This window comes from Lytechinus pictus, chromosome 5 (genome assembly GCF_037042905.1).
Source record: "Lytechinus pictus isolate F3 Inbred chromosome 5, Lp3.0, whole genome shotgun sequence".
NCBI classification, from domain to species: Eukaryota; Metazoa; Echinodermata; class Echinoidea; order Temnopleuroida; family Toxopneustidae; genus Lytechinus; species Lytechinus pictus.
This window is the reverse complement of record NC_087249.1, coordinates 24,158,193-24,302,371: the sequence shown is the minus strand read 5'-3', so window position 1 is coordinate 24,302,371 and position 144,179 is coordinate 24,158,193. Positions and strand designations below refer to the sequence as shown.

The following is a 144,179-nucleotide window of genomic DNA, read 5'->3' as shown; positions in this document are numbered from 1 at the left end:
CACCAGTATGCAGGGTGAAGCGTGTTTCTGCTCCGGGAATCTCTGTAACTCGTCCACGTCCAACGCTAGAACGAGTGTCAGCTTGATAACTCTCTGTTTGGCGACCTACTCGATAACGAAGATGACGCTTTGGAACTAGAAACACAAGATATTCAAAGGCCTTTGCTGAAGTCGAAAAACACAAAGAACTTTTTGGCCATTTTTAAAATTTTCTTATTTGATGGGGTGGGTAGGTGGCATGGGATTTTGAGGAAATCAATATTTTCCACATTTGGCTCGAATGGAATGCTGTAATCATATCGCTACTCTCTAAAATTTAGAGCGGTAAATCATCATTAATACTACCGAGGAGTTTGTTAATAGCGTATTTTCGGGATCACTCCGGAGACGCAATCTACAACGCACCAATTCCTTTGAAAATGCAAGTCAAATCACATTTGACAGCTAAGAGGTCTTTGTCGAAAGTTGGTGGACCGGGACAGCAGATTGTCCGAAGATTCGGACCGGATACAAAATTGTCCTGATTCCAGGAGACACTGTTGTTTTGATTCACCGATTTTCGACAAATGCTGTTTTCTCATTGAAAGGATTTCGACAAAGATTCTGTGCGTTATATAATACGTCTGCGTAGTGATTGCGAAAATGCCCTTATGACAGGGGCGCGACCATCGCTTATGGTCATGATGATAATGAAGAAATTAAAATAATAATAACTGACAGGTGAAAAAGAGAAGAAAGAAGGAGCTAAAGAAGAAAACAAGATTTTGCAGGCTGTATATTATGGGTCCGGTAACTATACGACTTCCCAATTTTTGTCTCTGATCTGAAAAAAAGAATAATGTCACTTCCTGCGTCACCTTGCAACGCTACATCAAAATACTCCGGGATTGTCTCAGACCTGGGAATCAACAATTGGTTTACTCATGGACCTATTTTGTAATAGGTAAATGGTTTACTCAACTCAACATATAACATTTTCATTTAATTTCGTATAAAAAACATCTTCGATTTCACAGTTTTCCTTCCATTGAACATATGAATCCATGGTCCCTGAAAGTGATGAGTAACATAACTTTTAGAGTACGTGTACACATAAGAGAATTCTTTTCAAAACTTGCCAGCCGGTAACAAAGTTGAAAGTCTGAGCCCCGTCTCTACCAGCCCGATCAAAATTGAAAATAATACGGCCAAACCACATGTTTTTAAAAAAATCAATGGCGATAATAGAGCATGCAATATTCGTTAATACTTCATAAATTTTCAAACATTGTTGTCATGATTTTTGATATAAGTTGTAGCAAATCTTACTTTCGATATTTTTTTAAAGTAAAATTTAGGGCGTATATAATAGACTACAAGCCTAGCGAGTCTTTTTAAAACACTTTCTTTTTGGGACTGTGCAATTTGAAATTTTGTTGGATCAGTGTGACCATAGGATCCATGGTGTGACGAATATCTCGTCTGATCGGAAAGTATGCCGCGAAGTTGACTAATAACCTCCCTGTAACTGAACGGGCAATAGTTAAATTAATTTCCCTGAAAATAGCTTTTATAAGGAAAAAAAAAGGGAATATACCAATGTAGTTATCGACCAGTTGATTATGTTGTTATATCTATCTTCTTTTATAAATATTTTAGATACTTCCGTATGAAAGTAAAGATATGTTGATTTGATTTCGAAGATAATTTATCTATTCAACCATTATCTTCGTGGATAACCAAGCATTGGAGACATCTCGGGCAGTAATCTGAATTATATCTTACATTTAGCAGTGAAAATGTATATATATGTGAATCGTAGATATTAGTTACTGAAATTAATTTTTCTTATATTCTACCTTCATGGACGATATTTTTTCAATCTACATGTAAAACAGAAATGTTAAATTGGTGTAAAGATCCGAAAGGTAACCATTGTGATAAATGGTCGAGTTGGCACCTTACGTTTAGTAAAATGCTAATAATATAATTTAATAGCGTTGGGTTCAAACATCAGGTAATTCTAAGTGCTAGGCTAAAATTATGATAATGTATTTCCCATGTGTTGAGAGTAAACATAACTTTATACTGAAATTCAAATCCTTCTTCCTTTATTTTAAACATGTACGTTCGTTCCGTCTTCCAACATGTCTAAAAGTAATGTATATATTGATAGACTAGTAGGCCCAAATGTAGTCCTTTTATTTTATTTAATCAATTTTATAACCTTTTGCATGGATGGTACGAATGCAGGACAGACGAATTTTAATTCTTGCAACAATTATACATGTTATCAACGCAGATATGGGTTTCGTCCAATAAAAAGAATTATATATTCTATATACAATTCCATCCCTCGTTTCGTCTCGGATCAATGTCTTGTATCGTTGATTATAATAATAATAATAATAATGGTGGCTACTTATATAGCGCACAGGTCCACCTTTCGGTGCTCATGGCGCTTCAAGGAAAATAAACACAAACACAACAACAATAGAAAACAAAAAAGAATATAATTTGAATTATATTAGAAAAGCATTTATTAATATTATCAATATACTTTCATTGCTACTATCGAGCATGAAATACCATCATGATTAATCTACCACTGCTTATAAGTCATAAAGGTTATAAGTTCTGAAGGTTTCCATGGCGAAGAAGAATAGCGTAGTAAGTTTCACGGTACACCATGTATCTTTCTTGGGCAGATGTTGGTCCTGAAAAAAAAGTTGTATACCATATATTGGTTATTTCGAATGGCCAAACCTTATGACATTCCTCTTGGATACTTAGGTTATTAATTCTTTAGGTTGCATTTTGGAATGCATACAATATTAATTTAAAAATCTTAATCTACAATCTTACATGATTGAGGAGAATTGGTCAACATAACCAGAACGTTGGTGAATGTGATTGTGCGTGCTCAAATATCAATAGTCAAAATCAATTAATAATCACTGGGCATATAATCTAAGGGAATTTTCGGTCAGACAATCATTCACACCCACTAACAAAAGGATATTTTACCAATCCTCGTTAAGATTGTTATTTAAACACTAAGTAAAAATTATCAATAAAATAAATTAATCAAAATATCATTGTTTAAAAAAAAAATCCCCGATTACAATCGTTTTTTAATAGTTGCCTCATAAGTCTTTTTTCGGGTTCTATGATTATACTTTCAGATGGAAGCCGGGACTCTAATTAACTATGTTATGTTTTTCTTCTTCTTAATCACATCGTTTGATTAATAATACATTTCTTTGTATCGTTTACATCGATTTATGAATAATAATCATTTGAATCATTCCATAAGTGAATAAAATCTATCAACAAACCCTTGAATAACAGGCACAAAATTTACTTTATCACGTTCTGATAAGTAACAAATGTGAAAAACTACTAGTATTTGTTTTATTTCGTATTTCTAAAATACAAGTACATGTACGAAAATACACATTTCCATCGTGCTACATTGACTCACCTAAACTAATAAAACACATACTAATCATGTATCACATATATCAATTCGATCAGCTTTAAGCTATATACGATTCTAATTTATGGAATTATAATTGCTTCGAATTTATAACCAAATGTTTCATATTTTTGTCAAAATAATGTATTCTCCGTTTAAAATTTACAACTTTCTTCAAATAGTAACAATTGTAATCATAGCATGTGATACGGTTGGTGCATTTCCAATGCATTATTCACGTATCCCGAGATCAAGAAAGAAAATATTTGGGCCTATAAAGGAACAATTCAAGCTTAGAAAAAACGCTGAGATTTAAGAATATCCCAAAATAAAAGTTTCGGATGTCATTTAAATTCTAAACACACAGACAATGGGGAGAAAAACCTATACCACACAAACTTGAATAAAATATATGAGCAAACTTATACTATTCTTACGCTTAGTTTGTCTCTTTGAATATGATATAAGACTAACATCTAAAATTCATTTTCATTTCTTTGTTCATTTATCTCAATGCACGAAACAGCTTGTCTTTTAACTACTGATAATTATGCAGCGATATCAAGGATACAGTTCCTTTTAATCTACATTAATCTAATTGATGAAAAAGAGAAATGCATCAAGCGTATAAAAAACTAAAGTCAGAGCTATATGCATTGAAAGGCATAAAGGCGACTCCTTATATATACAGGTCATTATTGGGAGATTACATCATAGCCTTATATATGCGTATCAAAAAAAAGTTTACACTTAGAAAAAATCCTGTAAAATTATACATTTGTAATATCCTGAAGATTTTTCCACATTTTAATATTGGTACAGGTCAATTTAAGCAAATGACGATATAAATGTCGAAAAAACATTCCGCTTGAGTGAGCACCACTTACTTTTGAAAAGTTAATGAAAAATCATTTGCGCAGAACTTTGAAATAGTTATGCGAATAAAAGTAGACCCTAATCATGAAGAACACGTGGATTTTAGCTAGTAAAATTGATTTGAAGATATCTTTTACCTTTTTAAACTTGTTTCCTTGCCCAAAACACTTCAGAGAGTGCATTGCGCCCCATTCACTACCCCACACACCGAGGCCATCGTGACGATATTTGCTTTACACTGAGCTGTGATTTACAAGAAACGGCTTGGGCTTGATTTTCATTTTGTTAATCATTGTCAAGCTTGGGAAAAGTGTGGAGAAACAAGTATTAAATGAAAAATGAAATGTAAACCCACTTTAAATGATAAAAACTTAGTGAAAAAATGCTGGAGATGTCTGATATACACTTTTGTTCAGATTCAGTTATGTCCTCAGATCCAGCTGGCACAAAAAGGGTAAAGGTTGTGCTTACTAAGTGTTGAAAGTTCAATTTGGGTGACAAAATTGTTACAAATTGCTTGAATGTATGATCCGTTTCATGTCAATTGACTAAAAGTGCATGAGAAATGTTTCGCAGGCCGCAGGGTAAGTTTGATTTCGTCCTTTCCCCTTGACATAGCGTGAAAACAAGCATTTCTGCGCAAACAGATTTCTGCGAGCTTTACAAAAATAGACAGTGCTTACTCAAGTGTAAAATTCTGTCATAACTTCTACTTTCATTGGATAGATGAGACCCAAACCCAAGAATATATGTGAAAAAATTACCCACATGTTGTATATTTTTAAATTCCCAGGGCTTTTTCAAAGTGTAAACTTTTTTTTTGATACGCACTGTAGTCTTCGTGCGAATCAAGCCGTTTTGAAAGTATAATTATTGTAGCTAGGTTCCTTTTGGGCCATCTCTACATCCGCAATTCCTTGGTGTGCCCAGGCCGATTTAGGCGGGGTAATCGGTTTCACCTGATTGAGGCTCTGCTTAACATTGTAGACATGGTAGATGTACACCAAACTGACTGCTGCTATGATGGTAACTGCACTTAGTGCGCAAGACAGGCCAATGATTACAGCCTGTGCTTCTGGTCCGGTTGGTTTCGTGGCTTTCGTTGATTCAGGAACCTCTTGATGTGTTGTTCGCTCCCAAGGCTCAGGTTCCTTGGATACTGTGGTCTCAGGAATCTCTTGATGTGTTGTTACATATATCTCTGATGGTGAAGTACTAGTTGTAAGTTTTGGTGGTCTAGATTCAGTCGTGAATGGAACAGATGTGTAAGGCTTGTGTGTCGAATGCAGATCAGTCGTGTCAGTAGTACTTGAAGTCTTTGGCTCTATGGATTGGTTCGAAGATGTAGAAGCTCTTGGATAAATTGTCTCCCCTAAGCTCTTTGTCGTGAACTGTGTAGATTGGTCAGTAGTGCTTGACATCGAGAACCCTGGTATGTTGGATGTTTGACTGAATAGCTCGTTCGTTGTCGGGGTCGGTTTACCAGTAGTAATATCAAAAGTTGTTTCTTTACTGGGTGTACTTTGTGATCCAGGAAATGTATGAATAAATTCTGTTGTTAGACCTGAGGTTGTTGTTTCAATATCTGACGTGGTAATCCATGTATCCGACGATGTTGGTATGTCTTCTGACGCAGTTTCGATGGTTCCTGGAGCAATCGATTCTGTCTTGTCAAGAGTAGTAATTATCTCTGTCATTGCATCAGTCGTTTCTGCTCCGGGTGTACTTTGTGATCCAGGAAATGTATGAATAAATTCTGTTGTTAGACCTGAGGTTGTTGTTTCAATATCTGACGTGGTAATCAATGTATCTGACGATGTTGGTATGTCTTCTGACGAAGTTTCGATGGTTCCTGGAGCAATCGATTCTGTCTTGTCAAGAGTAGTAATTATCTCTGTCATTGCATCAGTCGTTTCTGCTCCGGGTGTACTTTGTGATCCAGGAAATGTATGAATAAATTCTGTTGTTAGACCTGAGGTTGGTGTTTCAATTGCTGGCGTGGTATTCTCAATAGTCAATGTATCCGACGATGTTGGTATGTCTTCTGACGAAGTTTCGATGGTTCCTGGAGCAATCGATTCTGTCTTGTCAAGAGTAGTTATTATCTCTGTCACAACATCAGTAGTGAGCATGGTAGTCATCACTGCGGTAGGTAATGCCATTGGTATGAAACGGATAGACAGTGAAACAATGTTCGACAAGTCTCCTCCATTGCCGGCCTCATCCCAAGCTCGAATACCAAAATAATAAACGATGTCCTCTCCCTTCTGTGGAAGGATAATAGTGACTCTCTCCGTTGTTCCTGAAGCATTGACGTGGGATAGATTGCCGTACAGCACTTGTTCTTGAGAGACCAAATGGCTCCTGTTGAAGTCGTCTCGCACCTCTGAGAAGTTGGTGGAATAGCGAAGTTCGTAACTGTATGCTTTGAAAATTGAAATGAAAATATGAAGATAAAAGAAATATTTTTATCTATATATGCTTGTATAGTCTTTGTAACATAGAAGAAATGAAAACACGATGATAATGCAAATCAATGATAATCTATAACACATATATTCCTTTTATTAATTGTCCATCTTACTAGATAACAAAACTTATATATTATTACCAGTTCCGTGGTCCATGTCATCTCCTACAGCTGTCCAGCCCAGAGTTACTGTGCTATTGTCATATGAGAAGGACTCGTAGATCAAGTCTTGAATACGAGAAGGCGCGATGGTATCTGAAGGGTTGGTTGTATAGCTGTGGACTTTAAAGACTCCTCCCGATGCTGTTCGCATGAAAGATGGCTCCTCTGTGGTCTCGACTTCAACTGTAGTTGATCGTCTTCCTGAAATAATTAACACCTTTTTTTTAGGAATAACATTGTTTCTTTAAATAATTCCTTTCCAGTCAGTTAGAAAATTAATGAACACCGCAAAAGTCGCTCTCCTGAAAAGGCAGATGCAGATGTGTTAGACAAAGTGTGCTAATTGCTATAAAATAAGCTAGTATGAAAACTGAATTTGGAAAGAAATTGGGCATCTATTTATTACATAGTAAAAAAAAGCACGTTGTTTAAGCCTGTCACTCAAACAACAAGTTGTTTAAACTTTTTTTTGTACTTGTTTAAACTTTTTAAACAACTTTTTCAAAAAGTTTTTAAAATTACAAAAAGTTTAACATTTTAATTAAACTTTTAAACTTAAAGTTAAACTTTTTAAACCACTTGTTTAAAAAGTTTCAACTGTAGTTGTTAGAGTGACGGGCTTAAACAACGTGCTTTAAAATTTTAACAGCGTTTTTGCAGTGTATGATACAATAATTTAATGTCTTATAAAACTGGTGAAGATTATTTTACGAAACTAACTTATTGGTGTCATCAGATTAACAGAGTGTCCTTGTACTTGCTTTGTATATGATTACACAGAGAACAGGGGAAGAAAGGGAGAGAGGATGCGTGATCATAGGTGGCGGAAGCGGGAGACACGTCCCCCCTAAATTTTAGGAGGAGGGGACGGTCCCCCCCCTAAAAAAGGAGGAGAGAAAGAATGAAAAAGGAAGGAAGAAAAGGAAAAAGAAAGAAAGAAGGAAGAAAGAAAGAAAGAAAAAGAAAGAAAGAAAGAAAAGAAGAAAGAGGAAAAAGATAACAAGTAAAATGAACAGCTGAAACAAAGAAATATTTAAACCTATATATAGAATAGTAAAAAAGACAGTTTTTACTATGGAAAATACACAAATTTTAAACTTTAAAGTTTTTTTTCGCACCACGAAGAAAAGAATGTGTGAAAAAAAAGAAGAGAGCAAGATAAGAAGAAAAAGAAATGTGAAAAAAATAATGGGAAGGGATAATTAGAAAATGAAAATAAAAATATATCGGGTCACTAAATAAAAAAGAAAAGTTCGCTCACACTTCGCGCTCGCATTCACTTCCTGTTAAAGGAGATACAGTAATCTGCTCATTTGGATACCAAGTAGCTTAGAATAGGCCTATCCAATTTTAAAGTCAATATGCACAATTTTTTTTGCTTGCGATTCGAGTTTCCATTGCATTCTGTTCATGCTTACAAAGAGTACTGAATATAATAAAAAATCAAATAGCGCTCCGCGCTGGCATTATTTGACAGGCAAATGAAGTGAGATACGTATTCTCTTCATGTATTACAGAAAACAGCAATTCAAGTGTTACCGTTTCAAGTCAGGAAATCACTTAATTTCATCTCGCTCCTCGCATCAATTGTTTAGTAACATAACCATCCTATTCATCATTTCAAAAAGTGCTTAGAATCCGAGGTTTTAGGTCAGAATATCATTTTTTTTCAGCTTGCGCTTCGCGCTCGCATCAATTGTTTAGATAGATACCTATCCAGTTCATGGTCACAATAAGTGTATTAGAATTTCAAGGTTTTTAGGTCGGAATATAAAAAAATGTTTAGCTCGCGCTTCGCTCTCGCATAAAATATTTAGTTAAATAGCCATTCTGTTCATGATTAGCAAAAGTGCTCAGTATGTCAAAATTTTAGGTCAGATTACCAAAAAATTTTAGCTCGAGCTTCGCGCTCGCATCAATTGTTTCCTGTTCATGGTAACAAAAGTACTTAGAATGTCCAGTTTTGGGTTGGAATAACAAAAATTTTTAGCTCGCGTTACGCGCTCGCATAAACTGTTTAGCTAGATTCCAATCCAACTCAAGATGACCAAAGTTGCTTAGAATGTCAAAATTTTAGGACAGAAAATCAATATTTTTGTTAGATCGGGCTTTGTGCTTGCATCAATTGTTTAGATAGATACCCATCTCGTTCATGGTAACAAAAAGTGCTTTAGAATATCAAATGTTGGGCCGGAACTATATCAAAATTTTTCAGCTCGCGCTACGCGCTCGTATAAGGCTTGTTACGATCGTTTGCGTTCGCGGAGCGGGGGTGGCCGCACCCTTTCGAGAAAACCGGAGAGCTTTTCTCGAAAGGGTGGGTTGAGGGAGGGGAGTCAAAATAAAAGAGAGCAATAGATTTGGTCCACTGATTCTGTTGTTCTCTGACTGAGGCAGGTAGTGGTGAGTCTGGGAATTGTGAGTGGTAGTGTATGTTATCTTTGAACAATTTTGTATTAGTGATAATTCTGATTTTAAATGTTATTGAATTCACTCATTACTTGTACGTAACCCAAGTTACACTTTTTGTTATTTTATGTTAACAGGACCATGCTGAAAAATCTCAATCTGAGCTTGTTATCCTGTATAAAGATATTTTGATAAATAAATAAAATAAATAAATAACCCAAAGAGCTTAGAATATCAAAATGTTAGGTCAGGTTATCAAAAAATTTCAGCTCGCGCTTCGCGCTCGCATAACAGGTTAATTTAGATACTATCCTGTTCATCATTCATGTTCATGGGGCACCATTTTTCGAAAAGAACACAATGGCACCAAAATCAGGTAGGGCCCACCACGGGGAGCAAAATCCTGTAAATGCGGCTGCCTTGTTAGATATCTCATCATGTTTGTAAGAAATTCTAAGATGTACTTAAAACTACAGACTTTAGTGTAGACTACCCCGTAAACAAAGAATATAAACAACAACTTTTAGCAGCCGACTCGGAAAAGTCGGATGAAAATATTTTTCCGTTCCCCCCTTAATTTGTATGCTTCCGCCGCCAATGTGCGTGATCGAGCAAGAGGAAAACATAGAGAGAGAGAGAAAGAGAGAGGGAGAGGTTAGAAGAGAGAGGGGAAAGAGTGCATGTGAGTGTGTGTGTGTGTGTGAGAGATGGGGGGGGGGGTTAAGGAAGGGGGCATAGAAAGAAAAGTGAGATTTGAGTACTGAACTCACTTCTTCGTTTTTTTGAGACTTTAATTACGTCTCCATAGCCGATGACATTGACCTTGACGTTATATCTACCATTGGAAGCGAAATCAAGGAAAAATCCTGAATATGTTCCATCGTCTTTGAATAAATCTGAACCTGTGGGATATGTAAGAAGAATAGACAAAGAAATACATTGAACGATGAAAAAGAACAGAGTGGGATGAAACATAGAAGATATACAAAATAAGAAAGGAACAGAAAAGAAAACTAGTTACAATAATCATCCACCACATATCTCCACCATGATCATCACCTTTTAACTATATGATCATCATTACCACCATCATTATCCCCATCATCATCATCATCATCACCATCAGGGACGGATCCATAATTTTCGAAAGGGGGGGGGGCACATTTTCCCGAGAAAAAATTTGACAACCCCGCAAAAAAGTCATTATATTCCCATTGAAAAATATAATGCCAATTTCAAGGGGGGCACACTTGTGTAAGAACGGCATATTTACATTAAAATTATTGACTACGGCTTTCAAAGGAGGGGGGGGGGGGGGGGGGAGTCACGTACCGAATGTGCCCCCCTTGATCCGCAACTGATCACTAGCATCATCATTATCACCATTAACATCTCCACCATGACCATCATTCTTATCATCATTATCACCATTATCATGATTAGGCCTATATTCATTTTCATTACTATCATCATCATAATCGTCATCATCATAATCAACAACAAAATATCTATTCACCTGAACCACCATCTTGCAATGACATGGTCGTTGTTGCTGCATTGGCGTCTGAGATGATAGCCGTGACGTCAGCATTAAGAACTGGATTGTGATCCTGTCGCACCCGAGCATAGATCGCTAGTGCTGGAGTCTGAGAATGATCCACCTCCTGGTTCACAAAGCATCATCATTTAACGAGAAAACCGTCATTATATTTAATTCGTTTGAAAATAATTGAAGATAGGAAATGAGAACAATACACAAAGAAGAAAGAAAGAAAAAATAAAGCGCCTCAGTTTAAACGATATTTCAAGTTTTAATAAATTATAGACCGGTTGCAATTAAATTCCTACGTCATAAAATTTTGGAAAGAATTTGAAAAAGGGATATGACGAGATGTTTCCTTTAAAGCATTAATTGTATGTATGATGTGTTCTATTCTATGGCCGTATTTTTTTGTATTTTTTTGGGGGGGGGGGGGGTGGGGCAAGACCAGTGGCGTACCTAGGATTTTCAAAAGGGGGGAGGGGGCAAATTCTTCCGCCAAAAAATTTGACAAGCAAAAAAAAAAGGTCTTCAACCTCAAGTAAAGGACATTTCGCACCAGAAAAAAAAGGCCTTCAAGTTTAAAAGAGGGGGCCACTTGTGGCTCGTCAGGGATCAGTTTTGACTCGTCAGGGGGGCAGGGATACGTCCCTTGCATGTGTTGCGAACTCATGGGGGGGGCAGACTGTCCCCCTGACCCCCCCTTAGGTACGCTAATGGGCAAGACGCATAAAAAGTTTAGAAGAAACTCGAAAATGAGAGCAAAACGACTTGTCATGGTGGCACTTTTGCATTTTTCAAAAGTGAAACTGAAGGATTTGAAGGATTTCAGGGATACACACTTTTTTTGTGAAAATTTTCAGCAAAAACAAAATCTAATTTTTGAAATTTCGGGGGGGGGGGGCAAGGGCAACTGCCTATTGCATACATATTACACACAAGATATTATCCATGCATATCATAGAATTAATGTCACCTTGCCATATAAAATTGTAGCAGCTCCAAAATATTTCTTAGATCTTTGCCATTGAGCCCCCAAACAACAACGGAAATTAATTTCAGGATGGCTTAAATGAGAATTAACTTTTCCACTTAAATACGAACGTAAAAGGTTAATCCCCTAGTGAGTGTAATATTTCGAATCTGGTATGTCTGTACTGTGTAAGTGAAGATGTCAGTGAAGGATGTGAGAGGTCTTTTGAAATGTTGAATAAATACCAATTACGATAAGAGCGAATTTGGGGGAGGGGTGTATCATGAAAGTTGTCAGCACTGAATAAATTGTCAGTGAAGACAATTTCAGTGAAATCCTTGGTTTTGCTTGGCTGAGAGGGACTAACTAACCTTTGACTGTTACTATGGTAGGTTAACTGTCGGAGAAAGTCAACTTGTCAGTGCTGACGACTTTCATGAAACGGCCTTCAGATTATGCCCAAAACGGCATTGCGCAATGGTAATTTATAATAAATAATTCTTATTGAGCGTAAGCTTAAAATGTATTGCCACATAAATCACACTTAACTTTATGTAAAACAACCCCTCATGTTAAAAAAATCATACTTCATTGGAATAGGTCTACAGTAAAATATAAAAATACAATTGTCTAACCATTCAGTGCAGCAAAATAACATGTTGGTCCCTCATTGTCCCAAATACATAATGTTGGATTAGATAATACAGAGTTTTCACTCCACGACCCACGACGGATTCAAGAACATATAAAATGTATTGTCAATGCCCTTCATGACAAAGATCAACCAAGAAGACTTTGTCGAAAATTGTTGAATCATATAACAGCAGTTTCTTCTTGGACAAACGACCTAGGCCCTAATTATTTGAATTTTTTTGTCAGATCCGAAACTTAGGTCAAAACTGCTATTCCGGCTCACCAATTTTCGACAAAGACTTTCAAACAAATATTTGTCACTTGACATGTATTTGATACATTTTCTTTTTTTTTTATCCGTCGGGCATCGCGGAGTAAAATCTGCCCAATTCAGGTTTACGGAGATTAAAAGCTTGAACAAATACACTTCCTTACCCTTGATCCGAGAAGAACAGTTACTGTAACTGGTTGATATTCCTCCTGACTTGGTTTAGATGTTACTGCTACACTCGCGTGCTCAGTGATTCCCTGAGTGCTGTATATGGTAACGTTCCACCTACCGGGCTTTGGGGAATGAAAAAGTCATTTACTTGGGTGTATTGTATAGTCATCTTAAGAGCAATCGTAACTCTTTGGTTCTGGTTTACTACAGATTTTCATTCTAAAGTGAATTAGGTTTATTAATTAATGTCATTTTGGCGAAGGACATCGAACTGAAGATGATTACAAGTATACCTTGAGAGAGCTTTTTTTGCTATTGTCTTCAATGCAATAATTGAAGGTTTCAACCAATAAGCTAGGAGACTCAAAATTAACTAATAATCCAAAAACTTACCTGGGCGAATGGTAGGTTAACTGTCACAATCTTTGTGCTGAGATCAATATGATACCTTGGGTCGTTTTCATCAACCAGAGCACCGCTTGGTCCAGTGACTACGACCGAGATCGATGAGCTCGTGGTCCATATCACAGTGATCACTGTGTTATTACCCAGTGCGGCGTCAATGATTATCGGAACGATCTCGAAACCAGGAGAGCTATCAATGACGATCTCGGAGCTATAGATCTTTCATGAAAATATAAAAATATATGTCAATATCGTGAAATTTTGCCCGAAATACATTTTCCGAAAATTATTCTCTCGATGAATTCCATTTGTCCCCAAATCCCTTCCCTCAAATGAATGCCTTCAAAGTTGTAGGAGGGCAGTATAGAATCAACTCAATTGAAATGAATGGTGAATGATTTCTGCCCAATTCACTAGTCACTGTGAAAAGATTTACTTTTGATGAATTAAGCAAAATTTAGAGGTATACATGTATTTTCTGTGTTTTCCGTTTGCATTCATTTAAATTTGAGTATTCCATTTCTAGCGGCAGAGTATCCTGTAATGAGAAAAGCCAAATCTAAGCTTTACATTTGCTCCTACATTTATCCTGGTCCCGTCTTTTCAATCTACTAAACACTTTAAAACAAGTTTTCGAACTGCATAAGAAAGGAAACACGACGATGGGTTCAGATTGGTCAAAATAACCAATATGTTAGTGAGTATGTGTTCAATCGAAAGAAATGGTCGAAGTGTTTATTGCTTGGGGTCCCCAGAATTATTATTTATATCTACAATTTTATCCGTTGACACATTTTCAGCAAAAGCTTACTTTTGACCAATCCCTTTTACGCCCTCGCACATGTAATCGAAGGCTCCCTGATATACCTGTATAGGAACGGCCTCCACACCAACATCTGGTCTCTCAGTTATCGTACTCTGAAAGGCCTGAATGAGACACGTTCCAGTTCCGCTATCGGAGCAGAAGGTAGGGATGCCAGAAGTCATATTGGAAACATCTTCTAATTGTTGGTCAGCCGAGTTGCTTATAGTTATGGTATCCATTATGACCCCAGAGTTCTCGATTTCGTCATAGGTGTCTCGAATGTATGGAGATGCATTCTCTCCGCCATCACTAAGAAGTAAGATGTATCCTCCTTGTGCGTATGACCCAAGGACCTGTAAAATAGAAAATACGATTGATCCATAATACATTTATTCTTTAAATGATTTTTTTCGATTTTCCTTAAAAAAAATGTTTTTCAAGACAACGGACACCAATGAACATTAGATTTGTTTATATCATTATATAATATTGTTTTAAAATATCAATATTTCGTGTCTTTCTTTCTTTCTTGGATTCATTAACTTCTTCTGGCCATAATGATCAATTTCTTTTATCTATCTTTCTGTTGAGGGTTGGGGTTCAATCGCATTGGTTGTCGCCCGGCAAACCTTTCCTTCAGAAATACATGTTTTTTCCTCCTCATATACACAGCCATGAAACGGCGTATCAATAAGGCAATGCAGCTCCTCCCGGGGTAAGCGTTAACAGAGTTGCCATTTCCCACATAATATATGGCTATTATTTGGGCTTGGTTATTTTATCATCATCCTCATTTTTTATTTTGTTTTTAAATTTTGTCTTTTGGCGCCCAACTGAAATTAAAGAAGGATACCGGACTTATTTCTCCTATCTTTACGCTCTAGTACCTCCTCAAGATCTCTCCGTTCATTGTCTACAATGCAGTTAACTCCTGGACCTCGAACCTCTACAAAATATGGTGACCGCGCTTTTTCTTCAATTGCCCCTTCCCTTTGGAATAAGCTACCATCTTACATTCATAATACCAAGTCTGTGAATGAGTTCAAAACCCTACTCAAAACCTACCAGTTTAATAGACGATTCACAGCTGTGGGTCGGTCAATTGGAGGTGCATGCACACCAGTTTTTATCTTTGATTATTAGTATAGTTGCATTAGCTTTGTAATTTTCCCCTGCCACGTTTTTTGTTTTTTATTTTTTTAATCCCAAGTACAACCTATAAACAGAAAACAGCGCGCTTAGAAACACCAGTAGTAAGCGCCTCATAAATGTTATGTATTATTATTATTATAATTTTTTGGTAATTTTTTGCTTTCTGTACCAGTACCCAAAATAACTTTTTTTGAAATCTTTGGGAACAAAGCCCCTGCCCCCTACCCTTACCTGAATGCCAGACAGTATCCCACATCCAATACACGTTGATCCTGTAACGGTCGGTGGCAAAGCACTGGCTAGATTTTGCCTGGACGGTGTATCTGTGACGTCGGTGAGATTTGCTCTGATTTCAGAGGTACTTCCGAAGACGACGATTCCCAGCTTGCTACCTTCTGGAATGACGTTCATGATGTAGTCAGTAGATGATTGGATCATACGGTCAAACCGGTTTCCCTGAATGAGGTTTCACAGAATGGTAATATATTTTTTCTGAAATTATTATTGCGTCAAGGATTAGTTGAAAGAAATATATCCAGGTGGAAACTAGAACACAAAAGTGGTGGAGCAAACCTGTGTGTTATATACCAATATTGCCAATACCATTACTCCAATTAAAGTCTCATCGCCGTCTAGTTTAACCACAGAAATTGTTTCTTCAAAGATGTTAGAAACATTTTAAGAGTTCAATGGTATTCTACAAACTTTGCTTCAAACGTTACCGAATGAATGAATGAATATATAATTTATATATATATATATATATTTTGTTTTAGTAATTGACACTCCAAAATATGTCATCCTAACTACACTTGTTCAGATTCTCAAATGCAAGAGAAAACTAAGGAAATTAGTAACCTAAAGAATACACTCAAAATTTGGCGTAACGACGCATCGCGACGTTGATATGCCAGCAAGGAGCAAGCAAGCAGACTAACCCTCCTTTTGTATCACCTTTCTCTTTTCTCGTTTAGCATGTTTAGGGGCTAAATTATAAATTTTGCATGTTAATTTAAGAGGGGGTAATTGTACACACCATATCCCGACTAACATATCTTGGGATAAATAAAGTTGTAAAGTCTACATTTTGAAACAGTCTGAATGCACCCGGTTCGTGTTTCATAAGTTCGTAAGTTAAGATCGACTTTATGAACGACTGGTATATTGGTATATTTGTACGTGCTTGGTCGTCTCCTTAAAGGACAAGTCCACCACAACAAAAAGTTGATTTGAATAAAAAGAGAAAAATCCAACAAGCATAACACTGAAAATTTCATCAAAAATCGGATGTAAAATAAGAAAGTTATGACATTTCAAAGTTTCGCTTAATTTCACATAACAGTTATATGCACATCCTGGCTTATATGCAAATGAGGAGACTATGACGTCATCCACTCACTATTTCTTTTGTATTTTATTATATGAAATATGAAATATTCTAATTTTCTCCTCATTGTCAAGTGATACAATGATTAATTCCTCCCTGAACATGTGGTATTAGCATTGTTTAATACTATATGGTTCAGTCAAGTTGGTCCTTATTGTCAAATTTATAAAAACGAAATATTGTATAATTCAAACAATACAAAACAAAAGAAATAGTGAGTGATGGACATCATCGACTGACACCTAGTTGTGCATATCACTTTTTGTGAAAAATAAGCGGAATTTTAAAATGTCATAACTTTCTTATTTTACATCCGATTTTGATGAAATTTTCAGCACTAGGCTAGTTTGATTTTTCTCTATTTATTCAAAATAACATTTTCCTTGGGTGGACTTGACCTTTAAGTAAGAGCTGTAAAAGTTAAGTTTGAAACTGAAAGACCATTTTATTCAAGTCTCTCCTTATAAATTTCTTGGAAGCATGATCACTGAGCATGCAATATATAAAGCCATTAATGCCATTTCCTTGCTCGAGCAACTGTCCTGCCCTAACGATTTTTTGCCCGCCGGTTTGGCCGGACAAAGAGATGATCGAGTCTGACCACCAGTCGACACAGCTCCAGATTGGGAATGGAACAACGCTTTAGGCCTGTCCATATCCCAAGAACATTCATGCACGACTCTGAAGAAGGCATTGGCTAAACCCCAAATATAAATCCTCATGAGTTCAGGAAAAGCAGTTTATTCTAAGCTCTACTAAAGTTCAGTGTCTCCATTGAAAAAAAAAGGCTTACCCCCATACTCCCACTGATATCAAGTACTAGCACTACACTCCTAACAGTAGATAGCTGAAGAAGTTCAAAAGAAGGAGTGGTGTTCGAAACAGGTTGGATGCCAGCTTTGAAGTCTCCTGTCCGTTCCATCACCTTCCATGCACTTTCCCCATTGCATTTATTGTTCATCAGGTTTGGTGCTAGTGGGTTATGTAAGCTATGAGGATCTGATATGTCGTCGCCACAAAATTCCTCTATCTGGAATACGTATGAGATCACACAATTAAAATCAATTGAAATTGATAAAATTTGGAAATTAGTTTTTTTTTTCAACAATGATAATAGAACAGTCATTGTATAGCGCATTATACTTCGAAGGTCTCAATGCGCGTTAGGAAAATGAAAGATGAAAAGATGAAGGAAAAACAATCCTGAGAACGGTTTGAATTTTGAGTTCTAGGTTCTAAAACTATCTTGAATTTTATAAATTAGCTCCTCAAAAAAAAAAGCGACATTGGATATGATCGATAATGAATCCAACATTTTCTTAGTTCTATTTCCTTCCAGCATCTGTGTTGCGTCTCCCTGGCCGGCTAAGTATTTTCATTTCATGAGTAAGTGAGTCAGAAGTCTATGAAAATGACGTCACTGTTATAATAAGGTATATTTAGTCAAAGAGTATACATTTCATATGACCTGGCCTGTTTATATTGCTTCTTCTTCTAAATGATATTGAACGTATCACTGGTAAATGTTACAATTTGATGGCAAAGTAGATTACTTATAATAGTTAAAAATAGTTAATGATATGATGTGGGATTCATAGTGACCATGGCTCGCTATAATAATGTATACATAATGTACGTATAGAAAGATATTAGATACAGTTATCTATTTATTTATTTATTTATTCAGTTTTATTCAAAACAGGGTAGTCCTTTCAGAGCCCAACGGCCTACTTTACAAAGGAGCCCTGTAGAAATACAAAGATTAAAAAAAAATGAAATACAATGAATTCATATGGGAATGACGATCTGGTGACGAAGACACAACCAGTTCTCTTTGGGAGAAAAAAAATGTTTCTCTTACATGGTAAAACAGTGGTTACCGAGTCATGTAAACCTGTCAATACTTAAGTGTATTTAAGCATTCAGTATCTTTTTAATGTACAGGCAGTGGTGGAGGAATAAATTTCGAAATCGAGCAGACCATCGAATTTATTATCATCATTATATCGTAATTGAATATGTATATATTCGGTGTCTGGTAATTGGCTTTTAATGTGTCTTGCATATTCATAACATTAAAACTTTGATAGAGTTTTTCTTAATAACGTTCTTGTTGGGGAGTGGTGACGAGGACCAAGTCCCTTCCTTTTTTTAAATAGTTCCTATGTTGGTAACAATGACCCCCCCCCCTTTGGGCGGAAAATTTATTTGTACACAGCTGCATCTAGCTCTGGTCAATCCACCGCTAAGTCAGTCCTCTCCCTTGAAAATTAAAAACAATGTGGGACTCACGGAATGTACGGGAGCAATCCTGGTTCCAAATAGCAACGAAGCGGTCGCTGTCTGCCCTGCAGTATTTGGAACGAATCTACAGGATGGATCGAAATCACTGTTGGGTGTTTTCTGACACGGACGACCGTCGGCGTATAAAACTTCTCCCTTGATCTTGAGAGAACAGCGCGTTCCTTCAGTACCTCCACCGGGTATATCATAGGCAGGGGCGCCAACCTCTCTGACGTCATCAGGATCATAATGTTCTTTGAATAATCCCCAGCGAAGATAACCCCAATTTCGAACCAAGACACTGTCTGATTATTTTTTAAAGAAGATAAAATACAGGAAAAGAGACAAAAAGTGTATTGATCGAAAATCATACGTAGAATGTGATACACAATGCAACAACTGTGGAGGAAAGTGAGTGAGCGAAATATACGTTCTTACTGTCGTTCTTCAATATCCCCCATCTTTTTTTTTTTTGGGGGGGGGTAGACATTTCATTAAATTCAGAAAGTAAGGGCTGTAGATCCGTTGAGTGAAAATCGATGGTAGACTGTAGTAATCTAAAATCTTCGCCCGATTTATCTCACACCAATCGTCTCTCGCACACCCCACACATGTCCATCCTTCACCCTCACACACACACACACCCTCACGTGCATGTTACAGTTATGATGAGGCTAATCGAGGAAATTGCTTAAAGGAAGACGACATACCCGATGACTTGGTACTAAATCTTGTACATCTACGATCATGTTTTATAAGCAAGGACATTGGCCTCGTTCCAATCATTGTGAAGCAAGCTTTTTACCAGGTTGTACATGTATATATGTTTTAACTGTACCCCTTCACGCAAACACATATTATTTGAGACAATAGACTTCAAACATGGGACGTCCTCAGTTCGGTTTTTGCCCTTGTTTAAAATGTGAAGTTTATTTGTGCGTACTCGAATGCCAGTATTGGGTGTGCTGGCGGGGTGTGTTATGGTGTGTGTGGGTGTGTGAGTGCCACTGGCGTAAATCCCGGGGGGATGGGGGGATATGCCCCCCCCACTTTTCGAGGAGGGGGGGGGGTGGCCTGTACAAACATCCCCCCACTTTTTACGAAAGAAATGAAAAAAAAATCACAAAAGATAATTGTTTTATTGGTGAAAATTCTTCCAAAAATACCGCTTAACAAATAAAACAATATTATTGAATCATAAAATGCAAATAAAGAGCCAGTTCACCATTTCCAAACGAAATACTTATGTCCTTATTATAACATTGAAGAGAAACCCCCGTTTCTTCGAATTCATCAATGTTGGGGTCTTTGGGAAGGGATTAAGATGGAATGTAAAAAAAAATTGAATGTAATCTCTAATAAAACCATTAAAAACCATCATGGGGTAAAAAAAGATAATGATATTGGAGGGGTATTTGCCATATGGACATACAGTGACGTAACTATGGGGGGCACATCCCCCCCATCGGCTGACCAAAAAAAAAACGGGGAAAGGGGGAAAAGGAGAAAAGAGGGAGAAAGGAAGAGAAACGTAGTGGGAAAGAAGAAAATATTATTCATTAAAATGTTATATTATATTATAATTATGTTATGTTACATTACATAAGAAACATTTTTATCATAACTTTATGATACATAATTTGCCCAGGGCCTACGTCTTCATTGTTCCTGGTGCTCGCATTGTCTATTTAACGAGATATATAATCCTGTTGTACTAAAACATCCCGTTTTCAAGTCAACATAAACCAAATATATTTCCTAGCACTTGAGTTATCATTGTTTTATGTTGTGACATATGCTTCTTTTTCATGACTCAAAGGTGATTGCCCCATGTTAAGGTCTTCATATATATGAAACATTTCCTGTCCGTGATTACGTTCGCATTAGTGGATTGGTGAGATATGTCTGCTCTTCATGAATTCCTAAAATCAGTCCTTAAAATGTCCCTTCTTCTGATCTGAATATAAAAAAATTTCAGCTCGCGCTTCGCGCTCGCATCATTTGGTTAATGAAATACGTATGGTCCTAGTTAATTCCTACAAAGAAACCTTAGAATGTCCCACTTCAGGTCTGAATTATCTAAGTTTTCAGCTCGCATTGTTTAGCGAGACAGGTACCTTTCATGATTACACAAATTTGATTATAATGTCCCATTTTTAGGTGTGATTTAAAAAAAAATTTCAGCTCGTTCTTCGCGCTCGCATTATTTGATCAGTGAGATACATATCTGTTTAATGACATTGTCCTTAAAATGTCTCTATTAGGTCATTCACTCAGTGATTAAAATTTTTGCTGGTGCTCCCCCCCCCCCATGCCGTGACCCACGGTACGCCACTGTGGACATATCAATGACAATTCCTTGCATATCTAAAAACATGATTGCAAAAAAAATGCCAAAATATTTCAATCATCCCCCCCCCAACCCATCAACACGGATTTACGCCAGTGGTGAGTGCGATCGAGAGAGAAAGTTTTTGTTTACACACTCCCTCAAGCACACCCACCCCCATCCGCACATGAAACATGAACGCAGTGTTTTAATTTGTTTACGGTCTAATAATCACCCACCACACCCACCCACTCACATTCACGATCCACCAACTTTTTTAGCATACATGAGCAGGCGGTTCCTACCGCCCTACAAAACAACTTTAATTTAATTGGCCGAACGAAAACTCTTTTTAAAATCATGGGTTTAAACGGTTTGAAACGAGATGAGGAATTCATTTGCATGATTATCAGGACCAGAGACATCCCCGGTTGATGGATAAAATGTGAGAAAATGTCCCGGAAGTAGGTCATTACAAACCCTCGAACACATACACACCCCCCCCCCCTCTCTTAAAGATGGTGTCAGCCAAAACGATCGAGTGCTCACCGGTAGGGCCATATTTGTTTTCTCGGTACATTTCTTGAAGAATATATCCTGGTGTAATGTGCATCAGATAACCTTCTTTCCCACATCCTGCAAAGTTATCCACAAAAGGTTCATCATCTGGAAAGTCGTGCACTACGATGTTCGCCGACTCTAACGTTTCGGTCCGAGAAAATTGATATTGGCTCTGTACGGACCAAGTGTTTGGGACAAGAATCTTGATGTGTTTCCAGTAGACTTGCTGCTTGCTGGCGAGGTAGAGACGCTGAGATGCTGATGTAAACATCGTCTGAAAGAGGAGGGGAATATAATAGAAAAGAACGCTGAATAAAATAATATAAACAATATATTGCATTTTTGGGTTTTTATTGGATTCCACCAAAATTTTTGACGGAAAGCCCGCGTCTTCGTAATTTTTTTTTCAATGTGGTATCAAATTAAACTTAAAGATTCAACATAATTTTTTTCAGACAGCTACACTGTAAAAAATGAAGTGCTAATTTAGCACTTACAGTGCTTGTATAGTGACTGCCAGTGGCGTAACTACGGGGGGGGGGGGCATGGGGGGGCACGTGCCCCCCCAATCGGCTGACCAAAAAAAAAAAAAAAAAAACGGGGAAAAGGAGAAAAGAGGGAGAAAGGAAGAAAAACGTAGTAGGAAAGATGAAATTATTATTCATTTTAATGTTATATTATATTATATTATATTACATTATATTATATTATATTATATTATATTATATTATATTATATTATATTATATTATATTATATTATATTATATTATATTATATTATATTATATTATATTATATTATATTATATTATATTATATTATATTATATTATATTATAATTGTGTTATGTTACATTACATAAGGAACATTTTCATCATAACTTTATGAAACATACTTTGCTCAGGGCCTATGTCTTCATTGTTCCTAATGCTCGCATTGTCTGCTTAACGAGATATATAATCCTGTTGTACTAAAACCTCCCGTTTTCAAGTCAATATACACCAAATATATATCCTTGCACTTCGAGTTATTGTTTTATGTAGTGACATATGCTTCTTTTTCATGACTACTTAAAGTGATTGTCCCATGTTAAGGTCTTAATATAAAACATTTCATGTCCGTGATTACGTTCGCATTTGTGGATTGGTGAGATATGTCTGCTCTGCATGAATTCCTAGAATCAGTCCTTAAAATGTCCCTTTTTCTGATCTGAATACCAAAAATTTTCGGCTCGCGCTTCGCGCTCGCATCATTTGGTTAGTGAAATACGTATGGTCTTAGTGAATTCCTACAGGCAAGCCTTAGAAATCCCCACTACAGGTTTGAATTGTCTAAATTTTAGGCTCGCGCTTGCAATATTTGATTAGTGTGATGCGTATGATAATCATCGTTAAAATGACTACAAAAAGTGCTTCATGTGTTTAGATGTAATTCTAACAAAATCAGCAAGCGCTTGGCAATCGCTTTAGATGATTATGGTAAAACATGTATACTCTTAATGGATTCCTAAAATATAGTCCTTAAAATCTCCCTGTTTGGGGTCAATATACCCAAAAATTTCAGCTCGCGCTTCGCGCTCGCATTGTTTAGCGAGACAGATATACGTATCATGATTACAAAAATTTGATTATAATATCTAATTTTAGGTCTGAATATCAAAAATTTTCAGCTCGCGCTTCGCGCTCGCATTATTTGACCAGTGAGATACATATATCCGATCAATGGCATTGTCCTTAAAATATCTCTATTAGGACAGTATACCTGGCAACTGAGCGCGCTTCGCGCGCTCACTAAATGACTCAAAATTTTTGCTGGTGCCCCCCCAATGCCGTGACCCACGGTACGCCACTGGTGACTGCACTACGAGCGCTGATTGTCTAGTTTAAATTTGAACTAGAAAATCAGCACTCGTAGTGCAGTCACTATACAAGCACTGTAAGTGCCAAATTAGCACTTCAGTTTTTACAGTGTATGTATGTTATGATAACTGGCTGAAGATGGATGCCCTTCACATAAACAACTAAAGGGTATGGTAAACGCGCGCTTTGTCAAATTAAAGCAATAATAAATAAAGTGGCCATGGATGACTTTGATGACAAACATTAGAATCAGAAAAATATATTGCAATGTAGATAGATAATTTCTGAGCGATCAAAATATTCACAGAATTATGAGAGCGAGGGAGAGGGAGAGATAGAGAGGGGGGGGGGTAACTAATGTAAAATAAGTATCAGTGAAGAATGTTATTAGCTCTAAGCTATGAATATTAACAGAACTGTGATACGAATGTTTTTTTTCAAGGTTTTCTTCTGAGCAGCAAACAGACTTGTCTACATTATATCTGACCGAACAAATAATGTATGTACCCGGATACGTCCTACCTTCCCCCCACAAATTCCCCTATTACAACAAATATAGATTGGACTTTAAATCGCGAAGAAATGTTATCTCATTTCAACTTGTAACTTATAATTAATTTTATCTCCAGATTTTACTTCGCGAACTTGATTATGTTTTAATCACATTTCCAAGGCAGAAATAAATCATCCGCCAAGCGACAAATCAATTATTACACCGACAATGACGGTATTTGCAAGATCATCGGAGTCGTGTCGAATCCTTAATTGTGAAAAGATGTATTTGTAGTTGCTAGGTGATGGTTGCGAACAACACTCAGATTTGCTCCACTATATATTCAAAGACTGAAATTCATCATTATGAATGATTGGTTTAGCAAATCGGGGTTATTGCTCTTTCTTTTATACGGACCTGATCAGTAAAATATCCTAGGTTTAAGTCTGATTATCGCCCAAACGAAAATAATTATGTGCGAGAGTATGGCAAGCCGTCTTCAAACATTTAATCCTATTAGGCCTACTTGATATCAAGAATTCGATTTCTTGATATCAAGAACAAGAATTAAATTCTTGATATCAAGAAGTGAATTCTTGATATCAAGAAATATAATTTTTGATATCAAGAATTCTAATTCTTGATATCAAGAATTCTAATTCTTGATATCAGGAATTCGATTTCTTGATATCAGAAATTCGATTTCTTGATATCACAAATTCATTTCTTGATATAAAGAATTGTTCGTGATTTATTTCGAGCACAAAATCATTGCAAGAATCAATTTGGATATCGAGCACAAACAAACTCAAAAGTTGTGCAGAATTGAAATTCATAGCTGATTTTCAGCGTACAATTAAAGCAGAAATTCATTCTGATTTCGAACTCAAAACTTGTGTACGATTATACTGTGATCCGATTTCGAACTCAAAACTTGTGCACGATTGTACTGTGATTCGATTTCGAACTCAAAACTTGTGCACGATGATAATACACAATCCCGTTCAGCCCCTGGGTATGCGCATGCAAACTACCTACGCCACGTACTCATGGATTCGTGTTGTAAACAAACTGCTCTCGCTTTCCGACTGGCAGAATTTATTCTGAGAGTGCCAATAGGCTCTGCGCATCAGAATTAGTGCATGTTCATTATAAAAATTAAAAAATATATATTCGTTTCTAGATCAGGTAATTTTAATCAAATCATCATAATAAAAACGTATTTGAAAATATATAAAACGGTAACATATCACGAAATTATTTCTTTCTATGTTGCCAATATAACCGTTGACAAACCAGTAACGTTGTAAAAAATTTCACTTGTGCAATAAATATGTCTTAGCGTTTTTCTTAATGGTTTAATGTAAAACATACTCGTATTTTATTTGGAATAATGACGTCAGATCTGATATTTTAAAAGCAAAATAAGTATTAAAAAAATACTTACAAATTACGCATATTCATTATTTCCGCATGAATTATATATGGCCAATTTATTATTTTTCCAATGGGTGCTTTGTAAGTTAATTTTGACCTTTTTTGCTAAAAACAATCAAATCTGCCAATATAATTTAATTTGACGTAGCAAAAAATTTCTAAAATGAATTGTACAGTAAAAACGTGGCTGTGATATTAAAGACACGGGGTGATCTTTGATACAGGTGTGTGCATTGTCTTTTGGTATCATATCATGAAATGAATGTTGCCGTTTTAGGTTTTTGGACCACATCTTTTCATATATTTTACAACAAGTAATTTTGATGGGACAAAAATCACGTTAAAATAGTTTTAGGAATAGTAGTCATGGGTTTGTGTTTAAACAGTATAACATTAAAATATTCTATAAGAAATATCACACAGACAGTAAATGAACTGTAAGCTGGCAACGTGATTTCGGACCAAAAAATTGCATACGTACACTTACAGCACGTCCCAAACATGTCCCTCTGATATGCGGCTAAATTACTTCAAAAAATAAAAAACACTCTCAATAAAGTGTATGGAACTTGGAAGCTCATCTCACGTTCTAACTTCTATACAAATTTCATTGGTCTTTCAACTTATTTTACTCATCCATCATTTACCGGTACATTTTCTTTCAAGTTGGTGCACTGGTTCCCCTTGTGAATCATCAAACAAACTTATTTTTTTATGTTTCTTGGCTTTCTGAACATGCCCAAGTTTATGATTTGATGAGCCTGGATATGATTATGATTAGGGAAATGTCCCTGCTCAGATCCTGGATGTAAAAATGGGGGTAAACATGCCATAGACAATGCAGAAATGCAACAGTGCTGCAAACTTGGAATGGGCTAAAATGCATCACTGTTACGTAACAGAGTGTGTATTCAAAACCGCTGAAGCGCGACCAATGAAATTTTCATAGAAGTTAGATCTTGAAATGAGCTTTCTACTCATGAACATTTATTTTAGAATACTACCACATTTTAGAATTAACTCAGCCCTATGTCAGAGGGACATTTTTTGGGGACGCGCTGTAGATGGCCGCTTGGTACGAGATGAATTCGTGCACAAGTTTTTGAGTTCGAAATCAGAATGAATTTCTGCATTACTTGTGCGATGGAAATCAACTATGAATTTCAATTCTGCATAACTTTTGAGCTGGAAAAAAAAAACATTTGTGCAATACTATTGTGCTCGATATACAAATAATTCTTGCAATAGTCTTGCGTTCGAAATCAAGAGATATCAAGAATTCATTCATGATATCAAGAATTCTATGATATCAAGAATTCATTTCTTGATATCAAGAAATCGAATTCTTGATATCAAGAAATCGAATTCTTCATATCAAGAAATGATTTTGTGTAGTTAAGCAATAGCAATTCATGATATCAAGAAATCGAATTTCTGATATAAAGAAATTAAATCCTTGATATCAAGAATTCAGTTCTTGATATCAAGGATTTAATTTCTTAGAAATCGAATTCTCGATATCAAGAAATGAATTCTTGATATCAAGAAATAGGATTAATGTAAAAACGGCTTGCCATACGAGAGACAGAATATGCACAAAAAGGAATAGGAGAGGGATAAAACGAGAAATGGAAATGGGTCGACAGTCGACTCCCCTCCCAAGGATCTCTGACATGTATGTTGCAGCACTCAGGTAAAATGGAAAGGTGGTTTTTGACAAAGAGAGATCGAGAGAGAGAGAGGGGGAGAGAGAGAGAGAGAGAGAGAGGGGGTGGAGGGGGGGGGGGGGGTGGCGTGGGTGAGAGAGAAGTGATATCACATGGTCTATGCATGGACTATAGCTCTATGGTCTATGGATGGACATCATTTTCTCTCGCTGCCATATAAATTGCACAATCCCCTAACTGAAATAATCAAGCGGACAAATTTGAGATTTGCATGTATTAAATGTTATCTCATTTTCAAACACAAACAACTTTCCTTTTAGATTTCTCAAATTGTATTTTCTTTTATGCATTCACAGCCAATTTAGAATTGTTACAATAAAAGCGTTAATTTTTTTCAGCACAATCCCATTCCTGAATTGTTTTAACCAACTTTGTTTTTACAAGATGAGCAATATTGCGTGTATTTATGCTGATATCTTGTTAATGTCTTAAATTCTTTACATTCTTATGCATGGAACAATCAAAGCCCTCTGCATTTGCGATAAAATCATGTCTCAAATGTAATTTGCTAATTGCATTGTTACCGAAATCATATTGACAGAACCAACATAATTATGTTCAGTTAATAAAAGCAATAGGGGACTTTGATTGTGTATTATCATGATTATAAAGACATGAATGTGGCAGAATAAACAAGTCTACAATTGCCACGTTGTTTTCGCTCCGCGTTATAGATACGTGTGTAATTGATTTGATATCAATTGATCAATTTCCCTATTTGCTCTGCTCTTTTCTTGTCGCGTTTTGAATAAATCAGATAACATCTGTGCGGTGATTTTTTATGACTTAGTGCATGAGAATCGACGTTAATGCAGGTTTGTGACGACACCCTACAAATGAGTTTTAACTAGTTGTATGCGAGAAAATTGAGCGACCAAGCGAAAAAAAATATTTTAAAAACGGAAACTTTGCGTTTTGTACATTATAACATATCAACACCCATCAACTGATTTCTGAAAGATCTTTGTACACACACACATATTTTGCCCTTATGCCGCTTATTCGAACTGAAATGTTGTTTTTGAATTATCAAAGGTAAGTTCAAATCAGGCAATAAACTGTCTTGGATGGAAGTACATCAAACTGGCTTATCCATGGAAAAATCCATTAAAATCAGATTAAGATGAACATGTCAATCAGTTTCATGCTTTGAAATGCTTGTGAAGTGGAATTATGTAAAAAGAAATGCAAAATCGCAAAATAAGTCCAATAAAACACATCACACGTCATATCATATCCACACCATAAAATTTATAGACTTTAATAGTGACAGGCTTCTTTGGTGTAATTTATCCAAATTTAATATCTGAATATCATACAACATTTAAATAAATCGGTAATAAGCGAATGAAAGAGTTATGATAATAATAATAATAATAACGGCATATTTACCCAGGGTAGCCACTTCAGTTCCGAAAACTGTTCTCCCAGCGGGCCCTGCTATTATTATTATACCCCGGCTTTAGCACGGCTACCTTGATCGGGCGCTCGAGCATTCGAGGAATTTCTTCCTACCGGGTACCCATTCACCTCACCTGGGTCGAGTGCGGCACAATGTGGATAAATTTCTTGCTGAAGGAAATTATGCAATGGCTGGGATTCGAACCCACGACCCTCTGTTTCAAAGTCCGGAGACTAATCCACTGGGCCACAACGCTCCAGTTGGTGAAGTCTCGCACTTACTATTTCTTTTGGAGTTTATCATGAAATATCAAATATTAAGATAAAGAAAAAAAGAAATACACATTCCACGTACAGGCGATATTTTATATAACCAATAATCAAATCATTGCAAATAAAAATCAATAAGTTTTTGCATTTAAATCTTCTTTGTATAGAAAAGTTGATTAATTCAAAACGACAACTTTCCTGCTACAAATCTAAAATTTCAATCTATCCAGCTTCCATAAACTTAGGTATTGATCTATGAAAATAAATGAATTTCACATTACTTTGATGTTTTCAATGATCTTAGGATCTTCAGGAAGACTTGCATCTATTGCGATGAGGAGGTTTGAGTAGGCCCCATCTCCCAAAGTGATGATATTTTTCTGCTCCGCTACCACTCCTAGAAGAAATACTTCAGAAAGCAGCGTTACCGAAATCAAAATTTTGTAGCTCATCTTTCTCCTGTTTTCTTTCGCCGAGCGAAATTAGTTTTTTCTCTAATACACAACAAAAATAATGTCTTATATGTTGTGATTGATAAAGCCTGAATGGTTCCCAATCTAACATCAGAGGACGTACATGCGATTTGATTCGTAAAAAATGGACCATAAATGAAGACGTGCCAGTGTAGCCAGTTGAAATCTTTTTCACAGAGAAGGAACAAAGTTCTTGTTTAAGATTGATTGACCAGGATGTGGCATTAAATTGTCGACCTTGATTCGTGTTTCGTTTTTAAAGCTTTCAGATAACGAATAAAGAAAGAAGAAGAATAAGGAAAAACGGGAATGAGAATGTAAATAAAGCGGAAGATGATAACTTGTCTCGTAGAGCGAGTTTGCAAAACACAAAGAATTTCAGTTAAAAAAAGATAATCATAGTTCAGGTATAGTAAGTTCCGGGGACAGGTATTATACCCCGAGTCACCGAGTGACGTCCCTTTTATTAGAATTCAATCATGTTAATGGGGCAAGGTGACAACCACTGATATTTTCTAGATTAATGGTGATTGGTTGAATGAGATGTGTGCCCAATATTTTCAAAGCGTAACATAAATGTGTCAGATATCTATAGGGATAAAACATTCGTTTGTTGATTGGTTTCTTTACAGATAAATGTGATAATTGTGATTCACGAAAATACAGGATAACTGACAGATGTGAACCTCTTAATTTTTAGCCTTTCAAAATAGGCAATCCTATTAATTTTCAATCTTAAGGAATCAATGTCATTGATAAATGATCGAGTCCATTTACAATTGGCGTGATTATTAATGCCGCGGCTGCGGTAAAAATGATGGAGAATTAATCTCCATAGCTTTATTCCAAAAAGTAAAACACACTCACGCGTGAAATATTTCTAGAAAGGGTTTTCTAATAATGGTTTTAATTCCGCTTATTATTTATCATGCTATGTTGAAATAGTTTTCATTACTGATAAAAGGGTCTTTTTCATTTTGTTTTACTTCTAGTTTGCGGGGTTGAATAGTGCCATTATGCTTTTTGGAAAAACGGGGAGTTCCAACACGTGTATCATGTTTATTCAGAGTGAGTGATGTGAAATAATTTATATAGACATTGCTTTCTTGATTTATCAACAATTTCCCCTTTTTACTAATTGCAATATCATATCGCTCACTTATTGCACTTTGCTCCATATATTTGGATACCCCACAATGTAACAAACATTAATGGGATTAATGATTATCTTAAAATCAAATATCAATTAGTAAATATCATTTGGAAAAAATCAGTAATTATACAAATTAAGCACACTGCGAATGAACTGACGAAAGACGCTTACTTTCCCGATGTTTACTTCTTTATAAGGACACGATGATTTCTTGTAGGATTTTGTGTTTTCTTTCAAGTATTTTGGTCATCCTTAATTCAAGAGTAGTCAGTCAGGATGTCAATCAAATTATCCTGAAAGATGGACAGTTTAAGAATATACTTGTAGCAATCCACGAAGGAGTTGAAGAAAACCTTACCATTATCGATAACATCAAGGTTTGTATAATGCATTCAGTTCCAGCATTGGCGGTAGATAATGTTTGAGCTAGTTCAACTCTATTACTGAAATGTATGTAACTATCTCTGTTCTATACCGGCTACTTTTTTATATTATATTCTTTTGGTAGAATTTTTTTTTAATGATTACTAGTAAGCTTTTCGACTGATTTTATATCATTTTCCGTTGTCATGTTATTTCAATACCACCAATGGATCCGGTCATTTGATTTTCCCTGAAATTTCCTGATCAATAAGTGTTGAGTTGACTTAGTTATTATAGTTGACTAGATATAAATTTGAACACTTTATAAATACAACCCACATACATAATTTTACCCAATAGTAAATGATTTTTTTTCCAATATTTTATTTTACAACAAAATCAGCTCATCCACGTAAGAACAAGAAGATGCTTTCTATGGCAAGTTTATCGTAAGGTCATATCTGACGTCTCTGCGACGTCTCAGAGACCATCTAACATAAAAATTTCTTAGGGCTAGCCAAAGAGAGACCTCGGCAGTATTTCAGAGACGTCTCCAGACAAGAAGACAATTACTTTGCCCGACAGTCTTGGGGATGCTGCTGCAAAGTCTCCAAGTTGTCGCTGCGACGTCTTGGAGACCTTTCTTAGTTGCAGCGACGTATCAGAGTTATAACCCGAGATTTCGGAATGACTACTTTGCAGCAATTTTCCCGCGACTGCCGGGCAAAAAATTGTTTCTTTGGTAAGACCGAATAAACTTTGGTGTTGGAGACGTCTCCGCGACTGTAGTCTCTGCGATGTCGCAGAGACGTCTCCTCTGGTGAATTAGTGTGTCTCTTACGAGCCTTTCTGGTCTCTGCGATGTCTCTGAGATGTCTCCGCAGAGACGTCTCAGGAGTCGGAGACCTTGCGAAGAATGGAAAAAAGTTTTCGAAAATCGAGCATGTTTGTCTTTTTGTACGACTCCTTAGAGACTCCGGCCAAATCTGGAGTCGCAAACTAGTGGCGAAGTATAGTAGCCCGGTGAGATACCCCTTCACACAAAACTTTCCAAGGTCAAATGCAGTGGCGTACCTGTAATATTTCGTCAGGGGGGGGGGGGGGCAAGCGACAAAAATGAGCAAGGTGGGGGGGGGGGGGGTAGTAGGCATGGGCGTATAGGCACAAGTTTTCAAGGGGAGGGGGCTGATGATCATTGCCCAAATATCAACTTCACAGTTTTAAATTTTCGAGCGAGCGAACATTTTTTTTCCAATTATTATTTAGCCTTTTTACATGATATGAAACTTGCAGAAATTATACATTCGGTCATCAAATTACCAATACACGAGGATATTTGGGCACCTCTTAGTCCTCGTTGCCCTGCATTTTGCAGCCCCCCATACACGTTTGGATGTGTAGGTCTGGAAGTGGCACTGAAGGTGGGACAGGTTACCCAGTGGGTGCCCAATAACACAGTTGGGATCTTGCTACTACTGATATTTGCTATCGGGCGAATGCACTTTATTGTCGAAATTATTAATTCTTTTTGTATATCATTCCAGAAATGAAAATGTATTGGATCGTGATCGATATATTTCTAATCAAGTGGTAATTGCAATGTTTATATTAAAATACCTTTTTTTTATTCCTCTTTGAATGTGTTTACATTATGTTCCCAATTTTGCTCATTTGGAGACGTTATAAAAGAGGTATTTGACATTGAAATCAGTTGTATTCATGTATTGATTTGCATTTGTTTTATTTCCATAAATTATACACAGTTAAAACAAAAATAAATGCATCCATTCACTCATACAAAAAATAAATATGAACGTGAAAATATATGCGACAGTAACATGATATATCACTAGATATAAGGAAAATCACTCAGTCACTGGCAGGAATGTCAGAAGGTTGAGGGAATTGAAATTGGAAAAGATAGATAGGCGGACGAAGGGATCAGGTACATAGGATAGAAAGGGGGGACGGTAATAACCAGAGGAATGTGTAAGCAGGGGTATAGCTAGGCCTTTACCGACCGATATCAGTACCGATTACTGACGTCCGACGAACAGTACTCATCTATATCCAACCCAGGGGCTGATCCAGGATTTTCAAGGGGGACATTTTGTTTACAAAAATTTGACAAGCCCCACCCCTAAAAAGTCTTCACTTTCAATTGCACGTGCCTAACAATTTACACTAAAATTTTATAAAAATAATAATTGCGAGCGCGAAGCGCGAGCTGAAATTTTCTAAAAATTTAGACCTAAAACAATACATTTTGTGCACTTAACTATGAATAGGATGGATATCTTCCCTAATAAATTATGCAAGCGCGAAGCACGAGCTAAAAGTTTTGATATTCCTAACTGGACACTAGACTTTCTAATCAGTTTTACAAGATGGGTATCTAAAGAGTCGTGCGGGCGCAAAGCGCGAGCTAAAACTTTTGATATTCCAACTTAAGAACTGGATATTCTAAGCACTTTTAGTAACCATGAACAAATTGGTTTCTAACTGAATAATTAATTGATGCGAGCGCGAAGCGCGAGTTGAAATTTTCTAAAAATTTAGACCTAAAACGATACATTTTGTGCACTTAACTATGAATAGGATGGATATCTTCCCTAATAAATTATGCAAGCGCGAAGCACGAGCTAAAAGTTTTGATATTCCTAACTGGACACTAGACTTTCTAATCAGTTTTACAAGATGGGTATCTAAACAGTCGTGCGGGCGCAAAGGGCGAGCTAAAACTTTTGATATTCCGACTTAAGAACTGGAAATTGTAAGCACTTTTAGTAACCATGAACAAATTGGTTTCTAACTAATCAATTGACGCGAGCGCGAAGTGCGAGCTGAAAATTGTTGATATTTCAACCTGAAAACTAGACATTTATCTTAGGTACCCAGTACAACCCAACTAAAAAATTGATGCTAGCACGTAGCTCGAGCAAAATTTTTATTGTTATAATTATATTACCTAAAAGTTATTCTCTACCTTTTATCTGTCCCTGGTCAGCCCAGTCCATGCTCACTATCGGTACAGAGAGCTCTAAAAGTCGCATTGCGTAAAAATCACAATTTACCGATAAAAGTGTACAGTTAAATTGACATTTACCAACAAAGATGGTGGAACTAAAAAAACAAATCAGTTGGAACAGTCCCGTGTGCCTGACAGTTTATCATTTTTTCCGACAGTCTGCAGTCCAGTTTTTGTTTTCCCCTTTCTCTTAACCTCTTTCTTCTTTTTCCCCTTCCCCTTTTTTTCTCTCTTTCCTTTTCCCTCTTTTCTCTTTTCTTTCCCTTTTTTCGCTTCTTTTTGTTGTTGCTTGTGACTCGTCAGGGGGGCAGTCTGCCCCCCTGCCCCCCTTAGGTACGCTAGTGGTCAAATGACTCGTTAACTTCTCTATTCCAGTTGACCCCACCCCGTTCAATAAGTGAGAGTCAAATGACACACTTAATTGAGTCAGATAGCACACTAGGTTAGACGGATGACTTATTAACTTCTATTGTGTGAAACGATACACTTAAAATATCACAATGACGCACCTCAGTGTGTCACACATTATTTGTGTCATATAATTTGACTCACTTTTTGTGTAATTTGACTCACATTAATCATAAGGAGGGTCACTTGGGGCCAAATTATAACTCGCATGTGTCACTTGACCTGTAAAAAATACTCTGCATTAGTAATATATTCTTCTAATTGTTGTTGATATTAATACTAATTTTATTTTAATGGTAATATTATTTATTTTCGCATGTTATATCAAGTCAGATGTAATGAGAAGATTTCACCATAGCAGCACATGTGTGATATATGCGAAGTGAATCTGATATATTTGAGAATTACGATTTTGTTTCTTCTTTTGTTAAAAACAACTCCTAAAAATTGGATAAAGACGGGATATACATTTAAATAGCTTCTGATACGAAAAAACTAAATCTATAGGCTTACAATAACCGACGGAAGTCTTTTTTTTTATTTACCATAGCTAATTTATGATTTTAATTATTCAACATTTCTCTAAACTATAGGCTTGCTTAAAATTTCACTCTGTAATTGGTCTAAAGATATCAATTACCTGGAATTATATCGGTGTATGTTGATCAACCCTTGATATTTTGCATAATGATTCACATTTTTAGAAATGGAAAAATAAAGAATACAAATTAATGTCAAGAAATAAAAACGTTAAGAAAATAAGTATTACAAACACAAAAAGTTTGAAAACTTCTATCGTATCTGTATCCTTTTTTTTGTTACAGAATATGTTTAAAAGTGGCTCGCCTGTTCTCTTCAGTGCAACCGAGTTCAGAGCTTTTTGGAAAGAAATACTCATCCTAGTCCCAAGGTCTTGGACTAGAAAACCGTTCTACGAGATAGCCCAGTCCCAGTCTTACAATCGGGCCAATGTTCGGATACACTTTGGTGACGAGTCTACTGATCCCAAGGTTGTGAACCATTTGAGTTGCGGAAAGGAAGGGAATAATCTGGCAATGACAACGGGATATGTACAGAGTGGCACATGCCACAGTAAGTCTTGAATGCGAGGGAGTGGAGCGAGAGAGTGGTCGAAAATTAGATGGCTCGTCGAACCACATCTTCCTGTTCGAAAAACCAGTCTGTCTATCAATTAAAAATATCTCATATGAATGTGTTTCACATTCTCTGGAAGAGATCTTTCTCAAAAACAGAGGTATTTTCAAACTGGGTTTATTTTAACTTTATCAAGAGACCGATATGAGAGAGTTGGATTTTTAAAGGCTTACTGCATCACATAGATTTTTTTTTAGGAATACCGAAATTCTATATGACAATGATTATGAAAGCTCCTTTGAAAATAACCTCCTGTGTCTCTTGTGTCAATTTGATCATCATGTTTAAGTTATAAGCTGCAATTACAAAAAAAGGAATTATATCAATGTATCAGGCTCCTGACGTGCCACGGTGTCTTTTATTATCTTTCGTCCTCAGAAATGGACATAGTCCGTAATTGGGCCAGATTAAGATGGAGTTTGATGCCTGAGCACTATACTGGTGATGATTCGTCTGAGCCAAATTACATTCATAACGGTAAATGCGAAGGGACAAGATGTTCTCGAGATCTCTCTGGTATACTCGCTGACCGAGATGCAGAGGTTTGTCAAAAAAATCATGAAGGCAAATGCCCCGAGGACTGCACCTTTCAGGATGTTCGTTGCCCAGACGGTTCATGTTCATCGCTACTTTTTGGTTCACATTGTGAAGAAAAGGTAAGGAAGTAGTCGCATTATGTTCTTCGGGGGAACGAAATCTTCATAAGCCTATATTGTGTAAAACAAAAATAAAATAAAACAAACAAACAAAAAGTATGATAAAAAATGTTTTACGAAGCGTCGTGAAATATTTACTTAAATAAACATCATTCACATGTCCCCGACGAAGACGCGAGGTTTACGCCGAAAAATTCGGCTAATACTTGGAAATAAACTTTTGTTGGAACTGAATGCATTACCTCGCAAAGATGTACTATTTGTCTATTTTCTCTCTCTCTCTTTAAAAATCTATCCAGTGTAAAATACATATGTTGCATACTTATTAATTATTCTCTGTTTTTTTTCATTCACTCTATTTTTTTTCTCTGGCAGATAATGAAATTCTGCAACAAAAAGGATCACAACCTTCAAGCCCCCAACCTTCAGAACAAAAAATGTGGAAAAAGCGCATGGGAGGTGTTGTACGACAGTGAAGATTTTCAAAACGAGAATAATCCGTCCATGCCCCCCGGCACCAATACTGAACCATCCTTCAGGATTCTCCAGCCTCCTAGCACGAGACGAGTTGTACTGGTTCTTGATATAAGTGGAAGCATGAATGTAAGTTTGGTATCAAAATTTCATCAAGAAATGTTCATGATTTATGCAATCCCAATGGTCATTTTGCTTTTTTACTGCGAGAAAATTGCAATAGTAAATTGAATAGTAAAACGGTTTTCTTTTAAATGTCATGAAATGACAGAAAGAATACACCCACTATAATCATACAAGACTGGGTTCACCAACATTATTATTTTTCTTTACATGTATGAGCTTGTTGTAAAGTAGGATAGAAATAATAATTTCGTATAATTGTTGATTTCCTTTGCAGCCAGTGTTCTTGCTGAAAGTAAATTGAGCATTGTTACATGTATTTTGTTCTTAAAAAAAAAATCCACTTCAGATTGAAAACCGTTTCAACAAGCTGATACAGGCGGCAACGATCTTTATCATGGACCTTGTACCAGCTGGAAGTGAAGTAGGCCTGGTTTCGTTTCATTCTTACGCTGAATCGCATGCAGATCTTCGGGAGATAAGAGACGGTGATAGTTCAAGAGAAGACCTGGTGAAACTTCTTCCTTCTTCTACTGGCGGGTCCACCTGCATTGGTTGTGGGATAATTGAAGCTATAGACATGCTCGTAGTAAGTAAACAATACTTTTTCAGTCTCAATATCATGGATTGAAACATTCATTCAAATTTATTGATTCAAAATAATATCTTCCATTAAAAATATAATTAATCAACATAAATTCTCCAGAATCATTTGTCATAGAAAAATATATACAGATTTATTTACGGAAGAAGGCGTTTTCCCCCAAAACATAGATTGTGGCGGGATACACAAGCGATACATTTACTATACAGTGCGTCCCACAAAAAAACGAACCGAGATTTATAGATGATTTATCATGCCTTAATCGCAAATACAATAGACAAATGGCCTATCATTGTAAAGCTTAGGGTCTCTTCTTTCAATTGAAATAACTTAGATTCCTCATTCATGCATGAGTGAGCAAACCTAATTTTAAGAAAGGAAACCAAAAAAAGTCACTTGGCGGGTGGTAAAAGAAAATCACATTAAAAAAAGTTCAATATCTGCTCTTTAATTTGATACCTCAATAACAGAAAACGGTCGAAAAATAACAAAGTTTTGTCTATTTGAAATAAGGCTTGAATTCCAATAATTTTATAAAGTGAAGAGGTTTTACAGGATTGCTTTTAGACACTCCGTTTTGTTGACGATCAGCTATGCAGAAAGTCTTTTCTTAACTGTGCGATGGCTTCGGTGGGAAACCGGTAAAAACACGTATGTGTCATGAAATTATGGAAATATAGGCATTGTTTCGAAGAAACATAGCTTTGTTATTTCTTGACCATTTTCTGCGATTTAGCTAACAAATTAAAGAGCAGATGTTGAACTTTTTAGGCATGTGATTTTCTTTTTGGAATTTTGATACCCCCACCAAATGACTTTGTTGCTATCCTTTCTTCAAATTGTTTTTACTCAGTCATGCGTGGATGAAACATCACGTATGTTATGTCAGCTGAAAGAGTACATGCTAAGCTTTACATTGATAGGTCACTTGTCTATTGTATTTGTGATTAAATTATGATAAATCATCGCTAAACCTCGGTTTCGTTTTTGTGGGACGCATTGTACAATAATAAATATATAACGCTATTACAGCGCCCAACATACATTCTTGTCAGATCAGCATTTACCTCATTTTGGCTGAGTATAGGTGCATCGATTGCTGAAATAGATTAAATTGGAAGTTAACCCTGACGAAAAGCTTATTTTAAAAATAGTTTTTGATGTCAGGGTAAACTTTCCATACATAATACACTTGGCACTATTTTCTTAAAGTCAGAGATGGAACCATTGTATTTTTTTCATGTATAGGTTTTTTTTTTATACTACTAGCATGACTAGTAACACATACTACTACTACTGCTATAGGAATACTACTTCCACCTCAAATGATGATGATGCTGATGATAATAATAATAATAATAATGATGATGATGATGAATATGATATGATAATAATAATAATATGTAATAATGATAAAAACAGCAGCAACAAAAAACAACAATAATTTATTAATTAATAACAATATTAGTATTAATAATAATGATATATTGATAACAATGATAACAATAAGCAACTATATAGCACTCAATAATACCACCCAGCTATTAAATTAATTCAACTATTGCTGCCTTGGAGCCTCTATTTCAATCTTCTGCCACTATGTTATAAAGTCGTAAGGAACATGTGAAAGCAACAGTATTTGGACATGCAGATCTTTGTAAAGGATATATTTTCCGATTAATATTTGAAAAGAGAATGAAAACACCGTATGTGACATATTCATTCACTTCTTTCAGTTCGTTTATTTACATTAATTTTCCAACATTTACAATTTTCCGTACATTTTGATATACAGATTAAAGCAAGAAAACATATTTCTATGTACAAAATTTATAATCAATGGTTATCATTTAAATTAAAGTCACGATCGGAAACTATAGTAATCGTATTCCTTTGACATTTTAGAACTTCGGAGGAGGCTCATTTGGCAACTATATTTTCTTACTGAGTGACGGGGAAGAGAACGTTCATCCATACATTGATGATATTCTCCAAGATATCAAAGCGGCTGGTGTCGTGATTGATACCCTCGCCATCGCTCAGCAAGCTGATGATCAGATGGAAGATTTAGCTCTTAACATTACTGGTGGACACCCATTCTTCTGTAATGATCTCAGAAGCAGCGCATGTGTGACTGAGGCTTTACTGTGGACGATCGTTGAAAGACCTCATCTTAACATCGCCCAAACGCCAAACGTGGTAGGCGAAACCAATTGTGATAATAGCTCAGATTATATTCTCCCTATTTTGAAATTGATGTGCTTTATCACAGAAGATCTGATATCGAACTGATACCTCACAAAGCCATTTGGTTTAATTTACCAAGAACCAGAACATGCAGTGTAGCTTCAGAAGCTTCAATTAACGCCACAGCTCTAATCGCTGTTACACTGTTAAACAACTCTCTCAAGATGCTCCTATTTTGAATTCACTGGCTTCCTATCAAAGATGCGATAACTTTTAAGAATTTGTTGCTCGGTTTTCGATGCATTCATAGATTAGCACACCAATACAACCCCCTTCTTATATCAATTATTACCTACAAGAAATGTATCGACGCTCGTCAATAACTGGTTCCCTTGTAATTTCATAAGTTTCGAAGGCTTGAGGAAAGATTCTTACCCCGTGCATGCCCCATTTCGTGGAATAGCCTTCACAAGACATGTTTTTGTAAAAATACTATTTTGTATCTTATTGATTCTTGGGTACTCTACAGAATATTCATGAGTCACATTATGATTACTATCACAAAAAATTAATGTCATATGTATCACTTTTTCTGATATATTCACTTGTAATTTCTGTTCTGGTATATTCATTTTCAACTTGTGCTGCAAAAATGATATACTTTGATCTTATGTACCATTCTGTACACCTATGTTAATAACTATATTAATAGCTTTAAGACATTTCATAAAAATAATTCATGAAATTGTATAATAAGTATTAAATTATAAACTTAGGTAATGATTGACGATTTCGAGGTACCAAGCCAATATGATTCTCCAATAACGACAGTGTTAATCGATGCAGAGGGAGGCAACGACACCATGGTGGCTGTAACATGGCTTGATTTTTTGGATATGAAAGTTATACTTGAAGGACCAAACGGCGAACTTATCGACCGCTTACATTATTCGTACACCGTTGATGATACTACAGGAATAATCACAATCCGAATACCTTTAGCCTCGGTAAGATCAGAACCTGCAAAATTAATTTAATAGTCGAAAAATTACTTTCGAATTAAACAAATAATCTTGAAGAAACGAAACAGGTCGATTTCTGAAGTTGATTTTGGTAAGGCGTAGTAGAGAAGCCAGCAAGGGCTACATCACAGAACACTTATATTCACCTTTTCATCGCCTTTTTGAGATTGATGACATTCCACCTGACATTCAGTTTATAGACTTTCTCTAGATAAGCTTTAGATTGAGTTCACAAACTCTTTTCAATATCATACAAATACCTGCTTAAGCGTAGGTCTGATCGACGGATCCTCTTCACTTTTTGAAGTTTAGATTGCTTTTAGAATTTTGTCGTCTTTGGTATATCCAAAAGTGCTTATGGATTTCTTGAATGTTATGTTTTGGATTTTCTAGCCTGGTAACTGGACCATAAAAATGATCCATCAACAAGTGTCCAATGAAACTGTCGGATTGACTGTAACCACCAAACCAAGACAGAAAGACGCCGAGACAGTGGACGCTCATGTCATCTTGAGCGCAAGGGTTGGTAAACCAATTATAACTTGATTATTGATTGAGTCATTAAGTTTTGACGTATAATAGGAACAATTTTGATCTGAAAACAAACGTTTAAGGAAAGCCTGTTGGAAATGAAACCGATTTTTCATAAATTGGAGAACCAACTTGATAATGTCCAATCGAAAATAAGAGATTGTAGCTGCCTTCACTTTAATTGTAGAATGATTTCAGGGTTACTTGTATATCTTCATCTAGCAATGATCCCCGTCCGTTTTCTTTAAAATTTGTCACCATTCTGTTAGAAGGGTGCTCGGTCTTATAATTCTACTTTCATACCCACCATTTTATTAAAAAAAATTATGATTGCAATGAAACTTTTGATTATCGTATTAAATATTCCTTTCTTTATATTTGTTAATTGATTGCCACTGTGCCTTTAACACGTTCTTTACTGGCGTTCGCTATTTTCCCATCTTAATTTGTATCATAGAGTATAGATTTCACAAAGGATCCTAAGCTTGGGATATATGCAATCGTTAAAAAGGGACACAGTGTCGTTAAGCACGCCGATGTTGAAGCTGTCGTAGAAAATACGTTAGGTTCTATCACGACAACGATTGCCCTAAAGGATCATGGAACAGGTAGATGGAAGTTCTTGCAATTTATGAAACAGATAAATTATAAAAAAGGAAATAAAGGGTTCTAGAATTCTGACAAACAATAAATAATTAACAAAGGCAGTCAATGACTTTATATCAATACACACAGTAGGACAGAAAGTTAAACAAATCTTGATTTCCATTTCCGAAATTTCTGTGCTCCCTAAATTCCCGCCCTTTTCTGGATTGATTTAAAACAATACCGTCGACAGTCATGACAGTTGAACCAGCAATTGTCGGCATGTGCAAGGGAACATTGGCAGCGATCCCGGGGGACTGGGGTGGGTGGGTGACGCGCCCCCTCGATTTTCCAATCTTGTACAGGGCTTTTTCTTTCAAGTGTTGCGTTTTGGTGCTGTGCGCTATTAACTCAATTTTTCGAGAAAGCCCCCTCGCTGTCTCGAAAGGTTGTGTTGTAAACGGAGTGGTGCGTGTAGATTAACATTAATTTGACGTAAACAATCTTTTAAAGTGAAAGAATCAAAATTGAAGTTTCAGGTTGATGATTTAAAAAAAGTTATCTGTATGTAACATTTCCGATCAATCTTTTATGATGAATTAAAGTAATGAAAATAGTGACTGAAAATAATAATAACAATAATAATAATAGTGATAATGATGATAATGATAGTAATAATAATAATGATGATGATGATGATGATAATAATAATAATACTAATAATGATAATAATAATAAATTAACAAACACAATAAAATAGTTTACTTATTTTCCGAAACCTTTCGAGAACCCCACCCCCCGATTGTCGCGAAAGGTTGCGTTAACGCAACTCTCCGTTCTCAACAGGGGGCGGGATTGTGCAATTACTTTACTGTTCTGTTTGTAAATTTACCCTTTTTGTTATTGTGCTGTTGTTCTATCTGTATATATATATATATAATAATAATAATAGTCAGTTCATGTATAGCGCATAAAACATTATAAATAACGTCTATATGCGCTTCCAAAGGACTTGGATATTATTACCCCGGCTGTAGCTCAAGCAGCTAGCTTCCAGCGCTCGGCATTTCAAGGAATAAATTCCTGCCAGGTACCCATTCACCTCACCTGGGTTGAGTGCAGCACAATGTGGATAAATTTCTTGCTGAAGGAAACTACGCCATGGCTGGAATTTGAACCCACGACCCACTGTTTCAAAGTCCGGAGACTAATCCACTGGGCCACAACGCTCCACATATATATGTTTCTTTTATATTAATATTCAGTCAGAATGTATCTATTTTTTAAACATGATTATTATAATTTGTCACATATAATTTCCAGGATCGGATTTCATGGAGGGTGACGGAGTATATTCAGGATTTTTCCTAGACTTCGACGATAATGGCAGATACAGCGTTACTGTGAATGTTCTTGGTACAAGCCCTAAAGTGCCTTATTCGACCAGAAGTAAGAAAAAAGGTTGAATTGAAAGTTTTGAGCCCAAAACATTTATAAATAAATATGCCTTGAGTCCGACTTTTCATGATGCCTGATCAGTGCCCTTCGAAGCACAGTCAAATTTTGAAGAATATTTCAGAGGAGATTTTCGAACCATTTTATTTCATATGCGTGCATCAAAAAATTGTAAGCACTGTCACTGCAAAATATTCGTAGTAATATAAGTTTTATATAAAAAGGTGGTTTAATTTGAAGATTGTGGTACTCGGCGAAAAGTTTGGAAAAGGGTAGAAAAGGGCCGCGGGGTGACAGCATCTTCAACCCTTATTAAAAAACACTGCCCCTCCCCGGCCCTTTCAAAGCCGGTGATTTACCCTTTTTTGCACCCTTTCATATTTATAGTGTGTTGACGATAAAGGCCACCGCACACTTTACGACTGGTCCACGATCCGAGTTTGGAACAAATCGTATTTTGCTCTTTTTCTGAAAATGTGAATGAAAAGACTCTTTTTTTATTTGGGGTTCAAATTAGCTGTAAGAATAATTATGTAACAATTATGGATGATTGCACGCATTTATTTGGAGTAAAGGTCGGATTCGTTTCAATTTGTAGCCAATCGCACGATTGCTTCGACTTTATTACGACGAGATATTCAATTCGCTTTTTTAAATTCTGATAAGGATGATAGCACAGTCACAGATTTTAACATATAAATTGTACGATAATTTAGAACTTTACACAGTTTGAGATGTCCCATGTCTCAATATTATCTCTTGTAAATTCTATATTTTCGTTCGTTTTCACCATCGTTTCATTTGAACCTCACAGAACGACGGGCCGTTACTCCAACTCCACGATCTGATTCATATCCATTCATGAGATCAGCATCAGGTGGGGTGTTCGTTGTGGATAACTTCACCCCAAATGCTCCGGATATCTTATCTCCATCTCGTATCCAAGATCTTGCATATTCTTCATTCTCCTATGAGAATGCATCGGTCGTTCTCACTTGGACGGCTGTGGGAGATGATCTGGACCAAGGAACAGGTAAGGAGGTGCTGCATCAGCCCGAGTTTGCTCAATCTCGAGATTTTAGCCCGATCAGCCCTCTTCACCATTCATCTCGAGATTCAAGAAACCCCGTCTCCACCATCGCAAGAACATGAAGAAGAGCGACTCCTGCTCGAACGAGGCATCGATTCATTATGGTCTGACGCCGTGAATAAATAATCCTGAGTGCGTCTGCACTTGCGAATTAGCGGGATAATCCGTAAAATAGCGCGCTATTTTGCAAATAATCCCAAGTTGACTTGGGATTGCAATCTCGAGATTTAATCCTACGAACTAGCGCGATAATTGCGTCTCCATTACAAATAATCTCGAGATTGTTCAGATCGCGATAATTTGCCGGATCAGAAATAACGCGCTAATTTGTGCTACAGTCACACCATCGAAACCGGCTCCAGGCCGATCAAACTTACTGTTTTACTTCAATTGGCATACCATCGGTCGGTTTGGATTCGATTTCTTTGGTATGTGTGTAGCATTAGGGTCGGCGAGCGGAGAGGGTCATCACCACTGAAAACAACAATTTACCAAGCTGTTGATTGGAATTAGCATCTCAGATACATAATGATGCATATAATCCGTTTGATGCATGGAGCCAGGTTGTCCTATACACAACCTATGGAAGCTGCAGGATCCATTGTTCGACGGTTAACAAGTAAAAAAGTAGTATTTAGTAAAATAAAAAAGTGAACAGAGAATTAATTGATACAGAATATTTCCGGGGATATTTCTAAAATTATGTGAGGGCTTGGTTATAAATACCATTAAGAACGCTGTACGAACGATTTCAAGACGATTTTACGAAAGACATACGAAACAAGCGTTCCGCGCAGATCATTCGTTGACCGTTCGTAAGTTCGCAGCTTGGTCGATGGTCTTTTCTCAGATTTTGTTTTAATTTCGTACGAAACCCCTTGTTCGTAAGGGGTCTTATGGACGTCTTAAGAACGTCATAAGAACTACGCAAGATTTTTAGGGTCGAGAAAGAATTCTTGAAGCTCTAGATTCTTACGATCGAAAAATCGCCTCAATATCTTCATTGAGAGCTCCTGCAAAGTTTGTAAGAACGCATTAAGATTGGAAACTCGTACGGCACTCTTTAACAATTGTTGTCGTTTGTTAATGGCGTTCGCAAGGAACTCGTAAGACGTAGGTACACAATTTAGGCAAAATAGTAAATTCTTCTTACAAATGACTACTTCTTGCAAGTAACGTGAGTTGCACGTACGACCATCTTGAAATCGTAAGATGGCCGTAAGGCTGACGAATGAATAACTCAAATGATTCCTCCGAAAAACCCGTAAGATTTCAAGGGACATTATGAAACCAAAAATAATTTATGTTTCTCAAGGTCTTGGGTCGTTCTTAACCCTATCAAGGCCGGGGGGGGGGGGGCCTCGGAGGCCCCCCCCTCAACGATTTGCGCAATATTTTCGCCGCGCGAAATTTTTTGACCCCGCCGCTCGCTGACTTTTTACTTTCAAGTCTTGCGCAACTTTTGAGACCAGTTTTGTGTCACCCAGGTACGCGATTCCAATTACGCAACTTTATGTAAATGCATGTCAGACCAAAAATTGCTCAAAAACGTGACTTCGTGTACAAAGTCAATGCAATTTGTGTTTTCAACCAAAAATCATAAATGTATTATTTTTTTTAGTTTTGCTGGTCCAAACGTATTTATTTTATGCTGTTTATGATCTCAGAAGAGTCCCCAACAAATTTCATTGAAAAAACAATGAAAAACAAAAGGTCCAAAAACAACGAAATACATAAGAAATTGCAAAAAAAAAAATACATATGAAATTGATCTGACATCGCAATTTTGTTCATGTACACTTGCTAAGAACACCACAAAGAGTGTCCAAACGAAAAATTAGAATATTTGGAGCTTTATTTAGGGAGTTAGAGGGAAAAGTATCATTTTGCATACTAATTACGCATAAATTAGCAAAATCACTTAATAGCAATTCGCTTGAAATAAATTACTATACAATTTTGTAGATTATGTCCCAGACAACCTGCATGCCAATTTTCGGCGCAATCGCGCGGCCAACGGCCGAGATCTCAAGGGGGGGGGGGGGCCTGGGAGCCCCCCCCCCCCCGGCCATATGAACTCCCAAAATACCCCGGCCTAGATAGGGTTAAGACGGCCGTAATAATCTCTGCCCTAAATACCAATCTCTACGAAAGCCATAATTCGTACGAACAGTTTTGTAGATTTGTACGAACGCATCGTTCGTAAACATCTTTGACAAAACCATCAACAAAGCTGCGAACGCTGATTTTGTACGTCCTTCTTAAGAAGTTCATACGAAATGGGTTGATGGTCTAAAAATCGTACGGCCTTCGTATCAGTTCTTAATGGTATTTTTTTCGCTAATCTACTAAATTGTCAGCGTGATCAACATAGTTACAGCGAATTTTTACCTAATTTGTATGGGCAATATTAGCCAGATGTATCCACAGTCAAACATTCATGTATACTGCAGATCAGATTTGTTTGAGGAATTTGTTGGGTTTGTTAAATTTATGATATGGACTAAACACTTGAACTTTCACTTTTGTTTCCAGCATCTGAGTATGAGCTGAGGTATTCCAACGACATCGATTTTCTGAGGTCAAACTTTACTGAAAGTCCACTGGTTATCGAACAACAGATCCTCGATGGAAACCTGTCTTGGATATCTCCCGCTGGTCACTCAGAGATATTGACAATCCTCCTTCCTGTCCTAACGGGCAATCTCAATTATTACTTTTCTATCCGAGCTTTGGATGGAGCAGGCAACAAAGGAGCAATATCCAATATTGTTTCCGTGCCGATCATAGAACCACTTCTTGTTACCCCATCAGTCCCTTTTACGAATTATACTGACAGTACCACTATCACAGCACCGTCCACAGAGAGGACTCCTTCTCAAATGTTTTCTGATATCTCAACTGATGAGCTATCAACGTCCTTACCTGGGAACACTGATTACACGAGCGAGGGTCTTTGGACAACCGATGCAATGACTGGGCCAGCGACAAGCCCGGTTACTAGGAACAAGTCCTTAGTCACGACTGATAACACAACCTCCATTCCTGTTTCGACATATCCTGCAAACTCTTCCGTTTCAGGTACAGTTCAAGTTGAAACTCAGGAACCAAAGACATCAGTTGAACGGAGTACCTTATCCTGGACTACAAACACTAGGACCACAACCGACAATGATTCCTTAAACACGACACAAAAGACCACTTCCACACATAATTATACAGATCTTCCTACCAGAAGTGCACACTCGTCCGTTTCAGGTACAATTCAAGTTGAAACTAGGAAGCCAAAAACATCGCTAGAAAGTGGTACTCAATCTCATTCCGTGTCAACAATGTCTAAGCATCCCATAACTGTCACGACTGATAACACAACCTCCATTCCTGTTTCGACATATCCTGCAAATAGAGGTACATACTCTTCCGTTTCAGGTACAGTTCAAGTTGAAACTCAGGAACCAAAGACATCAGTTGAACGGAGTACCTTATCCTGGACTACAAACACTAGGACCACAACCGACAATGATTCCTTAAACACGACACAAAAGACCACTTCCACACCTAATTCTACAGATCTTCCTACAAGAAGTGCACACTCGTCCGTTTCAGGTACAATTCAAGTTGAAACTAGGAAGCCTAAAACATCGCTAGAAAGTGGTACTCAGTCTCATTCCGTGTCAACAATGTCTAAGCATCCCATAACTGCCAGCACTTCTCTTGCAGATGTATCCTCGACCAATTACCTCTTAAGTACGTCCAATCCTAGTCACACGGAGCCACGAGTGAAAACAGATAGCACCCTATCTTCAACAGAAGGACGTGAAGGGTCGTACCCAACAGATCCAGTCGTTGGAGAAACACCGGACCCGACAGTAGTTGATACAGAAAGCACTTTGCTAACGTCAACGAAAGGATACGAAGTACCAGACACAACCGAACGTCAGGAAACTGACAATCCGGCAGACCATGGCCCCGCCCTCGCCATTAGCATGACCATTATCCTGGTGGCTTTTGGTGGTACCCTTGGTGCAGCATTTGGGGTTGCCTATTATAAGAAGAAACAAGCCAGGATAAGACCCAGAGATGATGCCGCAGACAGCTACCAATCTGAAAATAACAACTCTCTTGAATTCCTGAATAATGATAATTCGTCCGAATATTCCCAAGCATAAAATGTTTGTAATTGCATTCATTTACCTCTTTTCATATTTCGAACAATAATGGTATTTCTAAAAGAAGAAGGAGGAGGAGAAGAAGAAGCAACAGCAGTAGCAGAAGAAGAACGAACGAACAATAAGAAAAAAAGATATAAAAAGGAAGAAAAAGACAAGGAAATGTGTTGTAGCATTAAGTAAGAAATCACAATATTAGGGGAGTAAGAATAAGGGCGACAAAGAAGTGGAATACAATACGGACCATGATTACAGCAATGAAGTTTTTAACTAATATCGTTTTATTTGCTGTAGCCTGATTATTTGCTATAATGTACAGATATATATTCGCAAGTAACTTAAAAAGAGAAAGAAATTTGAAAATCATAACCAAAGAAATCACAATTTTGAAAACAATGTGTATAACTATATCCACTAGTATATTACCCGATAGGGAATAAATAACATAGGGCCTATATTATATTCAATTAATCATTAATAAATAGAGAAAGGAAAGGGAAAGACAATGAGAATATAGATTAAGAAAGATATTAAACGTAATAAATCATATCAACGGCACCACCGGCACGCCGTTGCAATTTAATCTGTAGGCCTACTGACCGCACAGAAACGTTTTTAGCGCTAACAAAGGCCCCGTTACAACCGGTAATGTGGCAGCCATGCCCCATGTTACAACAATGCATTACTTACACATTGAAATAAATATTTTGATTTCACAATCCGAAAGATGTGGCAGGGCTTACTGTTAGCGCTCTGTTAGGCTAACAACGTTTCTCCGCGGTCGGCACTGGACTCTCTTGTTTTGTGCTATTTTACCCAGAAATATTTTGATACACAGACAGTTGTTCGCTTGCTTTTCTTTAAAAATGAAAAGGATTATAACTAATGATATTATAATTTTGAATAAATTGTTGAGTTATTCAACCAATATATTACCCTTCGGGAAATGTCTCTATAGATACATGTTTGTAAAATTCAAAATTATGGGCATCCTTTCAAATATACAACCCATTCTCCGATACTCCAACCGACAAAAGCTATTTGATGCAACGCAATGAATAATCAATTGTAGCAGCATTTATACAATGTATAGCGCCATCTTAATAGTAAATTAAAAAAAAAAAAATTTTGTTCCAAGAAATTTGTCTTACACGAGTAATAGATCTACATCTTGCTGTTGCATCGTAAACACAGGAGAAAACACGTTTTTAAAAAATGGCTGTCCTTTTGACTAAGATTCAAAAGAAATATCGTATCACCTGTTTACAATACAAAGAAATGGGGAAAACATTATTTTTATTCCACTGAGACAAATTAGATATATCCTAAATTTAATTCGTAAAACAACTCAACATCCAGGATATGTAAATGTGTATTTTGAATAAACAATAATAATAATTGTTTTAATGAATAAACGACATTCTGTCCATTTGACAATCATATGATTTGAGAATGTTAGGAAATCCATCGGTGTGAATATTAAATGATTGTTTACAAAGGGGCCGATGACACGCCTTATTATTATTATTGTTGTTGTTATTGTTATCATTGCTATCATTATCTTTACTAAAATTATCATAGCTATTATTGATATCATAAATACTTATGCTTCTACTATTACTCTCGATTATTATCATTTTTCTATTGATGTTATAATTGTCATTGCTAAAAACCTAATATACTATGTAAAAAATGCAAAATCTGATACAGGTAAATTCACAATTAGAATGTCATAATCAATAAGTCAGGTCCCCAATCTCACACCGTTACTGGCTGCCCCAGCATACTGGTTTTTTTTCGGGGAGGGGTTTACAAAATCAATTCTCAAGCATGAACTGAGACCAAAATATCGGAATATAATTTTGTTTAAACCTGTAAACAGCAAGGTTAATAATAATGGGAGAGATGACGCTTTGATCATGTGCTGAAATGAAATTGAGATCACAATACAATCTTGAATTACCAGATTAGAATATATCCACCATTTATTTGAGTGAATTTGATCAAAAAATGTTGAAATGAAAAAAGAATATCTCGGCTAAAATTTTATATTACTCTGCTACTTTCAGCAGGATTTATTTTTCATTAGAACTAGGCCTTTACTATTCTATCCCTTGAATATAGCTTTCTGATACAGTTTTAAGATAAGTAGTGTTCTAAGTATCGATTAAAAAATTGATAGAGATCGTAGAATGCTGTCGCCCACGCGAACTGGAAGCTGCAGGAAAGGTAAAACATGACACATTGAAATGGGGGCCATACCAACACATAAATAAACAACACGCACACACACACATAGGAGAAAAAAATGTGGAACTTTGTGCGCGCTTGACCTTTTGGAGTGCCTTTAAGTCTTTCCGGTGTCCTCAAAAGAGTGCGTGGTTGCTCTATCCAGTGTTTATATAGAAATTGAAGAAAAATACCACAAGAGGGCACTTCATCTAATTAGAATTTTCATAAACAACCAGTCTGTTAAAATTGACTTCATGGTAATTACATTCTTGTATTATTGTAATTAACAGTTTGGTTGTAATTCATTTCATAAAATATTCATCTAGTCTCAAATATATCCTTAATCATTATTTCCATCAGAATTTCCATAAACAACCATACAGTGAAAAATTAATTCACGTTAACAACACTTTTGTCAGACTAGAAGGTTAGAATAAAGGGGAAGTTCACCCTGAAAAAATATTTGTTGTTAAAATAGCAGAAAAATAATTAAAAAATATTTGCGAAGTTTTGAGGAAAATCCATCAATGATTAAGTCAGTTATTAGAATAACATTTTTTATTATTTGTGACGTCATAAACGAGCAACTGCCTCATATGTTATGTAATATAAAAAGCATAAATTTAATTCTTTAATGGTTCGTGATGACTTATCATTTTATTTTATTTTTAGGAGCGGTGTGAAATAATGTGTGTATTGATATACTGAAGGTACAATAAAAACCATTTTTAATTTTCCGAGAAAAAATCGAATAATTACAATTCTAATATTTTTTTTAAATTCTTTGATGGAATTTCCTCAAATAATCGCAAAAACATGTTATTTATTAAAAGGACTTGGCTATTTGAGATGTATTGAGGACTAGGAGGGGGGGGGCATGATGCCCCCCTTGTGATCTCGGCCGCCGTTCGCGCGATCGCGCCGAAATTTGGCACGCACATTCTTTACCACACAAAGTACAAAGCCAGTATAAAAAAAATCTTAAAATAATTTTCTTTTTATTTATCATGAATAAAATATGTAAATTTATTCATGAAAAACATTTTTTGGATATTTAACGCCCAATTTTTTTTAAAAGATGTCATCTTTGTAATCTAATTTAAAGGTTTCCACAAAGAAAAATTGCAAGCGCCAATTTTTTTTCCTTATGAAATTCTTTGTTTTTTCATCTTTTGTTTTTTCAATGGAAATTATTACAGACCATTTAACAACTAAATTAAACCCTAGATTAATTAAGCAGACCAATTAAAACAGAAAATAATCAGCCTTTTATAAATTTCATCTCCCATAGACTTTGTACACATGAAATAATGAGTCATTTTCAGCATGACACTGTCTCGTAAAAAGTCATGTGGTGTCGCGATGCTATACCCGTATGTCACGAATTTGATCTCAAAATTTGTGCGAGAAAAAATAAAGTCATAAAATTTTGCGGCGCTATCTTTTTGCGTTTTGGAAATGAAGAGCTTGATTCCAAAAGGAGCTAATTCCACTTTTGACCAAACTTGATTTTTTTAAATACAAATATATGTATCTTAGACGTGGGAATCAAATACAACATATCGCATTTGAAAAAAAAAATTGAAAGGCTGGTAAAAATTGATTGCAAATTTGAGTTTTGTTCCAAAGGGAGCTAAATCCACTATGCGGTTATTTAATATTAGTTATTTTTCCTATTTTAGATATAGTTATGCATTCAATTTTGTAGTAAGATGTTGTGGATACACGTTCACACCATCAGTGCAAATGTAGTGAAAATAACTGAATTTTACAATTTTTATGAATATTTTTGGATTTAGCTCCTTTTGGAATTAGATATGGAAATGTCACCGTCCTTAGAAAAGATGACAAAATATCTTTTTTTTCTTTTTGTAATTTTCGATGAATAAACATCAGAAAAGATGTGAAATGTACTCTGTACTCTGCTAGCCATATTTATGTGTTTCGTGTTCCATTTCCAATATCAAACTGTCTAAATTGGCAAAAATTGACATTTTACTACGGTTTTGTTCCAAAAGGAGCTAAATCCACTAAAAATAATATTTCAAAAATTCTTTAAAATTTGATAATGAATGCTAAATTTTTTAAATCAAGATTTGATTAATCTAAGATGGTAGTACTATCATCTCTATCAAAATAAATCAATATTGGTTAAGGAAAAGTGGTGAATTAAAACATCTTGATTTATAGCAAAATACCAAAAGTGGATTTAGCTCCTTTTGGAACAAAACTCTTCAAATATCGCGCAAAGCGTTGAGGGGGGGGGGGGGGCATAAACTTTTTGTCAGGGTGAACTTCCCTAGTAGAGCGCTAACTTTTGGTGAAGAATATCAATTTTTACATTTCCAACACTTACCTACAAAAAATTGCCACCCAAAATAATTTCTTATGTATTTTATTGATTTTTAGATTCTTATGTATTTTCTTCTTTTTCCGAAACCTTTCTTGTTTTTTGTTTTTTCGATGAACCTTGTTGGGGACACTTTTGCAATCATTAATAGCTTAAAATCAATCAATTTAAGCCTGCAAAAGTAGAAATAAACCTACATTTATGACCTTTTTTGGTTGAAAATACAATATAAATTGACTTTGTGCACGTTTTGAGCAATTTTTGGTCTGACATATGCATTTAAAAAATTGCGTAATTTCTGAACCGCGTACCCCGGCATCGCAAATTCGCCGTCTTAATACGCAAGACTTGAAAATAAAAAGTCTGTGAGTGGCGCGGTCAAAAAATTCGCGCGGCGGTGTAGTGACGAAATTCGTCAGATGCGATCAAGACGTTTACGTGCATCGGGACATGGATTCTAGTAGGATCCATGATCAGGATAAGCAAACACAGATTAAACTTGAAGTCTGTTTTTTTTTCTGACCATCTAACCGCCTGAAAAGTGAAAATCCTTTAAGGAAATTTTGAGTGAGAAGTAATATCCTGCATAAGGATTGACCTCTCCGGGTCTCAGACAGAAGGTTTCCGTCCAGGCTTGCGGTATGTCAACTCAATCCACGGATACAAATATCATAACTACCCTTTTTACACAGGATTTTCTTAACCCCGGACTATCGCTAACCCCGTACTATCCTTAACCCCGTACTATTTTTTTTCCTTTTCACACATGCCAAATTGTTATCGCTAACCCCGGATAAGGAATGCTTGCTTTTCACACACGAAACTCGCTAACCCCGGACTAGTGGTTTTTGTCGATCATTCGTAGTACAAGTACTTCACTCGTATCTTTTTACACACGCTAAAATTTCCTTAACCCCGTACTATAGGTGGGGCTAAATTGCCATTTAGCCCCACCTATAGTACGGGGTTAAGCTTAGCCCACTTTCGTTTTACACTAGCGATCTTAACCCCGTACTATCGCTCTTAGCACCGCAATTGCTGGGATAACCCTGCTTTTTTGCAGGGCCAAATAATCCCGTACTAAAGGTGGGGTTAGCCCACTTTGCAAAAATGCTGTGTAAAAAGAAAGTGGGCTAAGCTTAACCCCGTACTATAGGTGGGGCTAAATGGCAATTTAGCCCCACCTATAGTACGGGGTTAAGGAAATTTCAGCGTGTGTAAAAAGGATAAACGAGATCTACACCGCATCCGAAAACTTATCCGAACAAGAACTCTATTCCCTAGATGATCTAATGTGTGAGTGAGATTTAATCAGAATTAAGCTCGCTTGATATAGATAACTTGTGAGATAACGATTACCATTATCTGCGAGCAGATAATGTTTGGACGATAAAAAGTGATAATTTTAAGGATGTGCTAAGTATTATTCGTACAACTGAATATGGTCATAATGGTAACACTGGTGCATAAGTAAAGAAGTTTTTACTCCTGTATATACCGTTTCTCTATGATATAATTTCGAGAATTTGGAGGAGCAATTACGACACTGCTGGGACAGGACAAGTAACGCTACAAAAATAATGTTTCATGTACCTTATAATGAATGCCAAACTTAAAGTTGACGCCCCTTCATAAAATAGGCTACGCCCATACATGGCGATGGGTCTTGTCAAGTTGACCTTTGCCTGATAAACATAGAGCATTGTTTATGTTGGTACCATAATTCTTCTCATCTGGGGGCCTTCCTCCATAATGCCCAGCGTCTCTTAAGGGAAGGAATTTTAAGAAGAAGGATTGAGAAAGAATTGGTGTAGGATATTTGAAGGTCAAGATAGATAACAAAATGTGAAGGAGAACGACGTGTTCTTGAAGGTTCATCTTCCATCCACTCCCATTGGGGCGAAAACTATATTTAAAATGAAGCGATAGTCGAACTTGAAAATAAAAATAGATAAAAACAGGATTCCAAGTGATAGAGTTTCATACTTAATACGAGATTTAGAGTATTACAGTTTTTTGTCGAATAGGGATTATGATATGGGTAACCGTGACTATTCGCAGATTATTAAGCCAATCTTTTCGCTTTATTAATTCTCAATCATTTCATAAGGAGCCGTTTCCCCTCTGATAAAAGTAGAAAGCAAAGACTTTACACAGTGCAATCGGAAGCCGAACCATCTTTTGTTTTAAAATGAAACATATTTCAATTGCATTTAACAAAATAACTCAGAAAATGTAATAACAAAACAAAATTTGAAATGCAGTTACTTTATTATATTCTGTCATCCAATATTAATACTTAATAGAATTGGATGAATTTAAATTTTTTGGTGGTTTGAAAAGATAAGATGAAAATAAAATAAGAAGATGGAAAGATAGAGGAGCAGCAAACCATCAACATTATTTGAAATAAAAAATGCGATATTGGGTTGAAGTCCTCGAGATACTTTAAAAAAGGAAACTGTTTCAAATTCTAAACTGATTTTCTTCGAAATTAACTCAGTGCAAAGAAAACATATCATCGTTGAACATCGCAATAAATTCAATTTGATGACTTTGGAATTTTTAATGTCATCTGTTAATTAGAAATCAAAGGATTTTGAGTTACAAACAAAATGGTATCTAAGAAGAGAAGTGTATCTTTGAAAAAAACATCCTTGGCTGGAAATGAGAATGATCCGAATGATCCCTATGAATTTCCTTACAACCGCCCATCTTCACATCTCATATTTCCGAATATGCTGTAAAATGGGAGGGGTCGCTGTCTGCACTCTAAGAGGGCATCGACGTATATAATTGGTGACTAAAGCTTTTGACTTGTTCATTACCACTCGTTAACTCTTTTGCAACAGTGCATAAAATCATAATCTAGGAAACGGATGAGTGAAAATAGAAAATTGTTATAAAGTATGATGTTAAGAATAGTTCATATTTCAAATCCTCTTGCTGCAGTAGATGTCAGAGTTCGACATTGTTTTTGATCAGTTTAAACTGCTCATATTCATTATTTTGAGGTAAATTTTGGAAACACATGGACTTCATAACGTCAAGAGTGTATTCAGCCTGATCTTGGGCGCATCATGATAGCATTATATATATACCGAGCTGAAATTTCAAAATTTTGGCAATTTCGTTGGGACCAAAATATCAAGCGGTATTTGCCAGAATTGTGGTTAAATCTAAAACATGTAAATTTTTACTAATTTTCCCTCTTTTTGTGATGGGTTTGAAGTCCTGTTACGAAATTAATTTCTCGATCGATTATTTGACATACTAAAGTTACTAAAATTACGTTAAGATTTAATGATCGATGCATGGAAGATATTATTATCCCAAATATTTGAAAGGTATTAATTCAATTAATTTGATGAATAGCATTAAACCATACATTTTGCTTGAAAAGTGGTACGTCTATATTCTTTCGTCACCAAAGTAGCGGGAAGGGGTTTATCCCTCCACACTCCCGACAGTCAGACCATGACAGTTTACTGCTATAATATAAGGGCCCAGTTTATACTATTTCATGGTCCAAACTAGGAAAATACGTCAAAAAACTTGGAGTAGAGTCCGGAATAAAATCAGATCGAGGAGAAAAGAGACCGAGCGAGAGAGCTTCTGCGGGTTTTTTAAGATGAAAAATTACAAATGAATAGTATGGAGTGTTTGTCCATCCCTTTGCAAAAGTGTATGGGGACTATATTGCTCCTTTTCACGGGATACACATCATACACGCCAGTGTCATGTTCAAATTATGGACAATAAAATTTGGTAGATAATAAGGTTTGATTTTTACCAAAGCCCTCCAAAACCCCATCCTCAGCGTGCCTCCCTAGCTCCAATATCAAAAGGATTGCACGTACTTCTTGAAGATGATTTTTGTATTTTGTATGAACTGGTTGAATTTCAGGCCGTCTTTCGCCACTTGCTCCCTTGGTAATCAAAATCAAATTTTCCTATCAATATGGTTGTAATTGTATTGATCTTGGTTCGTGTTTTGATTCGATCTCTGGAGACCATTCTCAAATCCGGACATCATTCCAGTGATCCTCAAAGCGGCTCGAGCTTTTATCACTTTTTGTATTTTCAACCTTGAGTTGATCCCTTCTTCTTTTATTGAATTCAAGTTCTGGAAAGTTTGTAACAATGTCAAATTGGAAGGCATAGCATTAAAGGTAGTTGTATCGTACTTTTTTGTCATAATTTCTGCCATAATTTGTCTTCCATTGGCTTAAATTAAGGTCGATGGGAGGTAGGATCCCCATTTCTAAAAGGGATGGGGATGGTCAATAAAACTCACCATCATTTTTCAAGAATTATATTATTATCAAACAGCTGATATCTTTAAATGCAGTTAAAGTGCTTACATTTGCCTAATTGTGCATGTCTGTGGGTGTGCGTAGGTATTCGTAAGCAACCGTGAACGTAAGAATGGAGTGACAATATTAAACCGAGGACATTTGGTAAAACGTGGATGGTCCTCGTTTTTAACTTCTCAAATGGCTGGAAACTGAATGTAGATGGTGTAAAAGTACTAATTAAAAAAAATGACGATATCTGTTAACGTCCTCGATTAATGGGAAAGTGTCATAAGCACACACAAACTTCCTGACATGCGTGTCCCTCATGTCTTATTGTATTACGTAGTGTGTTTGTTAGAGTTTTCTTGTTTTACCACATTTAGTAGGGTTTACGTACGCATGAGTATGTGTGTGAATGATTTCCTTTCCCTTTTCTTTTTCTTTGAGGGGGGGGGGGCGGACCCCCCTAAAATTTCTGTTGTTAACCCTTTCTTTTGCTTGTCAATTATGTTTCCTGCGCCCCCTAACTTCAAGTGGACCCCCCTAAAATTTAGGTTGATAACCTTTTTTTTTGCTTGTCCAATTTTTTACCTGTGTCCATCCCTAAATTTCAGGTGGACCCCCCTAATTGTTTTGCTTCCGCCGCCAATGGCTGCTTCTACTCCTTACCCAGTTCCCCACACCCAGTAGTTAATTAAAATGACAAAAAAAGATAATGAAATTTATGAAATAAATGTGAATATTTTCCATTTTCCTGGCCTAATAAAATTATGTTGAAAATTCATCATCGTGGTCCTCACGAACTTTTAAAGTTTCACAATTTTTGGAAATAAATATTCATTCATCTTGTTTTATATAGGGTTTCCGATAATGGCCCATCTGTTTTGATACGATCATGTATAAACACCTCTTTGACATGTTTTTAGCTTTATAAACCCGGGAGATAAACCTTCTCTATTTCCTCTGCATACGCCTTCGGTTTCAGGTTGAAAACCCAACCTTTTTCTTATTTTTTATAACAATAGAATTAGGCTTGACTGACCCTATAAACGTACTTTTTCGTCTGAATATCTGGAATACAAATTATTTTTGTTGTTTTACGTCAATGATGTTTCTTCACGTTTATAGAATGTCGGCTGGGTGTGCACTCAGATCGTGGTTCAAAATTATTCAGGAACTTTCCTTGTCAGGTTTTTAGCTTACCTCTACTGCTTTAGCAATTCATATAATCTGAAACTGCTGATCTATTCAAGATAAACTGTACATTATATAGCAAGGAGCAATCAAGGATAAAGCAGCTTGTTATGATTCCATAAAACGAGTCTTGAATTGACGATAATGGCATATCTTTTAAAAGCGTTTTATTTCGGTCTCGTCATCGGTGTATTTTAATAAAATTTTCGAAAATATTGATGTTTTTATTCCCGCTTAAACAAAAGATAAAATTTGATTTATCGAGGACATTGCTCCGAGTTTCGTTATTATGCTAATCATTTCGGCTCACATCACTACTCGGTAGGCAATTCAAAAGGTTTCTTGGTTATTAAGAATCATATCATCAAGGTATGATTCAGTCTTGGTTTCAACCTTGAACTCTAAATTTCACATAAAGATATCCGTCATCGCGCCCTTTACGAGGAATTCGAAAGTTTCTTTTCATACTTTGTCACGGTGAAGTTATGGGCCATCTAACGATGACGGGGAGGGGGGGGGGGGGTGGTGGGGTGTAGGGCATGAACAAAATCAATAAATTTAAAGTCCTGATATGTTTCATTGCCGGAACCGGGAATATGGGTGGACAGGTGATTTGGGTTGGGGCTGTCGATGTATGGGTACAGGATTTCCGTATAGTATCCTAAGTAGTATGTTCCTTGACCACACTCTTGCTAGACATGGTAGATCAATTTTACTAATAACATATATGTGTAAAAGAAAAATGTTGTTATAATATTGTGCGAGTAAGAAAGATTGTCGGCCAAAAAGTATATGTGAGTGTATGCGGGTGTGAGGGTGTGTGTGGGAGGGGTATTTTATGGCCCTTACTATTTGGTAGGCCTACTTCATTTACCCCTCTTTTGGAACCTTTCGCAAACGAGGGGCAAGGAAATGTTCGCTGATTATCACACTGCATGGTCTGTCGAGAAGTAATTAATCCAACTCAATCAACGTTCATAAACCATTACCGATGATTGTCTTCACCTTGAACAAAGAGAGGTAATCATGTTCTCAATTATTGCATGTACTTATCTAAAACATCGGATATAACACTCTCACATCATCGTAAAGAGTGCTGAAAATGTGAGTCGTTACCATAAAAACAAATGTGAAAGAAAAGCAAAACAGCTTGATGATTTTCTTAACGTTGCCTTAAGTTACGGAATGGTTAATTATCACAAGGCACCACCGTACCTTGCTTACTTATGACTCAATGGATGAGTGTATACTTACAAAGTAATGTTTGTCTTTGTTCTATCATCATTAGCTTAAGTCCCACATGGTCTGTTTGATGTCCCCGAAGTGTTTACTTTGACCATGGAGCTCCATGCTTTGTCCGCACAGAAACAAGTCGTTGGATTAGTATTGTCTCGCTAGATGTTTTCAGGTGCATTCGGGTACATAGGTTTTTTAACCCTGGGGACCAGGTAAAGACTTGTATTTTGGTGTAGGCCTATGAATAAAATGAATGCGGAGTGTAAAACTGAATTTTGCCCAAGCAGAATATAATGGATGTTTATTTACATTGAAGAGGATTGAAGAACGTGATCAATTATTAAAAAGAAAGAAAAACCGCAATAATAAAATTACGACAGCACCTTTGTCCATGACATTCACCATTATTCTACATGTAATTGAAATCGTTCAGAACATTGTGTGAAAATACTTTTTAATCATATCGGATATTGTTAACGTTTGTGTATCGAACTTAATTCATCATGACTGATAAATAAGTTTCTTCTGACATTTCAATAATTGGATCACGACCTACTTCTCCGCAACTTCCATTTCTACTTTACTGGAGGGTGATAAGGAAATGGATTGTGGGTAAAGTTATTAAAGATGGTAGTGGATCGATCCAATTGAAGATTTTTTTCAACTTTTGAGAGACTTATCTATTCATTTATTTATATATTTATTTATCATTATTATCAATGTTATTATTATTATTATTATCATCATTATTTTTATCATTATTATTTTTTGGGGGAGGGAGGGGCTTGTCATATTTTTTCGAGTAGAATGTCCCCCCTGGAAAATCCTGTATCCACCACGGCTTACATGCATGTACAATAATATGAACAAAGCCAAAATGGAACAATATTTAAAGGGTGAGCGGAATATGAACACCATGTCCACGTTATAGTTAAATGTTTGCCATGACTAGATGGCTAGGTTGAAATGACCAAAATAATTATCCTCGATAATTGATATTCAATACTTATCCCTTCACACATTAAACCAAGCTAAATTGTTGGTGATAATGATATATTTTCATGAGAAAGATTTAACGATTCACGGCATTTTCGAAACAAGACAATTAAACGGGCATTTTCAGTCCTAAATTGTAATCCAAATAGTCAGATATTCAATGAACTTCCGAATTTGGATCCTTTAATGAGGGGGGAGTTTATTCCCAAACTCACAAACCCTCGAGCGTATATATGAAATAGGTCATTTCCTCGGCTTGTTTACTCATTTCGTCATCATTATATGCCTAATTTTCTTTCGTGTAATAGTATTCTGAGATTAATCGTGACAGGTTCATCTGTCCCTTCATACCAATTTAACGCTGACCTGATTTTTTTTCATTTCATTCAATATATTAATATTTATAGCTGGATTTAGAGAGCCACATGGCAATTACGTCTTTTCGATATTGAGTAATTTTGAATCGTAATTTTTAACTGGCGAATAGAAATACAATTTCAACTTCGCATTTAACATCATGATTTGTGATAACGGCTTCTATATAGATTTTAAAATACTAACACTATACCCAATGGCAATAAGGGGGAAAACAGGGTTGACTTTATATAATTGTAGATGAAAACAAAATCATTCTCGTCGACGAATTTATCGACAGTGCCTCTTCAAAATTTGACTAGTAAAATTGCCGTCAACTCCAAAAGCGATCTCCAAAATAGGAAAGAAAAACGAAAACAAAAGAAATAAGTTGAAAAGAGGTTAGGTAGTTAGGAAAGTCAACATTTAATATATGTATTTGTATTTTTATGTATGGCATAAAAAGAAGGAAATGTTTTTCTTTACTTCTTCATATTGTAAATCATTCTAATTCTTTTGAAATCATAAAATCTATCAAATTATCTTTATTATTATCATTTTGTGTATTGAAGACAAAATAAGAATAATGATTCCGAATAAATTCATAACATAAAAATGGTAATCAGAATAGAGCCACAATTACCAACTATGTAAAATTAATGTGAAATTTTTCAGCTGCATTAAAAACTGTTTAAAATTTATAATAATAATAATGATAATAATAATAATAATAATTCGCTTATATACAATTGAACGACGACTCTAAATAATTTTAAGTTATACTATTACTCCGGTCATCTGATCCTGGCATGCCCAGCACCTTTCGCATTCTTCTGGGTACACATTTAACACCTGGGGGGCGTTTCATGAAAGGACTTGTCGGACGTTTTATCCGACAAGTCCCATTTTATCCGACAGTTACCATAGTAACAGTACCTCTCAGCCAATCAACATCAGAGAAAGATGTCAGATCTGACAACTTGTCGGATGAAAATGTTGATGAAACACTCCCCTGGGTGGAGAATAGCCAACTGCGCTTTGATGCTAAACCAAAGGACGCTAGTCGCCTGTAATAGGGAATTTTCGGAATCGCGACAAGAACGGACTCTACAACAAAGCAAATCTATTGTCAAAAGCCCTTCATGACAACGAAGTCTTTCGCATTCTTCTGGGTACACATTTAACACCTGGGTGGAAAATAGCCAACTGCGCTTTGATGCTAAACCAAAGGACGCTAGTCGCATGTAATAGGGAATTTTCGGAATCGCGACAAGAACGGACTCTACAACAAAGCAAATCTATTGTCAAAAGCCCTTCATGACAACGAAGTCTTTCGCATTCTTCTGGGTACACATTTAACACCTGGGTGGAGAATAGCCAACTGCGCTTTGATGCTAAACCAAAGGACGCTAGTCGCCGGTAATAGGGAATTTTCGGAATCGCGACAAGAACGGACTCTACAACAAAGCAAATCTATTGTCAAAAGCCCTTCATGACAACGAAGTCTTTGTCGAAAATCAGTGAATAAAAACAGCACTTTCGTCCTGGACGAACGACATATTTGTAGTTTTTTCAGCGGATCAGCTGTACCGGTTCACCAATTTTCGACACATCTCAGCTGTTCATTGTGATTTGATGGGCATTTTCAGTAGATTTTTATTGTTGTAGAATTCGTCCCACGCGCGATTGCAAAAACTCGCTACCACCACCACTACCTTCCACAAGAAATTTAAGTCAATGCCCAAAATTTAGCCAATGCCTTTGGGTCTTGTCAGGGTAATAGGATTGGACTCTCCTGAGATTATTTGGGGTGTATGATGGATATCATCCCTACCTTGAAACTGATCCAAGGAACAAAGGTTAAAGCGTTTGCCGAACGTGTCCATAGGTGGTCATTTTTCTCACCCGTCCAGGAGGTGATAGAAGACACAAGGTGTTATGTGTACACTGGAGTAGAGAAGGGCGTGCTAGGGGCTGTGCCCCCAAAAAGTTTCACAAGAGGGGGAAAAGAGAGAAAAAAAATAATAAAAGGGAAGGAAAAATGTGAATAATATTTGTTATCTATATTCTTTTTATTACAGAGGTCACAAAATTGCCCTAATTCGCTTTGCTCGTTCGCAGCTTTGGAGAAAATTTCGCCCCATACAACATTTCTGGCCTCCTCGAAAGTTTTGGCTCATTACGCTACTGATGTGCACATTAAAGGGATGATCTCCCTTACATGACTGAGGTATGTGAAAGCATAAGATCATTTATTTTCGTACATTCCTCGGACATTGTTACACCGGCCTATGCACAGAAGCCGAAACGTTCATTTGATAATTCATGAAGTAAATTCCCACCAGGTAATCATTTAATTAGACACCAGGGTCGAAAGTGGAAATTAACGACAAATAGTTCGTTAATATTGACGGACGTATCGAGGTTATATTTGAACCCTTGTAGACACTGAACTCGTTTCGATAAGGTTGGAGAATCACTTTAGGGAAAGTTTGGAAAATAATATATCACAAAGTTTTGAAAATGATTTATAAGAAAAATAATTTGTTTAATAACTTTTGTTATACCACACAAAGTGAATTCCATATAAATCAAGTAAATTTGCAATTATAGTAATTCAGTTTCATGAAAAAAAAAAATACATGGGAGATCGTTCACCATTCATTCCACATGCAAAATGTTATAAATCATGAATTATCAACATAATCTAGATTCGGGGGGAAGTGAATAATGATATGAATAAGAAGTTAGCCAAGGAGTTTTCGTCATGAAAACCAAACCCAATGATTTTGTGGGACCGTTGACAGTCAGCCTACTTGGTATCTGACCCGGCCTGTGTTTGATTTTGGTTGACACTCAGACCGCAGTAGCATTCAGTTGACTGCAGTCAGTCATTGCGTTACGACGTCGTCATCATCACCTCAAGATCATCATCTGTGGAAGATCTATCTTTACATAATCATTATTGATTTCGAACAATCTCTCTGTGACGACATCGGATTTTTAGAGGTTTTCTGCCAAACTTGCGTGATGAATTACTCATTTCATATCTGATATATTTCCATGATTACTGTTAACGGACGAGTTTTTTTCAAGACTTTTTTTCGAGAAAAGAAAACTAGATATTGGAGATTCGTTCCTGGTAAGTGAGACATGATTTCAGGTGGAGCGATTTTACCTCATATTCTTCAATGCGCACGCTGTATGTGACTTTGAGAGAGATATATTTTCTTCATATAGTCCGTTTGATGAAATTAGGATCCCGCCCACATTGCTCTTGAACGACATGTGTGTATTATAGCCAGATGCAGCGTTTTGACCTTCGCAATGTACAGATAAGCCGTTGATGATACCTGGCCCGCTGAGGAATAAGAGTGATTTATACAAACGGGAAGAATTTAAAAATATAGAGGTAAGTGAACTCAAGCAAAATTATATAGTGTATAATTATGTGGCATGCTATCATGAATCTTAATTCTTCCCTTTTCTCACTTTATTTTGGGAACATCTTCAGTTGAGCAAAGCCAAGGCATTCTTTCCCGGTTGGATACTAATTAGCATACAAATAGCATTTTGGTGTGCTCAGTTGCAAGAAGGAAGCCAATTTATATAGCCCCTTACTCTTTTTTGGAAGCTTTTGTGAACCCCTATTGTTGGTTGGCTTTGTGGTCTGTATGCGAACAAGTTTTAAACTAACATAGAAGTACTGATCTCTAAACTTCATTCTGTAAAGGTAAACTGGTAAAGAGAAAGTGTGACCAACAGGTTAGCTGATAGCTCTGAAGCAGAGCGAGCTGGTCATTTTTTTTATATAAATGCTTTAATCTGTCTAATGATACAGATTATACAGACGTATGTATCAAATTATCAATTAATAAATTACTTAATGGCGTAACAAAACCTTTTCTACACCACATATTGTTATATTTCTTCCTTCATTTCGAAATTTTGGAATGTTAAAGCTTGACTCCACAAGTCATTTTATATCCATTCACTGCAAGTATCATTCGTAATTCATTATGTAAATGTTTTATTGGAGGCTGCATTTTTATTCACCCAGTATTTGATTTGTTTTAAGTTAAAAAAGGTTAAATGTACTTTACAATTTAGCTATATTGTCAACAGGTTCACAGCCCAAATGGGTGTGAGTAACGTTTAAATGAAATAGAATAAATTAGATTAGAGGATGCTATAGGTTTGCCCAATCGATGAGTCGGCTTCAAGTCTTCGTCTGGCAGTCAAATAACATAAAATTGGGATTACTCAGGCGAAAATTGGATGTCGATTCTAATTCAGAATTCGGACAGGCGATCAGTTGTGGCTATACTAAACTAGTTTCTTTTGCTTCTATTTTCTTTTCTTTACTTTTTTTTCAGGATTTATTTCTGAAGTTGCCGATGTCATTCTCGTTTTGTTTCCCATTTAGAAAAAAAATGAAATATTTTTTCTAAATTAGTGGCGGGTTGGTCGTGGGGAATGTCTGCTCGATGCTTCTGCTTGTAGATCTATCCGTTTGTTGTTTGAAATTTAACTGTATTCTCCTACTGTAAAGCAACCTTAATCCACGGAATGAGATACTCAAGTATGACGAAGTAAATATAACGCAGAGTGAAAGATTCAAACTTATTTGTTAGAGAAAGTGGCACCCCACTTACATCTGACATTGAAAAGGTTCAATTACTTCCACTCTGAGCTGCCGAAGGGATGAAAATAACTTCTTATATCTTTACACTTTGATCGTCGACCGGCGTTAAGTGTCTTAACTGGGTAATATAATATAGCTGAAATAGGGATAAATAGTTAAAACAAATCTCTTTAATTCTTCTATTGAATCCCATTTTCTTTTTCTTTCATTCGTCTGTTGGTATAGGCTCATCCATCTCTCCATCTCATCATCCCCCCACACACCGCTGCACCCTTAATTTCAAGGATTTTTTATTTTAAATCCTATTTTCAAACATAAATCTAGATCGGCTCTGAAGTGACCAGAATAAAATTTGATATATTTTTACTGTTACAAGATAGTCTCTTCACCTCTACACAAGAAATCAATGTAGATATTTTAGCTTTATATTTAAATGCACAAGGTTTAAACCTTAATCGGCTGGTAACTATTCACAGCCGATATATATACTTATTTCAAATTCTTGAATTTTACAGTGTAAAAACTGGAACTCCCCTTTTTACTCTGGCGTAAACACGATACTTATCACTTTTCATCTCGTCATCGACAATGAATTTGTGGATAAAAGACAGTCATAATAAAACATCCCTGGAAAGTACTATAACAGACTTGTATTTCCAGGTATAACTTTATGTTCAGGAACCAGAGACAGTACAAGAGGATTTAAATCATTTATCATACTTCTCCAACCATAAATGTACCGGGATACGAGTGGTAAAGTCTTCCAAAGGCTATCGTTTATACAATGAATTAAGCGACATGCTGAGTAGAGTCATTAAGTCTCGAAGATAATTTCAAGATTGCTCAAAGTAATTATTTAATTATGGGTTTTACATCCCAGATTAGTCATTGATACCGCGAGTACATGTATATTTTACGAATTATTAACAGATATAATCTATTGCAAGGTACCGATGAACTGGATTACTATCTTTGGATTAAAGTTGAATGCATTATTATCACACCTGCATTTAGTTTAAGAGCTATATTACCTATTCTGGACCGATGCAAAACTTGGTTTGGATGCTGATAATGCAGACCCCCAAAAATAAATAAATAATAATAAAAAAGCACTGTTATAAGTAAATCGTAAGAGAATGATGTATTTCTTTTCACATTTGGGGCATGTTTATCATTAAAAAGGGACGGCTTTAAAAAAATCTTTGCTGCTAGTTGTAAGGACAAATTAGATTCCCCCTTTTTTTCAAGGGGGGGGGGTGGCTTGATTTTTAGCATAGGGTTATTTATAGGTCGAATGAACAATGCAATGGATTCTCGATTATAAAGAAAACAGTAAAAATTAGAAATAATGGCGGATATTCGTTGATCCATGGATGGTTGATCCCGTTGATCTAAAATGGGAAAGCAACAGCAACATCTTACCCACATAACGTTCCTCAGTAATCTTCAAGCAATAAGATCATGTCTGGTGGGACCCCTTAAGTGACTTTTCTATCAACAGATATAACCTGATGCATCCTGAAGTCAGGACCAGACAGAGTATATGGAATGCACTTGGGAGCAAGCTAGGTGTTGCAAAGCTTTCTGAACAAATTTCAGCGGTATTACTATCTAAACGGACACACGTGTTCAGTTCTATCAACAAATTTACCCCCTTGGCGTCGGATTGCCCTCAGATTTGTATACACTCCTTGGAAGGCAGGTTTGGTTACTGAAATATTGTCGGTTATTTCAATTCAAGAAAAACGTGTCGATATAGCATGATGTTGCACCGATATCCCAGTTTAGCTTTATGACAAGCTATAGCAACAATCTGAATGTTTTTCAACAAAGTTCAAGGTAGAACAAACAAATAATGCTGAAATGCAACCCAAAGAATAATTTATGGAGATGAATTAACGATTCCCTACCAGTCGGATGGGCGTGGCACTTTGCAGTACATTAATGAATTTTTGATTGATCCTCGTTCATGATACGCTCTTGAAATGAATTATTGAAAATTACCAATCTTTCGTATGTACACACAGAGTTGTTATTTTGACCAATTACTTGAACCTTGCTTGGGAATATGTCCTTATTTTCTCCCGGGATTTGGCGAGAGCGATGTATTGTAATATGTAGTTTAATGCCATTGTTACTGTAAACATGGTAAAATTAATTTCAAGAAATCTGTATGAAGCATGAGCGGCATTTTCGTTAGATTTTAGGTTCCTCATGGGGGGGGGGGGGGGCTCTCCCATAGACCGCTATACAAAATTCGAGATTCAGGGGGGGGGGGGGGTGGCGGCATGTTTTCCACCCCCGGGATCGCTTCCCGTGTGATCTAGGATGTATTGTTCTGAAACTTTCAGAGGATGTGTAGTCATGGGGTAATCAGACTGCTTGTCTTGATGCAAGGACATTGCGAAAAACAATTTCTGAAAGAAAAAGTAACTGTCCACACGCCACACCACATTTTGACGTCGATTTTTTTTGTTCCCCCTGGGTGCGTCATGATGTACGAGCGGACACGTCGCCCGGTCTTCCGCCGTGATCGTGCCATACCTGTCATCGCAATGTCTCGGTGGGTTGTAGTGTTCCCATATGGGCTGGTGAGGGAAATCATTTCATTCAATAAAAGCTTACACACATTGAAAATATCTTTAAAAATAATTTTACCCCAGCATGTCCTTTTTTAAAAATCTATCCCTCACTTTTCAATTCCATTTTCCTCATTCCTCTCTCTTCTCTCTTTCACATACCTCACTGACCATTAATTCATCACATGCCCCTTTTCACACCCTCTCCCCCTTCCTTACATGTTAAGCCCCAGTCACATATAGACACGGATCCTCACGGATCAACACGGCAATGCCGGCATGATCCGGGGAGGTCCGGGATAGCTTTGCCCCGGATGACTCTAAACACGGCATCAACACGGCAGCTTCACACGGATCTACACGGACCATGCCGGCAGAGCACGTCGTCAACACGGACCGACACGTCAGCAACACGGACCTACACGTCAGCTACACGGACCAACACGTCAGCAACACGGACCAACACGTCAGCAACACGGACCATCACGTCAGCTACACGGACCAACACGTCAGCAACACGGACCAACACGTCAGCTACAAGGACCAACACGGACCAACGCGTCAGCAACACGGACCATCACGTCAGCTACACGGACCAACACGTCAGCTACACGGACCAACACGTCAGCTCAAGGACAAACACGGCAGCTATATTGACCAGCACGGCAAATGAAAATCTGTTCATAATAATGAGCTGATATTTATTTATCTAATTTTTTATTTATTTATTTATCTATTTATTTATTTTTTTCTCATCCTTGTCGCAACATTATATTATGTTGTTTTTTAAAAATATATCAAAACTCAAAACTTCCGTAACCAGTAAAAACGCTGTTTTTTTTATACAACACAGTTTACTGTTTTAAAAGTAGTTGTTAAGTACTTTAAATCTTGAACGACAAATTTAATTTCGATTTGATTTGATATCACTTTATTGAAATCACAATAAAGGAAAGAAATTTACAAAGTCAATAGAAAACATAATAAAAATTAAGATAGGCCCAGGTCATGACGCATAACTGTCGATGCAGGGCAGTAGTATAACACTTAATGTACAATTTCGATGTAACAGGTACATTACATAAATTATATACATATAACATATTTTTAAAAAATGAAATGTGAAATAATAACAGACAAAGTTGGGGTAAATATTAGAAAAAAAAGAGAGAAAAAAAATATTCATACATGCACTAAGTTTACAAATATTAGGTTGGGGCCAATATCCAAAGCGTAAGAAAATATCCTGAATCATTTAATCATCCATTTAATCATAAATAAATTGAGCATGTTTGTGTCAACTGTTTAACAACTACTGAAGTTCATAAAGTAAATAGCGTTGTAAATATTTGATGGGAAAAAAGAACACGGACTGCCAAGGATACTCCAGGCAGCCACACGGACTTACACGGCAGCTACACGGACCTACACGGCAGCCACACGGACCTACACGGCAGCTACACGGACCATCCCGGATGGCTTTGCCAACCCGGCAGTCCACGGATGACGCCGGATGTTTTTGACAGTCAAAAACTGCCGTGTTGGCCTCCCGGACGTTCAAGGACCAACACGGACCACCCCGGACCTCCAAGGATGCCCAAGGCGCCAACACGGATCTCTCCCCGGACCACCCCGGATCAGATCCGGGATGGTCCGGGGTGGTCCGGGGTCTATATGTGACTGGGGCTTTACTAGGCAAATTTCGTTTCCCAATATAATTACTCAATAGGGCTGCATGGAGGGGGCATCTGGTGCGGACATTTTTGACAAAGAAAAGAAAGAGGTTAAAGATCATCACAACTTTCGGAAGCACTGTGCCTTCCAGTTGGGGGGGGGGGGCATCATTACTTTCAGGGGCTGTGATATTTTTTCACCTTTCAAAAACTGTCAGGGGGTATACTCTCACTCTGCTCCATGCCCCTCCCCCTAAGGTACGCATATGGGCCTATACCTTATTAGCTTACACTCTTAAAAATGTTGGGCAACATACGGTCCACACAACAATTGGTTAAAACTTTATCCAATTCTGGGTAGTTTTACACCAATAATGTGTGCTTTGGGTGAAAACTACACAGTATTGGTTGAAAACTACCCAGAATTGGATAAAGTTTTAACCAATTGTTGTGTGGACCGTATGTTGCCCAACATTTTTAAGAGTGTACCCGGTTCCATCACTTTATCCTACTTTCCCATTTCTCTATCATGATCTTTCAAAGAAACTTTCGTCATAGAACTGATCGATCACTTCTTACCTACATTATTACTAACATTAATTTCGTAATCATGATAGTTTGCTTGATCCAAGTCCTAATTGTGTGTCCCTTAATGACTGAGCCATCTTAAAGTTAATTTTTATCTCTGCCACCAAATTATATTATATTTTAAAACGAGTTATGATGGTCTTCATTATGAACAACCTGTACCACTGCGGATGATAAGACTTACCCCCTTCCAAACACCAAAAAATAATCAAACATAAAAACCCGATGTCTTATCTAATAATTGCCCCTTCCTATCTGAAAAAATAATAATGCTGTCACCTTTTTAAAACTTTCATGTCAGTGCACAAAAAGGTTTCATTTGTATGACCGTTATGATGTTATAGTACATGAACATGATTTTCTCCTTTTCTCTCTGTTTGGATTAAGTTTCTTCACGTTCTTGTACAATATTATGTTTCCTATAATCTCACTGTTCCCTCTTACATACAATGATGTACAGCCTCCAGCTTTAAAAACACTTCACTCCATCTATGCTTACACCATTTCTCATTTTCTACCTTCCTAAACCATGTTATTCAAACATTATTAAATGTCTCATGTACTTCTCTCTTTACACCTCGCCTACTTCCTGCATCCCTTTTCCCTTGGCCCCCGTTTCAGATGGAGTTGTGATAAAATCAAACCCGAAAAATCCATCGCAACTCCATTTTCAACCAATCAGAAGAGCGCATTCTTGGGTTACGTACAATTTTGATCACTTCCATTAAACGCGCTTATTTCTGCAACGACCCTCTTTACCTCATGTAAACTGATCTGCTTTTCGGATACATTCGTGACATTGGCAGTCGGTGAAAAATACCTCTCCCTTCAGCTCTCATACCTAGACAAAATCCGAAAGAAAACAGCGTGTTCCACTTTGACAGCATCATATCCCCATCATGCTCTTGACCCTATGGTTCATGAATTGAAACCTCAAGCTCTTCTTGGTGACAGACAGCCTCGTTCAAACTTAAACATCTAATTGATTTGTTATTCTACGGGAATTTTTTTAGCAAGAACAAACAACTGTTCATTAAACACCAACAGAACGTGGCCAGAATACTATGACAGTGTGTTAGTCTATTTCAATCCCACTGATATATCACTGAGACCGACTCTCAAATGACCGACTTAACAGGACAGAGCATTTTAAGCGTTACTTCAAAACGCTTAAACGTATACTAACTAGAGACAGAGTCATATTCACACTAAACTTGTACGAGCGAGTATGTCCTATCTTGCTTGATAATAGGTGAGGTGAATCAGTTTACATTTACCATCTGTGAAACTATATTTCAAGGTTCTTGGAAAACTTTACTGCTAAACTGAATACTGATATGTTATAGTGGACTGCGTAACCATTCAATTTCGCCTTTAAATACACCAGTTGAATGTTTTCAAAACAGCCATAATCAAATTAAACAGAACAAACGAAGAAATCACATTTCAAGTTTTATGATGTTATTTGATAAAACCTTTGGAGAAAGCAATACAATACCGAAGCTATGAAATTGGTAGTGCAATATTCATCCAATCGTATACGGTTGAGTGCACTATAGGACCTACTGTCATCTTATCATGATATGAACACCTTCCAAAGTCGAAATCGTCATTCTTTGTGTCATCTCAATAGATCGTGGGAAAATAGGATGGTTTACGTAAATGTTTCATTCACATGACCCCATGTATACCATGTAAGTTACCTATGACACAAATTATATATCGGGAATATCTCCGGGCTAGTGGCCCAAGACACGGAGCATAGACCAATAATGATATGTCTCAGTAGATAGCTTTCCTTTCTAAGGTGATTTAGAGAGCACCTCTTTTATGAAAGGGAGGTCAGGGGTTCAAACCAGATTATCAGCATAACACTTAAATTTTCATCAAAATCGGATGTAAAATAAGAAATATATGGCATTTTAACTTTCGCTTATTTTTCACAAAACAGTGATATGCACAACTCAGTGTCATGCAAATGAGTCAGTCGATGATGTCCATCACTCACTATTTCTTTTGTCTTTTATTGTTTGAATTATACAATATTTCATTTTTTACAGATTTGACAGTACGGACCAAGTTACTGAACCATATAGTATTAATGCTAATTCCACATGTTCAGGGAGGAATCAATCGTTGTTTCACCTGACAATGAGGAGAAAATTAGAATTTTTCATATAATAAAATAAAAAAGAAATGATGGATGACATCATCAGTCTTCTCAAGTGCATACCGACCAGGATGTGCATATAACAGTTACTTTTTTGTGAGATTAAGCGAAACTTTAAAATGTCATAACTTTCTTATTTTACATCCGATTTTGATGAATTTTCAGTGTTTTGCTTGTTGGATATTTCTCTTTTAAATTCAAATAGACTTTTTGTTGGGTTGGACTTGTCCTTTAATGACGCAATGGTAGAATGATAGCGAAAAGATACAAAATGACCAAATTGAATTGAGAATTCTCCAAATGAAAATGATTAGTTTAAAATAGGCCAAACGGTAAGGGACATGGAAAAATTATGACGAGAAAATGTGAATGAGGCCGACAGCGGTACAAAAGCTAAATAAGGCGTGAATGCATTGCCAATTCTTGTTCACTTAGCTATCCATAAAGGGAGGTTTCTTGCAGAAAAGCTGTCAAAATCTATATTTGAGTTAGCCACAATGATGAATGGGTTTGGAGGACGGCCGGGTTAACGCCATGATAATAGCACTATTGAGCTCGGAAAATCGGATTTCATAGAATAATTCTCCGTCAGATTAGTTCAATTACACCTTTAAACCCTCCTCTCACAAAAGCACAGTGATGAATAGAAAAGTACATTTGTAACAATAGTAGAGTTAAATCCTGTATGCGATTATGTTGACTTATGTGAAATGTTGTGACGCGTCAGATTGTCGTCACTTGTTTGTAGCCTACGTGCTGGTGTGTCGGTATTTGAGGTTCGTTTAGAATATATAAATTGACTTTTATGTTTGCATCTCTCAACAACGGATTGATAAAAGACATTTAAACAAATATTTCACATTCAATGATAAACAGGTTAACTTCTATTCTTCACCTCCTGATTTATATACCAAGAAGAGGAAGAAACAAATCTACACAATGCTCCTCTCAGAGTAACTTACAAGTGACTTCAAAGAAGGAAAAAAATGTCAAATTGAAAAGTTAAAATAAGCATTTTATAGCAGTAGCAATTTTACGACTTGAATAGCGTTTTTGACATTTCTTTATACTACTTACTATACATTTTTTTTCTTCAAAATTTCCGAGGACGCAAAATATTCTTACTTGGTAGGGTGTCACAATGGTCATCATGCATTGCCAATTTCAACCACGTTATAGTCGCCGTACTCACTTCATTCTGTAAGTTACCCATTCATGATTTCAAACTCAAAATCGTGGTTTAGAGAACCAAAGTTGTAGTTCTGGAACATATACTTGAGCAAAATTGTTTGCTATCGTGATTACTGGCGTTAAACTTGACGCGTTCACACCCTAGCATCCTCTGAGCAAGAAGACTCATTCCACCATGGTTGATAGAACATCCAGGACAATCTTGGACGAATACATGATCAAAGGCGGATCTGAGGTGGAGTTATGCACAGATTACAACTATGAGTAAACTGTGTGAAAAATAATGGGAATACTTTGACAAAGACGTGACATGTTGGAAAGTCCAACGGTGAAGGTTGAATCGACAAATGGATTTTAGAAAAGAGGATAGAGTGAGAGATCGAGTCTTATATGAGGACAATATTCGGCAAGACGGTCATTGAAATGAGAAGTACATCAAAATAATTTACAACCTGTAACACTGCATACGGCCTATCTGACAAGTTTTTCTCTGTATCATCAACTTATTTCGATTTTTTAAGAGCAAGAAACAAACACGATAGAACAGAAAGGTGGCTAAATTAACTCTCACTATACTACCGCACTGCGCAGACGCAGCTTTACAAGGTTGCCACATAAATCATTATCATACATACATTACACTACCCATCTTTAAAAGCTACTTTGAATAAAGAAAATCGTCGTGTAAATAGTCGTGGTCTTGTAGAGTTGACGCATTACAAATCACATTTATTATTATTATTATTATTATTATCATAGAGTGACGATGATTTCTTCTGTTTGTGGTGTGTTATCGTTCTATATGTTAAGTGTGCGCGTGCGTTCGTATTCACCCACAAACGTGGACCTAATGTGAAACACCAAATTAGAATCGATGACACCTTCGAACCGTGGAGTGTCCACGGTAAGATAAGTAGTGAAAACTAATGCAAAGAAACTGTGAAAAAGGCACAAAACACCACAGAGGAGGTGTCCATATTTATCACGTGGAATATAGGCCTACACAGGTCAGCATTTGGCCGCTTAGAATGTTTGAAAATATTTTTATAAGTCTACAGTAGACGGCAGTTGCAGGTATGTGTGTGGGCGTCCTCGTTTCTTCCACACACACACACAGTTCCACATACGTACTTAAGCATCTCACACCCACACACCCACAACCCATACCAATTTTGCTAGCGCGGCTTTAATAATTTTCTTTCCAATATCTAAACTAGGTAACGCTCGTGCCGGAGGAGTAATGTTGGTCAGTAACTGTAGGCCTCCGTGTTGAGGGTATCATTTCCTTGAACTGAAAGTTTAGTCTTCCTTTTGGTGTTAAAGAATGCACATGGGAAGAAAGAATACCCTAAACAAATACATTTCCTACCGTGTACCGTCCAGTCAGAGTTTACACGGTTTAAGGAAAGTTATACATGCGAACCGTGGAAATCCGACATCTTCTCAAATCAGTTAAGTTAAGTTTTCATGCTTAGTGTCAATTTAGTCATTAATCGATATCTAGTAGCATTATCCAGTATGGCAGAAATTAGATGACAATTACAATGTTGAACATTTCGGTGGCATCGCTAATTTCAAAGTATCCCACGTGGTAGAATTTATCTTTAATTGATCATAAATCGATGTTTCTGTATTCATGTGCTAATTCCATTATTCTCTCAATTCATCTGTATCAGTATGCACATGGCTTTGTATATGCATTTATCTAAAGCGCCATGGGCGTCTTGGGGCGGTTTGTGTGCTTAAGATTATTTTATTATTGTTATTGCATATTTCCTCACAAATCCCAATTATTCTAATAAAAAGGATGCATCCAAGCTTTAGATGCAGCTAGGGGTCGTGGCTTCTCAGTTTTAAAACTCATCTGCCACCAAAAAAATGACTTAATGAATAGAGAATTTTTTTGTCCAAAAGCAGCAAAAAAAGTGTCTTGCCAAAATGAATAAACGAGCAAGCAAAGTAGTCGAAACCATCTTTCAATTCAGGTTTACTACTCTCGACAATGACGCCTCTTTGGCACGTATTCTGAACTTTAACTTTAACTTAAACCGCGGTCTAACTCTGTGCTAAAATTATGGGAAGCCGAACATATTAAATTTTTGTTCGCATGGTATATTTCTTGTTTCCTGTGCTCTTTCCTAATTCTTTCATGGTAAAGACAATTATCTTATTTATCCTTGCAAAACAGTAAACAATGATTTGGGAGTCAAAATGAGCCTATTCATTTAACCTCTTTTGTTAAGAGATTTATGTCACAATTTGCTATCCATAGTTAAACCACAACTTCAGACCAGAGTCTATATTAAATCAGAGTTCAGAATACAGGCGTATATGATTATGTGGCTATATAATGCAAGATGGTATGGTCATACATATCGTGGGGCAGTGGGTGAGGATTCCCACATAAATTTATAAGTCTATTTTTAAATGTAAAATTACCCACACTACCCTCACAATGTGCATCAAATACTTCAATTTCAGATTATACCTAAAAAATATACATACTCGAATAAACCTAATCTCTTCGCTTCCTTGCTTCTATCTAATATCGAAGATACTACTTTTGCCCCTCTAGGGAAATGTTCCCTGTACAGGCATACAAGATACAACCTGGAACAGATATCTTATTGCATATATGCAACTTGACGTTGACCTCATTAAATCCGAAGGGTTAATGTTTGTGATCGAGATGCTAAATCAACATGAACCAGCCAGCGATACCTATCCATCAACTCACCGTGACCGAGTTGGAGGCAGAGGAACATTTGGTAAGATCTTCAAGCAGGGTTCGAGTGATAGGAAAGACAAACATTTTCCATGGATTGCATTTGTAATTGGATGATGAGAGAGAAGGCGTAACCCTTTGATAAACGCTCGTCAAGGATTGTGGAGGATTAGAAATTGTGTCGGCAGGGGCGTCCCTGGGCAATTCAGATGAAAGCCACCTCTGGGACCAGAGCTAGGATCCTCGGGAGTCGCTGAGATTTTAGGAGCAGATCCCCCAATTAAGAGTCACATTTCATGTTGCAACTTTATTTTCTTCTTCATAACATACAAGTAGTTTTTTGTAAATTGATTATGTTCAAACAACTCCTGTTATTGCGCATGGTGATGAGGAGGAGGAGGAGGGGGGGGGGGGGGGGTTATCCCCAAGGGGTTGAATAAGAGCCAAAGGGGTTCTTGGTCTCCATTTTTTGTTTCCTTGGCAGAAATTGTTGCACACCACTTGTGTCAAGTCACCTTACATCTCACGATATGAATATTTCCATCTTGAATTTCATCTGGAACGATAAACTTTATCAACATGAAGAAAAAAAATAAATGGTAAGGCCACACTTGTCACATATCGAGTATGACTTCCGATCCCTGCTTTAATAGAAAATCAAATTTCAGGTTCATTGACACGGATGATACCCTATACACCACCACACCCATCCCATCCATTCTATCCGATGTCGATGTTTGTTCGGTACATGCCCATGCCGTCACAGATGGTTATTTTTGAAACGGCATATGCAGAGCGAAAATTGAAATGGACTCCTATCCGGATTGTTTTGGGGATGGTTTCCCAATCAGAAGAGCAGACACCGAGTATCATCTCGTGACTTAAAAATTCATTCGTCTCCAACTGTCCATGCATTGAGTGATCTGGCTACTACAAGTGCTACAAATATCGAATTCATGACCTTTACCGCAAAACTTTACAACTCTATACAGTCCCATACCTGCATAGGATGATCGTGACGGTGAAGAGCACCTTATAATCATGACATCTTGCACTCGAGAAATATTAAAGCAATATTGACTGGCCTCAGGGCGATACGATATATATCGCCCAAACTAGATTTATATCGCCCGAGTCGTAGACGAGGGTGATATCAATTTAGTGAGGGCGATATATGTCCTTTCGCCCCCCAGGCCAGTCAATATTGCTATTATTAACCAAATCAGACATCTAAAGCAAAAATTATTAAAATTTAGATATTTTAGAGTTTAAGAATGGGAATCTGTTTTGTCATGTTGAGCAGACTGGGCCTCTGAACTTTACCATTGAAATGACGCGTCCCTGGCCTGGGGACGCAGTATCCAGCGTTGTCTCACCTTGATTAACATTTATATAATATTGACTGGCATAGAATGAGATACAAACCTATATTGCCCGATGTGAATCCAATATAGCCCAAGCCGAAGGCGCGGGCAATATTGGATTCAGAGAGGGAAATATAGGTTTGTGTCTCATTCTATGCCAGTTAATATTATCATTATTACCTATATAGTAAATTGATTAAAAAAAAATCCCCAAAATCTGTGTTGATAAATTTCCCCAAAATCTGACACTTAAAATTTGACACATAAAATTTCCCCAAAACCTTTCCAAGGGTCTCTTTATCCAGTGTCTCGAGAAGAGATTTTTCAAGCAGATATTCACGGATTACAGCAACGGCCTGTTTCGTAGACTTTTTGGTATTTTCAGCATCTTTGTTTGTCACTATTTTTTCAAATTCGTCAGCACCAAACTAGCGAATCTCTTAGAAGTAGCAATTTTCTCACGTCACATACCGGTACACACTGTGCATACACATAGTTATTGGTCTATGTGCATGGCATGCATCGCACTATGCGCTGCGCTGTAAATAGAGCCGCGCTGCGCTACAACTGCGATCTCTTCACAAACTGGTTCCAACTGGATTTCGCAAATATTGCCCGCTGTTAAATTTACACACAAAGTCAATGGAAAAACCCGGAATAGAGAAAATACGGCACGATATTGACCGCTGCGAAATCAGAGAAAGCAAAATATGGATAATGATTGCCACGGAGAAACACTTCGTATAGGTAATAATGTGACGTATAGCACTGCGCGGTTCAAGAACGCGTACAAAAAACGCATAGAATACCCGGATGTTGGCTCTGCCTTATTGCCCGCTACATTTCCACGCATTTACTCATTGACTTTCCCGAGCGGGCAATAAATTGGGTCCGTGGATAAACAATTGAAAACTTATTGACCCGCCATTTGATCACAGTAATAAGCAGGCAATATTGTATGAAAGTTGCCCTGCTCGGAATCGGCGTTCATCCAAACCGTCGTATCAGTCAATATTGGTCAAAAAATCGATTATGAGATTTTTGCAGAAAATGAATGTACAAGTCCTATTCTATTCATAAATTAATTTCTGTGCAGCAATTTATTCTATTTTCTGAGATATGATGGAATTTTCACGGCGATGCCATACAATTTTTTAATAAAATGCGCAAATCCCATTGGAAACGTGTACTGTAGCAGAGCGATACGACGTTTTGACTGACCGCGAAATCAGTGCGCGCGGTCAACCAAACTGTCGTATCGGCTACCTGCACTGCATTGACTTTGCGCGTGAAAAGCGATACGGCGTTTTGACCAAGGTTTTGACTGACCGCGCGCATTGAAATCGCGGTCAGGGTTGTTTTATTCCCTATGGTGTTTTTGTACAGGGGAAATCCAAACCGCTCAAACCGAAATTACAAACACGCAGCTCTTTTGCGATATTTTCTATAATCCTTGGTGTTGTGTAAAAATAAGGATACCATTGTCAAGCAATTGTCTTGGTCTTTCCAACCATGTATTTTTTCTAGCAATGAATATGTTGTAAGGCCGGAGAACTAAGTGAAAATTATAGTAAACTTTGAAGTAGATTTTCTCTGAAATGGGTTTTCAACCGTCGTATGTGGATACGACGGTTCGGATGACCGCCGACGAGATGTCTGATACGGTTAATAATAGTGATTATTCATACTAGATATATACAACACAAAAAGAAATTTAGGTTCAAACTCGGTAAAAATAGCAGCATCCAAAAAGCGTGGCAAAGTTATATATTGATGCCTTACGACATTAATCAGGGTCGCGTTGGGATTCGAACACACGACCCTCTGAATACAAGACGAGACTAGAGTCAGAACCGCTACACCACGACTCTTACATACTTATCATCGGATATCGAACCACGAAAAAATACAATGTTCATCTTACAACACTACAACAGTAACTTCCCGAGTTCAAAACCAATGTACCGGTCTGCCTCTTCAATAAAGATTTAGTTTAATGCATTTTATGATAAAACTGTGGAAATGTAAAAATAAACCCGTATAAAGAAAGCTGAAAATACTGATTTATGTTTATAGATCCTGGGGAGTTATCAGTGTGATATTTAGATTATCGTTCCTCGGAATGGTGCGAGATGACAATTACTCTGATTTATGATGCCATAAACATGTCTAATTGATTTTTCCTTTCTTAAGAAGTTTTGATAAATTTACGAACCCAATCTCAGTTGTCATCTAAGAACACATGCACTATCTTCTTTATGAGCGGGACCTAAAACACATTGCCAAATCATTGATATACATCCATGACCAAACAACGCACACTTCGACTTTATGAAGGCCTACATAGAAGAAAAGACGAATGAATATTTTCAAGCAGTAAAAGGTTACGGTGCAATAAAACATAATAATCTAAGTATGGTATTAATATACCATTATTTAGCTCATTGGGTTGTATTATATCGGAGATAATATATATTCATCTCATTTAATACAAGTACAATGTTATAAGACTACACAAGATAAAATATTTGCGTGCAATCTTCTTATAGGTAACTCGTAAAACATTTCCATAATATGAAGAAATGATATTAAAAAAATTCTCTACATAGGCCTTATACTTTTACAAATCCCCCCTGTTTGTACCTTGTATATAGAGAGTTATAGTTTTATTTTTATCATAATCACTATAATTATTATCATTATCATTATTGATATTAATATTATCATCATCATCATCATCATTATTATTGTTATTATCATTATTATTAATATCATCATTATTGTTTTTGTTTTTATTATTTTCCATATGGCATGGGGTATAAGAGAATTTAAACACACGTATTCAAATATTTATTATAAAAAACAGGTTGTATTTACTATGATAAAATTGTTATTTGTATTAGACAAGGGTATGCATTCAGATATTATGTGATAAACATTTTCTTGTAACGGAATGATTACTTCGAATCTATATTTGTCGTTTTGTCAATATCACACATAAGATCATGAGAACGATCGATTTCAGAGAGATTACTCGTAAGTCATGCCATAATGACAACATCAATTTTTTTACATTCGTTTTATTCGTTGGTAGTATTACCAAGGCGGCATTACGTCTCGCGTTGTGTTTTGGTTCTTTAGTTGATGATCACCGTGAAATATATTCTAAACTTATCATTATATTCTCACTTGAGAAGAAACTCTGTCAAGCTGGATAGGTAATTCAAAAACTAAATTCAGTAGTTGTATTCCAGGGCAATATTTATTGTGTGATGACATGAGGGCTTTACAACCCAGTGGGCAAATGAAACTTATCAGGGTAATGAAATGGAATAGATTATTGTATTGTTATGGATAAATTGGAAAATGTGAAGACAGAAAAAGAGAACTTCTTTGGATTTATGTGTGCCATTTCGCACATTCGTTGGGTTTAGTGACATAACATGTTTCTTCGTCACACTATCTTGACGGAAGTCAAAGTGTAAGAATGTCTCTGCTTTTTCTTGTCTTGTTCACATATTCACACAATTGGTTTTGTTCTGTTTCCCATCTCACGCTTTTCATGTATATAGATCTATTTATTCATCATGCTCGTATTTGCATTCGTGAAAAGGGTTGTCTCTTTGAAGAGTTTGCTACCCTCATGTTATCACCCATGCCCTCTCTCCATTCTAATTTTCAGATTATATAATTATGTAGGCCCACTCGGCCACTCCGCGTACGAGTGGGTAGTGTATAATTTTCTTTCTATCTTCCCTACTCTCTTCTACCCCTCCCCTCGCATTTTTCATCCTCTACTCTCTTTTTTATCTTAAAAAAAGTTTTATGATATCTATCTTCATTTACAGAACGAATGTACTAGCTCAGTTTGTACAGCGTTGGTCTCGAAATCTAATAAACCGGGTTCGAAACCAAGCTGTTGTGCTAATGACCTTTAATAAGCCATGCATTTAGCATCATATCACGTATCATTTCCAGGTCCCTCGGAAAAACCTTAAGCCTCTAGTCCTATAGGCTTACTACCAGGCATTCATATTTTCTTAGCAGTCGGGGAAACTGATAAATAAACACTAATGATCCATATCTATCTATCTATCTATCTATCTATCTATCTATCTATCTATCTATCTATCTATCTATCTATCTATCTATCTATCTATCTATGTATCTGTCTGTCTGTCTGTCTATCTATCTATCTATCTATCTATCTATCCATCTATATATATATATATTTATCTCTATAGATCTATCATCCAATTACTCTATCAATCAATCTGCTGAATTACCGATCGATTTAACTAAAGCATCCCTGGCTATCATCTTTATTCTTCTTAAATCCATTTCGGTTCCAGTTTTTCACACACTTCTGTGTCGATGAATGGTGTCGAGCAAATCAAATAAGCAGGTTCAATTCTTTCCACTTTTCATGGGTTTTGATTTCCAATTCTAAAGAAGTTATTTTCGGGTCCAGTGAATTTGCTACAGTGTCGTTAAAGTGTCAGGACAAGTTCACGGTCAGACCACGTCGGATCAACCTGTACCAAACATCAACCAAGAAAAAAAAAATTGCTGGTGCCAATGGAAATTGCTGCCTTAAATATAAACAGTTTTCCTGTTGCCCCATCACAAAGAGTGATAATTTTTATTTGTTGAATTTCAAAACAATTGGAGTGAGAAATGGAAAGCCTTTGTATAGAGAAATACAATTCAATAAAATCAAACATTCGTGGCGCGGATGAACCAATGATGGGAAAAATTATCATCACACTTTGATTTTTTATTTTCCCCTCATGTTGCAAAATTTACAGCAGTTGATTTTTGCCTCTTTTGCTGAAACTGTTGATTATTTATTTTCTTGATATATTTGTTTAGATAACTGAGAGAAAGCTATCATTTTCTAATGGAATTAACATATAATAACATGAGACATTATAGCCGGCCCATCTTAAGTGTGTGTGTGTGCATGGGGGAGGAGGGGAGGGGGGGGCACCAGGGTTTACAACCCTTCATAAAAGTACCATATTTCAACCGAATCTTCTTGGTTATTGTGATGCTCATGGACTTCATTTAGAATGTTGAAATATTTTTGCGAAAATTTTGATAATTGCGTATGAAAAAAAAATCAACCACAAAACCCAAACAAAAACTCGATGCAAGAATAGTTGGTGATTGATTTGTATTGGGTATGATAATTTGTAATGGACAATATTACGATTTTTCCCTTTCCATTTTGAAAATTTGAATTCTATATACTCAAACTCATCGTTATGTCTACTATATTGCAAAACACCCAGTAAACACGTTATAATTAATAATCGGATTTCTGATGGCTTTAGAATATACCAGTTCTTTTCTTACCATCAATACGCGATACTTAGTTTAGAGTTTTCACGCAAGGAAAATGGTACTGTGCGATGCTAATAGTATCAAAATAATGTATAATATAAGTAGATTTTAATAACTAAAAGTACAACGTAAAATCAAACTTTCAAGTGACTACACAAAGAGGGGTTTGATGATTGTGTTGTATGGTTTGTGTCTAGTCTGGTTTCCATTGATTCTTAACCCGAAGGAGTACTCCATTTTTTGTTATGAACATAGATGAATATATGACTGATCAATACTCGTGAGACCGCAGTGAATTTCTAAAAATCGATTTTGTTTTCAAGTGCACACCCCTCCTTGTGCATGTACATTATGAAGGGGAGGGAGTTTACATTGCTCCGTTCAACCTAGCTGCGAATGAGAAGTCTATCTCTGTGACTTTCAGGTGAATTCTGGGTTCAAGACCTAGCTCGTGTTATCACCGTGAGTACTGACTACTTGACTGAAATTTCGTTACATCATTTTTCAGAAAGAAATTACATTTTTTCTTCTAGTATCTCGTCAATTCTTTACCTACGTGTAGGTGTCTATACAGGCCTATCTGTCATGTCTGTGGAAATCGAGGCTGCCTATGTCAAATCAGCATACGGTATTTCTCGAGAAATTTATAAGGGATGGGGTAAAATGACCCTCTCTCATGTAGGCAAGTGTGTAGAATTTAGAAGGACAAATCGTTCCCGGATCATTGCCCATGCAAACTAGTATTCGCAGATAGTTTAGATATATTGGTCCTCAATTGATAAAGAAATCATTGAAGTTAAATCTAGAAGAAGATGAATCAATAGTAGAATATCATGCATTCAGATATAATTTTCATATCCATTAAGTGAAATCTTATAAAAGTTACATAATAAGGTTTCAGCGGGACGCTCGTCGCCAGTTACAAACCGTTCAATAAATTCTGTGCGAGGTCACACTGACAATTATTTTTGTGTACAAAAATCAGGAACTTTATACGTACATTTATCGAGTTCCTTAGACCAAGGAGTTACCACCTTTCTTTCTGAAAGCATAACAGGACATGATGCTAATTATACAAGATGGTCCTGTTATCCAATAACGAAATTGTACTGTAAGGGAGTGAGAGTTAATTTCACCGCCAGTGGCTAGCCGAAACGCAATAAAGATGAATTTATTTCTGCCTAACCCCTTTTAAAAGACACGGCGTGTTCGCTGGTTTCCTTTTATCAGCGGCACATTCGAGCTTTTTACGGATTCCACCGAGCTAGATTCATGCTTTTCATCGTTTAATCCACGATTCTCTCTCTTTTTTGTTAAGAAAAGAGAGAAAGTGGATGTTCTGAGCTTGGAGAATGAACCGAGGAAGGATTACAAGATGCTAACAATATCGGACAATAATAACGACACAAGAGACCATTGTTGTTTGGTAGTTTACTCACATGGATTCTAGTCCGACCTATCAGTTCCTGGTCTAACATCAATAATTCCAACACTATTTTACCTAATGATCAAATTTGTACTTTTTATAAACGCCACTTGTTCCCAAACCAGCCGGGATATGGCTTTTTTATTTTTATAGAATCATATACATCTAACGGGAACCCCTGAGAGCACCCGGTTATTTCAATGTTCAGATCCCTTTCTTTAAATCAAGTCATTGTTGTTTATATTAGTTTGAATGATTAACAAGATAGGCTACTTAAGGAAAATAAATCATTATGAAAGCTGAAAAAGGAAAATTGTAAATCATTTCCTTATATTATGATCATTTTATTTCGAAAAAATTACACCCGGCTGAATTATGACAGATGATGAGTGACAATAAAATTGGTAAAGTGTAATAAAATAATGAAAAAGAGGGGTCCTCTATAGTTACTCTATCAATGAACTCACTTGCAAAATGAAGTACAAGGTACACCAGAAACACGAACCTACACACCGGTTGTATATTATTTCTATTCTCTTTGGGATGATGTTTAAAACGATCAAAACGGTAAGACAGCCGAGGTTTACAAAGCAGTAAACATTTTATCATTATCCTATCGCGGTTTGTATAATTAACTTTATCAGAGTACGATTGTCAACAAAAGCAATTTCAGGTAATATAATGTACAGTGTAATAGATACTTACTCTACCTCAGAAGGGGTAGGTATTAGCAATTTATAAACTTTGTGGGACGAATTTTAATACCCCTTCCAATTTTCTACTTGACGCTCAAAAGACGCACCGAAATGTTATCCGTGGGTGCGTTCAGCTATTGTTGCGTGGCTAGTAGCGCGACGAACGCAGTCACAGTTCTCACTTCAGCTTAATAAGTTCGGAAGTAGGTCCCAGTCTCGTGTCACACTTGGATGCCGAGTGTTCCATTCAGCTACTGTATCAGTATCACTATATCCAGGGAACTGTTCCATTGTCAGGATAACTCCTTTGCAATTAATCCTTTGTGATCAGAGCTGGGAGTAAACTCGAGGAGGTCGATACCATACTCTAAGAGCTTGGATGATGATTTTGGAATTAACAAATTAAAGGTAATGAGTTCTTGCTCGACTTAACTATTTTCCGAGGCATGTTATATGCTCTCTATCTATTAATTGCATCACATGGCTACTGTCATTCGAATCATCAGAAAGGTTTCACACTTGAAAGAAAGATGAAGAAATCGGAAATGGTGTCTTGCTGTTGCATTTTCTGTGGATGTTTCCTCTTTCTATATCAAGTCGAACTGCTTTGTCCATGGTCTTAGTTGTTTGGTCAAAGTCTTACAGCATTCAGACCTTTTCTATATGTCCTCTCATTTATCACATCACGAATTGAAGCTTGAAATATATCTTTGAAAAACACCTATTTGTCAATAGCCTCTTGGTTACGAAAAAGATGGAGAGTAACGATTACAGGGATTAAGTGGGAGGTGGGGATCTTTTCTAGTATCATCACCAAGAAGCCCATATTATTTTAAATCATTATGATCTTGTCAAACGAAAGTAACGGATATTGAAACCCAGGCACGTGATTGATAGAATGGTTACCATGGTAACTGAAATTACATTTTCCGTTCACCCTATTACCTTATTTTCTTTCTAAGTTATCCGAAAAAAATGATAAGGTAGGTATGTTGAAGGTATAACGAGTTACCTCCAAACTAAAGGATCAATTATACGGTAGTTGTTTTTAAGACCAACTGCCCTTCAATGAGGACAATCACACTGCTGTAGAACCATGTCCTTTAATGAAGGACAGGTTTATAATGAGTTTTTCGTTAAAAAGGAGAAATTCATATTTGATATTAAAGGAATATTGCTCTACCATCTTGATAATCATTACTATCTTAAACGGAAAGCCATGTTTCCCCCTATTTTCCCATATAATCATATTTTGATAATGTTGTTCGGGTGAAATGTCTTCTCTTATTCATGATAACAAAAGTTTTAGAGAGTCAGTCATGGAGTGTCATTCTAGTGGATATATTGATTATTATAAGACTATTATAAGGTGTATAGGAATCAGTGAGTAATTAAAGGTCAAGTCAACCTCAGGAAAATGTTGATTTGAATCAATAGAGAAAAACCAGAAAAGCATGATGCTGAAAATTCATTTGCATACCGACCGGGATGCATATAACTGTTTTGTGAAATTAAGCGAAACTTTAAAATGTCATAACTTTCTCATTTTACATCCGATTTTGATGACATTTTTAGTGTTATGCTTATTGGATTTTTCTCTTTTTATCCATAACAACTTTTTGTTGGGGTGGATTTTTCCTTTAAGAAATTGCGCAGATATTGTTCAAAGTGGCATAGGTGCTCTATAGCTGTAAACTATCCCCTATTCATTGTTTCACTTGTCTTGATAGCTGTATGTTGCGTCGTCTATTATAGAAACAGTCTGTTTCCGATTGTTTTGTCAGTTCTTTTCTACAGTTGTTTCCGGATCTGCTGCTCCTTTTCGTCTTTTGCAGAGTTTGAAAATTTTGCATGATCTTGAAAAAAGAGAAATAGTTGAATATTATAAGTTCAACTGTTTAAGCTGAGTAATTTAATTTATCAAATATTCAAGGTGATCTCTTCGTAACCGTTTAATCATCTAGATTTAAAACGCAGTTTCTGATCAGTAATAAAGGAGGTTCATTCCAGTGCAAAGTACTTCTTGGACTGCCTTAAGCTTTCTGAATCATTTTCAACAGGTTTATTGAAGCGGTGGGTGTTGAAAGAAGATGTATACACTTAATGCTTACGGCCCTCGAAGTGTGCAAACATCCAAATCTTTCAGTTGGGTTTTCTTTCCTCTCTGTTCGAGAATCATAGAAAGGATATTGATGCATAGTTCACAGAGTGCGATCATTTGTTGTTTGGCATATTTCATATTTGATTTTTTTTTAAATAAATGCGATTATGGGGGTAACTAGATGTTGATTGATGGGTCTCACGTTGGTCTAGGCCGATGAGGAAATATTGCATTATATTTTAAAAATGGCATCTGTCGCTTGGATTTTCAGAATAAAGATAGAGCAATCACTCATCCAGTATGTTGACCCGAGACTCTTGGAATATTTTGCTGCTAGTGCTAATGTCAAAAGACAGTCTCAAGAAGGAACCAAAGAGATAGGCATATTGAGAGGAAAGACTCCATCTTATATATCTTATATTTTATATCATTGATAATATTTAACCGCCTTGACTCTGACAAATCACCCTTGAAATATAGCCTGGTCATTTTTTTTACTACATAAACGGACCTTGAACATACAAAATATGTGTTCAATAAGATATTGCAGCGGGACTCTGTATGATTGTGACGAGCGTAGCAACCGAGCGAAAATTGTTATTTTCGCCCATGAAACTTTGCACATGAACTTTCAAAACGGTAGATACTACTGCAGTGAAAGGAGATTTTATATGAGCTAGCGTAGTGACGAAGCGAATTTGCTATTTTCAGAATTAAAAAAATATATATGAAGCACTCCGAAATCTATATATTTTACCTAAACTGTGTTTGACAGCAATTACCCCATGTGTTTTCTAGATACTGTGTCAACGTCATTGCTTTTGCTCTTAATTTGCGGAATTTTAGACTCAGATTTTAAAATATATAATGAATAGGCGTTCTGTGAAAAGTACACCTTTAATACAACCGTGCTCCTTTGTAACCGTATTTAAAAGCTATTAAGATTTTTTTTCGCATGGTCCTGGTGGGTCTTTTATAAAGCTATTCATGAGTTACGAGCGATTGCCGATTGGTGATTCTATATTAGAAGCTAGATCAACACCAATGAAATTATGGTGTGTATTATTTACCAGAAGAAAGGAACACCAGTCGTTCTTGAAGTCTCTCGGAAACTTTGTTACGAACAGCTTCATCAAACACCAATGGGATCTCTTTCATAAAGGTTTACGATTCTGGTAACCTTGCATGGAAACATGGCTCAACCGCCAATCAAAATAATGGTTCCTACGGTAATTACAATAACTGCAAAGTTTGTGAAAGTTACAATAACTGCTAAGTCTTTGTGAAACGAGCCCATGGACAGAAAGAATTATCGTATTAATCTGATATGGCTAATGAATTTCAGAAACCTGTTAAATTTCATTAAATAACTATACTTGAAGGACGTATTTTGTATCGAATAATTCAATACGGTCGAAATGATTCACCTAACAACTTCCTACTTATTCAGTTATTGAAAGAAACGGACATGGAACAGTTCCATGGGGTCCAATTTAGCATCTTGTGATTTTTCAAAATGTTTCATTAAGGGGTTGCAATACAGTAATTCTGACATTTAGGTAACTATATACCATAATAACAACCAATCGAAATAAATGTTTCAACGGATACAAAGTTATCACAATTGTAAGTCTTTATGAAAGTAAGAGGAAGCATTCTCGAATTATTCTGATGGGGCTAATAAACATCAGATATCTGTTAAATTTTATCAAATAACTTACTTGAAGGACGTATTTTATATCGAATAACTCAATACGGTCGAAATGATTCATCTAACAACTTCGTAATTATTCAGTTATTGAAAGAAACTGACATTGAACAATTTCATGCGGTCCAATTCAGCATCTTGTAATTTTAGAAACTTTCCATAAAGGGCTTAGAATTATAATCACTCTGCAATTAGGGCAACTACCATGATAACAGCCCATCAAAATAAAGGTTTCCGTGGATACAAAGTTTCCGCAATTGTAAGTATTTATGAAACGGACCATGAACAAGATGCATTCCCGAATTCATCTGGGGCTAATATTATTTCATTATATCTGTTAAATTTCATCAAATATATTACTTGAAGGCCCTGAGTACATCGAATAATTCATTTCGGTCGAAATCTTACAACTTCCTCATTAGGAAAAAAAGGGCAGTGTGAAAAAGAGACAGACATTGAAAAATACCATGGGGTCAAATTCGACATCTTGTAATTTTTAAACTGTTTATACAGGGCCTAAAATTATAGTCACTCTGTCATTATGGCAATTACCATAATAAAAGCCAATCAAAATAGGAATTTCCACGGATGCGAGTTACTTACAACAACATTTTAAGTCTTTATGAAACAGGCCCCGAATAGGGAGAATTCTCAAATTCATCTGGGGCTAATAATATGTTTCAAATATCTGTTAAATTTCATCAAATTACTAACTTGAAGGACATTAGTGTATCGAATAATTCATTTCGGTCAAAATGATTCACCTAACTACTTCCTCATTGAACATGTTGAAAGAGACGGACATTGACACAATGGTCTGATTTGGCATCTTGCATTATTTTTTTAACGCCGGTGTCACATCGTCAATTTAGACGTCAGAGTGACTTTTGAATGTTTTGGGGGAGTAGAGGAACGCACCTCGTGGGATTGTGAAGGCTGATATGGCTTGAACAAAACATGAAAGTTTACATCATAAATCATGAGATTTTGTCCTCACCACATACCCCATGTCACTCCGCGGCGTGGTGAATGATTGATGCTTTTGATAATCATAGAAATTACGATTGTTTAAATGACTTCGAAGACACATTGAATTACCACTAATTCATGTCGGATATTTCTACTTTCGCGGGTAATAAGTAAATATACTTAGATTGAGAACGTGCGAGATGTACTGGATGTAGCCATTTCCCCCCTAATCATGCATGTGCCATTTGAAGTGAAAACATTTGTAATATTTCTTGTTCCAAAAGAAAACATATATCTGTCTCGCGCTAAAATTAATATATTTTCACTTCTGAAAATAGATATATAAGGATCGTTCCTATATTTTCACATGAATTTTTTTAATGTATCAAGATAGAATCTTAAAGTATTGAGAACTATAAAAGTCAAGATAATTCGTGTCAGGGTCTTTGTTCTATTGTTGGGTATCCATTGCTTTTCTTGCTCCATGAAGACATACAATTTCTCTGAGAACTAGTCAGGCTAATATTGATATCTGAAGAACCGAATTGATTGTGAATGAACACTCGATGGTGCAGTTATGAAAATAATCATATTTTCCTACTGTTATGACTGTGTTGTTTATTTTTAAAAGACCATTCCCATTTTCGTAAAGGATTAGCATGATTAGCACCGAAGTAATTATTTATGATTTCTTTCTGCAACGGATTAGAATACATAGAAATCAAAGAAACAAAGGTAAAAAAGATTGAAAAAAAAAGATTAACCTGGAGATTACTAATCAATAGCATTTTCTTTGTTGGCAGGTTGCAATTACATTACTTTTCTTGCTTCATGAAGTCATATGAATGGATAAATTCTTTGAGAATTTGTCAGATTGTATTATTTGAGTGCGATGCGATGAAAAGATAAATCACCTCGTGTGCTTATTCTTTATTTTGTTGAATGTTTATCGAATCGGTTATGTTTTTTTGAGTAACGTGTGACAACTTTTATTATCAAATGAATGATTTATTAGCTTTATTTTACAAACTTCTACATACATTAAAGTCCAAGGTTGTAGAGAGATTTAATAAAGTCTTATCCGTGTCAGGGTTTTTGTTTGAATGTCGAGTGGCTGTTGCCGTCAATTCACTTTCTTGACGAAGGCATTAAATATATTGATAGATTCTTGATCAGTCCCGTGATAATGAATTGAATCTGATTTTAACAAAAAAAAAGTAATAAAAATATTATTTTCATTTCTTTCTAATAGGAAACCTATCAGTTTCTACTTACATATCAGGTACTTATATAGCGCTTTACCAAAAATATGATCAAAGCGCTTTACAATAATAACTAATAATAATAATAATGAAATTACATTTTACTTGGTCGATAGCCCGATTGATGGAATGAATTGTCTCAAAATTGTTAACTCCTCAAAGTTGCTTGCAATCTCGACGGCTCGGTCCAAAGGCTCCATGACATTTGACTGTTTATTACAAAAAAAATCATTGTGAAAGAGCTCGAAAATGATTTATGGTATCACACACAACACAAATCACATTTCAAATCTGATAATCTGATTCACCTTAAATTAAAGGATATTTTATTTGACTTGAGGGAGATGATCCAAGCGTCCATTATTTTGTATTATTTGTAATCTCTATTTTTCTCCGGGGTTTTGGTATGGTTGTGTTTTTCATGTTTAACCTTGTTCTCAATTATTGTCGTGTATGGGTTTTTCTCGTTGAAGTTTTTGTTCTTTTCATTTTTCCTATTCTGTATTCTGCTTATTAATGATACAGCCCCTTTTCATCTAGTCTTAAACAATATTCCTTCACCACAGCGACAATTATAAGGCATTTGAAGGTCAATAGGCTGTTATTTCCCGTGATTATTATAAGCAAAAATGATCCATTACTTCAATCTCATTCTCTCCGCCTCAGCGAGGTTTTTAAAGTGGAGGGGGAGAGGGATGGTAGAAGCCCAAAGAAAATGTGAGGAGCAAGGGTGAAAAAAATTGAGAAACACATTGAAGAGTGTTCCAAAATGGTATTTTAGAGCAATACAGTTTGATGATGATCGTGACAGCATACTAATTGTCCTACAGTTTTCCATTCCTCAAAGTCTCGGGGTGGGCAACTGGGGGCGGCGGGGGGGGGGGGCGGCAAAGGCCCCCTTTGTGCCTGCACTTTTTGTATGGTCAAATGACATTGCAGTATGGCAATGAATTAATCCGAGGTTGGTCGCTCATGAGAAGTAACGAACATCACACTTAAAAGAGTAAACATGGTTCCATAAACATGTTCAGTGTAATTCAGACATGTTTCGGTATCATATAGCAACACTTGCGATTGATAATAATTATAAAGGCCTATACTGTTGGGGAAACGATGTTGAAATGATGGTGGAATTATTGATGTTGATCATGTTGATAATAATAATGTTGATCAAAATAACCCATTGTAACTACATTACTTATGGACACTGCATGCAAGATGCAGATAATTATGTTATTGTTACATTTTCCATTTTCAATTTGGAAGATTACGCTCAGCATGTTCAGTGTATATTTGAGAATGCAGAATCTCCATTTTGTATAATGGGATTTGACTGGGTTTCGAATCCACAACCGTCCCGTTCCGAGGGGGAGATGTACAACCACTGCGTCAACATGTCCTTTTTTACATGTCTTGATCATCGACAAAACCAATTCACATTGAATATTGTATCGACGGGCTAATTCATCGTGGAGTTATTGTTTCGTTTTACAGATAAGTAATGATGACATACCTTGGATGAGCATACTATTAAGTACTCGGCATTTATTTCATTGTATCACGTTCTTTACTTTCCAAGACACACGGAATTATGTACAAGATATCGCAAACTGCACAAACATTGTGTAGTGATTATCTTATCAAGTAAACATCATTCGTCTCGCCATCATCAATGGGCCATCATTTGATCTGTGAGCAGGATGGCGCCGATCTTAAACCATGGTCTGATAAACCAAATACATGTAAACATCTATAAAGTTGACAACAATTCAACACTGTTCAAGACATGTTACAATTTATTAGCTAAATGCTTGTCTGTTACAACCAACAATCATTTCGACTTTACTTTTATAATTAGAAAGTCTTTATGGCATAATTCCCTAATCCCTCCAGACTCGAGGGCCGGGTAGAAATCACACGTGTACGACTTATTTTGGAAGAAGAATAATAACGTGTGTGACACGGATGAGCAAAGAAAGAAACCCGCCAAGGAAAATATCGTTGCTGAAGAATAAATGCGATTACGAACGAAAATTAGTAACAACTTTATTTAATCTGGCTAATCCCAGTAATTGGTGGTATGTTTGAGGTTTATGTTTGGAGTAAATAAAAGAATTAGGATGGATGCACACTCTTCATGGACATGATACCCCTCAAGTATTCTGAAAAAAAAAACACGGTATGTGTCAAAAGCAAACATCTAACTGGAATGACAAACGTTATCATGGAAGAATTTGACAAGCTCTGTCCATGCTCTGATTGAAAAGAGCCAGGACAAATTTCTTAGATAAATTTGATGATCCGCTGTTTACATCATTCGGGAGCATGCCTTTCAGGGATAATAAGTCCAAACCCAGCCAAATACACCTTTATCTCCAAATTTTACTATTATTTTGAAAAAAAGTGGCCTATAAAAATGTATTTATAGGGTACAAACAAGGAGTTACCAGCACTCTATCAGGGGCGGATCCAGCCTCCGCCAATAGGGGGGGGGGGGGAGGGAATTTTTTCAACCACATTTTTCCCGATCGACCGCTCGAAGTTGATTTTTGTTTGTTTCTTTGAAGGGGTAGTCCTAATAGTCACTTCTAAGCTTTATTCTTAACATAAATATATAATAATCTCATAAGCCTTATTCAAATAGTGCGAGCACGAAGCGCGAGCTATTTTTTTTTCATGTATATATACTCCCATTTTCAGTTCAATCCACCAATTCTATTAATTCTTTTAAACGAGGTTACCAATTGGCCAAACACTTATTTTAACAAAGTCTCTTCTATTCTTCCTTTTCTTTAATGTTTATTTTATAGATTATAACTTTTGTTTTATTTTATGTTAATTGTCACTTGTATTTATGTATATATTATCATGTTTATGGTCTATTTTCTGTTTGTAAAGGGGAGGGCTTCGTTGTAAAGCAGTTTTATAACTGAAACGAACTACCCTTCACTTTTCAATTTCAACAAAAAATCCATTTGTAAATCAAACAAAATAATGAAAGTTCGATTTTCGAGCTGAAATATGTTTGGTATGTTGACTTCAAAATTTTATATTTTAAGCTCCATATTGAGCAAGATATGTAAATCACCTAAGAGGCAATGCAAGCGCGAAGCGCAAGCGAAATTTTTTTTATAGTGACATGAAAATTATTCTAAATTATTTTCCAAGTCTCCCCCTCATCTTGTTTTATTGACTCATCTTCCTCCTCTTATGTTTCCCCTTCTTTTTTTCTCCTCTCTTTTCCCTTTTTTTTTCTTACTTTCCCCCTTTTTTCCTTTTTTTTGCTCCGCCAATAGGGGGGCCCGGGTCCCTCGGGCCCCCGGATCCGCCTATGCGGCTCTTTGGTACAAACAAACCGGTTTGATGTCGACGATGAGATTGATGGTGATTACAGCGATCTTTAATGGTGAAGTCGGTGGAGATGACGACGATTATGAGCGACATAATTATCTTACAAAATAAAGACTTACCCAGGCCTGTGATAGTAAAAAACCAAGAATTCTGTCATAAATTAGTCTATCAATAATAATCAAAGATTTTTATTGTAACCTATTAACCTGTCTTTTCGAGAGCTTGTGTGCTGTCAAAATTCGTTCGCTTGAAAGCCCCTGGGGATAAAAAAAAATGAATGGCTTTTTCTCGATTATGACCAGGGCCTGTGCTCGGGGGGGGGGGGGTGAAACTGTTCCCTACGTTTTTTTTGTAATTGGGGAAAAGAAGACAAAAATAGGAGGCTAAAATAAGAAAAGGAAGGAAGAAGAGTATATATTAATAAGAGAGAACTCTGGATTGTGTAACTCTATAATCAAAATGAAGAAAAAAACATGACGTCAAATTTAGGTCGTCTTTCCCCTCCCCCGATCAAAATATCCTGGGGCTGCCCCTGATTATGACATCTTGATGTAAGTCAAAGTCCTCAACACTGTTTTTTGTAGAATAATGAATAGAGGTGTTGTGGCTCAGTGGATAAGTCTTCGAACTATGAACCACGAGGTCTGGGGTTCGAATCCCACCCCAGCACTCGCGTCCTTTGGCAAGTATTTTTTTTTCCACATTTGCCACTCTCTATCCAGGTGTAGTAAGTGGGTATATATTTAGAAATAAATTCCTGGTACGCTTGAGCGGATTAGCCCAGTTAATCCGGGTAATAATAAATCTTATGTGGCAGGGCCTGAAATGGATACCCTTGCATTAATATCATTATTTTAGTTTCGAATAGTCTTTATTCCAATGATGTGAGTATATAGTTTATACGCGCTACATTGCATACCTTGATTTTCAGTTCTTTGAAAAAGCAATGGCACTATATGGGTCAAATAAGCAACGAATAAGGTTATGAGAGACCCGGGATGAACGAGAGAAAAACGGACTCAGTGTCTTTTTTATCATACAAAGTTGAGACATAAAACCGAGTTTTCAATAGATAAATAGGTTTCCCTCCTCCCCCCCCCTCTCTCTCTCCCCCTCTCTCCCTTTGTCTTTCTTTCACTCTCTCTATCCCAGTATGAAGTTTGTTTGTCTGTTTCTCGATGTGCCTTGCTCAAAACATTAGTCTTTACTTTTCTTACTTTGTCGCCACCTACCACCATTTTTTCATGAAACATTCTAATCTAATCACATTCGTATTTCTAACATTCAGAAGACATGTTACATAATTCAATTGTTATCTTATTATCGGCTTGCAAGGGGTCGAATAGAGTGCACACTTTTCGCCATAGGGCCTTGGATATCAGATCAACAACAATATAATATACAAGAGTAATCCCCGTTGAGGGTAAGCGTAGCAAATTGAACAATATTGCTATAATTATGTTGTAACGTCGTAAAAAAAGTTACATACAATTTAACATTTTAAGCCGATTTCGAACATCAGATTTTGAAATAGAATTTACCTTCAAGATTGTGATAATTACAGTTATGATGAGATCATTCGTTAATCCGATTTTCTTTTTATTTTGGCCGATATGCTCTCATTCCTAATTCCTATCTCTTCTCATCACTGCCATTTATACTCAATTTTCAAAAAGCTTTTATTACTATTTTGTCCCGTCGATTCATTTTCTCCTCCTTGGAACTATATTTTTGTTTATCATATTCCACGTTTTTTTCATTGTCCGATTTCACTTAATTCTTTTTTTTTATACCTCAATTTCTTCTTCCACTCGTATTTTCTTCTCCTTCTTTTTCCGTTGTCTTCTTTTTGCCAAATGTTTTATTAGCAAGAATTATTTTTAGTAAAAAAAAGTCTAACCATCTTATTGCTCAGTTATTTTTGGCAATGTATCCCATAAATGGGGGGGGGGGGGCGTATAAAAGAATATCTGATTTGGATATAATAATATAACAGATCAACCCCTCCCTCTCCCTCTTTATTTATCCCAAGTCACATTACCAGATTACGGTTATCTTATATGTTCAGGGAATAGGAAATTTAGCCAGTATAACTCCAACCCAGTCCCCATTCCTGAACAAACTGTCATTTGTTCTAAAATTGATATGTTGTATGTGGCAATGACTAAATCGCCATAAAATATTCCAGTCTATATATTCCTTTTGCTCAATCATTATAACTAAAACGAATAATACTTTGTTTTATTTCTCATCTTAATATTTTCAGAGACATGATGGTTGGGATTTGTTACACCAGAGTCTGTTTCATTCCCGCTATTATCTGTCTTCTTTGGACTGGTTCCGTTAACAGTGAAGATGCTACACATCGTCAGGTAATACTTTACACACATCTTTTGCAACTGTTTTCTTAGTTTATAATTGAACAAAAATGAATATTTCACAACTTTTCAGTGCCATGTTTGTTTGATTTTCTCTATTTGCTAAAAATTCAACTTGTTTTCGGGTGGATTTGGCCTTTAAACGCAAAATTTGTATGGGGACTTCTGTAGATGACATTATTTTTTCAAATTGTGTTATTTTTTAAATCATGATAATTTTATTTTTATGATGCTCTCTTCAGGTTGATAAGATTGACGTAAGAAGTGCATCGAGATCGCTTATCGACTGGCGACATCGAGTACGACGGGCATCGTTGACCAGCGTTTGGTCATCGTGGAGTGGATGGTCAGCGTGTTCGAGAACGTGTGGCGGTGGAGCGCAGTTTAAGACTAGACATTGTATGAGTAGGTAAGTTCATTGCAGCATATTGGAACATCACCGTAGGCTCTAATGACCACAAATTTTGTGGGGGCAAAACATGACGTTATTAAGCAAATTCACAAACGAGCGAAAATTTTGACCTTTTATTAATACAATATTATTTTCTGATATATTTTGACATAATATCCAGAAAATATGATATGCCACACTTTCCTTTCTTTCGCTTCCTTTTTTCATCTTGGTCTTGAAACTTATTTTTCATTTTTTAAATCAATTAATTAATTAATCAATTTATTTATTTATTTTCATCACCACCACCACCACCACCATCATCATCATCGTCATCATCAGTATCATCACCATCATCAGCATCATCACCATCATCACCATCATCATCATCATCATCACAACCACCACCATCACCATCATCACCACCACCACCACTACCACCACCACCATCATCATCAGCATCAGCATCAGCATCATCATCATCATAATCATCATCATTATCATCATCGTTCACATGAACTTCTTTATCGAGATCATGCCCACGTTCTTGTTATTTTTTTTTTTACAACAGGCATACAGCTATTCCACTCATACTGACTGCAACATTTTAGTCATCCATGCAATGTTACTGCTTTCGATTGCTATAATTCAATGTATATCAGTTTCATTTCTTCAATTGCTGACGTAAAATAGAGCGCGGACAGGTGCATCCTAGAATGTAGAGAGTAAAATCATTTACCTGGGGGACCATATCGAATTCACATTCCAACAAATATTTGGATGATCTCCCAAAAGGACATTTTCACATACACGCACAATATCAAGAGCAATCAATCAAAACGGTTAGGTAATATACTTTGTCGCATACCAAATGAGATTCAAAGATTAATGAGTAATACAGACTTAAAATTAATAGGAAATAGATTTCGAACCACTCCCCTACCCGAAGTGAAACCATTTCAAATACTTCCATCAAGGCTGTTGTCACTGAAAAGTCTTGGCTTTCCCCCTGCCCCCCCCCCCTGCCCCCCTGCCCCATGTATTCTGCTCTTGTCTGGGGCAATCATCAGCAGGAATCGAAAGTGGGGGTTTATTTAAAGAAATCTTGAGCAAAAATCAGGAAACTTTCAAGCGATTGTATGTTTTATTCATTCCCTTATGAAAGGAAAAGGAAGAGTACCCCAAGATCCAAAAGATATTACCTGGTTTGGTTCGAAACTTATGCCGCTTTTCGAGAAGTAAATCATGTTCACCATTCAGGGGATGGGGTTATACGCGGCGGTATCAACTGATATAAGTTTTCTGTGCTCAAAGACCGAACAGACTTCGATGTAACAAAATTACCAGACAATTATTGATATTGATACAAACAGAGAGAATTCCCCGTCGTGATGAAGAACTCAAGTAAAAAAACATGATAAAACTATCCTGATCCATATATACAAACTATATAGGCCCTGTCACCATTCCATGCAAACAACAAAGTTTTGAGCATGTTCAAAACAGCAAGGCTTGCACATGTTGCACAGAGCGATGTTACATGTCTTTAATAAACAATATATTTTAGTCATCTACTGCATTTTCTTTTTTTAATAGTGGAAAGAAAATTGGTATAACTGTATATTGTCAAAGTTAGCAGCACTGCCTAGCTAGATACTATATCAGATAAGCAAGTTGTGAAATTTATAATGTTTGATGCAATTCTATCTCTTTATTTTCTTGATCAGGATCCCGATGAGGTATATGACAGGAGCTCTGACCTGCCCAGGAGACAGGAGAGAGTATCGGACGTGTAACATAAAGGTATATTATATCACATCTATACTGTCTTGTCAAACGTGTAATATCAAGGTGCTATACTCTGTCAATACTTCATTCATTATTAGTCTGTCCTTGACTGCGGCTCCAGACCTTGACTGCTAGATATATTGCATTCAGCTTGCAAACATCTGTCACGAATAGAACATTCATGCAAGCTTAATGTGATACCACAAATTGCAGCATCTGGTATCATTATAAAATCAAATTTTAAGTTCAATAATTCAGCATTGAAAATTGTCAACATTGCTCGCTGGGTAATGGAAGGATATAATGTACTTAAAAGAATATTTTTCTGCCCCTTTAATTCTAGCTCTCTCTCTCTCTCTCTCTCTTGTGGGGGGGGGGGGGGTTGGATCGGGACATCCCACAAAAATATAATTTTACATAAAATCATTGTAAAATTCATCTTCGTCCAAATGTCCATGATTTTTTTTTAATATCCGGACTATTTTACTTTCTGTATGCCTCAGTTATAAATATTGAAAATGTATTTATATTCTGCTAGCTCACAATAATATTATATATCAAAATCACATTCCCTAACAAAACAGACGATTTTCGAGTAAAGATCAGTATTTACATATTTATAACATAGATTTACTGAACGGATTTGATTATCCTTTGTTTCAGTTTCTTTTCAATTCTTTTTCTGACAATTATCAATAACTCCAATGGATTGTGATAAGCGACTATATTAAATTAGAAATCAGATTTGAAATCCATATCTTCTAAATTAAAAATGAACTCTATATTTTTCTTTCAAGAGATTTTATTAAACTTTATCACAATTTTTTTTTCCTTCAAATTAAAGGTTTAACGAATTTATGAAAATGGATCATCTCCGTTCTTAAAACTGAGACATTTTAACAAAAATGATCAACATTCGGTATTAATTGATTTATTTTTTTGGTACCAAAACCTCATTTTTTCTAGGACTGTCCCCACCATCATCTTGACTACAGATCGGCTCAATGTGCTGTATTCAACCAACGTGATATTCAAGGGAATATAATCAGAGAATGGCTGCCAGTATACAATTGTAAGTGTACAAATTCATACTTTATGAAATATATTATTTCACAGGATAACAAAACATCATGAAATATGTGCTACACTGATCCCCAATGGCATCAATCTCTGGAAAATTTCTGACTAGCATGTAAAACATTAACAAAAAAAGTTAATATAGTCGTAACTTTTATTGGGCGGGGAGGGTGGGGGTGCTATATTTCTATACTTGTCATCAGTCCCCTTAGGATCCGCCCATGACCATGATCCAATTTGGCAGACTGGCAAATTTTCATTTGCTGGTTTCAGGAGAGGCGGGGGAGGGGGGGGGGGGTGTCTGCCTCGAATATTGAATTTTATAAAGTATAGGGGAAAAAACGCGTGAGATGACCGCACGGGTTTGAGATGCACTGTTATACGTCGGTAACTGTCAATGACTGACAACTTGACTATGACGTGTGAAACGATGTCTACTTCTAAGTTCTATGGCCCACAGTTTCTCTATGATGTGCATATTCGTGATTCAAGCCACGCAAGGGTCCATACTACATGGCCCACACCAGTTCAAAACTTGATCTACAAAACGAGTATACCGACTGCCTGTTATACAGAATATACACGAGGAAGAAGAAGACATCCCCCGCAAGATGAAACAAACATCCCAAATCAAGAAATAAACAAAGTAAACAAACATAAATAACATCTACAAAGAGGGACAAAATTCCCTGCAACATTACAAATTCAGTTCTAATATATGAAATAGCATAACAACTTTTATTTAGGTTTTCGCTCAAGAAATATATATTTTTTTCTATTATTTTTGGGCACGGCAGCCGCTCTGTTTCCATGGACACAGACGCAACGCCGTAATATAACTCAGAGCATTAGCCCACTTTCAATCACATGGAGTGTCGGATTCCTAACATGCCTAAGGATGTCTGCTATCATTATTTTGAAATAACACCGTTTTATGTATCAGAAATCCAATTTTAAACATCCAATGATCATTGTGTAAACAAATCTAGAAATGACAGGACTGCCGAGAATTTACAGCAATTGAAACTGAAAGTGTCTGATGAATATTGTGACATTCAATGATAGACTTTCTACTGCAAGTAAAAGGCTGTCTTTTGTTTTCAGAATTGCCTTTGACAGGAGAAAATATTAGACCTTATTCCGTTTCAGTTGCTTTTTTGCCTTCATATTTTGTTTTCAAGAAATTAATGATTAAAATGCAAAATGTCACGTAATGAAAAAGACCATTCGTATGGCCTGGATTTCATGTCCTCGCTCCTGCAGAAAAATAGAAATATAAGAATGCAGTTAAGTTAAAAGGGAAAGAAATAATTTGGCCATGTTTGGAAGTAGGTTAATCCATTTTGTGTTAAATTCTCATGAGCATTTAATTTCATTTTAGAGGAGTGTACAGCAGCAATCCATCAAGAATGTAAAAATGTTTTTAGACGGTGTGTATTAAACAAGCGACTACACAACCTTTCAAAATGAAGTGAATACCTCTACCGGAGGACCGGAGGGTGGAAGGGGTAATATAGGTCGAAATATTTAAGAGGGCTTGGGAAGAGAAGACACAAAAGGAAAATGATAAAGAATAAGATATTTCATACAGTACGAGATAAATCTGCAATTTCAGTCATTGTGTCACATTCGTCACCCTTTCTTTGACAGATTTTTGCTTTTCGACCCTCTCACGCTAATAATTGTCCGTTACTGACCAATAATGACAGGTCTTTCTGCGTTCATGTACGTTTCATTACAACGTTCCTTCGAGAAATTTGGCCAAAAACAAAACAATGCAAAGTGATGCGAAATCACACTAAAAAAATTCCAAATCATGAGCCACTTAACATGCTTCTATATACTCTGTTGGAAATCTTATTTCGAGTTCACTTTATCAGAGGGAATGGAAGGGGAAAGAACGAATTCGAAATTCTTAATCATCTGGTCTTGTGACCTCCCCTTATTCCTTGATTCTGACTATAAGGAAGCATAAGAAACAATCATGGCAACTGGATATATTAAAATCAGGTGAGATGTTTGCCAATTTGACCTGATCATTGTGATAAGAAAAGATAAAAAATGGCTTGATGACGCAAACGGGAGTTCTCCATGGATTTGTCGACAATCCCATAATGTGCTCTGATTCACACTCCAGGAAAACCCATTCAATACTAATTACATTTCATGTACATCAAGGACCTACCTGTTTAAAGAACTTTGACGCTTTCACCTGAAATTAAAAAATAACCAGTACTAACTTATATGGTAGTGATGAATCTATATTTGTAAACACGCTCAGCATGAAAAAAAATAAGAATGCATCTATTTATTAAAAAATATAGACCTATATACTGAACAAGGATTACAAGATCAGAGTCAATGAGCATGATGGGAGTATGTAGACGCATTCTTCGCATTCTTAGTTTTGTTTACCATATTATAGGTGGGTAAATAAATGGATCTACCAATATTGTTGGATAAGATAAAGCATGTAAAACGTATGTTTTTTTAACAAAAAAAAAGAAATATTTTTTCGTACCCTGCATAGCACGTTGGTAACAAACATGAAAGTGTATCTCAACTAACCAATGTTTATCTTCATATATAATTTTGTTACAGCTCAAGAGGAATGTGAGTTAGTATGTCATACATCCGATGGAGCATATATGTATACATTTGGAAGAGTACTGGATGGAACGCGTTGCCGATTTGAGGATCGGGATATGTGTATCAATGGAAAATGTAATGTAAGTTGATGAAAATATAGAATTGCATTAAAGGACATAAGAAAAATTGTAAAAAAGGTGTCTGCACACCTAGATAAGCCAGATATAAATAGGGCCTAAATGAAAATTTCATGGTTACCATAGAGAGTTCTTTGAGTCTTACTGAGCTTCTAATAGCCCAAAATTATATTCTCAAAACAACACATGAACTCACTCTTATTTTTTTCTTAAGAAAAAGGAAATACCTAGCATCTGTTATATAAAAAGAAACTTATTTGTGATTGGTTAAATGTCAAAAACAGAAAACAGATAACAAGAATAGACTACTTGAACAAATAATGCCCCTCATAAAAAAAATCATTGTATGAAGAAAAATATGGCAGGCATATAATTATTGTGGAACAACGTAATGTTTTTGGAGAATCTGTTCTTGATTTATATTTGTCTCTATTCTTTTTAGAAAGTTGGATGTGACGGAGTATTGTATTCCAATCTGACCAAGGATTCATGTGGTGTATGTGGAGGGCTCAACGAGACATGTGGATACGTTAGGAATGTATATACAGATGAATATCCAGTAAAAGGTATTTTAACTTGGTTTTATTTAATTGGAGAAAAATATTCGAAATTGAAGTACAAATATGATTTGATGATTTTAATCATAATTCACTTTTGGATGATTGTTACCATCAACTGATAAACAGCAAAATATAAAATGAAATGCAGAACTGATTTAAAGAAAAATGATGTGTAATAAAACAAGGTCAATCTTAAATTTGAAAATCTGAATTTGAAATTTGAATTCAATAATTAATCCAATCTATCATGCTGTAATTCAAATGACTACTAAAGTTTATAGTGGTGCTCAAGCAACAATTCAAGTGAAGTCATGCTGCCTAAAATGTTACTCAGAATAGAATGAATATAATTTTGATTAAAAATCTGCAAGATTGAATTGAAATGTTATTGAAATTTCGATCATGGTTCCTGTATTCTTCATATATTTCACCAGGTTATTACAGGTATAGTAAGATTGGTTCAATACCAGCTGGAGCTACCAACATCAGGATCAACGATAAAAGTGGACTCAATTATATAGGTAAGATTTTAAGAAGTATAGGACTAAAATGATCCCACCCATAATACATTCACATCAGTGAATGCGACTTCATGTCAACCAAATATTACCAATGATATATCATTGGTCGGTTTGGAGTCAGTTTGTTTGGTATGACTATAGCTTATTCAGACTAATGCTTACAATTAACCCAACAAGATAAACTCTTAAAATTCCGTTGAGAGTATATTCATATGGTGGGCTTCATGAATATATATCGCTTTTATCTTTTTATTGTATAATCATTAAGAATGAAATTAAGAAAAAAATTCATTCCAATACGAGAAGATATTGAACATCTTACTAGTTTCAAATTTGATAATATAATTTTGGATTTACAAGCACAATCTTATTCATTGAATTTCTAAGTGGCTTGTAGTTTTAGCAATTGGACACGTCATATTGAGTATGTTACAATCAATCAGAAGAAAATATCTATACATTTGACAATCAAATAATAGAATACCCTTTGTATCAACACAAATAACAAAAAATGCAAAAAATTAGAATGTTCTCTAAAATGATATGTATGAATGTAATCAGTCACTATATTGTTTGCATTGTCTTGAAACTAAAATATATTCAAATGTATATTATAAAGGACTCCCATAATCAATATAATTATGTAAATTTTAAAGTTAAAAACATTCCAATTAAGTTTGTTTTCTTTATCTTCACAGCCATAAAGGACGAGTCCAATAATTTCATTTTGAATGGTGATTGGACCATAAGCTGGCCTGGTAGCTATGAAGCAGCTGGTACATCTATATTCTATGATAGAAAGAATGATGGATTGGAAAACGTGATAGCTGATGGACCTCTTAATAGTTCACTAAATCTTATGGTAGGTGACTAGTTTAGACTTTGTTTCATTGGAGAAAAGCAATAATAACATGTCATGCAGGGCTGGCTGGTAGAGTAGTTTCCTAACTGAAGTGGCTACCCTGGGTAAATAAAACATTTTTACTGTACATCTTTATAATAAAACAAACGATTAATACTACCAACTCAATTTTTGTAATTATATATATTGTCATTGTGATAAATTTACATTTTTTCTTTAAATTCAACAATGTTGCAATCTGTTCACATTTTGAAGGATTCTGCCGTATTTATATGTCTTTGATTGAGACTATCGATGATGTAAAGTTTCATCACAGATTTGTATAAAAGTCCACCCCAACAAAAAGTTTATTTGAATAAAAAGCGAAAAATCCAACAAGCGGCATAACAATGAAAATTTCATCAAAATCGGATGTCAAATAAGAAAGTTATGACATTTTAAAGTTTTGTTTAATTTCACAAAACAGTTATATGCACATCCTGGTGGGTATGCAAATGAGGAGACAGATGACGTCATCCACTCACTATTTCTTTTGTATTTTATTATATGAAATCTTAAATATTCTAATGTTCTCCTCATTGCCAAGTGAAACAGCGATTAATTTCTCCCTGAACATGTGGAATTATCATTGTTTAATACAATATGATTTAGTCAACTTGGTCCTTATTGTCAAATCTGTAAAAAATGAAATATTTTATGATTCAAACAACAAAAAACAAAAGAAATAGTGAGTGATAGACATCATCAACTGACTCACTTGCATGACACTGAGTTGTGCATATCACTGTCTTGTGAAAATTAAGCGGAACTTTAAAATGCCATAACTTTCTTATTTTACATCCAATTTTGATGAAATTTTCAGCGTTATGCTAGTTTGATTTTTCTCTATTTATTCAAATCAACATTTTTCTGGGGTGGACTTGACCTTTAAAGAAATTACCCTGCATGTCTTTTTTTTAAATTATTTTCTGTACACCAAAACAATAATAGAAAAATAAATACAAGTTGCCAACTCTGCTCTTTTAGATGTGAAGGTACATACCTCTCCTATTTGATTCTTAATTTTATGTTTTTCTTTGAATATTCCATGGTTAAAAACTAACTCAGGAGTAAATTACAATCAGTGGAAGGCATTTTGAATGCTTTCTGTTTTTATGTTCCCCTTCTTTATATGTATATATAAAATTATAAAAAATTTTAGTTTTTAAATCTTAAATCACTGTAGGCTTTTATATTTCATTTTTATTACATTACAGATCATATTTCGGGAGCGCAACCCAGGTGTGGAGTATGAGTATTGGCTCCCACCCAAGACTACAGATAATGAAGTACATAGTATCAACTATAACAATGAGATACAGATGCTTCCATTCTTACCAGAAGTAAAAGGAACACCAGAAAAGAAGAAATTTGGTACAATAGGTACTGTATGTTTCATCTCAGGACTGTACATAAGGAAAGTTAGGATGGAAGTGATATATTCATCAATTTTCTTTTTCCAATTTAGTTATTAATATTTGTTGATTTTATCCTATCTCTCAACTCACTTAAATAAATTTTTATTCATTCAGGTAGTTTTTTTATTTGTTTGTTTGGTTATTTATTCCACTGTTTTTTCATTTATTCATGTGAAGGAGAGTCAAAATCATTCTTCCATATCCCTAAACATGTTCACAAATTATACATGAGAGAGCCCCTTTGGGAAATGAAACGGTCTTTCAAGTCACTTTTCAAATTTACTATTTCATAATAAATTCCAACTATTCACATTCAAGGGCCGATATATTTATGGATAAACTTCTGTGTAGTTTTTATTACAAATGTCAAAAGCTAAAATGAGAGCCTAAAGTTTTTCATGATACATCATTGAATTATGACTGTTTGCCAAATAATTTCAACATTAAGGTGAAAAAATTGTTCTAAAATATATATTTTACTAGTAATATTAACATCTTTACAATTAATTGTTCAGCCTCTGCATGTGATGGAGAAACACATTTGGCTTGCAATTATATCAAAATAGTTCATACGTTATGCAAAACTTTAACACATCCCATGTATGTTCTGAGCATTTTCATTAACCTTGATTATAAAATCTCATCATCCATACCACATTCTTATTTCCATATTACTTTCATCATATTCTTACTGTCATATTCTTTCTTTCAACAACTATATGATCAGAATCAACAAATAAGAAGCAACTCCCTGAACATGAAGAATCCGTTTCGCCCGCCTCATCGCCAGCAGACAATGAGAAAAGACCGGCATTAAAGAGTTCTGATAAAAAGAGTAAAAGGAAGAACAAAAACAACAATACTCGAAAAGGTGAGAAATCTATCAATACAGTCATGAATACCTTGATTTTTGTTTTATCAAGGCAAGTTTGAAAAAAAAATTTATACATCCTTGAGTCATTCAAAACAACACAACAAAAAGGAATAAATAAGATTAATGAAAGCTAATCATCTGGGGTAATTCACGGCATACCTGAAGATCTTGGAGCCTGAGGGGAGGGGTGAGAAGAGAGAGGGAAGATAAAAAAGAGAGAAAGAGAAAGGGGGGGGGGGAGAGAAATGGTAATAACTGCCAAGCAAACATTACTTAACAGATATTCAAAACATTTCTATGGAAATCAAGTTGTATGCAATGTGCTTTGACAATGCAATCTTCAATAAAACCACACAATTACCAGGACCCCCCCCAAAAAAATAATGTTGACAATGACACCCTGTTTACAACTTACTATAAACAAATCTTTCATATCATGATGATTATTTTTTTTCTTCAATGAGCTGCCTATATATTTTCAATAATCAATACCCATTTTTTTTCAGAGAAATGCGGTAAATGCAAAAGGGTGAAAGGTCGAGCGGTGCACTTTTGTAAAGGTTCCTATGGTGAGTATATACATTCTAAATTTCTAATATCAGAAGTGACAATTTTAAACATTTTGTTTCAATTTTAGATTCTCTTATATAATTATATTCTTTTATATGTATGTATATATAAATATATAATCTACAATATTGAGATGATTTATTCATGTTTCATTTCGGTTAAAGTCAAGTTCTACAAGTTATTTTAATTGAAGAGCAGTTGACATTAGAACATTATGATTTGTATGAATTTATCTAATGATAATTGTTGTTGCCAGTTTTCATTGCATGCAAGGTGGGTACGTGCGCAATATGAATACCCTATACTGTTTTCATTATTATTAAAAACGCATTTCATATTTCATCTGAATTCCAGCAATCTTATTTGAAGTCGTCGGCCAGGCAACCATCGATGGCGAAACACGATACGACGTCGCTATCGAGGAGAGCTTCAAAAACAGGATGCAACTTAACCATCGCGAGTACTTATGGGTTACCAACTCATGCCCCTGCCCTAAGCTTCGAACAGGTGGTCGATATATCACAACCGGTGATCGAGTCACAGACTTAGAGTCAGGCGAGAGCAGATTAACTTTAGAGCGGGAAAACTTGGTTGTCAAGTACAAACCAGGATTGAGAGAATCTTGGAATCGATTGCAGAGGAAAGAAGAATCCATTTGCTCTAAATATCTCTGAAAATTTGGAATAAAACTGTTACATGCTGCTTTGATTTGATTGAAAAATTTGTACTTCTTGTTGACGTGCTTTAACCGAACATGGAGAGACTACCCATTTGATGTGCCCCTTCCAAACAACTAAAATGGCTTTTCTCTTCTTTTATGCAATGTGTATTTATAATTAGCCTTTATACCATGAGGTAGATCAATACATAAGGCTTACCATTGTAGGAAATACCTTTTAAAATAGAGGCACGTGCTACAAGTAATATTGTGAATTCATTACCAACCTGTGTTAAAAGCATAAAAGCACAAGGTTATGAAATTCCAAAAGCTTCTTGAACAGATGAAAATTGGTGCTAAAATCCCAGGATGGTCTCAAATCATTATTATTTTGAAATGAATTTGCTGATTTTTTTAAATATCCAAATAGTAGGCAGTTTCAAATAATAGATTGATATTTTTGAGAAACCTGAGCTGAACTCATATGTTCACATGAAAAAAATCAGGAAACTCTCATTAGGGAGACAGACATAAGGAAATGGCAACAATATTGGAAAAAATATGCATGGATAATCTTCTGAATTGATGATATTAAATAAATCAAGCAGTTTTTAATATCATTGAAAACACAAAGAATGGAAATTAAACAAATTACCTTAAGTTTAAATTCTGTATTTAATAAATCACCTGATTATAATAATCATCATAATGCGTAGATAAATAATTGCCATACATAAAATATAAAAATTTCCATCACCATACACTTGTGCAACTTGCGTGAAGTACTATAATTCTCAGACAAATATGTAATAATTGTTACATAATTCACCTCCAAAATATGAAATATAAATTATGCAACATGATGGATTTGTAGCTTTGTTTTTGAAGAAAAAAATTGTTTGTATGGGAAAAATATATATAAAAAAGCAAATCAAGAGATTTATCTTTTAAAGGACAAGTACACCCCAACAAAAAGTTGATTTGAATAAAAAGAGAAAAATCCAACAAGCATAACACTGAAAGTTTCATCAAAATCGGATGTAAAATAAGAAAGTTATGACATTTTAAAGTTTCGCTTAATTTCACAAAACAGTTATATGCACATCCTGGCTGGTATGCAAATGAGGAGACTATGACGTCATCCACTCACTATTTCTTTTGTATTTTATCACATGAAATATGAAATATTCTAATTTTCTCCTCTTTGTCAAGTGATACAACGATTAATTCCTCGCTGAACATGTGGAATTAGCATTGTTTAATACTATATGGTTCAGGCAAGTTGGTCCTTATTGTCAAATCTATAAAAAATGAAATATTGTATAATTCAAACAATAAAAAACAAAAGAAATAGTGAGTGATGGACATCATCGACTGACTCATCTAATTGTGCATACCACTGTTTTGTGAAAAATAAGCGAAACTTTAAAATGTCACAACTTTCTTATTTTACATCCGATTTTAATGAAATTTTTAGCACTATGCTAGTTTCATTTTGTTCTATTTATTCAAGTCAGCATTTTCCTGGGGTGGACTTGACCTTTAAAAGATTATAAATTTACATCATGAATTCATTAAAATATCTGATAATCATGAATAAGTACAGTGCACAATAATCAAATGCCAACACGAGAGCACTTGGGGATAATGCAGAGCTCAACACAAAGATCATAAATCAGTTGCAAGTTTCAAATGGCAATTCTGAACAGCTAATAATTGGAATGTTGACAAAAGGTCAAGTCCACCCCAGAAAAATGTTGTTTTGAATAAATAAAGAAAAATCAAACAAACACAACGCTGAAAATTTCATCAAAATCGGATGTAAAATAAAAAAGTTATGGCATTTTAAAGTTTCTCTCATTTTTCACAAAAATCCCCCAGTTATATGCACATCTCAGTGACATGCAAATGGTCAGTCGATGATGTCCATCACTCACTATTTCTTTTGTTTTTTATTGTTTGAATAAAACAATATTTCATTTTTTACAGATTTGACAATAAGGACCAACTTCACTGAACCATATAGTATTAAACAATGCTAATTCCACATGTACAGGGAGGAATTAATCGTTGTCTCCCTTGCCAATGAGGAGAAAATTAGAATATTTCATATATCATACAATAAAATTCAAAAGAAATAGTGAGTGGATGATGTCATCGGTCTCCTAATTTGCATACTGACCAGGATATGCATATAACTGTTTTGTGAAATTAAGCGAAACTTTAAAATGTCATAACTTTCTTATTTGACATCCGATTTTGATGAAATTTTCAGTGTTATGCTTGTTGGATTTTTCTCTTTTTATTTAAATCAACTTTTTGTTGGGGTGGACTTGTCCTTTAAGCCCATGCAATAATGGTCTTGACTTAGTCTGCACGCTCAGACTCAAATTCGACACTTTAACCAATTATACCATGTTTATAATGAAGACTCCCTGTCTGTGGTAGAGGCAGCTACAGCACAAAGTGAATCTAGTCTCACTATTTCAGACTCTGCATTATACACTCAGCGAATAGAAAAAACCTAAGGTCTGTGCCTGCAGACTAATGTTGACTGGCCATGTCACTGACCACCTTCTAATCAATTGGGAATCGTGTTTCGGGGCCAGATGTGTTCAAAATGACTAATAACCTTGCTACTTTGAGTATTTTGAGCTGTGTTCCTGAAAGCCTAAAACACGACACATTGGATAAAGCCGTAATTCATTAGTTCATGGTGACATATCAAGCATCATGAATCTAAAAAAAACCCACATCATCACAACCTTTACTAAATGCAAAAGCTCACTTAAAATGGTGACGCATGGATAATACAGGGACAATTTTGTCCATACCTCAAAATAAAGCATTCGACTTCCACTGTAAAACGCAATTATAATACCTGTATGTTGTAAGGATATGTGCCTATTGTTTATAACTTTTGACTTGTATATAAGAGGTGTACAGATTTCTATACTTGTTATTTTGTATTACAGTTTTGTGAATTGTACATATGTTTTCAATAAAATATCAGAATTTACTGACATAAGACTTCAATAATCTTTGATTTAATGTGCATGATTGACATCAGACAAGTTAGAAAGCTATGAAGTTCTAACAGTAGTAACATGTTGTTATCACCATACCTTAGTTATACTCATAATAATATGTTGCTTTAATATTGAAGACGTTTTTTTCAAGCTTTCACTATTCTGTTTTTCTTATCCCCCCCCACCCCACCCTTTTGCACGGATTCTTTTTTCAGACAAGATACATTACATATGATTTTTTTGTTTGCATACAATAATCACTCTGCATTGGATAAAAAGAAATTTCACACAGACATATATAATAACATACAATGTATAATAAAATACAATAATGTCTAGTACAATGAGTACATATTTCAATTTTTTATACCAGTAGTAACGCAATATTTGCACAATTTATTTTGATTTTCTAATGTCCTATTAAATGTAGAACATATTATGAGAAGCCACAGATAGAGGGGGAAGATAATGCATACTTGGAGTATTAAAGTGAAAAAAAGGGAGAACTTAATGAGAGAGATATTGGGAGTGTAGAAGAAAGAGAGGATAAAATAAACAGAGAAAGAGACAGAGATATAGTAAGGAAAATACTGATAGAAAGACCCCCCCCCCCAAAAAAAAAAAAAGAGAAAGAGAGAGAGAGAGAAAGAGAAGGGTAAGGGTAGGGGGTTGGGAAGGAAGGGGATGACAGACTGAGAAAGAGTAAGGAAAAAAAAAGGAAAACTCCTATCTTTACTAAGCGATAATAAAACTTTACAATGCCCTTGAAAAGACCCTGCTCATTTCATTTTACCCTTTCTCTTCCAAAAACATCTTGAAATTTTTTCAAAATTCCATACCATTTTATTTTGGAAATTCATTACTTTATGCAGCAGAGAGAGGTCTTTGAACAAAAACTAACTCTATTAATAAACCTGTGTCATTTTTGCAGAATGTACAATACCTAGAAGTTCAAAGACAACTGCATTTCACAGCTTCACAATGCATGAGGAAATAATACAAAACATAGCTCACATATAAGAAATGTACAGCAGAACCATATCTCAATACATCTACACGTACCCATACAATGAGTCACTATATACTAGTATACGCTTGGCGATAAATAGGAATACAACAGCTTCACAAAGTAATAAACGTAACTTCAGCTTTGGTACATACATGTATGACAACAATCTAGCATCTACTTTCTAATTTAGTGTAATACTTTTCCATTATATTGTTATTACATGAATACAAGGTTAATTATACAATTAGTGATATTAAAATTACTTGGTATACACAACACTAAAAAGACAATGTTATTAAACAAAAGTAGCTATCGTGAAATATGAAGAAAGATGGGGTCTGTGAGAAACTGAATTACATTCCTATTCATCCACATTTTAATCTTATCAAATTCACTTTTAGTTGCTTTCTCAAGTTCCTCAATGTTTCACTGACACTGCAATTTTTCTTAAATTGTTGGCCATTTCTAATCCACTGCATAAAATAAAAACCAAACTATTATTCAGCCAAGCAATTTGCTTCCATTTCAGTTAGGACAATTTAGTGTAAGGACAAAAAATAGCAAGCCTTGCATTTACTTTACAAGCAGGAAATACACGTAAGCATTGAGGAAAATTATTAACGTCCAACAAGTACACCAAATATATATATGTGTGTTTTAGTCCTGTTAGCCTTGATATAATTATAACATTTAGATCTGGAATAAAAGGAAAATCACAAGTGAAAGACTAATGTATTTGAGGTATGATCCATGATTCTAAAATAGAAAATATGAAAATATGAGGAGAAAATATGAAGTTACACCAGAGTCAATAAAAGAAACATGATCCTCAAGATCTTCCCTTTAAATGGGTTGGAAGTGAAGAGAAACCTATCAAAAATATGAGGTATTAACATTTATGTCGTAGAAAATGACATAGCATCTTGTATTTTCAATTTCATTGTGAACATAGTATTCAACAAATACGGTAATATATCAATGTCTGATAATTCATTTAAATACAATTTTCATTAAGAGGCTAAGATTACAGTGAAATAAATACAGAAAAGTTGCATGCATATAATTATTTTGATCTTAATCACACACATGATTCATAAGAATTAAAATTTCATACATTAAACCAAGGCAAGTTTTGAGTCCTCATACATGTGGTTGGTACACTCAATCTCAATGAAAATATTCATATCGATAAAAAATAAATGATAACCATTGATTCCATAAAAATGATTAAAATGTGTAATTAAGGCAGCATCTGTTCACAAAGACTTCAATGGCATTAGAAGAATTAAGTACATTACATGGCATACATGTAGGTAGACATTAAGTACAATTACTTATTAATAGAGTAACAGTACTAAACAATACGTCATAAATCACATTTTAAATAGTTCTGATATTCAAGTACAATAGCACCCATAGTACAAGTAAAAAACAAGGACTGTTCATAGAGAAGATATGTATTGTTCCACTATGATCTCAATTCACCTTGTAGAGCATAACCCAGCGGGCAAGATTCTTTGTAACAGGACAAATTGGATATCCGGGCTTCAAACTTAATAATTTGACTCATTTGAAAAGAGAGACTCTCCTTTGACCCCATTTAAAACATGAAGTCAAAAGCGAGATGCACATTATTTCACGGTTGAGACCTTTTTATTTCTTACTACTGAGAATTTGAACAGATTTTGCACAGAATGCACATCTCATGCTCGAGTGAACCTTAAACTTCTAACACTTCTCTATCTTGAATATTGTCTACACTGAGTCAAATATTATAAGAGTATGACCTAATATTTCTTTTGAAAAGTTTTTTAATTTCTAAGCTAAGGATCTGAAAACCTTAACATTTGAGCTGGCATTCGCATCGTACATTACTACATTACAATACCTTTCTGAAATGTGAAAAAATCCACCAAAAGGGCGAAAAAAAATATTGAAACAAGGTGGAGAATACATAATTTAAAATAATGAATTAACAAAAGTGATAACATATTCTGATCACTAAAAGAAAAACGCAAAAACTTTCATTCTAGTCTTAATCCTTAATAATGAAATATATTTCCCAGTAAAATTAAGTGTAGAAACATATTCGCAAGTATCATATCAAGAAATGAATGTGATGCAAGAATCAATGAAATCATCTTGACGTTAATTTGACATGTCTTAGATTGTACATGATGAAGTTAACGGTATGAGAAATTACCTTAATACCTCATATGATCAATCACGGATTTATCATTAAATACTCACATCCCAAAATTCGGAAATTTCTTGTAACACAAAGGTTAGCGATTAATCATACGCTTGATTTTTACAAATAATGGTACATTGTAGTCAAAGCAATCAACAATAACAAATATGCTAGATGATTGCTAGACTTTGTTCTGCGGGGCCGAGGACCTGACATCACATATTTGCAATCAACTGCATAATGGCCAATCAAAACCATTGCTGTGTGTGTATTTTTTTTTTCAAAAGAAAGAGCACTACCCGATTCAAATAATTTTTTCCACTCAAATATGAAATTGATGATCATCACAAGCCTATTAAGTTACTGAGACAAGAAGACACTTTCATCAATTTTTTTTTTTTAATATTTGTTTTCTCTATTACTACTGAAATACTTCCATTTATGAAAGTTCAACCACGTTTATCCAGAACAAACATTTATTTTTGGGGACTCTGGTGACAAACTTCTCTAGTGGTGTACCATGCAGAGGTCATTGCCTAAGTTCTGGTAAGAGGCTGTACAGAAATCACAATGGTGTACCCCTCTGACGATCTCTTCTCCTTCGTCTTCTTGATCTCCTAGAAACAACAACAAAATTAAAATATGTTATTATGTAAATATTTTTACAAGAGTTATTTCAAATGCAGAACCAGGTTCAAGTAAGTTTCTTGATTTCTCAGAACTCGATTCCCCGAAGAAATATAAATGAAAATAAAATAGAAAAAGAGATTTTTTAAAATTTGTCCTCGCTAGGTCTCTGCGCCTCTCTCTCTCTTAAAATTTGGCCATTTAAACATTCCCACATTATAATGCAAAAAATAAGAACACAGAACAATTCCCTAATATTGGTTCACGGATCCAACATAGTCTTATCTGTGTAAAAATCTCATGCAATACTAAGAACCACCAATAGATAGATATGCAATAGATGAATATCCCTTTACTTTAAAGAAAACTTCTACCCAAGACTTGGATAAGGTCAAGTAAAAAATGAAAGGTAAATGTTATTGACAAAGATAAAAAGTGAATGTTATTTATATGTTAGCCAACTTAAAGCCACAGTTTAAACAAGAATCACTTATACTAAATATATAGCATTAATTGAATATTTAATTTGTATGACAGAATATAGATTTTCTTGATTGCATATGATTTGAATTAAGATGAACTTGAAAAATGAAGGCAAACTACTTGTACATGACAAAAATAGAAGAAAAAAAATGATGGTAAAAACTAGTTGTTAATGTAACAATTACCAATGTAATGAATGTAAAGATAATGGTATTTAAGAGATCAGTATGATTTTGTCTACCTTAACTGCATACCAAGACTAAAGAACATTTAGAAGATGGGTACAATTAATGGATGAATGAAAGTGATTAGTGTATCTACTCACATGGGAGAAGTACATGAACAATGTAGTGCATGCTTATTACTCTAAACTACCTATTAGACTGTTGATCAGGATCAGTCCGACACATGATGAAGATGATCTTGAGGCCATACAGGAGGGCGCACATCCAGGCGGAAACCAGACGTACCCAGAACGGCGGCCATGTTCGGTGAAGGTTCTCCAATGTGGCACTCTCTGGACTATTAAAGAACAAATAACCCACAAAATATGAACAAAATGATAGTGGGTAGGTTGCTAAATATGTTAATATTGGTATTCAAAGCAATTGAACACTAAGCTTGACATAAACATACAAACATTTAACTTTAAGTTCCTAACTTACTAGCGACTTAACGAACGGCTGGTGACCAACTCGTAGGAAGAAATCACTTAACACTTACGGAAATCTGATGTGTATCTTTTACCACAAGAAAGGATCAGCAGTCGTTCATAAAGTCGCTCATAATTTATGAAGAGCTTTATGAAACACCTACCTGGTTTTTTGAATGCTTACATATTGAAACTAAGTCACATGTTCCTGCCTCTCAGGCTCTCACACAAGCATGTTTTTTTTCTAGGCAACACTTCTGTTCTATTTTCTTTTAGTTAACTTAGCCAAAGTCACTTCTGTTTATCTCAGTCCTTATGTATCCTTCTTTTATTTAAAGTATCATTATGGTCGATACTGCACACTCTGTGATAGAATTGATACTGTAATACCATGTTATTTTGTTTTTATTTCGTAAAGGAAAATGAATAAAAATATCAAATTTCAATCTCAACTTTAATGCATCAAAGTAAAATCAAAGTTTAAGAACATGCTTTTAATTAATTTTTGCTTAAACATTCAGCGATCTACTGGATAGCAACTATGTGGCAAAATATCTATTTACAGGACTTATTAACCCTTTCCACGCGTACTTCGCACCAATGCACACTCGGTGCCGTGCGAACTTCGCATTTCACACTCAACAAACAATGCATTGTTTCCCTCCCTGAAAATAATTCAGTACAGATGGGTTCATGGTCCAGCGCACAAAGAGTTAATATACCTAACAACAAATAGATTCTCAATATTAAAAAAAAATCTAAAAACTTGCCACGTTTGTAGAGCAATCTATGAAACCATATATATGAACAAGAAAAATGTGCAAGATGAAATAATAATAAATAATTCCCTCAATTATTTGATTCTTTTTGTCAACTGAAGAACTCACCTATACCAGTTAGTGAATGTCATCATAGTATAGAGTGATGCCAAAAGGAATGTGATGTGGAAGAAAGAGTAATTGTAAATGGTTTTCTCCTCTTCGTTAGCAATTACACCCCAACCGCGACGGTGACCTGAAAAAAAATAATGCAACATTGTTTTTAAAGGTCAAGCCCACCCAAAAAAAATTTTGATTTGATTCGATAGAGAAAAATGAAACAAACATAACGCTGCAAAATTCATCGAAATCGGATGTAAAATAAGAAAGTTATGACATTTTAAAAATTCGCTTATTTTTACAAAACAAGTTCAATGCACAACTCAGCGATATGCACATGAGAGAGTCGATGATGTCCATCACTCACTATTTCTTTTGTTTTTTATTGTTTTAATAATAACAACAATATTTCAGTTTTTACAGATTTGACAATAAGGACCAACTTAACTTAACCATAAACTGTTAAATAATGGTAATTCCACATGTTCAGGGAGAAATAAAACTTTGTTTCACTTGACAAGGAGGCGAAAATTATAATATTTCATATTTCATATAATAAAATACAAAAGAAATAGTGAGTGGGTGACGTCATCAGTCTGCCAATTTGCATACCGACCAGGATGTGCATATAACTGTTTTGTGAAATTATGCGAAACTTTAAAATGTCATAACTTTCTTATTTTACATCCGATTTTGATGAAATTTTCAGTGTTTGGCTTGTTGGATTTTTCTCCTTTTTTCAAATCAACTTTTTGTTGGGGTGGACTTGTCCTTTAAGTGACTGAATTACGTTGCAGAGGTAATATAATTGAACAGTTAATGGTAAATATGTTTTAGTCAGATGAAGGTATTGTATTGGCAAATTGCAAAGAGCCTGAATTCATTTCCTTACAAACAAACAAACAACTCAACATGGTAGAAACACTAATGGAAGATAATGAGCATCTTTGATCATTTCAGAATTAGAATAGAGAGAAATTTCTCGACTTATTCTCTACCATACATGAAGATTAGAGAATTATTGTCATATTTGTCAGTTGTTCATACATGTAAGTAAATCCACAGCCAATTCATTTATATACAAAAAGCTGCATACTGATCACCTCACTGAATTAAATTAAAAACTAAAGAAGAGTATGGGACGTTGTGAGATGTGATCTACATGTAGTGTTTTGGTAACTTGTGCAATGCTTTAGCAACTAGGTTTGAGTATCTCTGAATAGCCAATCTGAAAGTCAGTTAATACATGATCTCATGTTTTGACAATTAACCAATCAGAATGACTGTTATATCATCATTTCACTTACCATCGATTTCATCTTCATGGATTTCATTATGACAGCAGCACCAAAAGTTTTTGTTGGCATTGCCCTTCAAGAAATACAAATGGAAAATATTTATTACACATATATGTACATGCAGATCTTTTTTTCAATTCCTCCCTTAAAAGATTGGATTTCTTTTAATGATACAGTCTGCATTTTTAGTAATTTTTTTTCATAACTAGACAAGCTAAAAAACTTTGACCTAAGTCACATCCACTACATCTTGTGGATTTTATTTGTTTTTCCAATCATCTTCTTTGAAGGCATATTCAGAAATTGAATGATTTGAAAGGAGAAAACACCAACTGGCTCAGACTTTTGCTACCATATGGTATATAATTCTTAGTGTTATAATTATCTATGTACAACCTATAAATTTAATATAGTCCCCCATCAGGTAAAAAAAAGTTTAAATAAAGAAAAGGCAAAAATAAAACAAATATTAAACTAATTTCTCTAAAGTAACTATTCAACCAAGAATTAGCAATCGTGAGACTCGATGACTTAAAAGTGGTCATTGGAAATAATGACAATGCAAATAAGAATTAGTATGTGCTATAAGATATTGGACTTGCAAAAATGATTGGAAATCCACTCTTATTTTATACATTGTGAAAATCCACACAATTTACGAGTGTTAAAAGCACTACACACATAATACATCATACAAAGTTTTGCACCGTTTTGAATCTGATTTTAATGCAGCTGAATCCAAAGAGAGATCCTTTGCAATGGACTTCTATACTAATTTTTTTTCTCTATTAACATGAAAAGAACGTGCAAATTCACAATATGTATTTCCACCCTCCCATAACAGCAGTTCCCATTTATGAACTCAACAGGTCAAAAACCCATTTGATTGTCAAATCAACTTGCGACTTTATCATTATTCGTTTCCTGTTCGACTAGATAAAAAGGTGTAGAATTCAATCAATATGAGAGTCAATAAAAATATTGAAAAAAATTGATATGAGAGCATAGTATAAATGACCACTATTGATTTTTTGTTTACATCATGCCTCCCTTAAAACTCTATAAATTTAGAAACATTAATCACTGCAAGACATAAAAAAGAGAGAGAAAAGAATTAATGATGCAGTCACATAGATTAATGAGATACAACCACACACTGCACGGTATCCATGTTGCCATGATGTGAAGCTCATGCAACTGATACAACATGACCATGATTGAAACTTATAAAAAGACTTTATTTTACCCTAATCAGGTAGCTAGGGGGGGGGGTGAATTCCCACTCTTCCGAGTCCTCAGTCACAATTGGCAACACCATTGCCTGAGAATACCAATAATCCATATTTACCTTTATTTTGAATAATTTAATTTCATGTATTAGGTAATAAATTGATTATGCCTAATTTATGTGTAAACAGACATAATGCTATTCTAAATGTGCTTATTTGATGATGTAAATACTCTCTGTAAGTTCTTTACAGGTGACCTTGAAAATAAAGGTGGTTATCAAATTTAATACTCAATCCTGAATATGTCCCTGCCCCCCCCCCCCCTTGCTAAAACAAATTAAAACTAGCCCAAGCTAGGTAGGGTACCTCTAGGGCATCACATAGATGTACCGTATGACTGAAATTTTTGAAGAAACAGCATTTTGCATATTTACGTATAATGCAAACATACATTATCATCCTTTTATTTGCAGTAATGTAAAGTTGTAGCTAATCACATGATTGCTATGACTTCATTACAAATCTGAATTAAACTTGCATTCACTAATTAAAACTTTCAAGAGGAATAAAATTGCCATAACTTTTCAATTAAGTATGCATGACAATTCAGAAATCTGTAGGGTAGTTCATTCCATGTTTTAATTTTCTCATCAACTGTTACAACACTTGAGTCTGAATTCCTGAATGTATGAAGGTCTAAAGCAATAGCGTAATGAAAAAAATAAAAATAAAAAATAGAGGGGGCAGGGCATGGCGTACAGGGCAGAATCTCTACCAAGTTGTTTTGAGTGGTTTGACCAAATTAGTCACCAATATTATTTTGGTGATACAGTAAGTGGCATCAAATTAAAATTGACTGTCAATGAAATAAAAAAATAATCACTCATTTATGAATTTTAGCTGAAAACATATTTTGTATCAACTTCGTACATGATATCACATTTTTTAAGCACTTTTGGGTCTGACATCCACTTACATGTACATACTTTTCTTAAATTTCGGATCCGCCTACCCAGGTATTGCAAACTTAGTCTCAAAAGTTGTGCTAGACTTGTAAGTAAAAAGGCAGCGAGTGGCATGGTAAAAAAAATTGCATGGCAGATTTATTGCGAAAAATGTTGAAGAGGGGGGGGGGGTCTTTATGGCCCCCTGGGAGTATTAGGGTTAAGAGTAGATCTTGTACATTTTATCCACATCAAAACTCTAAAGTCTAAATACAACTTCTGAAATTGTGATATAGTATGTATATCAATAGATGATCACAAAATAAATAGATCATGCAATACACATAGACCTACTGTGCTCACAATCAGATCAGAAAGAATGCACAACAGACTGAACTTAAGGTCAAGTCCTCCCCAGAAAAATGATGATTTGAATAAATAGAGAAATATCCAACAAGCAAAACGCTAAAAATTTCATCAAAATCGGATGTGAAATAAGCAAGTGATGACATTTTAAAGTTTCGCTTATTTTTCACAAAACAGTTATATGCACATCTCAGTGACATGCAAATGAGACAGTCGATGATGTCCATCACTTACTATTTCTTTTGTTTTTTATTGTTTGAATTATACAATATTTCATTTTTTACAGATTTGACAATAAGGACCAACTTGACTGAACCATATAGTATTAAAACAATGCTAATTCCACATGTTCAGGGAGGAATTAATCTTTGTTTCACTTGACAATGAGGAGAAAGTTTGAATATTTCATATTTCATATAATGAAATACAAAAGAAATAGTGAGTGGATGACGTCATCAGTCTCCTCATTTGCATACCGACCAGGATGTACAAATAACTGTTTTGTGAAATTAACTTAAGCAAAACTTTAAAATGTCATAACTTTCTTGTTTTACATCCGATTTTGATGAAACTTTCAGTGTTATGCTTGTTGGATTTTTCTCTATTTATTCAAATCAACTAATGGTTGGGGTGGACTTGTCCATTAGAATCACACAGTTCATAAACCCAACACTCACTTCTTCCTCAGGACTAGGTGCAGTAGATGTTGAAGACATTACGCTGCAAATCATGATGATCAAAACATGCATGGAAGCAAAAGCAAAGAATAGGAGAAAGCATGCAGAAAATAAAGGGGGGAAAAAATCAATTAAAATTTCCAGTAACAAATCATGAATGAACGAACTGAACTGCATGTATATACATGAGGCATATACAAATATTACACTCATCCTCACAGTGCACAATTAATTTCCAGCTTGTCAGAAGTAATACTATTTTTTTGGAATGGAATGTCTGTCCCATCTCTAACAGGTGTACATGAACAATGAACAAATAAGAATTGCTTTTGTAATAAGGAAAGGAAAACAAATTATACTGATCATTACATATCAAAATGAAATAAAAATAAATCATATATTATAGTATAATAAAAAAGAAACTAGTCTATAATCCAATTCTAGTACATGTACATGTACCTCAGTCTGATGTTCCACCAATTAATGAAAATGATAGACCTGATAATAATTTGCAGGCAAAAATCCCTGGTTTATAGAAACACATTAGAGCAGTCTGAAATTCCAGGGGCTGTATTTTAGCTTCTACTGTAGTTGAAACAGCAAATCAGAACTTGTGCTAAACTTGTTTTAAGTCTAAATTGTTGATTAAAGTGTCAATTAGAGTCTGTGCCTGCAGACTATGTGATCCTAGAAATAATAAAGCCATTGTCATGCAGATTGAAGGATGAGTGCACAATGGTAAATAGATCTCTATGTTGATGAGAATAACACATGTACATGTAGGAGACCTCATGTTTACCTGTGTTTGAAGAGGTCTAGGTGTATCGGTCATCATATAGCTGGAAGAACATGCAATCCAATTCATTATTCTCAATAAATATTTCGAATCTTGTATGAAATAGTCAACTATTTTTTTTTTTACCAATACACTTTAAAAGCCATGAATAATAATAAACAAGGGTCCGCAATATAAATTTACATTTTCCATATTGATCTAGAACAAATACAAGCATAGCTTTAAAGGAAGTGATACAGAAAGTTCCTGTACATGAATTTTATCCAGAGATGACAAGTTTATCAACAGCTTGGAAGAGGGGGGGGGGGGGGAGGGGGTGAAACCGTGGAAGGTACATGTACAGTCATTCGGGCAGCAGAGTAGAAATAGAGGCAATTCCCCCCCTGCCCCTTGTGGTAAAAACGTGAAAGGTAGCAGATACAAATTGTGCAATTCATGTTTGTAATAGTGTGATAATATCTGCATTTTTGTTTTTGCTGTGGGGGGAAGGGGTTGAGCTTTTTTTCTTATTTTGGGTGCTTTTGCAATTGGCATGAGAAATCAACTGATCAGTGATGGGTTGGGTTAGCATGAGATAAAGCACTGTGGTATTAAACTTACATGTATAAAACAGATAATCATCTACCAATTCTTAAATACATATGTACATGTAGTACTAGAGGAATACTGTATGTACTACCATAATTTTATTTGATTCGATCACCTTTAAATAAATCTCCAGCTGAATATATCTACACAAAATTACTCTCATAGTCAACATAGTTGACATAACACTTAAACATGTAAATGAGCTACATGATCATGTAAATTACTATCTTAGTATCATCCATTATCCCAGGATAGCATGAAAATAATCTTGGTCCTGGGGCTCGTAACACAAAGCTTAACAATCCTCGTAGAACATTTAAAAAAAAAAAGTTTATTGCATTGCCTAAAACATACAATTGATCGCAAAAATCAAGCATACGATCAATCATTAACCTTTGTGTTACGGGACCCTGGTAATGTTAATAATAACACAGTTCTTGTATAGCGCATATCACATTATGTCATAACGTCCCTATGCACTTCCAAAGGACTTAGATATTATGTTAAAGTAGGCGATTGATTGTAGAGCTGATTTTTATGATTGATTACGATACACTAATCAGTATCTGTGCAATTAATCATACCATCAGCTGTTCCATTAATCACATTGCTTTGTGTTGCAGGGATCAAATCTCACTTGACAATATTGATTAAAAGATGACAAGTACTTCCTGATATCCAGCTATTGAAAGCAAAGGTGTCAATATGAGATCGTAGTTTTGTACACTATGCAATATACATGTACACACTGTACATGAACACTGGATGTAAACACACAGAATGTACTATTACTATTGGTATTTATGACTTTGAAGAAAAACTATCCAGGATTCAACGAGCCTTATAATCACTTTAAGAAAACAAAGCAAATAAAATGCCTTGAATTAATTTCTTATGTATACTAGTTTTACAAGGTTTCAATGGCACTTTGATGATATGTAATGGAGATAATAGAAACAAATTCTTTGTGGTTTCGGTAGAACAATACCTTAAGAGATGATAAAGCTCATTGCAGTAACCATCAATGTTCATTGAGAGTTCAACGGTCCTATCATTAATCAAGACCATCAGTAAAGTAGGTATAACTCAATAATTCTTTTTTTTTTTAAACAGGATTCATTTATACATATGAGTGCACATTTCTCATCCAGAGTACAAATACCGAATACTCTTAATCTTTTTCATTTTCTTCTTCTTTTTTTTTTTAAATAAGATTTTGTTATCAACCCCCCCCCCCCCCACTTCATTTTCTGATTCCCTACAACCACCTTCTGCTCCATTCTTCCTCTTTTTCTTCTTTCCCTCATATATTAATTTCATCTCTATAGAGCGTAGTGATTTCACAGTACACCATATATTCTGTAGTGGGCATATGTTGGTCTTGAAAAGGATCACCCAAACTTGACGTTTCAATAAGTGTGTTCTTGTCGTCTTCTGAGCGCTTGTCGAAACATCTAGATTGGGTGGTCTTCTTCAGGACCAACATATGCCCACTAAAGAATACATGGTGTACTGTGAAACCGCTACACTCTTCTTCCTCGCCATGGACACCTTCAGAAGTTACTTCATCGTTAAAATCTTATTATGTCAGTGGAAATCAATTGCCTATCTAACTATCTTTATTTATGACTTCATATCATTTTCATATCTTACTTCCTGTATCCCAATGTCATATTCCACATATTAAGATATTACTATTAGAGATCTCTGGCTTACCAAGCATACAACACCATGCCGAGGAGAAGAATAGTTGCTATAGCTCCACTCAGTAGCTCTCCATACGAAGTATCAACAAAGATAGCTGATGCAAAACTATTTGGAGAGCATAATACCAATGTTGTATTGTAGATTGGTGTGTTGGTTGTTCCATTGAAGCCAATTTGTGTTACATCTAAAAAGAAAGTTATTGTTTGTATTACTTATCTTAATGAGGATATGCAGTTCAATTTTTAGCGTATCTCATCAAATTATGTCAGCACTATCTTATATTTTTTACCTAAATTAGTACTGATGATTTCTTGAGAGCAGTAGATTCATTGCCCATTTCATTTGTAGATGAAAAGTGAGTAAGTGCCATTAATAAAAAATGCAACAAAATTCAAGATGAAAATTGTTCTAAATCTAGGATGATAACAGAATTGAAATGTGTTAAGATTTATCACTTATTCCTACACCAAATAAATCATCATGCTGGATAATGTATAATCATGCAAACTCATAAAAAGGTAAAATGCAAACAAAAATTGATTAGGCATGAAAAATAATAATAACAAAAAAAACACTGAATAACTTACTTTCCATTGGTGGTTCAATGACAATTGCTGAGAATGTTAGGTACATGACATAAGCTGAGACTATGGACGCTTGTAGTAGGCTGGCCCTTGGATGATCTAGTGATAATAATAAAACATATAGTACATGTATGTATTACACAAATAAATCAAAAACTAAACAAATTATCTAACAGTAATTGACTTGTTGAATGGATGAGTAAACTTGACTTGAATGCATGTAAGTGAAATTATTAGTTGATTGTAAAAAAAAAAAAAAAAAACAATAACAAATGAAATACCCAAAGGTCAACATCCTCATCCGGGCTACTTCAATTTTTAAAAATAGGCTATCATTTCACTTCCTGTCTTTAAGCTTATGCGGTATTCATTCACAGGGCAAATAAGGTCCAGTAAACTTTTTATGTGTACATAAATGTAATTGGGAACAATAGACTCTCTTATAGAAACCAAGGGGGTCAATTTAAAAGGCTAAAGTGGAACTACATGCTGAAAATAAGGTTGTGAATACGCAGAGTTTAATTTAATTACACAAAAAACTGGACATGCTATAGTGAGATAGAAAATAATACTATGGTATTTTAAAGATTGCACAGTTTTAGTGAAATTTTGTTATGCATTTCCTTCTGAATTCCTTCTGCAATGGGTCAGCTCATGATGTCATCTCCTAAGCTTTTCTCTGTACTTTATCCTATGATTTGCAATTATTCAATTTTCTGCTCAAAGGACTTATGACCATCATTGCTACAACTTATTTTTAAAATATTCTGTCCTGTACACATGTATAAAAAAAATTGACTCAATAAGGTCACATTTTTTATCCTCTAGTGAAGACACATATATAGCAAGGCATAATCTGTTGAGTGTCCTTCTCTAAAACCGAACTGATTAGGAATCAAAATATCGTTATTTTTCAGAAAAGTAAAGAGTCGTTTATTAATAATTTTTTCAATAATTTTAGACATTGATGGTAGTAAAGATATGGGCCTGTAATTGCTGATTAAGGAGGAATCTTCTTTTTTATAAATTGGTATTACTTTTGCGAGTTTCAGGGAATCCGGGCATTTGCCTGTTGAAAGAGAGAGATTAAATATATTGGATAGTGAATGAGCAATGTAATTAATAATTTGTTTAAGCAAATAAACGCTAATTCCGTCATGCCCACAAGACTTGCTAGATTTCAGTTGTTGAACGATACTAATTATTTCAAGTTCATTAGTTGGTCTTAAAAAGAGTGAGTTTTCACATGCTGGAGATAGGAATTAAGTGAAATGTGAATCATCAACATGAATGTTTGAGGCCAGATTGGGACCTACATTAGTGAAATAATCAATAAATGCATTTGAAATTGTTTCTGGGTTAGTAATTTCTTGACCATCAACATTAAAACTATTTGCAATATCATGTTTTTTCTTTCCTAAGAGATCGTTGACAGTTTTCCATAAAATAGTAACATTATTTCCGTTTTCCTCTATATTTTTTAATAGTACAGTTTTTCGAGATAGACGAATAATGGATGTCAATTTATTTCTATATTTTTTATATTTGTCAAATTCTTCCTTACATTGAGTTTTTAGAGCTTTCTTATAGAGTTTATTCCGTGTTGATATTGATCGTTTGATGCCCTTTGTGATCCATGGCTGTTTATTATTTTTGAGGACCTTATCTTTTACAAGAAGTACGTTTTTGTTATAATAATGTAAGAGTTTTTGAAATGTCAGAATAAATTATGCCATTTATGAAGTTTTTGTTAGTTACATTGGAAATGATATTGTCAATGAGGGTTTTAGACGTACTTGATATTTGTGTCGGATTACTAATGTGCGGGTGGAAAGAGTATGAAAGCAATGAGCTAGTAAATTTTAGAGTGTAATTATTGTCAGTATTAAATAAGATTAATGTTATAATCTCCCATTATGTAAATGTCTTTATTTCCCGAGAAATAAAATTAAGACATTGATCGAGCTTATCTAAAAACAAATCAATGTTACCATTTGGGGGTCTGGTCACATTACCTACGATTATGTTTTTATTTTTACTGTTTAAAATTTCAATGAAAATAATATCCTCCATGCCTTGGATATGTATATCTGTCCTTACTTTAAAATTTATATCATTGCGCGTGTACAAGGCAACGCCACCCCCTTTACCATGCTCACGGTCAGAACGAATCATTTGATAATTATCAATGTTAAATAGAGGTGGTGAGTTTTTGTGCAGCCAAGTTTCTGATATACCGATAATAGAGAAGGGGTAATTGTTAATATCTTCTTATATACGCATGTATATTTTCAAGAGGGATCCATACTTTAAAACATTGCTTTCAGTGTACACCGCTCATTTCCATATGCTCCATTTTGTACTGCCTTTCTTTAAAATGCCAATCTATCAATACTTTGCATAGTGTTGAATGGAAATGAAATATAGAATTGGATTGAATTATAAGTGTTGTACTAATATTATACTTACTTCGTGGTACACATGGCAGGATGGTGAGAATGGTAATGATGGCACAGGCTGTGGCACTAAAACTGACATAGAGTGTGTTCCTGAGACATGTGATGAATGGCCTGCCATACATCTCAATGGTAAAAACAGTTATCAGGATGGATACAGCGTAGAAGATCAAGATGAAGAATATCAATCCTGAAAAGAGAACATTTGGAAAATATGATATTTTCTGTTCAATAACAATGTATGATTTGATGTAAAAAAAGAAAGAAAAAAAAAGCCAAATAAAGGTCAACAAGAAGAAATCAAATCTGCTGGCACTGACTAACTTCAATTAAAAATGAATCAAGTTTAAAGTCAAAGTTGAATAGTCACAATGAGCAAAGATTTCTGCGGAAAGTCTTTCATCAAAGGTGAGATGTTATTACATGTATGTCAATATATATGTAGTTCTTGATTTAAAAAGTTCTGATATGCACATACTGATTTAGCCAAACTTAATATAATTATAACTAGCTGAAAAGTTTGACTACATGTTTAAGTCCAAGGTACACACAATAATAATTATCCTTTTCTATAATACCTGAGATACATTACTGAAGAGTACTTTGGCAGGCTCTATTTTGCTCATTTTTATTGCTCAACCATTTTTACTGTGTGGTCCCAGTAAAAGGTAAATCTTTGTAGATCAAGCCAGCAGATTTTTGTCGCGAATGTGCTGTCAATGACCGAAATCTGGGGGGGGGGGGTGGGAGTATGGGTTAAAACACTCCCCCCACCCCAACTGTGAGATGTATCAAAATAACCAAATAGTTATGCTCTTCAAGGGTTAACCAGACTACTCTAAAACATAACCAGAACACCTACATGTAATCTCTACCTACAGTACATCATAACAAGATTTTATCACAGTTCAGTGGTTTGTCATCAGGATTTTTTACCCTGGCTTTGCACGAACATGTTCCAGTATAGTTACTACTGCTAATCTGATTTCTTTATATTTTCTGTTATTTTATGATGTCTGCAGGTTTTATTATAATGCACTACCTTAGAAAAATTGTAAGGTTGGCTTACCTATATACCAACACACTGATCCCCCTTCATACTTCCTTGACCTGTCAAACAAACAATGTAAGATTATCATGAATCAAAGGAAGTCAAATACTTCCACTCCTGTTATTAGCATATCACTTCCCCTCTAGAGCCTCATTCATACATTACATGTAATTTCAAAGTGGGTAAGAGAAATGATGTGAATTGAAACAAAATATACTGAAAACAAAGAGGACAGAGCATCAAGGCTGTGTTGCATACAAGTCACTATTATGGTACATGTAACTGTGCCATCCAATGGTATACAAATAACAAATATGCATGAGTGTGATAATAAGCCTACAATATTGCAGATATTCCATATTTCACTGAATAATAGTATATCAGTGTTTTGGGTTTTATTGTGCCACATCTGAACATAACTGTCAATTTATTTTGAGAGTCACAAGACATGAAAACAATCCTACACTCATCCACACTTCCTGGGAGTGAAAAAATCAAACATGTTACCCATGCTGGGATACCTCCATGTAACAGGGATTTTTCAGGTATCCAGTCATAATAGAATTGACTTCATGAATTAAGTTGTCAACGTTCAGCAATATTCCCTAATTTTGATTTGGCTAACGATAATGACTGGCATAAGGTACATGTTTACCCTTTTTGGATATGGTATTAATTGCTTTCACTTGATTATTTTCAGAGCCTACAGACAAAATCAGTATGGATCCACATTTCCAGGGTCAAAAGCAATACTAAAATGATCTTATCAAGGAAATGTATGCGGAATCGCCTTCAAAGCCTATTAACACCTCATAAAATTGACACTCTTTTAAGTGCCCCCATCTGACGTTTGTACAGTGGATGTCTGCACTAAACCCAAGGTCATTAAGACCCTTTGGACTCACCAACTGCGGTTCCAGGAGGAAGCAAAGTCTATGAGAAGCCATAGCTGCATGATGATGAACAGACAAGCACCTGAGAAGCCCACCACCAGTCCTGCTGTCAGAACCTCTGGAGGGGTGGGCACGAAGAATGCACCAACCCACAGTAATATCAACAAAATGAACTTAAAGAACCAGAAACTGTGTTTCGAAGGAGATGATAATAGAAAATTATTTTCAATAAAAATTGAGGCCAAAAGAGAAAAAATGTTACATAATTATATATACTGGGCTTATATAAACAGGAAACCACACTTCAATGTCTTTTACTTTAATAAAGTAATATGAACACAGTGACATCAGAAATCACATTCTTACAGTGCATCTGATAAGTATTTAAATGGTGCATGTACATTGATCACATTTCCACAACCGCCAATCTAAAACACCTTTGTTTTCAAAATATTGTGCAAGGATCACTTGCTTAACTTAATATGTCAGGGTTCCCAGCTTTTCAAGAAAACAAAATTCCCTGATTTTTCCCTGATGAAGTTTAAAAATTCTCTGATACTTTTTTAAACCCATTCCCAGTTCAGCATGTTTTCTAAGTTGTTGCAGTGAATTACAGGTATTTTCAGTATAAAAAACAATAATGTAAAACTAATTAGTACCACGGTCCGACGGACCATAACCAGTCATTCAATGGATTTTGTTTTGATAAGCAACAAAATATAACAGAGTCTGACTGACTACCCTGCTTTCGACTTTTGGGCTGATCAAAATTCCCTGATTTTTCCCTCATTTGTTGCATTTTCCCCTGATTTGAGTTTTTTAAAATCAAAATTCCCTGATTTTACTGTGACTGGAAAAAGTAAAATAATTTTCCCTAAATTCCCTGATGGGCTGGGAACCCTGTATATGCTCAGAAAAGTGGGCGAATTAGACAATGAAATATAAATGGAATAAGTATATTATGTAATCTTGCCACTTTTTCACATCTCATATCTGTTTTTATCATAGAGAGCACTCTGCTTCAATTTCAATTTTAATGTACACCTAACACTTTTTATCTAAGTGATGTTGAAAGAGCAAATTAACATTTTCATTCTACAAAGGCCCACTCATAATATGCCAATTCAATGTGCAGTGGTAGTAATTCACTAGCTATTTTGTAATACTTTTATTTTTATAGAACAATGCTGATTAGTGAAGCTTGGTCATGAACCCAACATGTACAGTACTTTGGGTATCCTTGGAATGCTAATGAGTCATACTTTAAAAGCAACATGTTACGTGATTATAAATTAGATAATTTTCTCATAAATAATCATCAAATGTGTCCTTTTTATTGATAAATCCAATATGTATGATTGATCTATAAAAGTATGTTTAATAACATCCTGCTAAACAAACTGGCGGCTTTAACAGATTTCAAAGTTTTACTTGAGACAGGGAAACTATAGTAACCAGGGTCAAAATGTAAATGATTTTAAAGAAGTAACCCCTCTGGCAAAGAAAAGACAACGGGTCTTTTCATATTAAAAGAGTAAATTTGCCATTATTGTAGCTTTAATGGGAGCCTTGATTGTAATTGGTTGCTAAGCCCTGATAGTATGGTAATTGCAAAAGTTAAAATAGTTGTAACTCACTATGAAACAGGCCTAAGATTAATGGTGTTCTTGGAAAAAAAATGTGAATATACACCCCACATGTTGTTGACACAGCATTGTAAACAACATTCAGGAAAGCTAGACATTTTAAATACTTTTGCAAGCCATGTTAAACAAACACATCTTCCTTAAATTTAAATTGAAAATGTATCTTTATATTGTTTAAAAATACATTATGACATCCATTTCCTTATTGTATTCTATGGCTGACCTGGAGAGAGAACACTTATAACTCTTATTTGATGAATTTAAACATTTGAAGAAAAAAAAATCCTTTCCGATAACTTTTAAAATTTAAAGCAGATATTAATCGTATTGCTAAAAAAAGACAAATTTGGTAGACTTGATTCATCACGAACAGTTGCAGTCGCATTATTTACCCATTGTGTATTTGTCCTCTGATGGACGAACTACTTCCGACACAAATGGTCAATACAGCTGAGACAAGGAAGAATGCTGCAAGGGAATAGTTGATACGGTATACTGCAACATATCCCATGAAACTGCTGCAGTTTGTCCCAGCGCCAACATTCTCACAGAAATCTACCAGCCATGGAGCCTGGAAGGAAAGGGGAAGGATGTCATTCGTGATCAATATTGCATTGATGATTCAGATTTTGTTCTTATATCTAGATATGGGTGAATTGTGTGCAATAACAACTTCTTTTTTTTAGCTCATCACTAAAAGTGACTACACCCACTCACTCAAAGACATGCACAAACACACAAAAAATGTCAAGAGACCATTGAATACATGTAGGTACTGTATTTCGAACATAAATTATGATTCAAATTAATGCATGATTTTGTAAATAACCTGGAAATATACATTGCTATCTATATTAATCATTTGAAACCATTTTTTTTGTTTTTGTCTCTTGAGTGTGTGTGTAAATATTATTCCGTAAAAACAGACTGGCTATGAACCATTACATTCTCATTGTTATTTCAGATCGATTTTTTCATAGGGATACAATACATTGCATTTTCCTCTTTCCAACATCAAGGAAAGACAAATTTGGGCCTAATTGGTCGTTTTGGGTGGTTGATGACATACAATGTATGTTAAAAGATGGTTTTAGATTGCAGACTATTGGCTAATACACTAATGATGGGATGACTGCAATTCTGTTTGCACATATTCCGACTATTTCATAATGTTCTCAACAATGTTTTTTGTCTGTTGCCTACTTTTCGACATTTCAGTATAATTGACACTCCCAAGCAAGTGTATTCATGCATTTCATGGCAATTTCACATGCAATAGGAAGGTGATGCAGACACCTTTGATCTCTTTCAGTAAAATCACTCCCCTGTTAACAATAATATCCAAAGTACATACGTACAGTACATGTACATGTATAGAGACCTTTAAATGACTTGTGGTCTGTATGCACATTTCCTGACTCAAATCAAAGGAGTTTGTTTATTCAAAGACAATAGCAAGTCAGAGAGTAACACATATTATACAGTGCGTATCAAAAAAAAGTTTACACTTAAAAAAATTATGTAAAATTATACATTTGTAATATCCTGAAGATTTTTCCACATTTTAACATTGGTACAGATCCATTTAAGCAAATGACGATATAACTGTAGAAAAATATTTCCGCTTTAGTGAGCACCACTTACTTTTGAAAAGTTAGTGAAAAATGATTTGCGCAGAACTTTGGAATATTTATGCGAATAAAAGTAGACCTTAATCATGAAGAATGTGTGGAATTTAGCTCTAGTAAAATTGATTTGAAGATATCTTTTACCTTTATAAACTTGTTTCCTTGCCCAAAACACTCTGAAGAGTGCATTGCGCCCCACCCCACTCCCCCACACACTGATGCCATCGTGACGATATTTGCTTTACACTGAGCTGTGATTTACAACGGCTAAGGCTTGATTTTCATTTTGTTAATCATTGTCAAGCTTGGGAAAAGTGTGGAGAAACAAGTATTAAATGAAAAATGAAATGTAAACCCACTTTAAATGATAAAAACTTAGTGAAAAAATGCTGGAGATGTCTGATATACACTTTTGTTCAGATTCAGTTATGTCCTCAGATCCAGCTGGCACAAAAAGGGTAAAGGTTGTGCTTACTAAGATTGTTCCAAAATGCTTGAATGTATCCATTTTATTTGAATTGACTAAAAGTGCAAAGGAAATGTATGAGAAATGTTTCGCAGGGTAAGTTTGATTTTGCCCTTTCCCCTTGACACAGCGTGAAAACGAGCATTTCTGTGCAAACAGATTTCTGCGAGCTTTACGAAAATAGACAGTGCTCACTCAAGTGTAACATTCTGTCAAAACTTTTACTTTCATTGGATAGATGAGACCCAAACAGATACATAGAGGAGAGGGAAAGAGAGATAGAGACAAATAACACAGACTGTAATGTTTGCTCCAAAGACTACATTTCATATTTCTTGTCATTTTTTCTCATTTGTAAAACATATATGCAGTCCTACATAGGTAGCTTTGGGAGTTCAGCTGGGGGTCTGTGATCCCCTTTTGACATATCAAGTCACTATTCCAAAACACAAAAATAACACATAAAATTCATATTTTTCTTTGAAGTCCTGCCCAAATTTTGATACCTTATTTGCAATGTATGGGATATTAAAGCAAAGAGATGTCCCATGACTTTTCTTGAGAAAATATCATGCCAAAATTGGCTTAGTTTTTAGACTTAAAGGGGTACTAGAGGCTGAAAATAATATGATTTGAACAGATAAAGAAAAATCAGACAAACAAAACAAAGAAAATTTGATCAAATTCGGACAAGGAATATATGGCATTTTAAAGATTTGCATTATTCCGGTGATACATTTCTAGGCATATATTCATGAATATTCAATGAGCAAACTGATGATACTAAATCCCCACTTCTTATTATGTATTTATTATTTGAAATTAGGTTTATTCAATTTTTTTTCTAATAACTAAAAATATTGAATTGACAGATGATTTTATAGTGCATTCAATTCATTGCTAAAACTTATTTCATAATAAGGGAGACATATCATTCACACAATCATGCATGAAAATAAAAAAATTATGATTTCATGTAATAACATTTAGAAAAAGGAAACTGGGGATGTGACATCCATCAAAAGCCCATCTAATGAATATTCATGAAGGCATGCATATAATTGTTTTCACAAAATATTTCTAAACTTTAAAATTCAATAAGTTTGTTATATTAGATTTTGATGAAATTTCCAGCATTATGCTCTGTGAATTTTACTTCATTTATTTAGATATTAATATTTCCAGTACGGAGTACCCCTTTAAAGTTTACAATATCAAGAGAAGATGAAATCCTTTTTATTTACATGTAAAATGGTTACTGAATGGTATGTAATGATTTTTATTGCCAAAAAACAAAAAACAATGAAAATAAAATTCAAATATAAAGGAAGTTTGTTTGATGGACAGTTTTAACTTGGGTTCTATGTTTAATAAGGGTAGTAAAAGTATGTAATTACCCGATGTAATGATTCTCCAATGGTTTCTGTAACCATGACTGCTGAAAGAATAGCTCCAATGAGATAATAGAATATATACATCAGCCTTGTGCTGGTAGATTCTTTGATAGGCGGCAGACATGGCGATGAACAAGATGAGTTCCCACAGCAACATGCTACCTGTTGTAATGAAATATCATTAAAAACAACTTTTTAACAATTATTACAAAACAAATCTTTACTTGTACTTGGCAAAAATTTATTTATTTCATATTATACATGTATGACTGATGATGAGGCCTGACCAATTTCTGGCACCCCTAAGCAATATTAGGTGAATCTCTCCTCCCACAGGAGTAAATCTCACTGTTCTAACAGGTGACATGCACATAAAATAAAGGAAAAGAAAACATTCCTTCACATTTCATATAAGAAAATATTCATCAAAGTAGCTATCACACTAATTAAGTTTATAGATCATACTATACTTGGTTTTATCAGTTATTGGTATGAAAGATCAATATGGTGCCCCTAAGACTGAGAATAATTTGGTGCCCCCATGTTAAACATCAATTTGACCCCCCCCCGGAAAAAAAGTTTAACATCAAATTTGCACTCCTTCAAAAAAGATACCCCATGCTGCTATTTTACTTCCATTTTATTCCTTCTTATTATTTCACAAATACTAAAATTTAATACGTGATTATAAATAATTAGGAAAATACTACTAACTATTTATAATCACATATCAAATTTTAGTGTTTGTGAAATCGTAATTTTTATCTATCCTAAATTGTTCTTCAAAACGGCATCGCTAATTGGATGTACATCATAACGAAGCGGTTCAAGGGTCAGGCTGTATTGTATTTGCTTTGTTGACAAACGGATCGAGGGATCTACAGGAGATCGGTCTGGTAAGAAACGTCTCATTTTTACCATTTATAGTGAAATAATTTTTATCCCTTGGCCTTTATATGCATTAGGCGCATGAAGGTTCATGGATGAATAAAATTCGACCCTACAAACCGATTTCACCCTCTAACTATATGGATTTCCTAGGGAAATCCATCTTTGTTTACATGTGTCTCTTATACATATATGGCCGGCGGTTCAAGACTCCATGATGAAGAAGTATTGGCCTATGTCAAATAATAAAAAAAACCATCATGGACTCACAAACCGATTTGACCCTCTAACTATGGATTTCCTAGGGAGATCCATCTTTGTTTTGGTCAGTCTCTTAATCTTATACATGTAGTTATACATACCGTATATACTATAGTATATGGCCGGCGGTTCAAGGCTCCATGTCTGAAGAAGTATACCGGTATGTCAAAATATTAAAAAAATATCAGACATGGAGTCCTCAAGGCTATGTTGGACCTAGCCAGGTCCAACAACGTCCCCAACGTTACGGACGCGAGCGTCGCGTAACGTTGGGGAAGTACAATAAGAAACAAGATGGCGGCGTAAACATCGGGCAAGTCTCTTCCGTCTTTTCACAACATTTTTTCATTTTTTTGATGAATTCTTGTTTAAAAATAACAACGAGAGCGTAGAAATGTCGGAAATGAAGTTTTATCCCATGTACATGATTTAGAGCTAGATCTTTTGAGTTTTAGAAGGAAAGTAGAAATCTCGGGGGCGAAAGTTTCAGGGTTTTTTGCGGTATGGCAGTGTATCCTATTGCCGGACACCTTTATTTCAGTGCTTTAAAAATGACAACTAGAGGAAATACAATCAAGAAAAATTCACACTTGCTATTCCAAATATTATGAAAATTATTAATATGATAAAATTATTTTATATTTACCAACCATTTTCTTTGCATCGCACTTGCCGCATACCCCTCCACGAAAAACAATTATTTTCGTGCGCGACAAAATACATCATGATTCCGGACGTGCGCCGGACGGGTAAAGATATCCTTGTTTATAATGATGTAAGAACACATTTTTGTGATTTTTTTCTTCTTCTATCATATCATGAGTAAATTCTAAGTATTATTTGCTTTTTTTATATCGAATCTGAGCAGATGTTGGTAACAAATTCGTGTTTGATAACTTATTTTATTTTGTCTTGTTAGCTGCATGTTCCATGGCACTTTCCAATAATAATATGCTCGCGTTCGTAATGCGACGCTCATCAAGTTCTATCGATGCGCTGCCGATCGACGGCTCTACTCACGGTAAACCTCGCGCACGGGTACCTTGAGAACTAACCGTCGACGATCACCCACAATACACCACACCTCATCATTCGATCGAAGGAGTGGACGAGATTGAAATTCGGCAAATCAGGCCCATATTTCCGTTAGAAAATATATCAATTGTTAAGTTAATACAAAACTATGTTATATGATATTTTAAGCATTTTCTGTCATTTTTAGAGATAATTAGGTAAAAGTTGGATTTTTCGCCTTGTTTTTGCAATCTTGTTATATGTATTGCTCTGTGAAATTGAATTGCGGAAGTCTTACGGTACGAATTTGTTTTAGAACGCAGTAATATGCGCGTCCGGAATCATAATAGTGTCCGGTAATACAATACGTGACTATACACGCAGTCGCAGATGAATAGGGAGGACTCCCTGGCTTCGTTTAGAGTAAGCCTACGTTAGTAAATGATTTTTACTCTCAAGAAGCCGCCTGGCTAGTTGGACCCCGAGTTGGAGTACGGGCCAGTCTTCTCTGTTAACCTAGCACCTAAAAAATAAATGATACCGGTACCAGTAGGCCCTACTTGATACCGGTCATCATGCCCGGGACCGGTATACCCGGTACTCGCCACTCTAGCTCGGTAGGCCTTAAAAAAAAAAACATAGCCAGGCCTACCCCAAAAGTCCAAATACCGTAAGTCGATGTCTATAATCTACAGATCAACATTACCTGGCTACTACAACAGTCTCGATGATTATTTCTGCCCATTTTCGTTCACATTTCTCAACCCTAGTGTAAGTTTTTTGTAACAATGCCAGAACGATGATCGACGGACAGACTCAGCTCCGGCACTGTAGCTTTTCATGCGCGAGCGAGCTCTCGCTGGTATACAGTACCAATGACAATGGAGCAATATATGGAGCTGAGCATGCATAATCAGCTGGAGAATGAAAACAATGCGTTAGTCTTGTACTCGCAGCCCCCTGTCATTGTCTAATAAACGGAAAACAGTAATACGCAAATTACAGATAGAAGGAAAAGTCTCTTTTGATCAAAAAGAAATTACTAAAGAGATACATAGATTCTATAGTGGATTATATTCTAAATCACTAGAAATTATTACTGATGGCTTTGATGATACTTTTTTTTAAAGATTTACCCAAATTAGAGCCAGCTTCAAAAGAAATTTGTGAAGGGACAATTACCACTTACTCAACGTGAATGTCTAGAAGCTGTTGAAACAAATGCAACTCAATAAAACACCTGGAAATGATGGGCTCAATGTTGAATTCTATTTAGTATTTTGGCAATTAGTTGGAGATGTTTTGGCTGATGCTTTGAATGAGGCTAAGTCTAAAGGAGAACTTTCATCATCTCAGAAGCAAGCTGTTATTATTATGTTTGCCAAAGAAGGGAAAGATCCCCTGTTAATAAAAAATTATAGACCAATTTCATTATTAAATGTCGATTACAAAATCTTAACTAAAGTATTATCAAATAGAATTAAACAGGTATTACATGAAATAATTTTTATCGACCAAGTTGGTTATATAAAGGATAGAAACATAGGAGATGCAATTAGATTGATTGACGATATGATTTACTATACACGGCAAAATAATTTAATGGCAATAGATTTTGAAAAAGCGTTTGATTCGGTCTCGCACATCTTTTTGCAAAACGTTTTACGTTCTTTTGGATTCGGGTCCTCATTTTGCAGCTGGATCAAAACATTATACAAAAATGCCTTGAGTTGCGTATTTAATGGGCGCGGTATATCGACAGGATACTTTAGTGTTGAAAGAGGTGTGAGACAGGGGGATCCCCGTCTCTCCTTATTTATTTATACTTTGTATCGAGGTCCTTGCTAATACCATTCGTAAAGATAAATCCATCCACGGAATCAGCTTTGGTAATGTAGTAGTCAAACAAGCGCTCTACGCGGATGATATGACATGCACTTTTTGTGAGGGACTCCCAATCTATTGATAGAATCGGAAAAATATTTGGAGATTTTGCTAAGATTTCAGGCTTAAAAATGAATAAAGACAAAACATTTATATTAGCGTTGGGTCCTCTTTCTAAAAAAATATTGAAGTTCCATTTGGTAAATTAGTTGAAGCTATTAGAATATTGGGAATAACTTTTTCATTAGATGTAGAAATTCAGGAAAATGTTAATTACAAAGAGATTTTAAGTAAAATAAAAAAATTATTGATATGGTGGAAGCAAAGAGATCTCACCCTGATGGGCAAGATACAACTTTTGAAAACATTTGCACTTTCTAAAATAAATCATGTGTCTTCACTTTTACCAGTACCAATATGGGTGTTTGAGGAGATCGAAAAGTTAATGTTTGATTTCTTATGGAATGGTAAAGATAAGGTCAAAAGAAACGTGATGTCTATGGAGTACGAAAGGGGAGGACTTAAAATGATTGATTTTTTAAATTTATTTGTATATGCACAAAGAGTCATGTGGCTTTTGACAGGAGATTTCAAAATAGGATGGAAACGTTTTTTTTATATATGGAACCCGTGATGTAGGAGGACTTTTGTTATTATTCACTAATACTTCACTGGATATTTGTAAAATATCATTACCAAAATTTTATATGGATATGTTGCAAATTTGGGCCGCTACCAAAGAAGTACTTCTTAAAAATGAAACATCTAAAAGAAATGAGATATTTTTTAACAATAAACTTATTCGACTAAACGGGCAAATGCTATTTGATGAAAACTTATTTCTTAAAAATATATATAAATTGCATCATTTTGTTGACAAGGAAGGTAACATCAAATCTCCTAGAGACTTTCTGAGAATGGGGTTAGATGGAAATGAAATAGATAAAGTTTATAAAGTTTTTGAAAATATTCCAGCAACATGGAAACACCTTTTGAAGAAAGAAGACAACTGTGAAGACACTGGTCTAAATCTAGAGTTTATATTTAATGGTAAGATTAACAGTTTACCAAACGTGACATCCAAGAAAATATACAAGGCACTTTTAAGTATTAAATTGGAAAAATCGTATGCGTTTAATAATATAGAGAAGACATATAATTTCTCCGAAAAAGATATCTGTGCTATATTTTCAAGACCCAGAAAATGTACTCTAAGCAGTAGGCTTAGAGAGTTTCAATTTAAAATGCTTTATGAATTAATATACACGAAGAGATATTTACATTTATTCAAAATTTTCTCAGATAGTGAATGTTCATTTTGTGAGAATACTGGAGAAACTACTGGAGAAAAAACGAGCATCTGTTTTTTTCATGTGAAAAGACGAGAGACGTATGGATAGATTGTGGTAACTTATTCAATATGTATGAAATAAAAAATGCCAGGTGGGTGGATATACACATTGGTGTTAAGCATGCTAATATAGGGAAGGAACAGATAATTAATCACATTATTCTTTTAATAAAATATATGATCTTTGTTTACAGCAGGACTAAAAAAAGACCACCAAGTCCCAACGAAATTAGAGAGAAGATATGAGAAAATGAACGTGAAGAGAACATTTTAGCAGTAACGCGGGGTAAATTATCAAACCATATAAAGAAATGGGAACATTTCCTTACAACACCTACAAGAGTATAGAGGCGACAGAGCTCACGAGATTATGTTCGTTCATTATGTTGTTTTTCTTGTTTCAAACGGGACGCGGTCACCGTATGCAAGGGCGTATGAAGTGTGTGAGTGTTTGAGGGTGTGAAGTGTGGGGGTTTGCGGAGGGAAGGGGGGGGGGGGGGTGGGTAAGGAGGGGGCAGGTACAACGCATATACTTTTATAAGTTTTTTCTCTCTGATATTTGTTGTTAAACTCATCTGGTAGTGGTACGATACAGTGTCTTAGAATATTATTTCATGATGTGCATAATGTATACGAGTTTAAGAGATTATTTTGTTCGAATTATTATTTACAATTATTACTTTGTAAACTGCATTGTATATGAAAATTGATTTGAGAGAAAAACAATAAAACATCTTTAAAAAAAAAAAATTGTCACGAACAATGGTCGGCGCAAAAAAGGTAGATTGGAAGGGGGGGCAAAATACCAAACGGGAGAAGGACCCCAAATACAAGAAAGACCCTCCCCCCAAAAAAAAACAATACAAAACACAAACGCCGCGCCCCAGATGAAATATTTGATGTAATCAATCAGAAGGGAAAAAACCAATATATTTTCATATTTGAAAAAAATGGTTTGATTTTCACAGAGATGTTTTATAAATTTACTTCAAAATTACAATGAGATCCCTGACTTAATTTCTGCCTCTTAATTAAGATAAAATTCTAATATCTTAAGATATTACAATTTTTCTGAATTCCTAATAATTTGTTCCTTTTTCAGAATGGGATATCGACAAAGAGGAAGGAAGAGGACTAGGAAGATGGTCATATTATGACAAAATGTCCTTATAGAATGTCCCGGTCCTAGGTCAAAATGATAGTAAAAAAATATCAGCTTCGCACTCGCATCATTAAGAGCGATCTATATCCACTTCACAAATTTCCCAGTGCTTAAATTGACCCTTTTCAGATTGAAATTTCAATTTTTTTCAGCTCGCGCTTCGCGCTCGCATTATTGATTATACAGTTTATTTAGAACAACCAGATTCTAGGTCTAAATGTAAAACGGCAAATAAAAATTTCCCAGTTTCAGATCAGAATATCAAAAAAAAATTCTGCTCGCGCTTTATGAATGTAGAGGGAGATACCCAATTACCCATCCTTTTCATGATTTACAAAACATGAGTATAGTGTCCCGTTTTTTAGGTCTAAATCTTTTTTTTTCCGCTCGCGCTTCGCGCTTGCATCGTTTAGTTCAATATCTATCCTGTTCTTAGTAACAAAAAGAGCTAAGAATGTCTATTTTTTAAGGTCCATGTAAAAAATTTCAGCTCGCGCTTTGCTCTCGCACAAGTTATTTGATCGTTGAAAAATGTAAGGCTTCATGACAACTGCAACCATTCTTTAACAGGTTCCTTTTCGATCAGGCCAGAACGCATTTAGTTACATACGCATCTTGATAAGGATCACAATGTTCAGTTTTCAAGATAAAAATAATGTTCGAAATTTCTAATGATTTTGCTTCCCGCTTCGTGTTCGCACTATTTAAATAGGGCTTATGATATAATTATATACTTATGTTGTTTTATAGGAATAAAGCTAAGAAGTGACATGTTATGACTACCACTTCAAAGAAACAAATAAAAATCAAACAAACAAAACTCAACTTTGAGCGGCCGATCGGGGAAAATATGGGTGAAAAAATGGGCCCCTATTGGCGAATGGTGGATCCGCCCCTGCAGGTCTGTCACAAATTTACAATAACATCAACATTAATTATAATCATATTACATAGATATAACACATTCAAATGCAATCAAAATTATTATTTTGGAATGAGGTCAAGTACGGTTGTACATATTTGGTGAAGACCCCCCCCCCCCTCTGCGGGCTGGTGATGCGGATATAGTATTGCTCTATGATGAAAAATTATTGAAGAACAAAAAAAAACCCCACACAATATATAGAATCTCTATCAAGTAAAGGTAAACGTTCTGCACATGCAATTATTCATGAATGGGGGTTATAGTTACTTTTTTTTTCATTGGTATGTTTGATATCTGATTTCTATGATATTTGTTATTAAAAAAATAAAAAAATCCAAGGAGACGACTCTTTCCTTTGTGGGGGCGGTAAAAGTTTCCTTAAAAATAATAATAGTATATGCAACGTTTATATAGCGCTTAATACAAATGTTTTTAAGCGATGCATATATTACCCCGGCTTTATTAGCACGGCTACCCTGACCGCGAGCGCTCAAGCATTCAATGAATTCCTTCCTACCGAGCCGCTACACATGGGTGAAGAGTGGCAAATGTAGATAAACGCCTTGCCAAAGGATGAGAGTGCTGAGGTGGGATTTGAACTCCGGACATTGTGGTGCAAAGTCTGGAGACTTATCCACTGAGCCACAACACCTCTTCAATAAAAAAAAACTAATCAAATTTTTTGGCAAGGGGTGGCGGGGGGGGGGGGGGGCACAGGGAACAAAAAGCACACTTTCTTTTGAAAAGTGCACTATCTAGGCAGTCGTCATTGTCCACCCTCATGTACCGTCCTGTGTTGTGTTGTGTCGTGTTATTGTCTTTTGTCTCTTAATTTCACAATCCTGTATATAACTTTTTTTGGCCCCTTTCGTTATCTTCATGTATTCCTTTACGTATATTTCAATATTTTTTCTATCCTAACTTTTTGAGGTGTTCACATTTTACAAGCTTTGCTTTTCAGTGGACCCCTCCATTCTTCTCATGATATATGATTATATTGATTTAATTATATTTAATTATATTGATTATATTGATTTAAATTTGACATGCATGTTAATTTATATTTGAATCACTTATTGAATATGTATATTATTTATTCAATGTTGAATTTTGTTCATGCTTTTATTTGAATTGAATTGATTTATCATGTACTTATTTGTATTATGTTGAAGAATGAAAATAAATTGAATTGAATTGAATTGAATTATCTACCCCACTCTTATGACTAGTGAAACTTAAGG

General features: G+C 35.4%; 5 protein-coding genes across 10 annotated transcripts in view; 3 read left to right on the top strand and 2 right to left on the bottom strand.

Moving 5' to 3' along the window:
- LOC129262238 (uncharacterized) overlaps window positions 1–2,331 on the top strand; it is a 6,573-nt gene extending 4,242 nt beyond the window's left edge. The window contains exon 2 of the mRNA XM_054900323.2: window positions 1–2,331. This exon is cut by the window's left edge and continues 151 nt beyond it. Within this exon, the coding sequence (XP_054756298.2) occupies window positions 1–139 (139 nt within the window). The 3' untranslated portion in view covers window positions 140–2,331.
- A 164-nt stretch (window positions 2,332–2,495) lies between these two features.
- On the bottom strand, window positions 2,496–29,766 carry LOC129262239 (calcium-activated chloride channel regulator 1-like). The gene is made up of 12 exons (XM_054900324.2): window positions 29,352–29,766; window positions 21,873–22,158; window positions 19,004–19,299; window positions 17,505–17,741; window positions 15,556–15,780; window positions 14,235–14,525; window positions 13,356–13,586; window positions 12,956–13,084; window positions 10,891–11,038; window positions 10,145–10,276; window positions 6,945–7,166; window positions 2,496–6,758 (listed from the first exon to the last, which is right to left on the bottom strand). The coding sequence occupies exons 1-12, from the start codon at window positions 29,520–29,522 to the stop codon at window positions 5,182–5,184; spliced, it is 3,945 nt and encodes a 1,314-aa protein (XP_054756299.2). The 5' UTR covers window positions 29,523–29,766; the 3' UTR covers window positions 2,496–5,181.
- A 1,090-nt stretch (window positions 29,767–30,856) lies between these two features.
- Window positions 30,857–49,157, top strand: LOC129261643 (calcium-activated chloride channel regulator 1-like). Its single transcript, XM_064099396.1, has 12 exons — window positions 30,857–31,073; window positions 35,320–35,587; window positions 36,029–36,306; window positions 36,682–36,909; window positions 37,253–37,492; window positions 39,413–39,706; window positions 40,471–40,701; window positions 41,110–41,238; window positions 41,705–41,855; window positions 43,156–43,281; window positions 44,102–44,320; window positions 46,913–49,157. The coding sequence occupies exons 1-12, from the start codon at window positions 30,900–30,902 to the stop codon at window positions 48,544–48,546; spliced, it is 3,972 nt and encodes a 1,323-aa protein (XP_063955466.1). The 5' UTR covers window positions 30,857–30,899; the 3' UTR covers window positions 48,547–49,157.
- Window positions 49,158–83,815: 34,658 nt separating this feature from the next.
- Window positions 83,816–111,878, top strand: LOC129262240 (ADAMTS-like protein 5). Of its 4 annotated transcripts, none has more exons than XR_010293702.1 (14): window positions 83,816–83,949; window positions 97,266–97,371; window positions 97,620–97,786; window positions 99,496–99,571; window positions 100,523–100,628; window positions 103,235–103,362; window positions 103,802–103,925; window positions 104,354–104,440; window positions 105,139–105,302; window positions 106,559–106,724; window positions 107,487–107,630; window positions 108,140–108,202; window positions 108,558–109,914; window positions 111,047–111,878. XR_010293702.1 is itself a non-coding variant. In XM_064100066.1 (13 exons), the coding sequence occupies exons 2-13, from the start codon at window positions 97,270–97,272 to the stop codon at window positions 108,875–108,877; spliced, it is 1,647 nt and encodes a 548-aa protein (XP_063956136.1). In that variant the 5' UTR covers window positions 83,816–83,949; window positions 97,266–97,269; the 3' UTR covers window positions 108,878–111,878. The 4 variants fall into 4 exon arrangements, 2 of the variants coding, with proteins under 2 accessions (XP_063956136.1, XP_054756300.2); XR_010293701.1 differs by having other exon boundaries at window positions 83,819–83,949; window positions 108,558–109,290; XM_064100066.1 differs by having other exon boundaries at window positions 108,558–111,878.
- Window positions 111,879–111,892: 14 nt separating this feature from the next.
- Window positions 111,893–138,487, bottom strand: LOC129262241 (serine incorporator 5-like). 3 transcript variants are annotated; one of them, XM_064100068.1, is made up of 13 exons: window positions 138,323–138,473; window positions 135,457–135,615; window positions 132,358–132,536; window positions 130,332–130,508; window positions 129,445–129,485; window positions 128,389–128,565; window positions 125,923–126,018; window positions 125,345–125,519; window positions 122,245–122,287; window positions 119,038–119,101; window positions 117,740–117,866; window positions 116,576–116,722; window positions 111,893–115,707 (listed from the first exon to the last, which is right to left on the bottom strand). In XM_064100068.1, the coding sequence occupies exons 1-13, from the start codon at window positions 138,359–138,361 to the stop codon at window positions 115,656–115,658; spliced, it is 1,476 nt and encodes a 491-aa protein (XP_063956138.1). In that variant the 5' UTR covers window positions 138,362–138,473; the 3' UTR covers window positions 111,893–115,655. The 3 variants fall into 3 exon arrangements, with proteins under 3 accessions (XP_063956138.1, XP_063956139.1, XP_063956140.1); XM_064100069.1 differs by having other exon boundaries at window positions 112,225–115,707; window positions 116,526–116,722; window positions 138,323–138,487; XM_064100070.1 differs by lacking the exons at window positions 111,893–115,707; window positions 116,576–116,722; window positions 117,740–117,866; window positions 119,038–119,101; window positions 122,245–122,287 and adding an exon at window positions 122,817–123,083.
- Window positions 138,488–144,179: the final 5,692 nt, after the last annotated feature.

Coding starts and splice junctions, on each gene's coding strand:
- LOC129262239 (XM_054900324.2), bottom strand. CDS start 29,522: ATGAGCTACAAAATTTTGATTTCGGTAACGCTGCTTTCTGAAGTATTT. Junction 17,742..19,003: donor GGATTGCTCCCGTACATTCC/GTGAGTCCCACA, acceptor TACGTATTCCAG/ATAGAGGAATTTTGTGGCGA. Junction 14,526..15,555: donor GGATACTGTCTGGCATTCAG/GTAAGGGTAGGG, acceptor TCTATTTTACAG/GTCCTTGGGTCATACGCACA.
- LOC129261643 (XM_064099396.1), top strand. CDS start 30,900: ATGATTTCTTGTAGGATTTTGTGTTTTCTTTCAAGTATTTTGGTCATC. Junction 40,702..41,109: donor TCCGAATACCTTTAGCCTCG/GTAAGATCAGAA, acceptor TGGATTTTCTAG/CCTGGTAACTGGACCATAAA. Junction 43,282..44,101: donor AGTGCCTTATTCGACCAGAA/GTAAGAAAAAAG, acceptor TGAACCTCACAG/AACGACGGGCCGTTACTCCA.
- LOC129262240 (XM_064100066.1), top strand. CDS start 97,270: ATGATGGTTGGGATTTGTTACACCAGAGTCTGTTTCATTCCCGCTATT. Junction 103,363..103,801: donor GTATCAATGGAAAATGTAAT/GTAAGTTGATGA, acceptor TATTCTTTTTAG/AAAGTTGGATGTGACGGAGT. Junction 108,203..108,557: donor CTTTTGTAAAGGTTCCTATG/GTGAGTATATAC, acceptor TCTGAATTCCAG/CAATCTTATTTGAAGTCGTC.
- LOC129262241 (XM_064100068.1), bottom strand. CDS start 138,361: ATGGGCAGAAATAATCATCGAGACTGTTGTAGTAGCCAG. Junction 122,288..125,344: donor GGCATGGTGTTGTATGCTTG/GTAAGCCAGAGA, acceptor CATGATTTGCAG/CGTAATGTCTTCAACATCTA. Junction 119,102..122,244: donor CACCTAGTCCTGAGGAAGAA/GTGAGTGTTGGG, acceptor TATTTCTTGAAG/GGCAATGCCAACAAAAACTT.